Consider the following 121,896-nt stretch of genomic DNA (forward strand, 5'->3'; position numbering starts at 1 on the left):
TTGAGTTTATATTAGCAATGCTGGAAAATTATTTCCCTTACACCCTTGCCTTCTGGTTGATTCCACTTCAAAAACTAAAAGATCAAAATTAATTTTTTGTCAAAATTAATTTAGATAAAAGGAAACTAATGACTATTCAATTTTAAATTGCTTTGAGATGAATGAAATGAAAACACAACGAAACTTACAGGGTACAGCAAAAGTAGTGCTCAGGAAATTTATAGCTATAAAGGCCTACGTTTAAAAAGAAGGAAGATCTAGGGGCTTCCCTGGTGGTGCAGTGGTTAAGAATCTGCCTGCCAACGCAGGGGACATGGGTTTGAGCCCTGGTCCAGGAAGATCCCACATGCCGTGGAGCAACTAAGCCCTCGCGCTGCAACTACTGAGCCTGTGAGCCACAACTACTGAGCCCGTGCACCACAACAAAGAGTAGCCCCCGCTCGCCACAACTAGGGAAAGCCCGCACGCAGCAATGAAGACACAACGCAGCCAAAAATAAATAGATTTTAAAAAATTAAAAAATAGAAGGAAGATCTCAAATCATGAACCTAAGCTTTGAACTTAGGAAACTAGGAAAAGGGCAAACTCAAACTTGAAGCAAGGATAAAAGAACAAAGATTAGAGTGGAAATTAACATAGACAATAGAAATTAATAGACCCAAATCAATGAAACCAAAAGTTTCTTTGAAAAGAGCAACAACACCGACAAACTTTTAGCGAGACTGACCAAGACAAAAAGAGGAGCCTCAAATGACTAAAATTAGAAATTAAAATGGGCCGTTGCTAATGACTTTACAGAACCGAAAAGGATTATAAGAGCATGCTGTGAATTACTGTGTCAACAAATTAGTTAACCTAGATGAACAGATAGCTTGAAACATACAAACCCTTAATCCTGTATAAATAGGAAATCTGAACAGACCAATACGAACAAGGCGATCGAGTCAGTAATCAAAAACCTTCCAGCAAAGTAAAGCCCGGAATCAGACGGCTTCACTGGCGACTTCTACCATTTAAAGATTTTACACCAGTTCTCAAAATCTTACAAAACCTCTTCCTAATTCATTCTGTGAGGCCAGTATTACCCTGATAGCAAAGCCTGACAGAGACAACACGAGAAAACTACAGACCAATATCCTTTATGGACATAGATGGAAAAACCCCCAACAAAATGCTAGCAACCAAATCCAGCAGCATGTTACAAGGATTTTACACTATGACGGAGTGGTTTCCTGGTTCAGCAGAGGAAAATCCATCACTACAATACACCACGTTCATAGAATGATGGTTAAAACACACACACAAACACGCACCCATTCCATTTATATGAAATATCCAGAATAAGCCAATCCAAAGCGACAGAAGGCAAATTAGTGGTTGTGAGCGGCTAAGGAGAAGGGGGAAATAGGGAGTAACTTCCCTGTTAGTGATAAAGGGCTGCCATTCGGGGTAATAAAAATGTTCTGGCCCTAGACAGTGATGACGGCTGCAGAACACTGTGAATGTGTCAAAAGCCATTGAACTGTATACTTTAAAAATGGTTAAAATGATAAATTTTATATTATCTGAACCTTATCTCAGTTAAAAATTTTAAAAATCTTACCTACCCAAATCCTATAATAGGTAGAAGAATAAAAATCTAGGGACAAATCTGGTGCCACAAAAATATGTGAGGCCTAAAATTGCCGATGTAAAATAAAGCTTACGGGACTTCCCTGGTGGTCCAGTGGTTAGGACTCTGTGCTCCCCATGCAGGGGCCCGGGTTTGATCCCTGGTCAGGGAACTAGATCCCGCATGCTGCAACTAAGACCTGGTGCGGCCAAATAAATATCTTTTAAAAAATAAAATAAAGCTCACACACACTTGGTAAAATCCTAAACTGGCAGCAACAGCATTTCAATTGTTTTCTTAAGTTTTTCCAAAACAAATTGAGAGAAACGGTTCTGAAAAACCGTTACTCTGTTTATGGCGCACAGCTGATTGTTTGGGATTGTTAAACCCTCTGTTTATCAATCTATAAAGTGTGAAAGCAAACATCTCAGAAGCAGGTGGACCATCCTGCTGGCCGGCCAGAATGAGTGCTTGGCTTTGTGATGTCAATTTGCAGGGAGCCTTTCTCGGGAGAAGCAAAATTTTGTGTTCTAATCCCTGTTCTTAAGCTCCATACAGTATTATAGAGAAGAACAACGCAGTCCTTACAGAATATTGAGACAGTCCACGGCGAAAGGCTCATTTCTGTACCCCAGTCTCTCAGTGCTACTGGTGAGCGAAAGGGGATGCCTTCATAGAGGAGAGGGTTAGCTAAGAAAGTTTTCATTAAAGGTGTGGAACTTTAGGGAGAGATCAGGGAATGATGACAAGGACTTGGAAAGTCAGAGGAGAGGAAGAATAACCCAGGAAAAACTGGAAGTAGAATTTTTAGGCATGGAAATAACAGCTATAGTTTCCACAAAGAGACTGCTTTGCCTGGAAAATTCCAGAGGCTTCAGAAGCCAGTTTGAGGAGTCTAGAATTGGAATTATAAAGGAAAGGGACAAAATAAAATAAACAAAATGCTGAAGCACTTAAACTGTGGCAGAAATTCAGTGAAAGGTGGAAAAAAACACCACCAACAGCCTGACAATAAGTGGTACTCAAATCTGGACATAGAGGTAGGAGAGAAAAGGTAAGATGCCTGGCCTTTTCCAAGTCAACCATTAAATATCTTTCAGTGCTAGTATACTTTTCTACTTTTGCTATTTTAACTTATCTCAAATCCAGAGGATACCCTATGCTTCCAACTGCATCTGTAGCTTTTTCTTTTTAAACACATCTCCACTCTCCTTCATGTGTCTAACTGCAGAGATTCCCACCAGGGATCAGACTTCTGAGTAAACAATGGTGTCTTCCCATCCTGAAAAACGTGTGCTCTGCTGCCCCACTGCCCTGAGCTTTGATAGGAGAATGTGGGAACCAAGAGACGATTAGGTCCTGATTTGTAAAATTTTAGTGTTTAGTGTTGATGAGCCTTTTCAGATAGTTCCTTCACGTTAAATTAATACAACCCCAAATATGTGTTCTTTACTTGAAGGGAGACATTTGCTGACTGACCCAGAGTCTGAGGTCCTGATTGACGATGTTCTTTTATTCCTCAGGATTTGAGTCTAGATAGTATAACAATAAGTGGTGAAGCTGCCTAGGTTTGAGTCAATATAAATACCAAGGCTCCCCTGTCTTCCCCTCTGTACCCAAGAAGAGAATTTATAATCTGTATCTCTGCTTCCAGTTCTCTGAAACAGAACCTGTTTCAGCCATATTCCCTGAGAAAACGGCAACAAATTTGAAATCACTATCAGTTTAAAAATAATCTATCTAAACACAAATTTAATGGCAATTTCTTATAGCCTATTGGTTAATAAATCGCATCTGAAAATTACATTAAAGAATAAAGAATACGAATATTGGTAAGCTTATAACTGAAAATCCATACTTAGCCAAGTATTGTGGTTACCCTACTAGTCACTATTAATTAGGCCTTTTTTTTTTTTTTTTTGCGGTGCGCGGGCCTCTCACTGTTGTGGTCTCTCCCGTTGCGGAGCACAGGCTCTGAATGCGCAGGCTCAGCGGCCATGGCTCACGGGCTCATGTGGGATCTTCCCGGACCGGGGCACGAACCCGTGTCCCCTGCATCAGCAGGTGGACTGTCAACCACTGCGCCACCAGGGAAGCCCTAGTCCTTTTTTATTGCATTAATTTGAATAATATTTTTATTTCTTTCGTCTTTTTTCTTGGGTTTCTTTGGCTGAATTTTTTCCTAGGTTCTTGATTTGTACACATACCTTGTTAATTTCTAGTCTTTCTGTTTAAAGCTAAGAATTATTTTTTGAAGACCACTTTGAGGCTTAAATGCATATTGCTAAGTGAAAGAAGCCAGTATAATAGCCAAGATATGAAAGCAACCCAAGAGACCATCAACAGAAAAATAGATAAAGAAGATGTGGTATATATACACAATGAAATGTTACTGAGCAATAAAAAAGAACGAACTTCTGCCGTTCGCAGCAACATGGTTGGACCCAGAGAATATTATGCCGACTGAAATAAGTCAGACAGACAAATACTGCATATGTGGAATATAAAAAATACAAATGAATGTCCATAACAAAATAGAAACAGACTCAAAGATACAGAAAACAAACTAACGGTTACCAGACGGGAGAGGGAAGGTGAGGGGCAAGTTAGGGGTGAGGATTAAGAGATACAAACTACTATGTATAAGATAGGTAAACAACAAGGATATATTGTACACAGGGAATTATAGCCATTACCTCGTAATAACTTGTAATGGAGTATAACCTGTAAAAATACCGAATCACTATGCTATACACCTGAAACTAACATTGTAAATCAACTACACTTCAATAAAAAAAAGAAGCCAGGGCTTCCCTGGTGGCGCAGTGGTTGAGAGTCCGCCTGCCGATGCAGGGGACACGGGTTCGTGCCCGGGTCCGGGAAGATCCCACATGCCGCCGAGCGGCTGGGCCCGTGAGCCATGGCCGCTGAGTCTGCGCGTCCGGAGCCTGTGCTCCGCAACGGGAGAGGCCACAACAGTGAGAGGCCCACGTACCGCAAAAAAAAGAAGCCAGTTTCATCACATCAGAAAGACTAAAATATGTAGGAATAAACCTACCTAAGGAGGCAAAAGACTTGTACTCTGAAAACTATAAGATGCTGATGAAAGAAATTGAAGACGACAAAAACAGATGGAAAGATATACTGTGTTCCTGGATTGAAGAATCAATATCATTAAAATGACCATACTACCCAAGGCAATCTATAGATTAAATGCAATCCCTATCAAAATACCAATAGCAGGACTTCCCTAGTGACTCAGTGGTTAATACTCCGCACTCCTAATGCAGGGGGCCTGGCTTCGATCCCTGCTCAAGGAACAAGATCCCACATGCATGCTGCAACTAAGAGTTCACATGCAACAACTAAGGAGCCCGTGATCAACAACTAAGACCCGGTGCAACCAGACAAATAAATAAAATTTCTCTCTTAAAAAAATACCAATAGCATTTTTCACAGAAATAGAACAAATAGTTTTAAAATTTGTATGGAAACACAAAAGACCCCAAATAGCCAAAACCATCTTGAGAAAGAAGAACCGAGCTGGAGGAATCACACTCCCTGACTTCAGACTATACTACAAAGCTACAGTCATCGGGACTTCCCTGGTGGTCCAGTGGTTAAGATTCCACACTCCCAGTGCAGGGGGCCCAGGTTCAATCCCTGGGACTAGATCCTGCATGCTGTAACTAAGAACCTGCATGCCATAACTAAAAGAGCCCTCATGCCGCAGTGAAGATCCCGCATGCAGAAACTAAGACCTGGTGCAGAAAAATAAATAAATAAATATATTTTTAAAAAAGTAAAAAGAAACAGGAGGAATCAATTTTAAAAAAGCTAGAGTCATCAGAAGAGTATGGTACTGGCACAAAAAAGACACACAGATCAATGGAACAGGATAGAAAGCTCAGAAATAAACCCATACACTTATGGTCAATTAGTCTATGACAAATGAGGCAAAAATATACAATGGCGAAAAGACAGTCTCTTCAATAAGTGGTGCCAGGAAAACTGGACAGCTACATGTAAAAGGATGAAATTAGAACACTCCCTAACACCATACACAAAAATAAACTCAAAATGGATTAAAGGCCTAAGACCAGAAACCATAAAACTCCTAGAGGAAAACATAGGCAGAATGCTCTTTGACATAAATCGTAGCAATATTTTTCCAGATCTATCTCCTAAAGCAAAGGAAATAAAAGCAAAAACAAATGGAACCTAATTAAATTTAAAAGCTTCTGCATAGCAAAGGAAACCATTGACAAAAAGACAACCTACTGAATGAGAGAAAGTATTTGCAAATGATATGATCGATAAGGGGTTAATATCCAAAATATATAAGCAGCTCATACAACTCAATATCAAAAAATAAACCCACTTAAAAAGTGGGCAGAAGAACTGAATAGACATTTTTCCAAAGAGGAAATGCGATGGCTAACAGGCACATGGAAAGATGCTCAACATTGCTAATCATAGGGGAAATGTAAATCAAAACCGCAATGAGATGTCACCTCACACCTGTCAGAATGGCTATCATCAAAAAGAACACAAATAACAAATATTGGCAAGGATGTGGAGAAAAGGGAACCTTCATACACTGTTGCTGGGAATGTAAATTGGTACAGCCGCTGTGGAAAACAGTATGGAGGTTCCTCAAAAATCTAGAAATAGAACTACCATATGACCCAGGAATTCCACTCCTAGGTATATATCTGCAAAAAGCAAAAACATTCAAAAAGATACTTGCACCCCAATGTTCATAGCAGTATTATTTACAATTGGCAAGATATGGAAGTAATGTAAGTGTCCAACAACAGACAAATGGATAAAGAAGATATGGTGTATACACACACACACAAAATGGAATACTAAGCCATAAAAAATGAAATTTTGCCATTTGCAGCAACATGGATGGACTTGGAGGGCATTATGCTAAGTGAAATAAGTCAGAGAAAGACAAATACTTTCTCTGACTTATTTCACTTAGCATAAAAGCAGGGACTTCCCTGGTGGTGCGGTGGTTAAAATCCGCCTGCCAATGTAGGGGACATGAGTTTGATCCCTGGTCCGGGAAGATTCCACATGCCACGGAGCAACTAAGTCAGTGTGCCACAACTACTGAGCCCGCGTGCCACAACTACTGAAGCCCACGTGCCTAGAGCCCATGCTCTGCAACAAAGAGAAGCCACCACTATGAGAAGCCCATGCTCTGCAATGAAGAGTAGCCCCGCTCGCCGCAACTAGAGAAAGCCTGTGTGCAGCAACGAAGACCCAATGCAGCCAAAAATAAAATAAATAAAATTAATTAATTAAAAAAAATTTATAAAGCAGCAGCAGACTCAGATATAGAGAACAAACTAGCGGTTACCAGTGGGGAGAGGGAAGGGGGAGGGGCTAGACAGGGGTAGGGGATTAAGAAGTACAAACTATTATGTATAAAATAAGCTACAGGGATATACTATACAATGCAGGGAATATAGCAAATGTTTTATTAGCGATAAATGGAGTATATCTTTTTAAAAATTGTGAATCACTATATTGTACCTGTAGCATAATATTATACATTTACTTCAATTAAAAAATTTTTTAAAAGAAGCCAGTCTGAAAACGCTATATAATGTATGATTCCAACTGTATGACATTCTGGAAAAGGCAAGACTATGGAAACCATAAAAAGATCAGTGGTTGCCAGGCGTTCAGGAGGAAAAAGGGAAGGACTGAGGAGGTGGAGCACATGGGATTTTCAGGGCACTGAAACTACCTTGTCTGGTTCTGGGATGGATATGTGACATTATGCATTTGTCAAAACCCATAGAACGTAAAACACAAAGTGAACCCTAATGTAAACTACGGACTTCAGTTAGTAATGACTTATCAATAGTGGTTCCAATGTAACAAATGTGCCACATTAACAGACGTTAAACTAGGGGAAACTATCTACAAGAACTCAGCCACAATTTTCTGCAAACCTAAAACTGCTCTAAAAAAAGTCTTAAATTTTTAAAGAGGTTTTAAGTAAAACCATGAGAAACACATAAAAATTCTTATATATCTGCAAAATCCAGTGAGAAAATATCGTTGAAGATAACATAATTTTGACATCAAGAAACACTTTACCTACCATTAACTGATGAAGAAATATCTAAGGTTTAAAAGAAGAACACTGTAAGATTTTACTGAGGATATTTTAAAAGGCACATATAATTGAAAAGACACAAACATGAATTCTGGAAAAGACAATATTTTAGAGGTGTATATTCCTCCCTTGATCTATAAATACAATAAAGTAAAAATAATAAAATTTTTAGTAGACCATCATAGATTTCAAGTTTCATCTAAAAGAGCAAATTTTGGAGAAAAGCAAAGAATTTTGATAAATGGTGCGAGACCTCCTCTAAGATATTTCAAAAACATACTATAGAGCTGTAATAAGTAAGACAGATTCCTATACATGCTGGCGTTGGGTTTATAAGAAATACTGCATTTCAAAGCAGGAGCAAAAGGAAAGATTTTTTTTTGAAGTATAATTGACATACAACGTTATATTAGTTTTGGGTGTAAAACATGATTTGATATTTGTATATATTGTGAAATGATCACCACAATAAGTCTAGTTAACATTTGTCACCATAGTTACAAAATTTTTTATTATGATGATAACTTTTAAGATTTACCCTCTTAGCAACTTTAAATCTACAATACAGTGTTACTAACTATAGTCACCATGCTGTACATCACATCCCAGGACTTATTTTATAACTGAAATTTTGTACCTTTTGACCACCTTCACCCATTTTGCCCACCACCCGGCCTCTGGCAACCACCAATTTGTTCTCTATATCTAAAATGTTTTTGGTGTTTTTTCTTTTCGATTCCACATGTATGTGAGATGATACCTGATTTTTCTTTTTCTGATATTTCACTTAGCATAATGCCCTCGAGGTCCATCCATGTTGTAACAAATGGCAAGCTTTCCTCCTTTTTCCAACTGAAAAATATTCCATTGCCTGTGTATATATATATATAAATCTTCTTTATTCATTTGTTGATATACACTTAGTTTGATTCCATATCTTGGCTAATGTAAACAATGCTGCAATGACTATGGGGTGTTGCATATATCTTTTCAAGTTAGTACTTTCAGGTTTTTTTTTTTGGATAAATACCCAGAAGTGGAATTGCTGGATCATATATAGTTCTATTTTTAATTTTTTGAGGAACCTCCATAATATCTTTCCATAGTGGCTGCACCAATTTACATTCCCACCAACAGTGCACAAGGGTTCCCTTTTTTCCACATCCTCACCAACACTTGTTATTTCTTGTCATTTTGATAATAACCATTCTAACAGCTGTGAGGTGATATCTCATTGTGGTTTTGATTTGCATTTCCTTGATGATTAGTGATGTTGAGCCATTATCTCTTCATGTACCTGTATGTCTTCTTTGGAAAAATGTCGATTCAGATCCTTTGCCCATTTTTTAATCAGATTGTTTGGTGTTTTGCTATTGAGTTATGTGAGTTCTTTATGTATTTTGGATATTAATCCCTTAATAGATATGATTTGCAAATATTTTATCCTATTCAGTTGGTTGCCTTTTCGTTTTGTTGATAGCTTCTGTGCACAGCAAAGGAAACATTTCAGTTTGATGGAGACTCATTTATTTTTGCTTTTGTTGACTATGCTTTCAGTGTCAAATCCAAAAAAATCACTGCCAAGACCAATGTCACAGAGCTTACTGCCTATGTTTTCTTCTAGGAGTTTTATGGTTTCAGGTCTTACATTCAAGCCTTTAGTCCATTCTGAGTTACTTTTTGTGTATGGTGTAAAGACAGTGGTCCAGTTTATTTTACATGTGGTTGTTCAGTTTTCCCAGTACCATTTATTAAAGAGACTGTCTTTTCCCATTGTATATTCTTGGCTCCTTTGTTGTAAATTAATTGACCATATATGCATGGGTTTATTTCTGAACTCTCTATTCTGTTCCATTGATATGGGTCTGGCTTTAGGCCAGTACCATACTGTTTTGATTAGTGTGGCTCTGTAACATAGTCTGAAATCACAGAACGTGATACCTCTGGCTTTGTTCTTTTTCTCAATATTGCTTTGGCTATTCAGGGTCTTTTGTGGTTCCATATAGATTTTATGATTGTTTCTTCTACTTCTGTGAAAAATGCCATTGGAATTTTGATAGAAATTGCATTTAATCTGTAGATTGCTTTGGGTAGTATGGGTATTTTAAGAATATTAATTCTTCCAGTCCATGAGTATGGAATATTTTTCTATTTGTGTCTTCAACTTCTTTCATCAATGTCTGATAGTTTTCAGTATACAGTTTTTTCACTATCTTGGTTAAATTTATTCCTAGGTATTTAATACTTTTTTTACACAATTGTAAAGAGGATTTTTAATTTCTTTGATAGTTTGTTACTAGTATACAGAAATGCAACAGATTTCTATATATTGCTTGGTACTCTGCAACTTTACTGAATTCATTTATTCTAACAGTTTTTGGTGGCGTCTTTAGGGTTTTCTACATATAATATCTTGTCACCTGCAAATAGTGAGTTTTACTTCTCATTTTCAAATTTGGATGCCTCTTATGTTTTTCTTGCCTAATTGCTCTGGCTAGGACTTCCAATACTATGTTGAATAAAAGTGGCAGGAGTGGGCATTCTTGTCTTGTTTCTGATCTTCGAGGAAAATCTTTCAGCTTTTCACCATCAAGTATGATATTAGCTGTGGGCTTCTCATATATGACTTTTATTATGTTGAGGTATGTTTCCTCTCTACCCACTTAGTGGAGATTTTAATCAAAACAGATGAATTTGTCAAATGCTTTTTCTGCAACTATTGTGACGCTCATATGATTTTTATCCTTCATTTTGTGTATCACACCGACTAATTTGCACATGTTGAACCATCCTTGAGTCCCTGGGGAAAAAATCCCACTTAATCATGGTGTATGACCCTTTTAATGTACTGTTTTGTTTGGTTTGTTATATTTCAAGGATTTTTGCATCCATGTCCTTCAGGAATATTGGCCTGTGATTTTCTTTCTTTGTAATATCTTTGTCTGGTTTTGATATCAGGGTAGTATTGGTCTCAAAATGAGTTTGGAAGCATGTATTCCTCTTCAATTTTTGGAAGAGTTTGAGAGCATAGGTATTAAATCATCTTTGAATATTTGAGAGAATTCAGTGATGCCATCTGGTGCTGAACTTTTCTTGGGATGTTTTTGACTACTGATTCAATTTCTTTACTAGTAATCTGTTCAGATTTTCTATATCTTCATGATTTAGTCTTGGAAGGCTGTCTGTTACTAGGAATTTGTCTGTTTCTTCTAGGTTGTCCAATTTGTTGGTGTATAATTGTTCATAGTAGTCTCTTATTAGCCTTTGTATTTCTGTAGTTTCAGTTTAACACCTTTTATTTCTGATTTGAGCCCTCTATCTTTTTTGTTGGTGAGTCTAGTTAAAGGTTTGTCAGTCTTGTTTATCTTTTCAATGAACCAGTTCTTAGTTTCATTGAACTTTTCTATTATCTTTGTTATTCTCTTTCTTCTTGGGCTTTGTTCTTTTTCTAGTTCCTTGATGTATAAAGGTTGAGGTTTTTCTTGTTTCTTGAGGTAGGCATTTATTGCTATGAACTTCTCTCGTTAGAATTGCTTTTGCTGATCCCTTAAGTTTTTGTACCTCATATGTCCACTTTAGTTTGTCTCAAGGTATTTTATTTTGCTTTTGATTTCTTCATTGACCCATTGGTTGTTTAAGTAGCATGTTTAGTAGTATGTCTCCACATACTTGTGAGTTTAAAAGGAAGCATTTTTAAAGTATTGTTATAAGCTATACCTCTCTTTTGGAAAATGTAAGTTAGGTTGCCTATTTTATAGCCCTCCCCAACATAAATTCTGGGAAGCAAGTTCTTAGTACTAATAATGGTACTAAGTAGTACCTACTAAAGAGATATCCCAGGGGGAACAAAGCAAAGCTTCTGGCCATTTACTCTAGAAGGAGAGACAGGACATTCGACTCTGGACACTTGTTGCAAGTTGAGGGGATCAGCGTTACAGAATTACAGCTGGAAAAACTCGCACTGCCCTCCCCAGAGGCAGCCCTCACTTTGAGCTGTGTGTGCTCCTTATATTCAAGTTGTCTGAAACACAGAACGCATGGACCTCACGGAAGGACGTTTTGGACCATTAATAAGTCAGCAAGGCGGCATCTCTGGGCTTCTGTGGCAACTAACCACCACCAATGCAATTTCCAAGACAAGACCATCTCACAAAGGACCCAGGAGTAATTCAAGTTGGGTGTGCCACCATTGAGGATTTTTTTCTACCCAATATTCCCGAGTTTTAAATTTATATCATTGTTGCCATTTTCAATAGAGTTTAGAGAAAATTAAAGGGATTGACTAACTTGCCCCAAACAGCTCTTTCTGTCAGCATAATTCGCACCTAACCACAGAGCCTCAAAACACATGAGGCAAAACTGACAAGACAGAAGGGAGAAATAAACTCAACAATAGTCACTGGAGATTTCAATACTCTACTTTCAAGAGTGGCCAAAACAATTAACAGCTCAGTAAGGAAACAGGAACTGAATACCACTCTAATCCAACCAGACCTAACAGACCGTGTAGCTCTACAGAGCACACCACACAGCGGCAGCAGAATCCATGTTCACAAACCTGTGGAAATTTAAATAACACCCTCTTATATAACCAATGGTTCAAAGAAGATATCACAAAGGAAATTAGAAAGTACTTTGAGATGAGTGAAAATGGAAACAGAACATATCGAGAGATAAGGGAAACTGTGAAAGTAGCGCTCAGGGACAATTTACAGCTATAAATGCCTAAATCTAAACAGATCTCATCAGTAACAAACTTCCACCTTAAGAAACTAGAAAAGTTAAAAGTACACTCAAAGTTAGCAGAAGGAAGGAAATAAGGTTTAGAGTGGAGAAAAATGAGAGAATAGAAAACAATAGAATCAGTGAACCCCAAAGTTTGTTCTTTGAAAAACATCAACAAAAGAAAAACAAGAGAAAGATGCAAATAACTAACACCAGAAATTAAAGTGAGGACATTGTTACTGACCTTACAAAAATTATAGGGAATACAAGGAAATACTATGAACTGTATGCTCTTCAACTAATTAGATCATCTAGATGCAATGTTCAAATTCCTAGAAAACGATGAACTACAGAAATTGATTCAAGAAGAAATAGAAAATCTAAACAAGTAAAGAAATAGAATACTTTAACAAACAGTCTAGTCTGGATGTAAGGATGTCAGAGGCACAGAGCTCAAGCACAGGGCACTCTGGGCCATCTCCAACCACGTGAGTAGGACGAGAGTAAGGAAGTCAGCCTTGCCCTGGAGGAAGTGAGTTAAATTCCTTCACCTACTCAGTAGTCTGGAATGGGGAAGAACCACCTACCTGCCTGCTCCATATCTGTGCCCCTTAGAGCAAAGCCTGGGAGCTGACAAGCCCCAGACACAGGCCCAGCATCACTATGAACCTGTATGTACCAATCCTGCCAGTCACTTACTAATACTGACCACCCACAAAGGCCCACCAGCCACTGAAGAGCATTAACAATACTACATGTAAGTGAGCATGACATCACGCGTGGCAGCCAGGTGTACACACGTATTTGATTATGTCCATGTGGTTTAAGAGAATTAAAAACTTTCCAGTTGTTCCTTTGGGGAAAGAATGGGGGATTAGTGAGAATTCCAGGAATGAAACTTCTAGACAACTGTACACATTGACAGTTTTCAGTAGCTAGATTTCTATAGTGTGAAAATTTACATATGTTTTACATATGTGAAAACCTACATAGTGAGTTTATATTCACGTGAGGTGAGTGTCCCAGTTCAAATTCGTATTCCCTAAATAAACAAGGGGGTCTCTCCGAGAAACACTGACAGGAGTCTTCATTGAGGAGAAATGAACAAGTTAAAGCAATGAGTCTATTAAGGTAAATACCAAATACCGCCTCTGGGAAACAATAGGGCGAGGAAGAGATGGTGGGGTGGGTAACACTTAGAAATACAGGTGAGGAGGGGAAGGACGGGGTGGGTAGGAGGATGGGGGAGGGGAGTGAGAGGGGAGGGGAGAAGGTTAAGGGGGACGGGGAGGGAGGAGACAGGAAGGGTGAACAGAGAGATGAAGGTAAGTGGGGGGAAAGAGTTGATGTAAGAGATGAGGAAGGAATTTTAGGGGAGAAGGCAGCAAAGCAGGGTCCAAAATGTTCAGCAAATTCCATGAAGATGTTTCTTAGGTCCTATCCGAACGGAACCGTGTTAGATTGGATTTGCATTCTAATAAAAAACTTGGCCAAAACCCAGAAAAAGCCTGTTTTAAGAAATGTGTAAGTTCCTCAGTCATCAGATGACGCACGTATTTGAGAGCTTTCGCTACAGACACAGCCGGTCGCCCAACCAAAGGGCAACAAGAGCCCTGCGCCACTTGGATCCCCACCACATGCAATGCCCACTCCCGACTCACCCAGGAAAGGGCCCTCAACAGAAGGGGGCAGCAAGGGGGTGACAGGGCTGCCTTTGTGGGGAGCCCACAGCTGCTCCCCGGGCCCAGCTCTGTTCTCCTGAGCCCCCTACCCATTTCCTGGGACAAAACCACCAGCAGTTTGTGGTGTCCAGTTCTTCCCTGGAAAGGCGGGAGACGGTCCAGCTCTCTGTACAATTCGAGCCTGAAAGCATCTGTGCCCTTCTGTCCGTCACTTCAGGATCAAATGGAGGAGGGAGGAGCAGAGTACAGTCGAGCAGAGTACAGTCTTCCGGTCCGTGTCTTTTTTTTTTTTTTTTTTTTTTTTTGCAGTAGCAGGCCTCTCACCATTCTGGCCTCTCCCGTTGTGGAGCACAGGCTCCAGACGCGCAGGCCCAGCAGCCATGGCTCATGGACCCAGCCGCTCTGCGGCACGTGGGATGTTCCCGGACCGGGGCACGAACCCACGTCCCCTGAATCGGCAGGCGGACTCCCAACCACTGCGCCACCAGGGAAGCCCGGTCTGTGACTTTGATGTAAAGGAAGCCCCCTGAGGTTGCTGGGAATGCAGCTCACTGACTGCAGTGTTGGGAGAAACTAAGTCTTTTCAATTTTGTAATTGGTCAAGGACGAGCAGGAACCTGGGACTGGAGCATTTGTAAACAGACAAGGGGAAAAAAGCAACTGGAGTGAGTTCTCGGGACCCCCTGCAGAAGTAAATTAAAGAAAAATGAAAAATGGTGTTTGGGACACACTCCAACCAGAGATGTACCTCCATGGCCCAAGGCCAGGATGCCTGAAGCTGGGGTCCCAGCTCCAGGCAGGGACTTCACCGTCACTGGATCGGGCCAGAGAGTGTCTCACCATTCACAGAAGCCATGACTGGCGAGTTTGTGGTTCTGGTGTCCCTGCCATGTGGACTCAGGTGTATTGTTACATCAGACAGGAGGTTCTGGAACACCACGGGCACAGTCCCCTGGAAACCAGGCACAGTCCCCTGGAAACCAGCCACAGCAAACACCGTTTTAAGTAAAAACACTCTAAGTTACAGACGGTTTAAGGATCTCAATTGTGAAGACCTTAAACATGTTTTCTACCCAATATGCTTATGTAACTTTGGGCACCTCAGTTGAACAGTTTTCAGAGAAAAAGCTTATCAGAATGATCATCTGACTTGATCCAGGCAGCTTCCCCACCTCCCGTCATTGTAGCATAATATCAAGATTTTTCTCCATTCTTTATCACAGAACACCTCTAAATCCTCAAGAAAACTGTTTGAAAAAACTTAATATGGCACATTGCATTTGGTATGTGCTCTATAAAAATTTACTTTGAAAACTTAACGAGGGCTTCCTTGGTGGCACAGCGGGTTCGAGCCCTGGTCCGGGAAGATCCCACATGCCACGGAGCAACTAAGCCCGTGCGCCACAACTACTGAGCCTGCGCTCTAGAGCCCGCGTGCTACAACTGCTGAGGCCCGCACGCCTAGAGACCGTGCTCTGCAACCCCCTACTCACAGCAACTGGAGAGGGCCCAAGTGCAGCAACGAAGACCCAATGCAGCCAAAAATAAATAAATAAAATAAAATAAATTTTTTAAAGTTAATGAATGTGTGAGTGAATGTATAAATCGAAAGGAGAGGCACAGAAATGCAGACCAGGCTAGCATCTGTCCTGCTATAATGAAAATTGTGCCAACCACTGAGAAAAGCTGGAATTCCAATAGTCATTCCACAAAAAATAAACCCAAAAAACCCCTGAGGCTTAGCACAAATATTTTTGGAACATGTAATAATTTAATGCTTTGTCAGAGATTTCCTTTTTCCATTTCTAGTAAATCTGACGCATACAGGCCTCCTCCTCCAGCCACCCCCAACCTCACTTCAGTGACACTTGGTGGCATGTCGGTTTTGCTGCAGCTACACTATCACCAGCCTGCCTAGCCTTGGCCTCCTCCCCCGGGGCTTGGATAAGTAAGCAAACGGCTCCACAGACACAGTGGCTCCCCAGCTTCTGGAAACCAGAGAATCAGGACAAATTATAAGAGAGCTAAGGAATGAAGCCTCTGATTTCTCTCAAATCAAGAGAGATTGGATCTGCCTTCTCCCCTTCTCGCTGGCTGTGACCAGCTCCATTTGATCACAGCTGTGATCAGAGGTGGGTAAACCCACATCCTGCACACCTGCAGGTTCTGCTTGCTGTTTACACGGAGCTACAAGTCTACAGGGATTCGCTGGGAACGGATCCTGGAGCAGAGGGAAGACAGGAAGACAAAGCGAAGCTGGTGCCCTTTGAGGAACTTGCCTTCCTGACAAGTGGAGGGACTCACGGACTAAGCTGTCACTGTCACGGTCACCGAAGGGCAGGCACACGCTAAATGCTCTTTAAACACCTTTTGATGGGATAATTTCACTTCCCTTGTAAAAGCTGTTCCTGATCTTAAGGAAAAAAGAGAGTAGGAGAAGCAGGTATTCTTTCCCAACAGGTAACATATTTCTTCGTATATGGAGCAAAGAGTCAGGATATTGTTTTTTTTTAACAAGGAAATCGATTTCAATATTATTAGTGTGCAAAAATATTTATGTAAAAGAGTCTATCCACAGAGACGTTAGAAAACTCCCTAGATGTACAATTTTTCCCTCTTCATTTGAATTTTCTGCCTTGTTTTAATTTCTTACAATAAGCATGTAACGGTTTGCAAAAACGATAAATTACCTCAGTAAGAGAATTAGTAAATCATTTAGTCTGTCAAAATGTGATGAAGCCTAAATATCTACCTTGATTATAAATGTGTCTAAGAGACAAAACATATGGCAACGTTACCCGTTTTATAACAACACATAAACCCACGTAACCAGGATATTATCTGAAATTTAAAATATTCTGAAGGGTTTTTTTTTAGATTATAAAACAGTTGATACCCAAACATTTTCTAGTCTATTGACACACGTACTTTTATTTTTATCTACAACGTTATATCAGAACTATATGATAAAAAAAATAACGTGTTTTTCAAACCTCACAGCCAGGATACCCCTGCTGCAAAACCTGCAGTTTGGCTACAAAATTCTTTTGCCCAAAACCCAAAAGCCACAGTGAATTTTCTCCACAGCTCTTTGCTGAGAACCTACCTCACCACGTTCATTTTGCCAGACACGCAGGAGCCGAGACGCCAGGGTTTGCAGCAAAGAGAGGATTTATTCACAAAGCAGCCGAGCGAGGAACCGGGAGAACAAATCTCAAATCCACCTCCCGGAAGGCGAGGGGCTGGGGTCTTTATGGCGTAACCAATCAAGCAGCAAGGCGGTCTGAAGCGTGGGGAGCGTGGGGAGAGGTGATTGGGAACAGGTGTGATAATCGTCATTCTGCGCAGGTGTCCCTAGGCTTCAGGCTCCGCACCTTCCAAAGGTCACCCCACGACGCTGGCGCGTCTTCACTGGCTGACCTCACACAGACGCATCTGACTCCAAGCTCCTGGAAACAGCTCGGGCAAACATCTTACTGTTCAGGCTCCATGCGGCTTGGAGGACGTGCGAATCCGAAAATGACCTTGATTAGTGCCGGCAGGTGAAGTGGATCAGACTCATCACCCATGTGCCGGGAACTGGGAGGAGGCGCCAAGATTCTGCGCCCCCAGGTGTTTAGTCTCCAGGGAGACGGGCCTGTGACCCGGGAGGTACCAGCTGGACGCGTCATCTCTGCTGGGGGGAGAGGCACACGCGGCTGGGGCCAGTGGTGGAGGGGCAGGAGGGCAGCCAGTCCTGCCCGGCCCGGAGCTGAGGGGCCAGGTAACTTTTTGGGGCCCAGGTAGGACGTCAGGAGCAGAACCAGAGAAGAGCCCGCATGATGGCCTCAGCCTCTGGTCCAGGAGTCCCTGGTCAACTCGGGAAGGGGGTTTGGTTTTCTCACAAGGACAGATGGGGCCGCCTGGTGAAGGGCAGGACGTGGGCAGGATGGGAAGAAGGAGGCTGGGGGGCCCGGGGGAGGAGGGGAGGCCAGGCCTGAGCAAGGGCAGGGTCTGGAGGTGGGCAGACGGGGTCGGAAGCCCAGAGAGATCGTCCCAGCCCACGGGTATGGGCATCCTGGACACAGCGGCCGCAGGGGGGACCCGCGGGGGATGCACTGGGGTGGCCCTAGGTGGGCGGTGACAGAACAGAGCAAGATGACCTGAAAGCCCAGCAGCCCCAAAGCCAAAGGCCACAGAAAAGGGAAAAGACAGAAGGTGAACCGTGCAGAGGAGCGAATGCTGCCACCAACACCCCTCCCTGGGCGGGCGGAGACACTGCGGGGAGAGGTGTTGTGGGCAGGAGGGGCCGAGGGGAGACAGGCCCCCTGCAGCTCCCACCCCAGCAGGCTCGCAGCCAAGTTCAGCTCCCAGCAGGGAGGCCTTGAGCTCCAGGCGGCCACCCATGGGTCCCCACAGCCTGCAGTGTGCTTCTTCAGAACCAAAAGGACTCGGCTGTTTCGAGTCTCTGACCTTGAGCCACTCTTTTAAAGGGCTCCACTGATAAGGTCAGGCCCACCCAGGATCACCTCCTGTTTGATTAACTTTAAATCAATTGATTATGGTTTTTAATTACATTACAGACTCAAGTCACCTTTGCCACATAACATCCAATGACAGGAGGGGCACCCCACGGTGTCCACGAGAGGGACTCGCTGGGCGTCATCATAGAGCTGCCTGTCATGCCTGGTCCTCAGCACTTTGTACCCCCAGTTTGAAGGGAAAAAAGAGAGTGAATACGGGGATGAATATCAAAGAAAAAAAAGACAGTAAATTACAGAAGTGTATTGGTCAGCGTTCTCCAGAGAAACAGATTACAGAAGTGTATTGGTCAGCGTTCTCCAGAGAAACAGATTACAGAAGTGTATTGGTCAGCGTTCTCCAGGGAAACAGCCAATTGCATAAACACAGAGAGAGAGATTTATTATCGGAACCGGCTCCTGCTCTCACGAAGGCTGAGAATTCTCACAGCTTGCCCTCTGCAGCCGAGACTCAGGAAAGCTGGTGATGTAGTTGTGGTTTGAGTCCAAAGGCCGGAGAACCAGGGGCACTGGTTTGGGCCCAGTCTGAGGGCAGGAGGAGACAGCGGTCCCGGATCAAGGGCCGGGCAGAGAGAGTGAATTCTGCCTTCCCCCGCCTTGTTAACTCCCATACCCTCGTGTGAAGCCACCAAAGTGGGAGCTGGCACGGGCCAGGGCACATAGCAGGTGGTGGTGGGTCTTGGATGGAAGAGAAGCCTGGGGTCGCCTGTCTGGTGAGGAGGAAATCGTCCGAGGCCTGAGGGCACCGGGGAGCCCAGTGGGCGCTGTGATTGTTTTCCCATTACCATCCTAGGATAACGCTGATTGTAGAAAGATGGAAGCAGGAGCAGGGAGCTGGGTAAACTAAATTTAATTTCTTTTAACGTGAGGACTCAAATCCAGATATATCTGTTGTAAAGATGTCCGCTTAAACTAGCGAATAAGAGCTAACATCTTAGTCTCCATACTTTATTCATGTGTGCTTTTTATATTTATCTACGGAGTAAACTTCTGTTTCAGGTGGCCGCATATGGAAAAGTAAGGAAAGTTTTCTGAAGCTTATTGACGAGCGCAGAGCCTTGTTCTCTAGACAGCGCTCTAACCCACTCTCATTTACTCATTCTGTTTATTTACTCACCCAAGTAGCTTCCAAGATGGCCCCTCATGATCCTTGCCTCTGGTATTTGTGCCACGTGGAGCTGAGCACAGCAGGAGGCCTTGGGAATGACGGTGGGTGGTCCTGAGGCAGGTGAATAAGAACAACGGGACCCGGCCTTACTCTCTGGAACCCCCACTCGAGGGCAAGCGGCCGCCATGTTTTGAGGCCACTCAAGCAGCCCGGGAGGCTCTGTCGGGGATGCACTCCCGCTGCGCAGTCCCCTTCTCCTCCTCTCATGGGTGTCAATCACCAGTAAACCCTCATGCCCTTCCATCCCAAACCATCACGGCACCTGCTTCTGGAGAGCCCGGCTCAGAGCAGGCTCCACGGTGAGGAGGGGGAGGGAGACACGTCCAGAGCTCACGTGGCTCCACCCCTCCCCACATCACACCCGCCCTTTGTTCCCCACTGCGGCCCTGCTGAGCTGCTGCCAGTCGGCCGCAGTCTGGCCCTCTCACTACCCGGCTGCCTACCATCCGGTTCCTTTATTAAAGCCCTGACTTTTTATCACTATAGCAGTTCCTCTCCCTCGTCAAGCCCTGATACACCGTCATTAGGCAAAGAAAAAGAAAGCTCTATAAAGGATAAGAAAAAACATGATTTTTGAAACCAGAAAGGTCCTGCCTTAAAAACGTGGGTTTGATTTTAATTTTCTTCCAAACATGTAGTTCAATGTTTATATGCTATTTTATGTAACCTTGTAGGATTTCACCAAGAAAGTTTCTGGATTTGAAACTGTGTTCCTGCATCTTAACTATTAAGCTACCTGTTCCCTTTTTAAATGAGGTTTGATTCTGAAGGAGTTAAATTCAAGGGCAGTTTCAGCGTGAGATGTCAGGCAGCTGGTGCTGGGAGGGCCTCTGGGTAGGGAGGGCGGGACTCTCCACCGAGAAGCACAGAAAACCCAGGGAGCAATGTTTCCTGCGCTCAGGGTATGAAAGCTTTGCCCAAGAACCCCGAGGGGATTGTGGTGGAACCTGCAGGTCCCTGGGGCCCTCCCTGCTCCCTGAGGTCTGGGGAAATGGCCTAGAACTGCACACCCTCCTCCCCCACTGTCGATTCCAGAGCCCGTGGGGTGCGAGCCACAGTGTCGGGTGCCCTAACCCACCTTCCCGGGGTGGTGGCCGCTGCATCCCTTCCATCTTCTGAATCCTGAACCTTGTGCAGTTTCTCTTGCAGCCAACCCTGAGCCCAACCTTAAAGGAAGAGAATTCTGGTAAGGTCGTCCTGGCTACACGAAGCAGACACTGTGCAAACCACCCAGACACCAAACCAGATGACTGTCCTTGGCGGGGCTCTCCAGACACTGGTTACCCTGGCAGCCGCTCCCTCCCCTTCTGCAGGCCGCCAGGCCAGGCATCTACCTGGGAAGCCAGGGTCGGCACCACCCAACCCCAGTGGGGTTTGGGTCCCACTCTGCACCTGTCCGCCTGCAGACAGTCACCCACCCTGGGGAAATAAAGTGTAGGCAGTGATGCCAGCAGAGTCTGTTACTTATTGTCGTCAGTGAATTATTCTAAATGAACAAATGTCCTGTTTACAAATGTTAACAGAAACAATTTAGGGACTCCTACTGCGGCATTAGCACCCAAAGATTGAAATGACGATCTGAAAAACAGAAATGAGTCAAAATTACACATTCCTGCAACTGGTTTATTTGAAGCTTATGTGTCAACCAAAGAACAAGCCATAACAACAGGAATATTGCTGAGTTTAGCTTAATAAGGAAAAGTTCTACTCAGCTCAATCTTTATGCACTAACTAATTTGGAACTACTTACCAGATACATTAAGCAAACGACAGGCAGGACAGTACGTGGCTTCCCACCATTTGTCTTAGACAAGGGGACAGAATATATGTGTTACCTCTACTTATATTTTACGTGTACTCTGTATGAACACGTACACACACTACGTACATTTGCTTATATAATCCTACACTACTTCTGGAAAGACACGACGGACACGGATGTCACTGGTGGCCTCTGGGGAGGGGACGTGGGTGGTTGTGGGGCAGGGACGAGAGGGAGACCTTTTGGCTTAGAACCGTGTGCAATGTTATCTACTGAGAAATAAAATGAAAGAGCAAATTCTAAGACAAGCAGCAATACACCACGGAGAGCATACACTAAATTCACCACTCTTCAGGGCATTTGGGGAGATACTCACGGGGTGCTGGGGGCTTATACTGTCACATAACTTTTAAAAGCTTATGAGTGCCTCTCGAGCTCAGTTTTCAAACCTCAAATACACATTTCAGAAGGAAGAGAACAAAGCACAGCCAGAGCTGGATGGTTTCTTTAAAGGAAGCCTGCGGGGCCCTCAGGGCTAACGGTCATCCAGGCTGAGCTTGGCAGCAAAGAGTGAGATGACGGGGTCATCCCCAGTTTCCAGGGCCAGGTCATACGCCGTCTGGTCTCTCGCGTTCTTCTTCTGAACGCTTGCGTTGCATCTGCGAAGGAAATGGGGGTGAGCGGACGGACTCAGGTCTCCGAACCTTCCCTGCCTTGGAGGCCAGTCTGGGAGCTCCTGGCCCCCGTCCCAAACTTCCCCCAAGAGGCCACCGTGACCAGCCCTCAAGGGCAGCTCTACCCTGAGACCTGAGGGGCGCTGTGATCTCACACATCCAGTGCCAATCCCGGCCGTGGGTTCCCATTGCATCAACGACCCACAACCAAATGGGTTTAAGGGGGCAACGTTTTCATCGTGCTTTTAAAAGACCTTAGTGCCCTGGGAGCCATGGGGGGATTGTGGCTCCATTACTGGGTCAGCTGTTCAGGAACCAGGACCCTCTGAAATCCTCACAGGCCAACAGGGGGATCACTGTGGCCATCAGTGTCCCTCGGAGGCCAAGGAACATACCCCAGTAAGGCAGCGATGCACTCCCTGCCAGGCCCAGCACAGCTGCTCCATGAAGAGCTGTAGTTTAGAGTCTGTTTGGATGGGAAAAAATCCCTGGCTAAATCCTTGGTTCTCATCCTTGAGAAACTGGAGACGGAGCAGGTGATCAAAGGGGCCTTGGTTTCACCCATGACCTATTTAACTAACCCAGGAAAATCTCTTGACTCTGCCCTCTCTGCTCCTTTCCTTGGAGGATTTGGAGGGTAAGCTTTCATATCAGATAGAAAGTGAAAATATGTACACATATTCATTTTTTAAAGTGAGAAACCCCATAAGAATATGGTTTGTAGTCAATTTAGCAAATGCTAATAAATACTACGTTAGTATATTTCCTCCAAGAGTTCATGGAACGCATTGGACACAGTCTCACCCTTGACTTGTCCCTTTGGGCACTGTCTGTATGACAATAACCTTTCAGGATTGTGGCTCCTATTCTTGTGTAAGGACAATGACCTTGGCTTCAGTGAGTTTGGCTTGTGTGATATGAAAATAAACACCAATCTTAGAACCCAGAGGGCAGGCCCGAGAGGTCAGACAGCATATTTTGCGGATCTGCCAGACTGTCTCTACCTTGCCTGGTCAGCTTTGGCCCAGTGAGTGAGCAGTGGATGCTGCAGTGGAGGATGGGGTGCTACCTGCATTCTAGAGTTCATGAAAGGCTCCTGCCCAGAGGTGGCAGGAGTGATGGAGGCAGGAGTCGTGGCTGAAGACAGAGATGAGATGAGCAACTGGAGGTCTGCATTCTCCTGGCCCTGATCTTTCCCTCGACACCCCCACCCTGTCCCCTGCACCTGCAGATGTACCTGCTGCCATACATTTATCCCAATAGAGAAACAGGATGGTAGCCTCTTTCCTGAAGGAGATAAACGGAGCCTCTGGCAACGTCCATGCCCAGAGGGAAGCCTTCCACTTGTCCTAGCCTGAGAGCAGCTTCATATACCCACAACCCACCCCACCCCCACCCCAGATGATAAGCTCCTGTCATACACATAGAATTCCCACTCACCTAGCCCATTCCACATTCTCAAACATGGATGGATGACAAAGGATCACACACATCTGAGAAAAATCTGCAGCATCAAAGAAAAATCAAATACAAATGTAAGAAATTAAAAATGACTGAAGACAATATCAGACAAAAACAGAAGGCTACGAAGAAGAAACAGTCAGAACAAAAAGGAGCTCTTAGAAAGTAAAAATATGACTGTTGAAAGAAAAAGTATTCACCAGAGGGTCAAGAAAATCTCTTAAAACAGAGAGAAAAAGGGAAATGAAAAATATGGGGGAAAAAATTAAAAAGACAGACAGAGGGGGTCAATTCGAGTGGCCCATCACCTAACTAATAGGAATTCTAGAAAGAGAGAATCGAAAAAAATGGAGGAGAGGAAATACCAAAGAGATAAAATTTCCCTGAGCTGAAGAAACACATGACTTTTCAGACTGAAAGGGCCAAGTGGATGAATGAACAACAGCACATCAAAAAAATACCCCTATGAAATTTCAGAACATCAGGAATACGTGCTTCCAGAAGGAACGAACAGGTCAGAAATGAATAAGAATTTGCTGTAGCATTTTCATGGGCTATGCTGGGTGCTAGAAATCATGAGAGCAAGGCTTGATTATTTTGAACACAGAAATTAATATCAAGGTATTAGTAGTCAAGAATGAAGAGAAAAGAAAGTCATTTTTGATGTTCAAGGACTCAAAGGTTTCTTTCTACATACCCTTTCTGAAGAAGTTACCTAAGGCCACACTCTAGCCTGACAAGGGTCAAAACCAAGAAAGAGGAAAATGTGAACAATAACTATAGGTGGATTCCAGTGAAAAGAAATCCCAGGATGACCACTGTGCAGCAGGGCCAGAGGGCTGCCAGGCAAAATCCGAGTAGGAAGTATACTCCCAAAGGAAAGTCTCTAAGAAAAAAAGCACTGAAAAAGGAAGAAACCAGGTAAGATTATGGATGCGGTACAGGCATGTTCTTTTTCAAACCAGAAGAAAACAAAGGCAATCAGAAAGTCCAGGAAAATCAAAGTCACACACAAAAACACACAAGTTGTTCATGGTTTATGAAAGGAAGTGAAATGTGACCTGATTTTGAATAATTTATGGTGTGTAAGGAGAATCTACTTGACGTTTCTGGTAAGAAAATATTACTTTGAGTGGCCTAAGTGTTGTTTTCTTGAACCTACAAACAAGAAAATGTAATCAGAGTATACCAATGAACAATATTTATGTAGCTATTATAATGCAATTGCCCTTCATGCTTTTCAACTATTGCAATCAACCTATGGATGAAGAATGGATGTCTTCATTATGTTAACACAAGTAAATATAGCTGTGACTAGTGTTGTAAAAAGTAAGCATATACTAATAGAAGTTGTGAGATGGAAGGGGAAGGAAAGGTAGAGGTTAAGGTAGAGAGCACTAATATACACTTATATGCACTTACATCCAGGTGAATCAAGAGACACCACTGACATCATTGAAAGATGATGATTGGAATACAGGAGTTTAGGCATATCATTTATATTTTAACAGTAATTAATAAAGAACAAAAACCGGAACAGAATGATCAAAACATGAAGGTCCGGTCAGCAAGCAAAGTCATCACCTATGACAGCAAGAATCAGCAGATACTGTCTAAGCATGCTAAATCACGAGTGATCGGTTTAAGTGCATTGTTTAGTGACAGAGATATAGGTGACTCTCGGAAGAACTTTAAGACATTTACATGTAGTTGTCCTTGGAGACAAGGACTGGGGGTGAAGAGTTGAGGGTGGCAGAGGACCGCCAGGCCCTTCCACAGGATTTGATTTTTCAATCATGTCTACGTCTTACTTCGATACAATTAAAAAGTGATTTGGTGCATATGAATAGTTTCAATAAACATACACAATTTAAGAAATCTTTCTGCCAGACTAGCCATAAATAAGGCAACGTCAGTACGACTAGGCCAGAAATGAATAATGAAATTGGTGACTAAACCTCCCCATACTGCTCTGTACCTAAATCAAGTCCCAGACTAATTCTGGGAGTCTCTGGTCCTGGGGGATGGGGGTGGGGGCCTTTCCTGACCACACCACACTCGATTCTCTTACCTGGCTTTATTTTCTTTGTAGCACTTATCATGCTCTGAAATTACTCATTCATTTGTTTACTTGTTTATTGCCTGTCTCCTCCACTAAACTGTAAGCTCCATGAGGGAAGGGAAGTGATGTCTTCATCACTGCTGTATCTCCATCACCTAGAATGCTGACCAGCACACAGTAGGTGCTCAGAAACCACTAGTAAAATGAATACATCAATGAAAAGAATGAATGGACAAACAAATTTAGGGAAGGAGTATTGCCTCCAAGATTGAAACCCATGTGAATTGCAGGAAAACATAACTAAGAACTCTGCATCCACCTGTGGGAGGGCAATCCTCTGCCTGATTCGGGCTCCAGAATCCGAACTGGCCAGGTAATGAGAAGGCTTTCCACTTTCCAAAGTAAACGAGAAACTTAGCACTTTCACCGGTTTTGTGTTGTAGCAGAACTCTAAGTGTCCAAACACCCTAACGGTCTTAGACCTTGTCTAAGTTTAGATCTTATCATTCATGTGATTTCAGCGAACTTATCTGGCCAAGGCTCCTGGTGCCAACCAAATCTGAGTGGTATGATTGGTTAGTTTCTCCTATTTCTCCAGAGGCAGTAAGTGAAAGCGGCAAGGCCACGTGCCTTATGACAGAATTTCCATGACTTTCCAAAGATCTGCCTTTGGTTTGATACAAACAGTTCCTGCAAGCAACTAAGATTTGGGGATCACCCTTCATATTGCTGTTGGTGGTGGTGACATTATTGTGATTAGTTTGATCAGATCAACATAACGGAGCGGTCAGGCACGGGGGACAGTCCCGTGTCCAGCAGCACTGTGGGGTCACTCCTTACCACGGACCATGCTGGGCTGATTCTTAACGTCTCAGTGTCTGTAAGAATGGTCTCTGGACCCTCGCTACTCAGACTGTGGCACCTGGACCATTGGCATCTCCTGAGAGCTTGCTAGAGATGCTGGATCTCAGGCCCGGCCCCACCCAGACCTACCAAATGTGCATTTTCACAAGATCCTTGGCTGATTTACATACACATTAAAGTATGAGAAGCATTTATCAAGTTCATCTTCTTAGAGTTTGGTGCAATAAAAAAATACACATGCCCTTTCCTTAATGTGAAAACTTGGACTTGGGAAGGCTTGGTGACATCTGTTAACAGAAATAGAACTTAGAACTTAAATCCAGTTGTGACACCTTTCACCCAGGGCTTCTGTTATTTAAGCCCCACGTGGCTCTTCTCCCAGAGCCAACTCACCCATCCCCATATCCTATGTCAATCATCGTGCAGTTGACACTTTCCACGCAAATCCTGATAATCCTCTTTTTTCATAATCGCAGCTTCACGACTGCCACCATTAAAGTCCAATCATCAGGCTCCAGGCACTACAAACAATTTCATTTCATCCTCCACTAACTCTATGACCCGAGTTCGAATATCCCCATTTTACAGATGAGAAGACCTAGCGAGAGGAATATGTTCATTTTCTCCACATTTTGCTCTCTCCTGCCTCCAAACTGTCCCCTGTCACCACAGAAGACTCTACTTTCCCCTCCTTTAGCACAATTCCCAGTGGTCACATTCAAAGTGTACATTTCTCACGAGGTCTTTTTCAGATGACCTCTCCTGGGCTCTAAGTCACTTGAATTATTTGTTCAGCTACTCAGCACATGTGTGAGTGCCAGCCTGGTGCCCCCAGATGTGCCAGGGCCACCTGGTCACCTGGGACACAGTGCTTGTTCCCCTCTCGGGGAGCTCAGAGGACCTGGCTGTAAATTCAGGGTGGAGGGGTACACAGTGTGCTACGGGGGTCTGACCACGGAGGTCTCAGTCACACCAGACACCAATCTCCTCCTCAGCTTTCATCTTTCCTGCCTCCCCAGTGGCATAAATAAGGCTTCACTGTCACTTCACCCCCTCAAGTTCCTGGGGCTTCATCACGCATTTACCATTTGAACTCAGATATATTCACAGGGTTGCGGCATCTCCTAGGTGGACTCAAGACCTTCTGTCTTCACAACTCCCCCCAGGCTGAGAGCAGAGTGCAGTGTTCTATTTACTCAATAATGGGGCTGGGGGCGGGGATCTCTGATGGCTAGATTTTCTGGGTTGGTGGTTTCCTGCGTAACCACAGTTTGGTTTTGGAAGATGATGAATCATGACTCTGCCAACTCTTAGCTGTGTACCTAGCTCCACAAACAAGTTAACTGCAACACGGCGAGGGCACGAGACGGAGCGCGTCCTGCCATCAGAACTCCATGCTGCGAGTCTCCTCCTCCGAGGAGCTTGTCGTTGTCACGGCAGACCTTCCAGAACGCGGTTGGCACAGCAAGTACTGTGGTGCTCCGTGAATTTGTATCATAAAGACACTTTTCTACTAATGCACAAGCAACTCCAACTGTTTACTCCAATCTAAGTATCACGGTGAGTTAAGGTACACTCTCTCTGTAAATCCTGAATTACCTAATAGAATAAATCTCCACAGGTGAACCTCTAAGTAAACTGATGGTTGCATTTTCCTCACTTGCCTGCTAGGGTAGAGCTCAGGGGCTCGATATTTGAAACTGCCAGTGAAGAAGGGCATCTACTGTCCAAAAGCAAACAGCATCTCTCTGTGTCCCTCTCCTTGCAAGACTTTTTGAATCCATGTTTCTGAAGTCTGCTGGTAAGAGGTGTCAGCTTTGGTGGAAGATGTGTATTTCTCCTCAGCCATCCCCTTTCTGCTGAGTATGAGTTTATTCTGGTAAGAAAGACAGAAACGTGGGAACCAGAAACCCTAGGGAGGGGCTTTCTGCTACCGGCCAAGCTGCTGGACAGAAGTTACCTGTATGGAGACCACCTGGGCTGCCTCTCGCCATTAGCTAAACAGGCTCAGGGTGAGAAGAGAATGTTAATCCTTGTTTGCAAAGCACAAGTCACGGAGCCTCTTTTACAGGAAAGTCAGATCGCCAGATGGCTTGTGCCTGAAGAGCTGTAGATAGTGGAGCCTTGAGGTCATGTTCCTGGGTCTACAGAGGTCCAGCTGTGGGGCAGAGGCCGGGTGGACCCAGGCCCAAACACTGTGAACTAACAAATATAAACCACACTCAGCAGAATTGGCTCTCAGTGGAAAAACCTGCTTTCTGAACCCGCCCCTCCCTGACCCCACGTGAGCTATATTCTGCTAACAGTAACCATGACAATGCAGGGGGAGTGACAAAGGGCTATTACACACCATCCAGCTAGACCATATAACCACGGCGTTAGACTTAGTAGAAATGCAAGGAGATCACATGTGGATAGATGTCAGTTTACAGAATGGTAATGAAGCAACAATGGGAACTGAGGAACACCAAAAAGAGACAGGTTGCCTGTTCCACGTCCAGAGTTAGGTTCATCCTGTTAGCCGGACTCTTCATAAAGCCAGGACTCATCACACTCAAGCAACAATTCAAAATGTGCTCAAGCGATTTTTGTATCAACCACAAACATTATATGTAAATGCTATAAAAAATCCTTATCTGAATTATCCAAACATAAAGTATACCTTCACACAAAACAAGGTGTCATTATTTCTATTAATAATGATAAAAGCGTGGGAATGTAAATGACGAAGCTGACAAGGTATGACGCCTGTGAACCCCAAGAGAACTTGAGAAAGTAAATTCCAGCCATCGAGTGTGTACACCCACAGGCCAAACACTCTGCTATAAAATTAAACTGATAGGGCTTCCCTGGTGGCGCAGTGGTTGAGAGTCCGCCTGCCGATGCAGGGGACACGGGTTCGTGCCCCGGTCCGGGAGGATCCCACATGCCGCGGAGCGGCTGGGTCCGTGAGCCATGGCCGCTGGGCCTGCGCGTCCGGAGCCTGTGCTCCGCAACGGGAGGGGCCGCAGCAGTGAGAGGCCCGCGTACCGAAAAAAAAAAAAAAAAAAATTAAACTGATAAAAAGGGGGTCGTGTCTACTGACACAGGAGTCCTGCTGGGCAGAAACTTTAAAAACTGCACATAGAAAAATTAAGAGAGAGATATTTTGAATAAAAACGCTAGAGGAAATTTTGAAACAGAGGAGAACAGAAGCAAAGCTATTTAATTTTTGTCCGCTGTGCTCCTTGCCATCCTCGGCAGCACGATTCACAGACCGGGGCCCCCAGCTGCCTCAGTAACAGTGCGGGCGGCAGTGGTTGACCTGCGATTCCCCCAGATGACTTCCAGTTCAACAGCATGGTCAGCGGGATGTAAGCAGTTAACAGCGAGGACCTGGACTCAAAACACTGTCCACCCCAGGTCCCCAGAGTAATTTGCAAGAGAACAGTGGACTCACAAGGCCGGGTGGGGTCAAGGGTGGGAAAGGAACAAAACCATCCCACGTGGCTGGGGATTTCGTCATCCCGCTTCCCAGCTGTGGAAACAGGAGACGATGTGGTGAACCCACATGCACCGCCTCGCCCCTGGGCTGTTCGCATCCACAGACGACCGGATAAGGTTTTCTTTCTGCAGTAACTTCATGGGTACATTTCCATCGTGATGGAAATCAACACTGCTTAACACCCAACGGCTAAGGATTTGCAGGCCCACAAATATGAGTTAACAAAATGGATCATCATTTATCAAAGCTACTAAAAGTTAGACAATCCAGTAGTCCATTTAAAAACCTTTGTTTTACCCAGATTTGGAAAACAGAAGCAGTTAAGTCTCTCATTTAGGCCAGAACGGGTTGAAATGGTTCCTAAGTGGTTCAAGTTGAACACGGCCTGCAAACTGACTGCTCGGAGGAGCCCCACCAAGTACCAGCTGGCTGCGACCTCACCACAACTCGCCCTTCCGCGAGTTTCACTTACGGGCCCCACTGCTGGTCCACGTCCGCTCCCCTCTGCACGAGAACTGGGATCGCTTCATGGTGCTTGTTGGTGACCGCCGGGCTCAGAACGGGCTGGTCTTTGCTGTCACCGCAGTTGGGATCTGCTCCCTGCCGCGTGTAGAAAAGGACAAACTTGCACAAGGCCTAAGCTCAACGTCACCCGCTCGCCATCCTAGTAAGTATAACAAACCCTTGATGGAACTAAACAGCTTTAACTCAAAAGAAGCAGGAACCCCAAGACCCAACCTACAAAGACAGAGCTGCCAAGTCATGTGCGCGATAAAACTTGTGTTTCTGCTTCCCCAGCGGGAGGCCAGCCACCTGGATGGACAACCTTGCTTCTTTAGGAAACATCGTGGCCACACAGGGTCACAGACCAGGGATTCTGTCCACCTTCCTGCACTTTATTTGGGCTCCTGTGCACTTTTCTGCCTATTTTCTTTGCTATAAAAATTAGCAACAGGTAACAATCAAGGTCAAGTTTTTGAGTAGCCGTTTAGCCCACTTCCAGCCGGTTTTAAGTTAAGCGACACTGTGATTATCACAATAGCGGACGAAGCTTCCGTCTGAAAGAGGCGGGGTGGCAGGCCTGGCTGAGAGCCTCAGGGAGGCGCGCTCCTGGGCTGTACTACTTCACATAGCTGTTCCATCACAGACACTCTTCCTTCCCCTGCTGGTCCGACTGCCTTCAGCAGAAGCCTGTTTTCAGGCTGCAGGATCACAGAAGGTGGTCGTTTGCACGGCCGCAAAATCTTTTTACCGTCACGCCCCACTTGTCCAGGCTCAACCCTCAGGGCAAATGTTTCCTCTCCTGGGTAAGTTCTGAGTCCCAGGGACAGGTGAGTGTGAGCACAAGTGTGTATGTGTGTGTGGTCTTCAACGGCCAGCAGCACAGATAAACACATCTAATGTAAATCTAGCCAGTCTCTGAGGTCTTGCCTGGGGGAAGGACACCACACTGACATTTTTTCATGTTATTAAGGGCAAGGATGCAATGAGAAACCTCGTAAAACCTCAGAAACCACACACTAGTTTTATTGTGAATATTTCGAGGAAAAGCAATCCTAAAGTTTACGCTGCATGCTTTATAAGGTGTTCGAAATCAGCCCGAGTGTGACCACCTGCCTGCGGAGAACCCTCCCCCGCCCCCGACCAGGCTGGGTGCCCGTGTGCCTGCCGGGAGGCCCCGGGGCCCCGCGTGACTGAAGTGGTGGGGCTGGAGGGGGGAACTGACCCTGTGTCCACCTCCAGCTCGCTGCCACAGCCAAAGACGGCCGACCGGAGGGCAAGGTGGTGGGTGAGCAAGGGCACCCACTGTCTCTCCAAAGCTCCCGTTAAAACTATTCATGGTCCATAATTGTGAAAAACAAAACTCTTAACAGCTGAGGGAAACCGGGAAAGGGTACCATGCATGGATCAGAAATGGTGAAGAATCCCAAAGATTGAAAGCAGATGGAATCAGACTGACAGGGAAATCAAAGCCAAGAGGAAAACCAGCTGCAGACCCCAGACATGTGAGTGTGTTCTCTCCAGGGAGCCCAGCAGGAGGGCGGGCGCTGGGTGTGGCTGAATCCACAGCGTGTTATTAAAGGGCTTTACCATGAATCACGGGGATGGCTGGCATCCTCTCCGCTCTCCCTGCTTAAACCCTGATACTATTTTCCATACAGTTCACAATTGGCCTAACAGAGGCTTCTCCTGGGAGCACTGGGCCTGGGAAGGGCGAAGGGCAGAGCCCAGACGTGTCACGGGTTTGGAGAGCCAGGAAGGAGTGGAAACCACCACGGCACTCCCACTACCGCGCTCACCAGCAGAGGAAAGGCCTTCCCATGCTGGCAACTTCGAGGACCCTCCTCCACCCACAGAGACCTCAGGCCCACAGACCCAGCCGGGCACCCGTGCTAATCAAACTAGCCCTTCGTTTATCAACATGACCTAGCAACCAAGGATCATCACATGTTCGAGACAAACCAAAATCAAGAAAGAGAAAGATGAGCAGATAGAACTGACCCCAGAGGAAACGGGATCAGGAGACTGAGGAGAACTTTAAAATAATTCCAGTGAATAATCTTGAGAGATTTTAAAGGTTTTGCCTCCATAAAGTAAAAACACACTGCTACAAAAAAGGGAACAGAAAATGAAAAAGTATTCTTCCATTTAAACAATCTCAAAATAAAACATTAGATGCACAGGCTGAAGAAGACAGCTCTAAGGATCAAGGAGAACACATACCGTAAGCTGCTGCTGCTTCTCCTGAAACGTTTTGGTCTTGAAATTCTTGGTCCTTGTGACCTTCTCCGTGGTGTCTGGGGTGCTCTGGCTGTAGTCACTCACTGGAATGACAGGAGTCGAGGACCAAAGTGAAGCCCCCCGCCACTCCCATCATGTAAAGAGCCACTCTCCTGCCATGCCCCCCTCAAGAGGTCGGAAGGAGGAAAAGGCTTTTATAGAAATTTCTATTTGATGAAACCTGGCCCGAAGGACTCCTGGGGCTGTCCTTCTTGGTCCAGAACCAGAGGATGGGAGGAGGGAGGGGAATAAAAGTGGCTATAGTTCTCAGGCCCAAAGAGCACCCCCTGCCCCAATTTATCTCCCCAGTTCCTGTGAAAGACTGCAAAGGTCTCAGGCCTGACTTTGGGGTGGCCAGAGGAATAACATGGGTGGAACGTGAAAGTAAGAGGCCTGGCTGGGCCGGCAAATCTTAAGCAGTTCTCTCCATCCTCACCAAGTCACTGTGTTGTTTTTGGTTTCTCTTTTTTAATTATTATTTTTTCTTCCAGGTTTACTGAGATGTAACTGACATACAGCAGCGGGGCACAGCAGAATGATCTGACTTACATACACCATGAAATGATGACCGCCAGAAGTTTAGTGAACATCGTCATCTCATATAGAAACAAAATGAAAGAAATAGAAAAAAAAATTTTTTCCTCGTGATGAGAACGTGTAGGATTTACTTTCCTGTAACAACATCCATATAGAACTGGTCAACTGCTTTAAAGTCCCTGGAAGGGGACAACTCACCCAGGTTGGACCCGCTGCCGAAAAGCCCGTTCCCTCCCTCGGTGACACTGCTCAGAAAGTGGTCGCTGAACTTCACCGTCTTGTTCAGGTAAAGGTTCTGGCCAATGAAAAAATTCCAGCACCATGAAAGATGAGGCTGCCGCGTCCCAGCAGAATGGTCTCCCTGCTCACCTGCTCCTCTTTCTGTTAACGACAGCCCTGTCTACCCAGACAGTCAAGCCTGCAGCGTGACCACGCTTCCAGACACCTCCCTCACCTCACCGTGATGTTTTGTCCATTCTGTCTCTTACGCAACTCCTCATTCTGGCCCCTCTTCTCACAGCGAGATCATCGCAACAGCCTCCAAACAGGTTCCTGCCAGCCCACCTTCCCTGTGGCTGCCCCAGCCCTTTTATACAATGAATGTATACGTAACTGTGTCCCTCTGTGTTTACAACCCTTCCACGTCTTGGGATTAGGGTGGCCTGACGGGGAGGCTCAGGCTGCAGAGTCTGTATCCTGGTTTGGTCACTTAGTAGCTTAGGGGCCTTAGAAGAATCAAGTTGCTTAACTTCTCTGAGCCTCAGTTTCCTCACCCGTAAAGCGGAAGTATTATGACCAGCCTCAAAGAGAGGTTGTCAAAGCAAAATGAGGTTACATGGATGTCTATAAAATGAGGATGGGTGATACACAGGCCAGACCCAGGATTCTGTATCCACCTGGACCGGTTCCACAGCGTGGCACCCTGCTCCTGCCATCGGGAGCCCCCTGCTACTTCCTGAGGACAGAACACGCAGGCTAAGAAAAAACACACACAGAACCGGGGACACATCCCCGACTTCTACGCGATGGACAGCATGTTGCAGGTGCTCTTGTGTCTGTCCGGTTCCCCTTAACCAGTCAGGTGCCATCCCAGCTGCCACGGTGGCTGCTAACAGCTCACAGCTGACCCCCGTCTCCAGCTGCCCTCAGTCGGTGAGTGCTGACCTGCCCTAGCGGTTATGCCCCTCCCCTCCCAGCCTCAAGTGGGGACAACTGTGTGGTGTGACTCGCCGTGTTCTGCGTCCCTCAGTCCCATTCTCCTGAAGCACCTCCTCGCCCAAGCTCTGCTGCAGCCACACAACCGAAAACACAGCATTTAGTGCTTTCCTTGGTTACAAAGCACATTCACATGTATCTTCCCACTGGACACTCCCAGCCTCCCTGTGGGTCAGGCAGGGCCCAGCTATCTGTCCCAGTTTTAGAGACATCGTGAGCACCCTGCCAGGTCACGGCCAGGCCCCAGTTCCCCTCCTTTTCCTTGCCTTCTTCACTCTCTTCTCAATCCATTAATTATCCTTTTGTATGTTGTGACTTCTTGTCCAATGAAACTAAAGCTGCCTGTATCAGTTAATGTTTGTCACACACTTATGGGCTCCGTGGCAATGTTCCAGTTACCAAATGAGAGGGAAGATCAAGGGAGACATGGCCACAAAGTATGGCTTATTTTTATAGGCAAATAGGTCAAGGTACATATCAGCAAACATTTCTGTCAGTCTTTCGCCTATACTCAGACTTCAGGGGGTATACATAAACCTGAGAACTACAGGACCAATAGGGTGGGTGATAATTCCTTTCTGTTCTTATGACATCTTTATGTGCCTGAAAGCTGGCTTCTCTGAGGTTTAGCTCAGTTATTTATCTAATTCTATGAAATTGCTGGCCTCCAGTTAAGTTTCATAATATTCTAAACTCTTCCTTTCTATGAATTATGCAGAAGCATTTCAATAAATCATAAGCTACCATTTACTAGGTCAGTCAATTTTGAAATGAATAACTTCCGGCGGTTTTACTCACCTTGTTTGAGACTTGAATATAATTCAGCCTGATGCTAACTTCATAGCCATCCTCATGGACGGTAGCAGAGATGAGCTTGTAAAAAAGTATTAGAGAGAATTCACAACCATGAGTGTGGGACTCAAAGCCCGGAGCCACGGCCAAGAAATTCTGAGATGCCAAGCTGTACATTTAATCAAACATTTAATTAACACAAAGGCAGGCAGGAAAAGAGAAACAAAAACTAGATGAAATAGGACACAAATGGCAAAATGGCAGACACAAATCCAGCCTTCTCTATAATTCCATTAATTATAAATGAACTAAATACTCCAATCAAAGAGCAACTGCCAGATTGGTTAAGAAAGCAAGACCCATATTGATACTCTCTATAAGAGACACACCTTAATGAAGCCACATGGCTGCAAGTCATCACCTGGCAAAAAGTAACCTGGGAGGGCCAGGCCTTGGCAATCAAGGGCCAAGTATTCAGATGAGCAGCTGTCTCTGTAAATAGCGGGAGGAATTTCGATCAATGGGGCTCAGCAAATGCTTTAAGGATCAGATAGTAAATATTTAGGTTTTGTGGGCCATACGCTCCTTGCCCTTGCAGTGCAAAAGCAGCTACAGACAATAAGTAAATGAATGAGCGTAGCTGTGACCCAATAAAACTTGATTTACAAAACTGGTGGCAGGCCAGATTTGCCCCACAGGCCACAGTTTTGAGACCCCTAGATTAGGCCAAGGAATTAATAAACCACCAAAATAGATTATCAAAGGAAACTGACAATGACACAGTTCCAGTGTTGGCCTAACTTGGTGGCAGAGGAGGGGATGGGCTAACTTTGAAAGGTTCTTTTAGTCTCATGACAGAGGAAAAGGTCTTCTCACAGATGTGTGTCTTTATAACAGCAGTATCCCTGAGGTCTGACAGACCTGCTTCAGATCCTGAATCCCCTGAGACCCAGAGTGTAGTCTTGGGCAGGTCACCAAATCTCTCTGAGCCAGTTTTCCTGGATGTCAAATAAGGCAAGGAGGCATGGAAGGTGGGGCAGGAAAAAGAGAAAGGGCAAGTAAAGTGCAACTTCAGGACAGTCCGTGTGAGCGACCTCAGCCTGATCCCATGTTATGCTCCAGAGAGGAAGTCCTGCTCAGAGGCCACCCACCTTTCCCATCCTGGGCTCTGCAATCAAGGCCCGGAATTCAGGGTTGTTCTGAGCGTAAGACCTGAGGTGAGCGGAGATATGGTCCACCTGTTTTCTCCAGTATCCTAAAGAAGGAGAGAAACCCAAACACACGGATGATTCTTCTGGGGTAAAGGAGGAAAAGTGTCAGCATGCAACATGCATTTTCAGAGAGCTCATTTCTCTTTGCCAAACTCTGTGATGGTTTTTGCTTTCTGAACCTCAACTGTGCACTAGAATAAGTTCCATGAATATTATAGAATTCCAAAGGAACGTATTTTGTTTGCCATATCTGGGGTCTTTTTCTTTTATTCTTTTAAAATTAACCATATTGAGAAACAACTTACTAATAAAGTGCCCCTATTTTAAAGGTAAGTGCCCCTATTTTGAGTTTTGGAAAGTGTATACATCCCATCGATATGGAGAACATTCCCATCACTCAAGAAAGCTTCCTGTGCTCCTTTCAGTCTGCACAGGGTTTAAACTAATTCGAATTTATTGCCACCATTTAAGGCCTGAGAGAGTTCACATGAGTCTGGTTTCTCGTGCACAGGTGGGCGATACAGCAGCACTGGGCCTGCCCTTCTGCCAGGCCTGGCTGCCTGGGGCCGAGGGGTGGCTGCCCGCTTTGGACGGGGCAGGGCGCTCCAGCCGGCCACAGCCCTTGCAGGCCTGGCTGCCTGCCTTTACTTCCTGGCTCTGCTCTGTGCCTTTACTTCCTGGCTCTGCTCTGTATGAAAGCCTGCATCGGATCCCACCTCATCATTTTACCAGTGAGGACACTAAAGCTGAGAGCAATTGGGTGGCTTTTGCAAGGTCATCCAGACATCTAAATCTTACTCAGCCTTACTTTCCTTACCTATAAAATGGGACCAATACCTCTTACCTCATACGTTTTTGTGACACCAAATAAGAGAACCTCAGTGTCTTAGATTGGGTTCCCCTGACAGCAGAGCCTGAGACGAATATTTAGGACATGTAGTTTCTTTTGAAGGTGACCCTGGGAAGCACGAATGATGGAGCAGAAACAGCAGGACAGGGCAGGAAGGGAAGTCAATTAAGAATCTGTTAAAAGCTGGTCAACGCCGTGGGCAGTGGGGCTCCGTCCTGCTGGGACCTAAGAGGAACCAGGCAGAACACACCCCAGGTCTGTGCGCTGGACAGAAGGACCGAGGCGTTCACTCTCCGCCCCCGGCCCCGTGTGTGAGCTCCAGCACTTCTGAGCCGCACCCGCCTGTGGACCGGCGGTCTTCTACTGCTCTGAGGCAGCAAAGCAAAGAGATGCCGTGGCATGTTTGACAAGGGACGCGAGCAAAGATGCGCAGAACCAACCACCACGCTGTGCTGGAATCAGGAGGGCAGAGGGGTCTGGGCATCACGAGAGTCGGCTGCCAGTAGCTGACATAATACCAGAGCGAGCACTGAGCCCAGCACAGGGTTTGGCACAAAGTAGGCACATTCACCCCACAAACAGTCACTGAGCACCTCCTGTGTGCCACACATGAGGGCTGGGGATACAGCAGTGAACAAAGTTCTTGCCCTTGAGGAGTTCACAGGTGGACCCAGAGAAAATACAGGTAAATAAATAAATACGCAGGCAGGAGTATGCTAAACACGAAGATCTGACTGAGAACCTACAACAGATGTACAATTCCAAGATCAAATGTCAACTCTCAAAAAAGCCTACAGGGAGGGCTTTATGGAAAGGCTGGGAGGGGTGAGGGGGTCTTTTGGAAAAGGTCCTGGCAAGACCGTAAGTCCTCTTTTGGGGGGTGAGGTCTGCTCCCTCCCAGCTTGGGGTGAAAGCGGGTGTTCCAGGGGCTGCCTTCTGCTATAGGGAACTGAGGTCCCATGTCTATTTTCTGTTGGTACCAAGCAAAGCGCCCCAGAACTTGGTGATTTAAAACGTCAACCACCTGAGGCCTCACACTTCTGTGGGTCCGGAGTGTGGTCAGCGCCCAGCAGGGACGGCTCATCTCTGCCCCACATGGTATCAGCCGAGCCATCAGCTGAGGCTGGGGCTCCGAGATGGTCTCATCCCTGTAGCTGAGGCCTCGGCTAAGATGACACAGAGCTGGGGGTCGCCTGGCCTCTCTTTTCCCGTGACTGCCGCCTGCACCCTTTCAAACGTCAGCAGTCTTTGTGGTGGCTGTTGGCTGGGCCTTGAGGCATCTGTCCTCATTCAGTGATCTGTCCTGACCTCTTTACACGGCACTCACTTCCTGGGAAGTAAGTGCAAGCTCCCAGCCCTCCTAGGTCCAGAACCGGAACTGTCGTGGTGTCTCTTCTGCCACTTCTGCTGATCAAAGCAACTCGCAAGGCCAGTCTAGATTCCAAAGGAAGGGAAACAGCATACAGGGGTGGGAGAGGTCATTCTGGTCATCTCTGCAGACGATCGACCAGGACACTCATGCCTGGAAGACAGTGGACTGGGTCCTGACTCCCAGTTGGGAAATCCATGAGGCAAGAGAAGAGCTGGGAATGACTGACTCCCAGCTCTGCAGCCCAAGGAACTCACGGGACCTCATCCCCGTGGAACTATAAAATAAACAAACATTTAAAGTGTCTGGGGCTTCCCTGGTGGCCCAGTGGTTGAGGGTCCGCCTGCCGATGCAGGGGACGCGGGTTCGTGCCCCGGTCCGGGAAGATCCCACATGCCGCGGAGCAGCTGGGCCCGTGAGCCATGGCCACTGGGCCTGCGCGTCCGGAGCCTGTGCTCCGCAACGGGAGAGGCCACAGCAGTGAGAGGCCCGCGTACAGCAAAAAAATAAAAAATAATAAAAAATAAAGTGTCTGGAAATGGTTCTAGGAACATAGAGCAAATACAGAAACACTTGAAGAAGAAACTGTGCTAAAACTCAGAACAGCGAGTCTGTGGTGTTTGAACCATGACCCACCCTCTCCGCCCCTCTCTCAGCTGAGCACGATGAAAACTTCACTCCACATGGTTCAACCATAAACACACAGCTCCCTCTCCTCCCAGCTCCCAGATCCCAGCTGGAGAGCCACGGAATCTTCCCAGAAGAAGCAGGATTTCAGTGTTTCTCATCCCGCCCCCAATTACCTGCTGCAGAGACCAAATTCTGGGCAAGTGCAGTCAGGAGTGGGGGCCCCCCCTCCTCTGTCCAGCCACCATTTATGGGATGGACGCTCTCCTTTGGGTCTGGTACACTGAGAATACTGCGGTCCAGGTCATCCTCGTACTGGCTTATTTGTAAAGCAGAGGTCTCATAGCAGAAGAGGCAAGTCAAGAAGACCAGAGGTGACAGCTGCACCCCCTTCACTGAGTGCCCAGCCGCTGAAGAGAAACACACCATTGTCCCCACCCCCTGATCCAGAGCATTGGCTCAGATATTTTGCACAAGGGAAGATAAGACAGAGAGCTCCGAAACTCCACAGGAACCCACTCCTTTGGCAAGAGTGTGAGGAAGTTCAGGCCTAAGGATAACAGTGAATGATATGGTAAAAAGCAAGTAAAAGAAGCCTAGAGATAGGAGTTAAACCATAGGCTGGCCAGTTTACCAAAGAGAACCACAGAAGTAAACAGCTAAGAAGAGCTCTCCTGAAGTCTGAAAAGTATCTCAAACACTGATCTCAAAAACTATCCCTATAAAGAATCTCAAATTTAATTGGATTAGGGAGCCGACAGCAGCCGCGCGGCGGGCCCAGACCCACGCGGCCAAAGCTCCTGCAAACTCGGACGCACGCTTGCACCACTGCGCCGGCGGCCCGAGCGATGAAGACGGTGGCCCCCTAGACGCGGTTCTACTCCAACAGCTGCTGCCTGTGCTGCCATGTCCACACCGGCACCATCCTGCTCGGCGTCTGGTACCTGATCATCAATGCCGTGGCACTGCTGATTCTACTGAGCGCCCGCCCTGGCTGATCCAGATCAGTATCGCTTTTCAAGTTCTGAACTCGGAGGTGACTTGGAGCTCATGGATGATGCCAACATGTGCATTGCTATCGCAATTTCTCTTCTCATGATCCTGATCTGTGCAATGGCTACTTATGGTGCATACAAGCAACACGCAGCTTGGATCATCCCATTTTTCTGTTACCAGATCTTTGATTTTGCCCTGAACACCTTGGTTGCAGTCACTGTGCTTGTTTATCCAAACTCCATCCAGGAATACATACGACAGCTGCCTCCTGATTTTCCTTACAAAGATGATATCACGTCAGTGAATCCTACCTGTTTGGTTCTTATTATTCTTCTGTTTATCAGCATCATCTTGACTTTTAAGGGTTACTTGATTAGCTGTGTTTGGAACTGCTACCGATACATCAACGGCAGGAACTCCTCTGCTGTCCTGGTTTATGTTACCAGCAATGACACTATGGTGCTGTTACCCCCGTACAATGATGCCACTGTGAATGGCGCTGCCAAGGAGCCGCCACCACCTTATGTGTCTGCCTAAGCCTGGAAGTGTGGCATAGCTGGGAGCGATGGCTTGACTTTCATACATCAGAGAAATAGTTCTTTAATTTTACTTCTGAGATGAGCTCTCTGTGCCTATTTGTTGCTGAAAGGCTACAATTTAAAATTTTAGATGTTAAGTTGAAACTCTCTGTAGTTTGAAACCTATGCTTTAGCTAGAGCACCGTGATAGAGTAACTGTAGAATTCTTTCTGTGGGGTTGGGGTGGGCTCCCCTAGTCTTTCCTCAGCATTGAAACTATCCAACAATCCGGATGAACCTTTTGTCCCCGAGGAGTCTGTTGTACGTGCTGAGCCCCAGAGTTGAAGAATTTGTGACACTTTTCTCTCCATTCCCTCCTTTCTCTTTTGAAAGCGTAAAATAAAATCAAAATTATACAATGCTTTTCTTAGGCCACTCCAGTTTATAGAACAAACCCTTAGGAGAAAAGGAATGTTAATCGTGTAAGGAGTCCATATATACACATAAATAAAACAAGAATTTCCTTAGATCCTTTATGATTTAAATTCAGTGACAATTTGAGTTTGCTGGTCAAGGATTTTTGTCCACGGGTTAAATTGAGACCCTTTGTCAATTGCCGGCAGTGAGGAGAGTCAGTCACCACCCTGGTGGCTGCTCTTGTACACCCATGTCTGGGGTCACGGCACGGTGTGTTAGAGGGGAACCTATTGGTACTGTGCTGTATCAGGTTCTCCCTTTCTCACAGTTTCCCATCCCCACTCAGAGCCTAGCCTGACTCAGGGAGGACATCCATCAGCTTTTGTCAAGTGGAATTGCTGATATGTATTTACCCAACAATCTGTAAAAAGGTTTTCTTCTCTCCCTGCAAGGCACATCCTACTACTTTGAATTTCTGAGTATGCCTCGTCATCTTTTAAAATGAGTATAATACAGACTTCAGAAAAATGGGAGGTGGCGGGGGTGCTTTCCTTGCGAAATGCCCTTATCTTGACTACCTGAATTTCAAGGGACTTTTATATATTTGTATGTTCAAAAGTCACAGCTCTCCTGTTTGTTCATTATTGAATGTGCTGTAAATGAAGCCATTTGCAATTAAAGTGAGATTTACCCACATCCAAAAAAAAAAAAAAAAGTAATTGGATCAGCCTGTAGAGCAATTTACACCCCCAGAGTGGGGTGGAAAGTAATAAAGCAATCAGCCAGCAATAAGTGGAACTTAAAGGCTGGTTATGGTCAGGGAAAGAGATGGTCAAAGAGAGCCTTGCTAAAATCGTGGTCATCCTAGGGTGACAGGGTGCATGGCCAAGGCCTCACTCTCCAAGGAGCAACTTCAGAGGTGTCCCACTGTGGGGGTGAGACAGAGCTCAGGAACCTGGTCCAGCTGGTCACTAAACAAACAGACAAGCAAATAACAGTAACAAGCCTGGAGGTGAGGTCAGTACCCAGAGTTGCTACAATATTATATATTATTTTAAATGTCCAGGTTCCAAAAAAAAAAAAAAGAAAATTTAAGAGACAAAAAAAGAATGCAAAGAAACAAGAAACTGTGATTCACACACAGGAAAAAAAACAGGCAACACAAACTGTGAGAGAGGTCACATGTTGGAGATTTAACAGATTTCAAAGCAGCCATTGTAAATATATCCAAAGAACTAAAAGAGACGATGCATGAAGAAGTAAAAGAAGGTGCCTCATGAAATACAGAATATCAATAAATACATAGAAATTATATATAAAGAGAACCAAATAGATATTGTGTAGCAGAAAAGCATAATGATTGAAATTAAAAATTCACTAGAGAGACTCAGAAGTTAATTTGAACTGACAAAAGAAAGAATTAGCAAATTCAGAAACAGATCAATAGATATTATGCAATGCAAAAAACAGAGAGAAAAAAAGAATGAAGAAAAATGAACAGAGCCTAAGAAACCTGCAGGAAACTATCAAACATACCAACATATGCATAATGAGAATCCCAGAAGAGGGGACAGAGCAAAATGCAGAAAAAATATTTGAAGAAACAATGGCCCCAAACTTCCCAAATTTGATGAAAGGCGTGAATTTACACATCCAAGCAGCTCAACTAATTCCGAGTAGGGTCCACACCAAAAGACACACTTTTAAGAGACAAAAACAGAGAATCTTGAGAGCAGCAGGAGAGAAGTGACTCATCACATACAAGGGATCTGCAGGAGATTAACAGCAGATTTCTCACCAGAAATCATGGAGGCCAGAAGACAGTGGGATATCATATTCAGAGCACTCAAAAGAAAAAAAAAAAACCTGTCAACCAAGAATCCTATTCCCAGAAGTTATCTTTCAAAAATGAAGGCAAAGTGAAGACATTACCAGACACTACAAAACTGAGGGAAGTCATTGCTATCAGACCACCCTATAAGAAACACTAAAGAAAGCCCTTCAGGCTCAAAGCAAATGACTCCAGACAGTAATGTGAATCCATACACACAAAAAAACAAAGAGCACTGATAAAGTAACCATGTAACTATAAAAGACATTATAAATGCCTATTTCTTTTCTTCTCCTAAAAAATATAATAATATATTGCATAAAATAATATGTATATAGGTGTAGTATTTGTCCTATAACATATAGAAATGTAATATCTTGGCCAATAAGAGCACAAAAGAGGTGGACAGGAGCAAAGCTTGATTGGGCTAAGGAAATGCCTCCAGATGGTAACTCAAATCCACAGGAGTAAACAAAGACAACTAGAAATGGGAAGAAAGGAGGCTAATATAATAAAAGCCATAAATATATAATAAAGTTGACCCTTGAACAACACAGGGGTTATGGGCACCAACCCCCCATACAGTTGAAAATCTGTATATAACTTTAGAGTTGGCCCTCCGTATCCATGGTCCCACATCTGTGCACTCAACCAACTGTGGATCATGTAGTACTGAAGTAAGCATACAGTGAAAACAAAAAATCCACATATAAACAGACCCACACAGTTCAAAGCCATGTTGTTCAAGGGTCAACTGTAGTTCTTTCTTCTTTCAGCATTTTTAAAAGACATAACGTTATATAAAGTAATAAATATAACAGTGTTTTGTTGGGTTTGCAACATATATAGATGTAACATATATATGTAGGCATTGTTGTTATATATACCTATAAAACCAGGAAGAAAGAACAGAGCTATATAGGAGTAGCATTTCTGTGTCACACTGGAATTAAATTACTACAAATCTGAAACATATTCTGATAAGATGTGTAAGGTGAGGGGCTTCCCTGGTGGTGCAGTGGTTAAGAATCTGCCTGCTAATGCAGGGGACACAGGTTCAAGCCCTGGTCCGGAAAGATCCCACACGCTGAGGAGCAGCTAAGCCTGTGTGCCACAACTACTGAGCCTGGGCTCTAGAGCTCGTGAGCCACAACTACTGAGGCTGCATGCCACAACTACTGAAGCCCACGCACCTAGAGCCTGTGCTCTGCAACAAGAGAAGCCACCGTGATGAGAAGCCCACACACCGCAACGAAGAGTAGCCCCTGCTTGCCACAACTAGAGAAAGCCCATGCAGCAACAAAGACCCAACACAGCCAAAAATGAAATAAATAAAAAAATTTAAAAAAAAAGTGTATAATGTAAGCCCTAGAGTAACAACTAAGGGAATAAGCTGGTATGGAAAAACCTGAACGAACTTTTTGGCCAACCCAATATATAGGGGAAAAAACCCATTAAACATTCAAATCTTACATTAGAAAATATGCAACACAAAAGCAAGCCGTAAAGGAGGAATACAGGAAAAAAAAATACAAACATTTAGAAAAGAATGAATAAAATGGAAGACACAAATCCAACTTTATCAATAACATTAAATGTGAATGAATTTAACAGTCCAATCAAAAAGCAGAGATTTTAGACACTTTAGATTCAAAGATACAAACAGATTAAAAGTAAAAAGTATGGAAATATATATATCATGCAAACAGCAACCACAAGAAAGCTGGACTGGCTACACTAATACCAGACAAAATAGATTTTAAGACCAAATAAAATGTTACTAGATAAAAATAGGGACATTTTATAATGAAAAAGGGTATCATGAAGGTATAACAATTATAAACAATTGTAAGTATGTACCTAATAACAGATAACCAAAATACATGAAGCAAAAACTGAGGGAAATGATGGGAGAAACAGACAACTCAGCAACAATGGTTGGACAATTTAATACCCTATTTTCAAAATGGATAGAACAACTAGGCAGAAGGTCAGCAAGAAATAGAACACTTGAACAGCACTCTAAACTAGCAGGACCTAATGGACATCTACAGAATATTCCACCCCCAAGAGAATATATATTCTTCTCAAGGGCACATTCTCTCAATGGATTCTCCAAGATAGATCATATGTTAGGCCATGTCAAGTCTCAATAAATTTAAAAGGGTTAAAATCATACAAAGTATGTTTCTGATCACAATAGAATGAAACTAGAAATCAATAACAGACAGAAATTTGGGGAACTCACAAATATTTGGAAATTAAATAATTCTTAAACAACCAGTGGGTCAAAGAAGAAATCACAGGGGAAACTAGAAAATTCATTGTTGAAAGAAAATGAAGGTACAACACCAAAACGTATGGGATGCAGTGAAAGCAGCACTCCCAGGGAAATTTATAGCTGTAAGTGCCTACATTAAAAAAGAAGAAAGGCCTCAAATCAAGACCTGCACCCCACAAAATAAATAAATAAATAATTTCACCTAAAAAAAAAAAAAAGACCTGAACCTTTGACCTTGAGAAACTAGAAAAAGAGCAAACTCCACCTAAAGCAAGAAGAAATAAGGAAATAATGAAGATTAGAGTGGAAATTAACGAAAGACAGAACAGAAAAGCAATACAAAAAATCAACAAAACCCAAAGTTGGTTCTTGAAAAGAGATCAGCAAAATTGGCAAATCTTTATCTAGACTCACCAAGAAAAAGAGAAGTGACTCAAATTGCTAGAATCAGAAATTAAATAGGGAATATTACCACCAACCTTATTGAAATAAAAAGGATTATAAAGGGATACTATGGACAACTGGATGCTAATAAATCAGGTAACTCAGACGAAATGACGCTCAGCATCATTAGTCATCAGGGAAACGCTGATCAAAACCATAATGAGGGCTTCCCTGGTGGCGCAGTGGTTGAGAGTCCGCCTGCCGATGCAGGGGACACGGGTTCATGCCCCGGTCTGGGAAGATCCCACATGCCGCGGAGCGCCTGGGCCCGTGAGCCATGGCCGCTGAGCCTGCACGTCCAGAGCCTGTGCTCCGCAACGGGAGAGGCCACAACAGTAAGAGGCCTGCGTACCGCTAAAAAAAAAACAAAAAAAACAAACAAAAAAACCCCATAATGAGACACTGCTCCACACCCACTAGGATGCTTGTAATGAAAATGTCAAATAATAACAAGTGCTTATAAAGATGTGGAAAAATCGGTACCCTCATACACTGCCAGTCAGAATGTAAAATAGTGCAGCCACGTTGGAAAACAGTCCAGAAGTTCCTCAGAAAGTTAAACATGTTACCATTTGACCCAGTAACTGCACTCCTATGTACATACCCAAGAGAAATGAAAACATATGCCACAGAAAACTTTCTACGTGAATGTTCAGAGCACCATTATTCTTAACAGTCAAACCCGTTCACACACACACACACACACACACACACACACACACACACAAAGCTGGACACAACTCAAATGTCTATTACTGGTGAACATACAAACAAATGTCATATATCCACACAATAGAATATCACTGAGCTATTATTAAAAAAATAGAATGAAGTACTGAAAACATGTTACATGGACAAAACTTGAAAACATCATACTAAGTGAAAGAAGCCGGTCACAAAAGACCATATTATATGCTTCCACTTATATGTCCAGAATAAGCAAATCCATAAAGACAGAAAGTAGATGAGTGATCGTTACACCCTTGGGAGGGGGATGTACAGGGTTTACTTCTGGGGGGAAGAAAAGGTTCTAGAAATGCAGTGGTGATGGCTGTACTGCTCATGTACTAAATGCCACTGAATTGTACCCTTTAAAATGGTTAAGATGGTGAATTTTGTGTCATGTGAATTTGCCACAATAGAAAAAGAGATTATGGCAGTCAGCAGTAATGACGCAGACTAAGCACATTTCTGTGTTAGTAGTACACATTCTTTTTTTTTTTTGCAATATGCGGGCCTCTCACTGCTGTGGCCTCTCCCGTTGTGGAGCACAGGCTCCGGACGCGCAGGCCCAGTGGCCATGGCTCACGGGCCCAGCCGCTCCGCGGCATGTGGGATCTTCCCAGACCGTGGCACGAACCCGCGTCCCCTGCATCGACAGGCGGACGCTCAACCACTGCGCCACCAGGGAAGCCCAGTAGTACACATTCTTATGTGCGACTTCATTTACCAACGCGACAATGGGGCTAAGAGTCAAAACATGCTAAAAGTTTAAGGAAGTGCTATTATTCATACAAAGCAAAATTACTTGAAGAAAGAAAAATAAAGGCACTTCTTGTACATAAAAATGAACCGAAAGGAAGATAAAAAATGTAATTTTCTTTCAGGGAAAGAGTGGGTTCCCTTCCGAGAGGAGAGTGTGTCTCACCTCTCCCTGGGCTGACGGCTGTGAGGAGAGGTTTATGGTCACTCATTTTCTCCTGCCTCTGCTTCTGAGAAGCCATTTCCAGTTCTTTTTTTGCCAGGAGGGTCCCAGACGGGTAGAACAGGCCCGTGGTCTGTGTGCCCACATCCTTCTTAGGCCCAGCATCAGGCTTGGGAAAAGGAACATTTAGGGGCTGCCAAGCAGATCGAGGCTGTATGAGCAAGGCAGAAAACATAAAAAAAAAAAATATATATATATATATATATATATATATATATATATAATATAAATTAATTAATTCTCCATTTTATCACAGAAAACAATTCTAATCAGGAGTAAAAGTATCTCCAAAACACTGTACTTTGAACTAAAAGGGGTTTTCAGGCCTTGCCTCACCTTCTTTGCTTGTTTTTCCCAGCAACTCCCAGCCTGAGGCCTGAAGCCAGCCCCACCCCTTGTCCACTGACTGTCTCAAATTCAGCAAATCAGCGGATGCTCCCTGTCCTGCCGCCTGAGGTCTGGAAATCTATCCTCTCAGCCCTACAATCCAGAGGAGCGTAGACTTTACTACCCATCCACACTCAACTACTGGGCACCAACATTTTCTCTGAGACACTCTCCTGCATCTGGGCCTGGGGACCTAAGAGGACCACCATGCAAGGATATGTACGTTGCACACTGCACAAAAGCATTGCATCTAAAGGGGTAATATTCACATAGTGGACATTGTATGTTTGCATATTTATTAGGACAATTTTTATGGCAAAATAAAATGTCTAACAAAATTAGTAAATTACAATCAATTTCCAACAGATGGCAGTCAATTGTCTTGAGAAAAAAAACACCATGTCTCATTTGCACAAAGGTGCCACCTCGGTTATTGGCAGTCCCGGGATCTGCAAGTGTTTTCATTTGGGTTAAGAAACCATGAACTCCCTAAAAATGAATGCAAAGTTGCTGAGTGCATGTGCATTCTCTCTAACAATCATCAAGCTTCAAATTCTTCTAATGAAGAGACTTGAAGAATCTAAAGAAGAGAAGAAACCAGAAAAGTCTTTCTGTAGCTTAGACAAATTCATAAAAGTCTAACACAAAGCTGGTTACAGATTAAGTCCTTCTGAAAATAACCTTGTGAGATTTTCCTCAAATATGCCCAGTTGTTATAAATGGCGAAAGCAATTTTATGAACCCAATATAAGTTTTCTAAAATATAAAAGAGCAGGGGGAAAGTTCTTGGCGTGCTACATAAGAAATTCACGAGACGAGAGTACATTCTATCCCATGTATTTTAAAGCTCCCTAATGACATTACATCTATTACCTTGCACACGCAGTTAGACCTCGATTTACTATAGATAAATGCATATTTACATCTTTGAATTCTGAAGAAATCACTCAAGTGTTTAAAACATAACGTGGTTGAAGGTATTTACACACCCAGTTGAAAGTCCACGAGAAAGGTCTAAGTGTTTCGGCTCTCTTCCCCTGGGTTGGCTCACAGGGTCAAGAACACAAATTCAGAGTCACAACCCCTTCCTGGGTCCAGTTCTTACTACCATGGAGGCCTCACCTCAGCACAAGGGCCAGGTTCTCCAGCAGCTGGAGCCAAGCTGTTCTCCACACTAGGTCTTGCCAAGGACTTCACGTAAATACCACAGGAGCCACAGAATCGTGCAGATGGGTGATTGCTGGCTCCACATTTATAACAAACGGAGTAGCAAGTTGCAACGCCAGCCTAGAGGATAGAAAATACTTTTATATTTTCATGGATATCAGAGACACAATTTTCTCATACAAATTATGCCCATACCGTACAATCTGCAGCCGTCCAAAGAACACATGCCCATACCCTCTGACCCTGTAATTCTACCTTCTAGAATTTATCCAACAGATGGACAAATTCACAAAGAAGTATATTTAAGACCATTCCCTGCAGGATTGTGGTTTTAGAGGAAATAACTGGAAACAGCCAGCCCTAAACGTCCAGCACCAGGGGATGGTCTAAACGCAACACGGGACATACAGAAGCAGAAAAAATGAGGAGGTTACTAATGAGATCCACTGCTAGGAGCAAAGAACTGGGTCTGTGTTCATATTAAACTACCAATTACTTATCAATGCATCGAATGGCTGAAAGAAGACCTCTAGAAAGTGGGTAACAGTGATTACTTCTGGGGGTAGGAGCCGTGGGACTAGGATGGGAAGGGAGACTAACCCTTCACACAAAACCTCTTGCATTATTTACATGTGACCCTTACTCCAATAAATAATTCTGAGTGTTTCATTAAAAAGGTAAGTAGACAATTCATAAAAGAAGAAAACACCAGGAGTCAACAGATGAATGAAAAGGTTTAACCTCAAAAAATGCAGATGAAAACAGCAATGAGAGACCTTCTCAATTTGAGAGAACTAATGATCTCTGTCTGCAGATTCTTAGGCAAATAGGTGCTAGGACCCAAATCCCAAGAAGCGATTTCAGCAAGGCTGTGGAAGGGAGGAGCCTGGCTCTGGGGGACCCTGAGGCACAGAGAAGCTGTGTTAAAACCCCCATGGAGGCTCCATATCAAGCTTCCCCTGCTCTCACGTGGACGGGTGGACACAGGGCCGTACAGGCGGGTCAATACTCCAATCCCCCTCCCAATCCAGAAGAGAAGGAAGCCCCAGACCAGTGCAAATTCTGGAAATACGGTGGTACTTCTGCCCCAAAGAGTAAAACTATGATGAGCTTCACCAGTGAATAAATTAGAACAAAGAACATGCGCTCCTTCATGGAAAGTCGAGGGAACTGGTGCCTCACATATCTTGAAGCCCCCGTTACCTGGGACGCCGAAGGCAGCGTGCCCACCGCCCTCGCTGTGAGGATGTTACTAGAGAAAAAGCCTGAGAAGAGGGGGCGGCCTGAGAGGTCACGGCCGAGGCTCATCCTCTCTCCTTCGGACTCTGGTTTCCATCTGGCAATGTCAACTTACTTGCCACTCCTGACACAGGAGAAGAATTATTTTCTTTGCGGGAGGGAGTTGGGATTGTCTCGTGAGACTTTCTGAGACTCTGGCAGGCGGACCTGGACTAGAATCTTTGCTCCCACTGCTAAACCCCACGGCAGAGGTGGCACGCGGGTTCCCTGGTCGGCTCTGTTTACTGATGAGGGAAAGCGAGGCACCGCGGGGGTGAGCCCCGCGATCTGAACCCAGGCCAGCTGACTCTACGCTATAGCCTGGCTTTCATCCACGACTCCATGCAGCCTCTTCGACACAGTGGCTCCCTCACGGGGCGCTCCTGCGGCGGGATTTCACCTGGTTAAGCGCAGCGCAGTCCGCAGGAGTGCTCGGCACAGGGTCGGGTTCCCTGTGTCAGCTTCCTTCCCACTAGACCTGATTTCCTGAAGGGAAAGGACTCTCATTTCACACTTTTCCCCACAAGCACAGGACCTGGGACCTGGCGCCTGGGAGCCATTCAAGTAGTTACTGAATGAATCAATCGATCAATGAATAACTGACTCCATTGATAATGGAATGTGTGCACACATTATAGAAAGTGTTTACTAAGGATAATTTTTCCTCAAAGAAAACTATGCGCCCAGTGTATCCTGTTTTACTTCAGGGACTGCTCCGTTGCCCTAAAACGGACATCTATCCAGAAAGAGGCTACACCAGCTCCCAACAACCACAGATTCTGAGAAAGAAGACCCCTTTAATATATACTTATCCTCGCCCCATTTATGTGCAATTAAAGGAAGACTATTTGGGATAAAATCAAAGGAGAAACCCTTTGGAAACTTTTCCTTCAGACTTAAATTTCAATTTATCCTGCTGTTAAAGCAGGGTTTTGATAGAAAACTTGCTAATCTGGGTTTCTAAATACAAAGCCTTCAGACCTTTCAATGAAATGCACAGTGATTCAGTTTTACATATATACATTCATACGTATATGCGTATATATATATATATATATATTCTTTTTTCTCTTAATTTCTTTATAAGCCATACAACTGTTTAAAACATAAACCACAACATTCTTGAAGGGTTTATGATGTATAAAGGTGTAATATGTATAACTGTAACATAAAGGATGGGGGAAAGGATATGAACCTATATAGTTGCAAGATTTCTGTATTTAACCTGATGCGGTACAATAATAACTAATTAGACTAAAAAGTTAAAAATGTATATTTTAATCACTAGGGCAACTACTAAAAAATAATGCCAAGAAATACAGCTAAAAAGCCAACGAGAAAATTAAAATATAATTCGAAAAAGTATTCAAAAACCCCCAAAAGTCAAGAAAGTAGGAACAAAGGAAACAAAACAGATGGGAAAACTAGAAATCAATAATAAAATGGTAGCTCAAAACCCAAACATATCAATAATTATATTAACCTTTGATGGACAAAACATTCCACTTTTAAGGCAGAAATTATCACAATGGATTTTTTTTAAAAAAGGAAAAACAAAATTAAAAAAATTAAAAAATAAAAAGGAAAAACAACTATATGGAAGCCACAGACAAGGTCCAACTATACAGGCTGAAAGTAAATACATAGATTAAAATATTCCATGTAAACAATAAAAAAGAAGGCTGGAGTGGTTCTGTATCAATATAGGCTGAAACAAGTTTAGGGGGAAAAATGTATTACAAGAGATAGAGAGGGAAATTTCATAATGATAAAGGTTAGATTCACCAGGAAGACATAACAATAAAAAATGTTTATGTGCTCAACAAAATACATGATGCAAAAAGTGACAGAATTAAAGACAGAAGTGAACAATTCCAGAATCACTGTTGGAGGTTTTAATACCCCTTTCTCAGCATTTATCAGAACAATTAGAATATGATCAGTAAAGACATATAAGATCTGTGCAACATTATACTTTGACTTCAGTGATATTTATAGAATACCCACAATGACAGAACACACTTTTAAGTGCAGCTGGTATGTTTTCCAGGTTAGATTATATACTGGGCCATAAGACAATTTTCATTGACTGAAAATAACTCAGATCATACAGGGTATGTTCTCTGACTATAATGGAATAAAATTATAAATGAGTAACAATAGGATGAGGGAAACCCCATATATTTGGAAATTAAACAACCAACCTATAAATAAATCATAGGCCAAAGGAGAAATCACAAGGGATGTTAGAAAATATACTTTAATAAAATTTTAATAAAACTAAACTGAATTATAATAAAAATACAACTTACATAAATTTGTGGAATATTGCTAAAGAAGTTCTTAGAGATAAATTTGTAGTCTCTTTTTAAAAAGAAGAAAAATTTTAAATCAAAGATTTGAATTCTCACCTTAAGAAATCAGAAAGAGAATATTAAATAAAATCTAAAAAAAGAGAAGAAAGGAAACAATAAAGAGCAAAATTCCAAAAAACGAAACCAAAAAATAAAGAAAATCAGTGAACCAGAAGCTAGTTCTCCGAAAAGATCAATAAAAGTTTTAAGTCTCTATGGGACTTCCCTGGTGGTGCAGTGGTTAAGAATCCACCTGCCAATGCAGTGGACACGGGTTCAAGCCCTTGTCTGGGAAGATCCCACGTGCCAAGGAGCCACATGCCCATGCGCCACAACTACTGAGCCCATGTGCCACAACTACTGAAGCCTGTGCACCTAGAGCCTGTGCTCCACAGCAAGAGAAGCCACCACAACGAGAAGCCCACTCACCGCAACGAAGAGTAGCCCCCCTCACTGCAACTAGAGAAAGCCCACACGCAATGAAGACCCAACACAGCCAAAAATAAATTAATTAATTAATTTTAAAAAATTATAAGTCTCTAGCTGGAGAGAGAGACTGAGAAAAAGAGAGAAAAGGCAGAGAAAGGATGAGAGAGAGAGAGAGAGGAAACTGAGAACACAAATTACAAACATCTGGAACGAAAGAGGCGGTCGCACTACAGATCCTACAGACATTAAAATGGTAAAGAGGGGAAGTCATGAAAAAAACGCCTGATAATACCAAGTGTTGGTGACAATGCAGAGAAACTGGAACCTCCATATCTCACTGGTAGGAATGTAAAACGGTATAGACACTTTGGGGAAAAAGTACGGCAACATCTTATAAAATTAAAGGGGAACTTAGATGGAACCAGCAATCCCAGTCCTATGTATTGACCCAAGAGAAACGAAAACTACGTCCACACACAAACTTGCATGTGGAATGTTCACAGCAGCATTATTCATAATAGCCTGAAACTGGAAACAACCCAAGTGCCTGTTAACTGGTGAATGGATGAATTCGTTATATTATATCCATACAGTGGAATAGTACTCAATTATCAAAAAAATTTTTTTTTTTTTTTTTTTTGCGGTACGCGGGCCTCTCACTGTTGTGGCCTCTCCCATTGCGGAGCACAGGCTCCGGACGCACAGGCTCAGCGGCCATGACTCACGGGCCCAGCCGCTCCATGGCATGTGGGATCTTCCTGGACTGGGGCACGAACCCATGTCCCCTGCATCGGCAGGTGGACTCCCAACCACTGTGCCACCAGGGAAGCCCAATTATCAAAATTTTAAAAAAATTAATACATACAACATGAATGAACCTCGAAACATTATGGTAAGTGAAGGAAATCAAACACACACACACAAGAGCTACACACTTCCTTAAAAGGCAATGCCACAGTGTCCAAAGGGATGAGTATTTTCTGGGGTTGGTGGTTATGGGAGGGGCTCAGCTGCCAAGGAACATGAGGAAACTTTTTACGGTAACGGGACTGTTCTGTATCTTTACGGTGGTGGTGGTTTAAATGACTGTATATAACTACCAACAGTCATTAACCTGTAAAATTAAAGTAGGTGAGTTTTATTGCTTATAAATAATACCTCTATAAAACTTGGAACAAAAAGAGTTCCTTTAAATCAGCTAGTCTTAGACTATCAGTAATTAGACAAAGCATTAACAGATACCTTGAGGAATTCCCTGGCCATCTAGTGGTTAATACTGTGTGCTTCCACAGCAGGGGTGCACGGGTCCGATCCCTTGTCGGGAACTAAGATCCCACAAGCCACGTGGTGTGGCCAATTAAAAAAAAGAAAAAAAAAGATATCTTGGCCAACCTTCCTGTTAAGGGGTGAATTGTTATAAATCAACAATTAAAAAGAAAAATTCAAATAAAAGCAGAGAAAAGAAGTTACAAGTATATGAAAAACAAAGATTTTTTTAAAGGTAAATTGTGTCTCCTCCAAAGAGGAGTCCTAACCCCAGCACCTAGGGTTAAATTTTTTCTTAAAAAAATGTGACCTTATTTGGAAATAGGATCTTTACAGAGGTAATCAAGTTATTATAAAATGAGGTCATTAGGGGGGGCCCTCATCCAGTATAACTGGTGTCCTTATAAAAAAGGGAGACAGAGAGATACACACCCAGAGGGAAGAGGGTGTGAAGTCATACAGGGAGAAGGTGGCCAGGTGACTGGGGTGATGCACTCCACAGGGAGCTGGAGAGAGTTCCTTCCCTAGAGCGTCACGGACAACAGGGCTCTGGCAGCATCTTGATTCTGGACTTCACGTGCCCAAAACTGTGACACAATGAAATTCTGCTGTTTCCAGCCACTCGGTTTGCGGTACTTTGTGTTGGCGGCCCCGGGATCGCAACCCCCTGCCTGCTGATACTAACGTGCTGACTACACTGACCATCACATGCTTGTCCAGCTTTCCAAGTAATTGCTCCGAGATGAGAACCCCCCAAACAGAGAGAAATATTATACAACGCCCCCAAGGAAGCAAGTATTTTTCTTCTAAATTGGCTAGTAAATGCCGACTTCTTCATGGAATTGTTAGGCCAGGGCAAGAGCCACCAGGAAGTAATTTTAAACTTCATCAGAACATTTTATAAACATAAAACAGATCAGCTACACGGAACCTATTCACTATATTTAAATTCCTTCATTTTAAACACTCAAGTTAGGCTGGCAGGAAACCCAACGATGGGTGCCCACCATGCTCTCAATTTCAAAACACAGCAGGCACACTGTGGAATTGAGTCTCTTTTTGATTAAAGCCTCATTTCACTTAAGAGCTGAAAACTCACTTATTTTTGTTTAAAATACTACCTATAGTTGTCACCAGCACTTGTACTTTGCAACTTGCTTTCCTAGGATCGGGAATTTGGGACTTGACATGCAGTATAAAATCAGTATGTGTACATTTTGCTTATTGATATGCTGTGATCTGAGGGATTCTGGAATGTTTTACCAAGATAAAGCTTAAATTTTTTCTTAAAAAAACAAAACAAAACAAAAAAACACAGCAGGCACAGTCCACACAGATGTGCCTGCCCGTGAGTGAAATGTGAACGGCCCCCACCCCACTGGCTGCCATGCAGTCACTAAATGAAATTGTAAGAAACTGCCGACTTGATTGAATCACCCTGAAGACTTTGAAAACAGTTTTGTACTGGTGAACACAGAAATGTTGCTTTCACTTTACCATGAGCAGCTTCTTTTGGTCTCTCCCCTCTCCTCCCCTACAAACTTCCTCTCCCCTCTGCAGACTAACACTGAACATTTATCAGCCATTAAAATACAGGACTGGCACATGCAATCAACCTACCTCTTGCGATGACGGCAGGGGTCCCTCACAGGTGACACAGTATCTCAGGTGAGCAGGGTTCCCTGTGCCGCAGGTGCGGCAGATCGCTTTCTCCTTGAAAACAGAGAATGAGAAATACGTGTTTCCATGGAGGCTCTCTCATTTCTTCACAGATAAATGTATTCATTTTTCCTGCCAATTCATCTGCATAGTATAGCATACTAGGACTAAAGGGCGTTAATAAGGTGGAATAATGTAAGAGGTGCATTATCTACCACCATGATGATCACCAGTCAGATATTCTGATGATTTCATGATCTAAAACTTATCTTTCAAAATAACTTACATGGAACACAAGTTTGAACACACACACACACACCATGCAAAAAGGGAAACCATATGTAGCTGTGCTGATATGAAGTGGCATCTGTACGTTGATTCAAGTTTAAGGTTTTATTTCAAGGCATGATACTCTGAAAGCCATGAAAGCCAGAATTGAGAAGTTTCATATTTATTTAATCATGCTTTTTATTTCTTTCTTATTCAGTATTTAGTATGTAAACTCTTTAAGTCCAATGAATCAAAGTACCGTTCAAAAAAAAAAAGAAAGAGGGCTTCCCTGGTGGCGCAGTGGTTGAGAGTCCGCCTGCCGATGCAGGGGACACGGGTTCGTGCCCCGGTCCGGGAAGATTCCACATGCCGCAGAGCGGCTGGGCCCGTGAGCCATGGCCGCTGAGCTTGCGCGTCAGGAGCCTGTGCTCCGCAACGGGAGAGGCCATGACAGTGAGAGGCCCGCATACCGCAAAAAAAAAAAAAAAAAAAAAAAAAGAAAGAAATAGGTGTTCCTCTGAGCAAACAGCTGTGCAAGGAAATCATTAAGCAGTCTTTCCAGCCGATCAGCCAGCTAGAGACCCTATACTAACACCCAGACCCTGAAATTGGATTTAGGATTTAGGAATTATTACAACATAAATAGTGTCAGACAAATGAACATAGTTTTGAAAGAAACAAACCCCAAAATGAAAAAACTGAAAAAGAGTACTCATTTGGCCTTAGGAAGGCAAATTGACTATGTTACACTGCTTCTGAGTTATTATTTTTTTCATTGTGGAAACTGTGCTACTTGGTAGGCTCCATCTCCTGGCTTCAACAATAAACAGGAAGGCCCAAGACCAGCAAAAGAGTATACGTTTACAAGTAACCTAGTTCTTGGCCTGGGGTCTGCTCCACGGGGCTTTATATTAAATGTGAATTTAGATTTGCTCTGTAGTTTCTCACTTAGAAATGGAAAAGTAAAAAGGCCATCTTAGAAAATGGGTCGTAAGTTCAACCTTCTGAGTCAGGAACCTGGGGATAAGCTGCAATACAGAAAACAACAAGAGAAAAAGAAAAGATGGCTAACACAGCCTAGCCAGAGTTCGGCCATGGGAGGTTGGTAACTAACATCTGTTTAGTCATTGGACTATTCTGCATAATTCCCCTGTCCTTTCCAAGTCTTTCTCAAGTCCCACTTACGTAAAAGACCCCAAGGTCCTCCTAGGAGCCAGAGCCAGCTCGGGAAACCACAGTTCCCAGCCCAGAGAATGCCTCAAGGGCAGAGGCCAACTCACTGCTCCTCAAAATGGCAGAGAACCGTAGACTTGTTCTCCGTGGGTCCTGACACCTCCTGGTTCCAGCTTTCTTCCCAGTTGCTTAAGGTCCCCAAAGCATAATCTGCGATCATCAGAGCTTTTCTGTGAGATTTAAGGCAGTGATCTTCCTGATCTGGTAGAATCCACTGAGAAGTGAAACAAATTTCCTGTCCCTCAGTTAAAATACAGTGAGATCAAATGAAAATAATCCATCTGTTTGCTGCAAGAAATACTCTGGAAAGAGAAAACTATAAACTAAGTAAAACTGCTTACTTATTAAGTCCAATGGCCCTCAACTTGCAGGATCCACAATCTAAAACTTGTATGTCCTGGGACTTCCCTGGTGGCTCAGCAGATAAGACTCCACACACCCAATGCAGGAGGCCCAGGTTCGATCCCTGGTCAGGGAACTAGATCCCACACACATGCCGCAACTAAGACCTTGCATACCACAACTAAGGAGCCCACGTGCTGCAACTAAGATCTGGTGCAACCCAATAAATAAATATAAAAATTAATAAATAAATGGGTAAACTTTAAAAAAATAAAACTAGTATGTCCTCCATAGCTGCCATTTGTGTACGTGTGTGTGTGTGTGTGTGTGTGTGTGTGTGTGTGTGTGTGGTGAGAGCACCTGGAATCTACTCTCTTAGCAAATTTCCAGTATACAAAGATGGATATGTTAATTAGCTTGACTGAAGTAATCATTTCACTCTGTATATGTATATCAAAACATCACCACCAGGGCTTCCCTGGTGGCGCAGTGGTTGAGAGTCCGCCTGCCGATGCAGGGGACACAGGTTTGTGCCCTGGTCCGGAAAGATCCCACATGCCGCGGAGTGGCTGGGCCCGTGAGCCATGGCCGCTGGGCCTGCGCGTCCGGAGCCTGTGCTCCGCAACGGGAGAGGCCACAACAGTGAGAGGTCCGTGTACCGCAAAAACAAACAAACAAACATCACCACCTTAAAGATATGAAATTTTTATGAAAATAAATAAATAATGAAAACTTGCATGACAGGGGCTTCCTTGGTGGCGCAGTGGTTAAGAATCCGCCTGCCAATGCAGGGGATATGGGCTCGAGACCTGGTCCGGAAAGATCCCACATGCTGCAGAGCATCTAAGCCTGTGTGCCACAACTGCTGAGCCTGCGCTCTAGAGACCACGAGCCACAACTACTGAGCCCTCATGCCTAAAGCCTATGCTCCACAACAAGAGAAGCCACCACAGTGAGAAGCCCGTGCACCGCAACAAAGTGTAGCCCCTGCTCACCACAACTAGAGAAAGCCTGCACATAGCAACGAAGACCCGATGCAGCCTAAAATAAATAAATTTATTAAAAGAAAAAACAACTAGCATGACATAACTCTGCCCAGTCCAAACTAACTCTGCCCAATCCCAATACTGCCTTGCAAAACTCTCTTTAAACAAGAGTGAAGTCAGAAAGAGAAAAATAAGTATCGTATATTAACGCATATATGTGGAACCTAGAAAAATGGTACAGATGAACCAGTTTACAGGGCAGAAATAGAGACACAGACATAGAGAACAAACGTATGGACACCAAGGGGGGAAAGCAGCGGGGGTGGTGGTGGTGGTGGGATGAATTGGGAGATTGGGATTGACATATATACACTAACATGTATAAAATAGATAACTAATAAGAACCTGCTGTATAAAATATAAATAAAATAACATTCAAAAAGTTTTTTTTGAATTTAATAATCTTTGTTTTTTAGAGTAGTTTAAGGTCCACGTCAAAACTGAGCAGACATTACAGGGAGTTCCCATATACACCCCTGTCCACACACACAACCTCCCAGTATGAACATCTCACACCAGATGGTGCATTTGTCACAACCAATGAACCTGCACTGGCACATCCTCATCTCCCAAAGCTCACAGTTTACCTTAGGCTGCATTCCTGTCAAATTCTCTTTAAAATTGCCCAACCGCGGTACTGAAACCCTATAAATACCCTTCCCCATCTTCTCTCTTCTGAGATGCTGCTAAGATGGTCAAAGTGCTGGTTTTCTCACTGTATTTGGTCCAGTAAGCACAGCCTTCTGTGCTTTTCGACAGGCTTTCCTCGTGGTTTCTGGGGTGGCTTTTTGACACCACGTGGCTCACTTCTTGAAGAGCAGTGACCATGACCCACAGATAAAAACCTTGTATCACAATCACTACATCATAGATTCATGTATGTCCGTAGGGACGATGTGGGACTCAGGCCACCACCAGACAGACTTAATGAGGATCCTAAACATTTACAACAAGCACTTTATAAAAAGCCAATACCCTCATTTGCTGCCTCATCCACAGCACTGGCAACACATTGACCAGTTGAACCGTTCCAAGCAATTTCGTGGACCTGGCTTAGTCACTGGGGTAAAACTTTTCCTTACAAAGCAGCTGGAAGATGAGAACAATTTTCTAATCTCTGGGGTAAAACTTTTCCTTACAAAGCAGCTGGAAGATGAGAACAATTTTCTAATCTCCCGAATGATAAGCTTTAATTGACACAAACCAGTAGGTAGTAGGCAAACTTAATCTCAAAGAGGATTTTGTAAGATGCCAAGGTCAACTTGACACAGAGCTGTGGTTACACTGGCATTAGCCCTGAATCATTGGGCGAGGGGTTGGGGTCTCATAGGAGGTACCTGTGCCCTCGCTGTGTGAGTCCTCAGATCTCTTTCAAAGAGTAATGACTTCACGAGGATCCCAGCCCTAAGCCTCACAGATTCCAGGAACCCCAGACACAATGGGAGTCCTGGAGGTAAAACATGTGTTGCTAGTTAGAGCCAGAAGGAAGCTGAAGGTCTCTTTCCAAAAGGGTTCACGTGTTCTGGTCAAAGGGGAGATGCTGACATTAGTTTTCTGTTTTTTTTTTTTTTTACGGTACGCAGGCCTCTCACTGTTGTGGCCTCTCCCCTTGCGGAGCACAGGCTCCAGACGCGCAGGCTCAGCGGCCATGCATGTGGGATCTTCCTGGACCGGGGCATGAACCCGTGTCCCCTGCATCGGCAGGCGGACTCTCAACCACTGCGCCACCAGGGAAGCCCTGACATTAGTTTTCAACTGTAGAAAACGGCCAAGGGGATGCCTTCGTTTTTTGTAAAAAGAGAAAGAAAGAACGAAAGAGGGACTTCCCTGGTAGCACAGTGGTTAAGAATCCACCTGCCAGGGCTTCCCTGGTGGCGCAGTGGTTGAGAGTCCGCCTGCCGATGCAGGGGACACGGGTTCGTGCCCCGGTCCGGGAAGATCCCACATGCCGCAGAGCGGCTGGGCCCGTGAGCCATGGCCGCTGAGCCTGCGCATCCGGAGCCTGTGCTCCTCAACGGGAAAGGCCGCAACAGGGAGAGGCCCACATACTGCAAAAAAAAAAAAAAAAAAAAAAAAAAGAATCCACCTGCCAATGCAGGGGACACAGGTTCGAGCCCTGGTCTGGGAAGATCCCACATGCCGTGGAGCAACTAAGCCCGCGCGCCTAGAGCCTGTACCCCGCAACAAGGAGAAGCCACCACAATGGAAGCCCACGTACCGCAACGAAGAGTAGCACCCTCTCTCCGCAACTAGAGAAAGCCCGTGGGCAGCAATGAAGACCCAATGCAGCCATAAGTCAATCAATTAATTAATTTAAAAAAAAAAAGAAGAAAGAAAAGGGAGGGAGGGAGGCAGGAAGAGTCAAACAAACAAAACCAAATTTAAATGTGTGAATATATAGAAATATGTTTCTGTGCATCTAGATAAATACATAGAAGGACACTCACTAAGCTGCTGTCATTGGTTATTTCAGGGGATAGAAACAGAGGTGGGGTGGGGAAATTACACACTTCGTTGTGTATCTTTGGACTATTTCACGTGTTACTGAAAATTAGAAAATTTTTAAAAACATAAAATCCTCTCCTATTCTGAAATACAGGCCAGAGGACAAAAGAAGAAACTCCTGCTACTATATCTTCTAATCCTGGCAGTAGAAAAAAGTATCTGATGCAGCAAAATTCCTCAGCGTTGACAAGGGCTTTACATCAACACGAGAGAAGCCTGCCACAGCGGTTGGGTCTGTCTGCCTCACAGCAGGAAGAGGACCGATGGTACTTTGTGCACTTTGTGGAGGGAGATGGAGACCAACCTAGAAATGGGAGGGAGGCATCAACTGGACTTGCTGGCGCTTTGGGGAGGGACGGCACGCTGGCTTCTGTGAGCAGCTTACACAGGTGTTCCCACTGACCTCAGAGGAGGCTCTCTGGGTGAGAATGTGATCTAAAAATCTGTCGCCCTTGTAACTTCTGGGAAAGCCACTGGGATGAAGATTTCCAACCAGGGTCCTTCCGTGGGTAGCAGCAATAAAAATCAGGCATTTCCCACCGTCGTAAAAATCAGACATTTCCCACCAGATCAGATGTTACGGTGACAAAGGTCTCTCTAAAAATCAAGTCTGATTAAAAGCCGTCCTTGCTTTTAACCCTCCAGGGTCCACTGGGAAAGAAGGGTAGAGAAGGCGCCATTTCCCACAGCCCACGGCCCCCGCCAGCATTTCTGCAGCTCACGAAACCGAACTGCTTGCAAAGTTTTGGAGCACATCCTGCAGTTTCAGGTCTCTGTGCATCTTTCTGGCACGCCCCCCTCCTCCACCTCATACCTGAACACACACCCACACATCACTTCTCTTTGTCCCACCCCTTCCCATATGGCAAATGCCTGTGCCTCCTACAACTTCTGCTCAGATGACACCCCCTCTTCAAATCTATCCCTGGCCCTGGCCCCCGATAAGAGCTGACGAATCCTCCACTGTGCCCCCTGCCACCACGGCAAGCGGGGGCCCAGATCACTGGGGCAGTGGGTGCAGGGGTCACAGCCCGGGGAATGCAGCGAGCAGAGCCCTAGAGGGTGGTCCGGGAAGCAGCAGCTGGTAAAGCCACATCAAAAGGTGCCTTTGAAAAAGCTGCTCAGTACCTGAGGGCTGGCATGGGAGGGGCAAGGTGGAACCCAGAGACACTGGGTGAACCTGAAGGAAGCTTCATGGCTGCGCCTTGGTGAGGGATGCCAGCTGCCTGGGGACCTCGCTCCTTCCTCAGGCTCCTTCCCCTAATCATCCCTGTTCAGTGACCCTAGAGCAGGTGTCCAGCGACAGCTTCTCAGGCTCACACCACTCCCTGTGCCACCTGGCACTGCTGGGAGCTCAGACTTATTCCAGTAAATTCTTAGGGTGCAGAACGTATTGTGTACGTGGTAAAGTACACAAAAAAGAAGAGGATGGAGTGCCCAGAGTGACCCAAATGCTTTGGTAAAAGCAGCTCAACTAAAGCAGTGTAACTAGTAGTATAAGACATACAGCTGTTGAAGTCATGTCTTTAGTAAAAACAACAGTAAATCGTATGAGTCCAATGTTGAAACAGACAAAAAACCAGGGAAAAAAACACCGTGCCAACAGAAATGGTCCTGAGATTCTCACTTCTGGAGATAATGATAAATGTACCCTAAATCATTATTTCCTAAGGTCTTGAGAAAGTTAATGTTTCAGAGAGCCCTTTATTGAAGCTGTGCCTATTTGAGGCATTTTTAGCTAATGTGAAGCTTGGGTACTCAGTAATTTCATGACTCCCTTTGAAAACTCAACATCAGATGTCAAACAGGCTTGATTTTCTAAATTTCATCTTTGAATTATCAACTGATTTCCTCATTATAAGGTATATGTTCTGCCTTTGGCCCATTAATAGAGTAGAAATCAGTTTCAAGTGATTGTCTCTCTCTCATCAAAACTGTACTTTAAAAAGGGGTCACTCTCAGAAATAAAGACGCAGACGTAGAGAATGGACTTGAGGACGCGGGGAGGGGGAAGGGTAAGCTGGGACGAAGTGAGAGAGTGGCATGGACATATATACATTACCAAATGTAAAATAGATAGCTAGTGGGAAGCAGCTGCATAGCACAGGGAGATCAGCTCCGTGCTTTGTGACCACCTAGAGGGATGGGATAGGGAGGGAGGGAGGGAGACGCAAGAGGGAGGAGATATGGGGATATATGTATGCATATAGCTGATTCACTTTGTTATACAGCAGAAACTAACACAACATTGTAAAGCAATTATACCCCAATAGAGGTGTTAAAAAAAAAGAGAGAAGGCAAAAAAAAAAAAAGGGGGGGTCACTCCTGGATTTGACACTCCTAATCACTATAGAAGTGCTATGTTTATCCTCAACAGAGGACTTACTTATACCTTTGTACCCCCTGTCTTTCCACAACATGGGAAGAAGTCTGCGTTTCAAATGCTGAAGGTGACATGATATATATTGAACCTGGCTCTCAGCCAACACTTACCCCTATTCCTCCTGTTTTGAATAGTTCAAAGGGTTCGAAATGTTATTATCTTCAAATATCCCGGATAATGTAAATATTAGTGAGAACAGGTGCTGCTGTGATTGACAGAACAGCCAGAATCATGGTGACTTAAACAAGAGAGAAGCTGGTGTCTCACTCTCATGTATAGGAAGTTTGGACATAGGCCTCCAGGGCTGTATGGTGGCTTCCTGCAGTGACTTCTAAAGTTTCTTAAGATTGAAAATAGTCATCAAACAAAAAGATTAGTAAATTTTCATCTACCTCACTTTCGTCCAGCCAGTTCTTCAAAATCTCACTTCTGAAGGTTTACTTAGCCTGGGATACTTTTTTTTTTTTTTTTTTTTTTGCGGTACGCGGGCCTCTCACTGCTGTGGCCTCTCCCGTCGCGGAGCACAGGCTCCGGACGCGCAGGCTCAGCGGCCATGGCTCACGGGCCCAGCCGCTCCGCGGCATGTGGGATCTTCCCGGACAAGGGCACGAACCCGTGTCCCCTGCATCGGCAGGTGGACTCTCAACCACTGCGCCACCCGGGAAGCCCTGGGATACTTTTGAACATTTTTTTCACAGTGAAGGGGAGCTGGGACATGTAAGGAAAAGTGAACTTACCTTTTCTCTCATAAACTTTGCCCACATAGACTCCACAGGGTCATTTTTGGAGTGTTACAGTTCTAACTGTAAGTTAAGTCCACGCACTTCCCTTATTGCTAAAAATTCTTGCTTTTTTAATCCCCAAAGTTATCTTTATTAAATCTATTTCATCCTCTAGTGACCTTTACTTGAGGTCAAGTAAAAAGGAGGTGAATGGGACTATAAATTGAAAAATGGAGAAAAGATACAGTTGTATGTTCAATAATTCTACCAAAAAAATTTTCATGGCATGACATCATTTGTCTAACAAGATTTTTTTAATGTTCCTGATGATACTTAACTTTTTCATCCACGTGACTAGCTGTAATCCTTCTTTCCTACGTAATAGAGACCCATAATCGAACAAAGCAAATGAAAACATGAAGTGACTTTAAGGACAAGATGAAAAGTCAATATTAATTACAATGCTCGAGTTTAAATATATGAAGTAAACAACTGTCTGTGTTAGCTGCAGTGCAATTTGTCCTCCAAATCCATGCTCAGGGAACACATTTCTGTGTATCTCTCTTGATATTTAGATCCTACTGGCAAGTTAAACTCTTGGGCAGATGCCTTTCCAAAAATGAGAGTGGATTTTGTTCACAGGTATTAGCTTATCAATTGTTAGCCAATTCCATCAGCTGAAGAACGATGCTAATGGTTCGAACATTAATTTCTATGTGTTTTATTCACACTTTTACAGATTCACATTTCATTACCTTCAAGCGGAGGTTGGCCTGTGGCTGCAGCTGTGGAGTGAGAGGAGCCTCACAGACCACACAGATGGGCGTATTCACGGGCACCAGGTTTTCACATTCTGCACATAAGCCCATCTGCACAAAGAACGAGGTCAGGTTGGCAAAAACTGAAGGTATAAGTAGATCTTAAAATATAAGGTTTAATTTGCTTCTGTAAAAATTTCTTTTAAATAATTACCACTTTTATTCTTATTTCCTTCCTATTAAAGTAAAAACATGTTTATTGTAGAAAAGAGAGGTATAAAGAAAAGAAAAAATAGCTTACAGCATGATGGAGTGAGGAAATCGACACATCTTCTCTCCAAAAAGCAATTATAAAGTTGGATAAAACTTTAAAAATTCTGAAAGTCAACCAAAGACAGACAACAAACTGAAAAGTAATGAACTTTGGGCAAGGACACCACATGTCTGCTGGGTCTTGCTTGGGCTGTCCCCGTCCTCCTCCAGCTCCGTCAGCGTGGAAGCTCCACAGAGCAGGGAGGGCTGTGAAAAGCAGCATGTTCACGGCTGCTGACGGGCAGGGCTCGTGTGACTTGGAGCACGGTTCAGGTGATGATCTCAGTGGCAAGCAAACGGGGAGGACAGTGGATCCACTAGCCTGAGCTCACGGTCCTGTCTGGGGCAACTGATGAACCAGCAACTAGCCAGGGACCTGAAGGGGAGTTCCAGAAGGTAGGTCATCTCTAGGGGGCTTGATAAGTTCCTCCCACACCCTCAGTTGACTGGAAGATGTTCGCATGTGCAGCGTTAGACCTAAGAGGGTCCAAGCCACCCACACATCCTTGGCTGCGCGTGAAGGTACAAGAGAGCTCAGCATAAAGTAGGAGCTGGGGCAGACCTGAAAACAGCCTGAAGTTTGAATGTTCCGCCCAGCCCACAACAGATCCCTCAGCAGAGACTGGAAGCCTTGGAGGGCCAAGGTGTTTGAGCACAACTTCTGGCCAATCTTCAGTCGAAGTCTAAGCTATGCACACCCAGGGCTGATCCCAGGCTTAAAAATAAAACAAGGGGGGCTTCCCTGGTGGTGCAGTGGTTGAGAGTCCACCTGCCGATGCAGAGGACACGGGTTCGTGCCCTGGTCCGGGAAGATCCCACATGCCGCAGAGCGGCTGGACCCGTGAGCCATGGCCGCTGAGCCTGCGCGTCCGGAGCCTGTGCTCCGCAACGGGAGAGGCCACAACAGTGAGAGGCCCGCGTACCGCAATAAATAAATAAATAAATAAAACAAGGGGAAAACCCTGATATTAGTGGTTGAAAACTGCAGGGAAGACAGGCTTGAAAGAGTTAATCCAAGTAAACAAACAAAAAAACCAAAACAACAACACAAGGAGAAAAAGTCAGACTCCAGACTTATTATACTCTCTAAAATGTCCAAAATTCAAGAAAAAATTGTGAGATGTGCAAAAAACAAGAAAGTGTGACCAGTACTCATGGGAAACAAACAGTCAATAGAAATTGTCTCTGAGGGGAGGAAAAGAAGATATATTGGAGCAAAGCTTCTGTGTATTACTGGATTTAAATTAAATTATTCTGAAATAGACTTGAGAAATTAAGGAGTATGTTGTAATCTCTAGCGTTCTCTTAGAAAATAACTTTTAAAAAGAAAAGAACTTTTCAAAATAGTAAAAAAAATAGGAAACATAGGAATGAAAATGGCATACTAAAAATTATTTATTTAACACAAAAGAAGGAAGTAAAGGAGGAACAGAGGAACAAAAAAGACGTGAGACAAATAGAAAACAAACAGCAAAATAGCATATGTAAATCCAACCATATCATTAAAGACATTAAATGTGAATAGACAATAACACCACATTCAAAAGGCAGAGACTGTCAGATGGGATAAAAAAACGAGAGGTATGCCTGACTAGAGACATGACCTAGATTCAAAGATACAAATAGGTTGAAAATACAAGTATAGAAAAAGGTATATAATGGAAATAGTATGGGTAAGGGAGCTAGAGTGACTGCGTAAATATCAGGAAAAAAGGACTTTAAACACAAGAAATGATCCTAGAGACAAAGAGAGGCATTTTGTGATGATGAAAGGGTCAATAAATCAGGAAGACACAGCAATTATAAGTGTACATGAACATAACAACAAGTCCCCAGAATACATGAAGCGAAAACTATGAGTCAGTCTTAAGGTAAGGCTCCATCTAGCATCACCTGATGACTCTAAGCCCCAACTTTTCCTGGGGGACCACAGTGGCGTTTTGGAACTCTAAGGATCAGCATCAACTCAGAGCTAGTATCTAGTAAGCCCCCAAAGGTTTAGGCATTTCCTTTTCCTCAAGGCACAGGTCCCTCTGGAAAAGGCTTCAAGGATGACCTATGACATGTACTTGCAATGATGCAGGGTCCATCCTCAAGGACACCCAGCCGCCCTTCAGTTAGGGAGCTGTGGGTTTGCGAATCGACTTAAGTCTTGAAACTGGGTGACGCCCTTGGATGTTCCACTGTGGTGGCTCAAGTCACGTATTTGGCTACAAAACATGTGATTTTTTTTTTCTATTATATAAACCAAGCAAGACACTAGTAGGCTGCCCATCTGTTTCCTTCTTAGGAAGACCACAATCAGATTCTGATTACTGATATGTTGCTGCGGCCTTTTACGGTAGATGTGCCCACCTTGTCTTTGGCAGTTAAGTGCTGCCACTTGACCTCTGGAATCCCGTTAGCCCCCTGAAATCAGGGAGCCCAGCTCAAGAGTGGGATCGCCCCATGATCATGTCTGGCCTCCAAGGAAAGCAGCCATGGAACTTTTCAAGGATGCAGGCGCTCCTTTCACTAATATGTATTCCTAAGTCTATGCCTTAGTGAAGGACGTGTCTTCTGGGCCTTCTTGTGAAATGCAGTTGAGAGTTGGGGGCACACAGGATATACCTGACAAACCTACTCCAACATGATACCAGGAAAGACTTAGCATCGAGTCTCACTAACCATAGGCTACTACTGAGTCCAAGTTTTAGTCAGCCAACCCAAAAGGCAGCTGGAGTCCCCGCCAGCTTCATTAGCTAACATATTAAAATCAATCCAGAATCTATAAAAAAGGCATGTATATCAGCGAATTTGGCCCAACTTAGTGTTATATTCTGCCCTCATTTAAAATCCACTCCCAGACTTGTCCCCCAAGATTCTGCCAATATATGTTAGCAAAATTGTGCTCTTCTTTTCATGTGTAAGCTTTTTGTCCTGGATCACAGAGTACACCTGTCCCTCTAGAGCAGCTGGGATTGGACCGTAGTCATGCTACAGGATGGCTACGGTGAGTCTTGATGAGAATACACATCCCCTTTCAAAGCCACTGCCCCAGGCGAGGTTACCACAGAGATTTCAAGGAAAGGAAGGCTAGCATCCTCAGACAGGAGGGCCAGCTCATCCGCTGGCAGAGTAATTTAGGGAATCAAGAACGTGCGTTTCGGGCTTCCCTGGTGGCGCAGTGGTTGAGAGTCCACCTGCCAATGCAGGGGTGGGTTCGTGCCCCGGTCCGGGAAGATCCCACATGCCGCGGAGCGGCTGGGCCTGTGAGCTATGGCCGCTGAGCCCGCGCATCCGGAGCCTGTGCGCCACAACGGGAGAGGCCACAGCAGTGAGAGGCCCATGAACCACAAAAAAAAAAAAAAAAAAAAAAAGAAAGAATGTGCATTTCATCTGGGTCCAAGCCAACATCTCCATTCCCAGTTTCAGGGTCCTGCTCTGTCCCAATACATACTCAAACTTTCACAAAAGAAATGTGGTGATAAAGTTATTCAACTAAAGTTTGTGTTTGCTTTCAGCAGCAAATCCCTGGAGCTACAAGAAATAGGTTCTTTTGGGGCTGTCATGGGGGCACTCTGGTTCTTGGATTATGAGTGAAAGGTCCTGAGCTTGTCGGTTTCTGTGATGCTCCCAGGTGCTCAGGACAACTGTCCACACCACAGCCCTGGTATCATCATTGCTGCCACAACCGTCAAGTGCAGCGGCCGCCTGGCCACCCAAGAGGCTTGCTTTAGGTGATGCTTCCTCACTACCAGGCCCATGTGATAGCTTGATTTCTCGTGATGCCACTTCATGCTATGATTTACTAGCATCCTGTTTCCCATGGGCAAGGAGCTCAGCGCTGCTCCCGAGCAAAGGGAAGGACCAAACCCCTTCTTTGCAGGTCTAGTTCCTGGGGCCGCTCCTGGTACCAACTCTGTATCAGTCAAAGTCCAGTCAGGAGACAGAAACCTCAGGGTAATTTAAACAGGGACAGTTTAATATAAATAGTTATTAACTAATAACAGAGGACTAACTGCTAGTGGGTAAAGCTAACTCTAAAGGATACAGGACTACCCAGGATGGGGAGAGCCACTGCTGCTCCGGCTGAGGCAGAGGACCTGAAGAGGATCCAGTCTGGAAGAGGCACTTACTGAACTGGGTGTGGCTGTCACCCACAGGATGGCAGAGAAGTTCACTGGGGTGACACAGACCAGAGCTGGCCCCAGAGCAGGCGGGATCCTATGAAACTCATGAGGACTCTCCCCCTGGGGAGCTGGCAGGACATGCTGGGAAGCCACGCGCAGGCTGCTGATGAAACGTGCTGGGAAACTGCCCCCTGGGACGCCTGAGAGACTTTCTGGAAGCTGGCTGGGTACCCGTGGAGCCCACTGAGAAGCTGCTCACAAGATGCCATGCAGTTCACCGGGGTTCAGCACAACCAGGTGTCCTGCAGGTAGCTGAGCACCGTCAGAGCACAGGGAGAGGGAAGCACAGCAGAAACAGGAAGAGGAGTCGAGACCTTCCTCCTGCAGTGTCCCTCCCAGCAATGGGCCTCTACTGACAAAAATTAACATCAACCAGCTGGCTACAGAGAAATCCACAAGGCAGGATGAAGAGGCACCCCTCTGCATCTCTCTAATGAGACCCTGAGTGGCTTGGGTCTGGGATCCTAGGAGTAGGATCGCCCCTTTGAGTACCAGAAACCCAGCTGAGAGCAGGACACAATAAGAACTCAATAGGTCAAATTACAAAGCTGTTTATACATTAGAGCACGTTAATAAATATCATTTACAGGCAGTATAGATGTTGCAAATGTCATCATTTTGAATATTTATAATCCCTGATAACCTTTTCTCCCTGTAATGACAAAGAAAGTCTTGAAAATCTGTTTGCAGGCCAGTAAATTATAACTTTGACATTGCACCCATAAATATAAGCAGGGAAAATTCAAACCAATGAGACCTGTTCATGTTTTATTTGCTGTCCCATCTTTTACGAGGAGTTCAAAATATATCATGGAAGTAAAGTGACTTCTACAGCATATCCATTTAGTATCTGGCCACTTGCTTAAATGCATAACTCAATCCTAAAACTCTGGACTCTGAATTTATTGAATAGTGACTTTTTCTCAGTGACTATCTTTTTTAAATGGTCATTTTCAGTCAACTTCACAGATCCTTTTATATCATTTTGTAAACCTTAGTCCAAAAAACCCCCAAAGTATCACGTGCATAAAAGATGAACACATTTTGGTGAAGGTTTTGATTTGTAGTAAGCCAAGTACGTTTTCTAACTAGCTACAAACTTAATGGTAGGAGAATATCAATTATTATCTACACTTAGCCAAAACTTTTAAATTTAGATATACTGATCAATCTATAGCCTATATAAACAGCTTCTTTGGACAGAATGAAGTATCCTATGGATATACAGACTTGTAATCAGTACTCCTGGTCATTTATTTCTAGAATATATTTCCTTATTGTCCCCAGGTTATGAACAGAAATATCACATAAGTAGGAAACGTGTATTTATCCATATGTGAATCACTGAAATAAAAAGACTTCAGTCTTTTTCTGAGCCTATGCTTCTTCAAGGCCACACAAAAGAAATGGCATCGCAAACAAGCTTTTCATTCCTAAGTAGCAGTCTGGATAGTACAAGATTCACTTGCCAGTAATTTTTTCAACAAGTATTTACGTTTGTGGCTCACGTTTGCCAGGTACTCTGCTCCTGCTGCACACAAAGATCAGATAAACCAATGGAAGAAGGTTTTAAGGATTCTGCTGCTTACCTGAGCTCCTTCTGGGGGTGGGAGACGGCAGCCAAATATGGGCGGGACAGAAGAGCCACATTCTAGACAGTAGCGGGCAAAGGGGTCAGATGGGCGGGTCACAAGGCAGTGGGCACACCTGCAACAGAAGAGGGTCCTGACTGGCCATGTTCTGAGGAGTGCACGTTGAGAAGTCAAGTGTCAATCTTGACAAGCATTCAAACGTTTTTCTGAATAAAATAGAAAGCAGAACACACTCAAAGCCTATGGAACAAGTTCAAGATGGGAGATGCTTGTCTAGTCATTTTATTACACAGTGGCCGTACAGCTGGGACTCATGGCGCCCCTCACCTGAAGGCCAGGCCCATCTCACTTCCCAAGTGGGGCCCCAGTCGTCCCATCACCTTGGATCCGGCGTGCGTGAGGGTGAGACATGGGAGTTCCGGGAATGTCCACGCCGCACTTTGCTGACTCCCCATCTGAGCACTGAGCCCAGCCTCAGTGAGAGGCCCTCTCACCTGGCACTCGGAGTCACTGTCAGTCAGGCCCTGCCTCTGTCTTCACTCACCTGGGTGGAGTCCGAGGCTCTGCCCCAGCAACGTCTGGCCCCATTTCCTAGGCAGCTGGGTCCCATCCTTCAGCCCTCACCCACCTACCTCGTTCTGGATATCAGCCAAAGTGAAAAGACTCCAGGAACTGGGCTCCCCTGTGAATAACACTGCTCGATCCTGTGACCTATCTGAACTGCTCACCATCTATGACGCTTGCATACGGTGCACTGGATGGCTTGGTAGCCTGCACCAGTCTCTACCATGGCCTCTCGACAATCACTAGCCTTTGTAGTTGAGTCCACTTGGGGAAAGGATAGTCTTTTCAACAATGGTGCTGGGCAAACCGGATAGTGACATGAAAAAGAATGAGGTTGGACTGATTGATACCTTATGCCATATACAAAAACTAATACAAAATGGACCAAGGACCTAAATGTAGGAGGTAAATTTATAAATCTCCCAGAAGGACACATAAGAAAAAAGCTTCATGACACTGGATTTGGCCATGATTTCTTGGATGTGATCCCAAAAGCACAGGCAACAAAAAAAATAGATAAATTGAACTTCATAAAAATTTGAATATCAAAAAATACTATCAAGACTGAAAAGACAACCTACAGATGGGAGAAAATATTTATCAGTCATATATCTGATACGGGATTAATATCCAAGATATATAAAATATTCTTGCAACTAACAACAAAAAACAAACAACCCAATTCAAAAATGGGCAAAGGACTTGAATAGACATTACTCCAAAGAAGATGCCCAACATCACTTGCCATTAGGGAAATGCAAATCGAAACCACAATGAAATACTACTTTACACCCGTTAGGATGACTATTAGAAAAACAGAAAATAAGTATTGGTGAGGATGTGGAGAAACTGAAACCCTTGAACGTTTCTGGTGAGAAAGTAAAGTATGCAGCTGCTGTGGAAAACAGTTTAGCAGTTCCTCAAAAAGTTAGACATAAAATTACCACATAGGGCTTCCGTGGTGGCGCAGTGGTTGAGACTCCATCTGCCAATGCAGGGGACAAGGGTTCGTGCCCCGGTCCGGGAAGATCCCACATGCCGCGGAGCGGCTGGGCCCGTGAGCCATGGCCACTGAGCCTGCGCCTCCGGAGCCTGTGCTCCGTAACGGGAGAGGCCACAACAGTGAGAGGCCCATGTACCACCAAAAAAAAAAAAAAAAAAAATTACCACATAATCTAAAAATTTCAGTTCTAGGTAAATACCCCAAAGAATTGAAAGTAGGGACTCAAAGAGATACTTGTACACCAATGTTTATAGCAGCATTATTCACAATAGTCAAAAGGTGGAAACGATTCAAATGTCTATCAACAGATGAATGGATAAATGAAATGAGGTATATATATACAATGGAATGTTTTTTACCTTTAATATGGAATGAAATTCTGATACATGCTACAACATGGATGAACCTTGAAAATATTATGCTAGTGAAATAAGACACAAAAGGTTAAATATTGTCTGATTCCACTTACATGAGGTTACTAGAACAGGCAAATTCATAGAAACAGAAAATATAACAGAGATTACCAGGTGCTGGAGGGATAGGGGGATGGGGAGTTATTGTTTAATGGGAGCTGAGTTCTGTCTGGGATGATGAAAAAGTTCTGGAAATGGACGGTGGTGATGGTGGCCCAACACTGTGAATGTACTTAACGCACTGAATTGTACACTTAAACATTGTTTAAATGGTAAACTTTATTTATGTATATTTTACCACAATAGAAGTATAAAGGACTGTAAAAAATAACTGATTATGTCAAATAAAAGTAATAATGTATTGTGGGGTTCATAATATTTGTAGAAGTAAAATAAATGACCACAAGAGCACAAAGGCTGTAGTTATCCAGTTATTGGAAGTATACTGTCATAAGGTTCTTAGGCTATAAATGAAATGGCATGATTCTACTTGAAGACAGACTGTAATAAGTTAAAAATGTGTGCTATAGGGCTTCCCTGGTGGCGCAGTGGTTGAGAGTCCACTTGCCGATGCAGGGGACACGGGTTTGTGCCCCGGTCTGGGAAGATCCCACATGCTGCGGAGCGGCTAGGCCCGTGAGCCATGGCCGCTGAGCCTGTGCATCCGGAGCCTGTGCTCCGCAACAGGAGAGGCCACAACAGTGAGAGGCCTGCGTACCACACACACACACAAAAATGTGTGCTATAAACCCTAAAGCAACCACTAAGAAGAAAACTTATAGCTAATAAGCCAACAAAGGATACAAAATAAAATAAAACATACCCAATCAATCCAAAAGTAAGCCAAAAAAAGGGGGGGGGCAACAAAGAATAGATAAGACAAACAGAAAACAAATAGCATGACAGCTCACAAATTCAAACATATCAATAATCAGAATAAATATAAATACTCTCAACAGCCCAATTAAAGTGCAGAGATTGTTAGATTTTTAAAAAGCAAGACCTGATTATATATGCTGCTTAAAAGAAACCAACTTTAAATAGAGAAACACAAATAGATTAAAACTAAAAGGATGAAAAAAGATGCAAATACTAATCAAAAGAAAGCAGTAATGGCTATTTTAATATCAGACAAATTTGATTTCTGAGCAAAAAATATTATCAGGGTTAAAAAAGGTTATTGGGGGGGGGAGGAGGGATAAATTGGGAGATTGGGATTGACACATACAGACTACTACTATTTAAAATATATACCTAATAAGAACCTACTGTATAGCACAGGGAACTCTACTCAATACTCTGTAATGACCTGTATGGGAATAGAACCCAAAAAAGAGTGGATATATGTATATGTATCACTGATTCACTTTGCTGTACAGCAGAAACTAACACAACATTGTAAATCAACTCTACTCCAATAAAAATTAATTTTTTTTAAAAAAGCTATTCTGTAATGATAAAGGGGTCAATTCAGCAACAGTACATAAGATTCCAAGAGGTTTATATATTTAATAATAGAGCTTCAAAGTACATAAAGCAAGAGCCGATAGAAATACAAGGACAAGTAGACAAATTCATAATTATAGTCACAGATTTCAGCATAATTTTCTCAATAATTGATAAAACAATACACAAAATCAGTAAAGATAGAGAAGACTTAAATAATACAACATTGTATTAGTTTCAGGGGTACAACAGAATGCTTCAGTAATTGTATATACTGCAAAATGATCACCACAATGTCTAGTTAACATCTGTCACCAAACATAGTTACGGAATGTTTTTTCTTGTGCTGAGAACTTCTTAGATCTACTCTCTTAGCAGCTTTCAAATATGCAACACAGTATCATTAACTATCGTCACCATGCTGTACGTTACATCCCCAGGACTTATTTATTTTACAACTGAAAGTGTGTGCCTTTGGCCACCTTCACCTATTTCACCCACCCTCCCAACCCCCAGGGAGATGCAAATTAAAACCACAACTACCACCTCATTAGAATGGCCAAAAATAGAAATAAAAGTGTTAGTGAAAATGTAGGGAGACTGGAACTCTCATACATCATACACTACTGGTGGGAATGTACAATGGTACAACCTCTTAGGAAAACAGTTTGACAGTTTTCTTAAAAAGTTAAACATATGCCTACCATATGACCCAGCCATTCCACTCCTAGCTATTTACCTAAGGGAAATGAAAGTATATATGCACAGGACAACTTGTATACACACGTTCATAGCAGCTTTATCTGTAATGGCCCAAAACTGAAAACAACCTAGATGTATATCAATAGGAAATAGGATAAACACACTGTGATGTATCCGTACAATGGAATACTACTCAGCATTAAAAAGAAATAAACATCTGATGCATGCAACAACATGGGTGAACCTCAAAGTAATTAGGTGGAGTGAAAGAAGCCTAGCAAAGGAGTGAATACCGAATCATTCCATTTATATACAGAATCAAATGCAAATTAAGCTGCAGTGACAAGAAGCATACCGACAGCTGCCTGGAGATGGGGAGGGACACGTGGGAGGATTTCGAAAGGGTACGATGTAGGACATTTTTGGAGGTGATGGATTTGTTCATTTTCTTGATTGTGGTGATAGTTTCAAGATTATATGTATATGTCAATTGTACTCTTTAAGTGCAGTTTATTGTATGTCATTTGAACCTTTAAATATTGTAAAAATTTAATAAAAAACAGTTGGGGCAAATACCACTGTTATGTCCCATCCTCAAATTCTTTTTGACCATACTGTGTCTTAGGACTTAAGAAACAGTAAAGAGAATGCAATACTTACTTGAGAAAGTCTGTCTCCCTTTGAATCCTCATGATCTCTGTGCTTGTCAAACTCTTCTGGCCAGTTATATGTGCAAAACCAGGGAACTAAAATTAAGAATATGTATAAAATCATGCTACAGTACAGTAAAATTACATTAAGAGTTCATTTCAGTGCTTTGTCCTACCACATCCAGCAGCCATCTTTTAAAAACCATGATGGGGGGCTTCCCTGGTGGCACAGTGGTTGAGAGTCCGCCTGCCGATGCAGGGGACATGGGTTCGTGCCCCGGTCCAGGAGGATCCCACATGCCGTGGAGCAGCTGGGCCCGTGAGCCATGGCCACTGAGCCTGCGCGTCCAGAGCCTGTGCTCCGCAATGGGAGAGGCCACAACAGTGAGAGGCCCGCGTACAGCAAAAAAAAAAAAAAAAAACCATTATGGGGAAAGTCTTAAGTAATGATTAATTGTTAATAATTTTAATTAAAAAATTAAAGTGATGTTCATCATCAGACACATGTATTTCATTAAAAACAAGAGTTTACAAGAAAAGAGATCTGAATTACCATCAGACAGACCAGATTTCAGAATTTAGAAACCCAAGTGAGCATCCATATTTCTGAAAGATTAAATCCCTAGGAAAAGGACTCACCTGAGAGAACTCATCTTCTGTTATCCAGAAACATTTAACTCACTTAGATATATTTTAATTTGAGCAACCTCCTTGTACCAGGCACTGTATTTGATGCAGGGTTGGGGGACAAAGATAAACATTACACAGTCCCTGCCCTCAAGGAGCTGAACTGGTGTACATACAAAGTACTGAAACACATGGGCTCAGTGTCATAACATATCTGTGTTGAGTCCCATGAGAACCTGGGGAGGTTACAATCCCATTCACCTGCTCGGGGAGAAGGGCTCCCCAGGGCCGTAATGTCTGAGCTGGGCCTGGGAAAGTAAAGAACAGTTTGTTAAGTAGACAGAAGGACAAAGGGAATTCCAAGTAGAGGAAACCCACGTGTGAAGACACAGGCAGGGCAGTGATGGCCCATCCTGGTTGTCGGATACGGTCCAGGGGTCGGAGTGGCAGGGGAAGGGAACAGAAAGGACGGCTGAGGGAGAGAAGCTAACACTTATGGAGGGTCTGAGAGTAGGAAAACGTGCCTGGCACATTTCACAGTGACCGCCTAAGGTCAATAGGCAACATTATCCCCATTTTATTTTATTTTTGTAACATTTTCTTCTGATATAATTTCCAACATAGAGAAAAGGTGCAGGGATAGTACAACTAACTCCTTTGTTCGTGTTGACATTTTGCCCCAGGTGCTCCATTCTCTCTCGGAAGCATGAGAATAACCTGCAGCATGACTCCCCGCCTCGCCCCCACAAACACTACAGCATTTCCCAAGAACAGGGGCGTCCTCCTACACAACAGTGCAAACATCAAAACCAGAAAAGTCAGCAGTGATACAATACTAGCATCTAATCCACATATCTTTGTTCACATTCCGTTAGTCATGCCGGCAATGGCCTTCCCAGCTATAATTTCCTCCTGGACTAGGGTCTAGTCCAGTATCACACTTTGCTCTTAGTGGTCATGTCTTTTCTGTCTCCCTTAATCTGGACTCTCTCCTGAAGCCAGCACGCCTAGAGCCCGTGCTCTGCAACAAGAGAAGCCACCGCAATGAGAAGCCCACGCACCGCAACCAAGAGTAGCCCCCACTAGCCGCAACTAGAGAAAGCCTGCGCACAGCAAAGAAGACCCAACGCAGCCATAAATAAATAAATTAAATAAATAAATTTATTTTAAAAAAAGAAATAGAAGTGTCTTTAAAAAATTTAATTTGATTGTTAAAATTTTAAATTCTGTTATAACACAGAAAGGTGCAGGAGTGGGTTTCTCTTGCAAATTCCTCAGATGTGGCAGCGCTGAGCCTGCTGGCCTTCTCGTCAGTGGCCAGCTGGACTTTCACTCCACATATGGGTTCCAGAGAACCCACAGCTCTGGGCCCTGACACTAAAGCCAGTCGTCAGCTGTCATCTACCTTCTGCCCAGGCTGTAACGCACGGCTACTTGGCTGCCTCGCCCCGATGTTGACCTCATCCCTGATGGCGCCCCCTGGCACACACCCCCCACCCCCGCCCCGGCCAGAGGCTCGGCTCAGAGACAACTGTCTCCCTGGTGATTGACCTGTTGTAACAACCACGAGCATCCTTAACGCTGATGTTTGCTGAAGTAAGCTTCAGTTAGGACTGAGCTAGAATATTGAGAAGAATCTCTTACCATATGAAGAAAAAGAGCGGAAGATAAAAGTTTTGTGGTCCTTTTCTGGCCTCCTTTGTCCTTTGAACCCTAGTCAAATTCCCCAAATGTGTCTCCATGTTCCTATTTTTTGGGAAATCTGAATCTTGGGATCTTTATTCTATCTATTCTATCTTTTCAATTACTAGGTGAGCAAGGAAATCCAAATACTCATGCACAAAGGAAGTAATTCTTTCTAGACACATTACCAATAATTACGGACACATAAGACCGTTTTTCGGAAAATAGTCATGAAGATGTTTTGTCATATACCATTCATTCTTCAAAATGATGTTGTTTAATCTCAAAAGCGGTATTCTTCTTTGGGCTACAGTGGCAAGCACTGCTCATAGGAGTCGTGTGTGCTCAGTAGTCATTTGGAAACCAGGTCAGCATTCTTCCCAGAAGACTGGGAAGGGCAATCTTCTATTGCAGGCATGGCTATCCTTTTGTTTAGTGGGGTTTACAGGCAGGCCTTACTAGGTCTGTAGTCCTCTGGCCTGGGCTTTGGGGCCCTCCAGAAAATACAGTGGGTGGGCAGATGAAAGAACCCAGGAGGTCAGGCTGAGTTATACCGCAGCACTGGAGACTGGAAAGGAAGGAAGAAGGTGGACCTCGGGATCAGGATAATTGGTCTTCCAGGCCAGTGGTTCTCAGATTGGGTTGACCATCAGTCATCCACAGCCTCCGTCTCAGGCTTATGGACTTAGACTACCTAGAAGCACTGCAAGAGCAGGTAGCTGGCAATCTGTATACATACTTAGAATTCCCCCCAGGTGGCTGTGATGGGCAGCCAGGTTTGGGACTCATGCTTCTGACCTCCCTTATACTTGATGATTAATGTGAGCAGCCTTGAATCATCGGCACACAAGAAGCAGTTGTGGTTGGATAGAAAATGTGACTCCAGGAAGGCTCTACCTGGCGCTCAGAATTGGAGGAAGAGAGAGAAGTGTCCTGGGGTGCCCTCAGATGCCAAAAGTCGAAATGGAATCTTATAAACACTGAAAAATCAAAGTGCTATAGTCGTTGTAGAAGACAACTAGTATAAGGGCATCCTTCTTGTGTTACACAGTAAGAACGTATTAATGTGGCTTTTACTGAGGTTGTAAACCACCTCTATCTTGTCAGAGCCAATGGGCAAGTCCCCATCTTTGCCTAATTCGAATGCGCAGTCACATTCGCAGAGATGACCACCGCCTCCTCCTTGAAACCCTTTCTTTTCTTGGCTTTTACGGCACCACATTTTTTTTTTTTTTTTTGCTTTCTTCTTAGGCTCTTCCTCCTCTGTTCAACCTCTAAGTCAAGAATTTTGTCTGTGCCATCTTCTCTTCACTTTCTGTGCACCCCGGCAGGTGATCTCACTTAGCCCCAAGCTTTAAATACCATCTACAATAGATATTGAACATTTCTAAATACATATCTCCAGCCCTGACCCTCCCCCTGAGTTTGAACCTGCATATCCAACAGTCTACTTAACACCTCCACTTGGACGTCTGATGCATCCCAAGCACCTGCTCCTCCCTGGTCTTCCTCATCCCAACAAATGGTACCATCATCTCCAGACGCTAATACCATCATCTGCAGACGCTCAGGCCAGAACCCTGAGAGCCGTCCTTGGCTCCTCCCCTTCCCTGATCCCATCTGCCTGATCTCGCAGCCAAACCCTCCGGGCCGACCTTCAGAACGCTGCCTCCTGTCTCAGCACTTCCACAACCTGGGCACAAGCTGCCATCACCTCTCACGTGGAGCAAAAAGCCTCATAAGCGATATTCCTCTCATGCCTGTACAGCCTACTCTCCACACCGTGGCCCGAGAGAAAACTCGTAAATGTCAATGAGATTGTGCCTTACCCTCCAAATGGTTTCCCTTTACAATCAGAAGAAAATCCAAACTTCTCACAATGGGACTCATCCCAGTATCTGGGATTCCCACCCAAGCCTGCCAATTAGAATCACTTATGGGTGAATTTTAAAAAGATAAAACCATGCCCAAACCTGACACCAGACCACCGAAGGCAGAATTTCTGAGGCTGGGGTTAGAAGGGCCTCAGGCGACTCTGAGGGGCAGCCACGTGGGAGCAGCACAGTGCTCTGAGCTGCAGCCCCGCTGGCCCCCCACCCCGCTCCCCACGCTACATCCTCACCGCCTCCCTGTGACCCCTCACTTTGATGAACTTGACGTTACTCTGCCAAGACCTTTGCAGGGCTGGCTTCTGCTCATCTTGAAGATTCAATTAAAATGTCACCTTTCCGGGGGGGGGGCCCTCTCTTATCCCCTTGAATTAGAACACTGTTCTTCCTCCATGTTCACTCTCTGTCCCAGGGGTTCTCAAATTTGAGTGTTTCTCAGAAGGGCCAATTAAAACAGATGATCGGGCCCATCCCCAGAGGCCCTGACTCCGTAGGTCTGGGGTGGGGCCTGAGGGCCTGCATTTCTGATGAGCTCCCACGTGATGCTGACGGTATCAGTCTGGGGACCACACTTGGAGAACCACTGCTCCATCCCATTACCCAGCTCTATCTTTTTCATGACACATCACTATTCTTAATTTTTTGTTCGATTATTCACATGTTTATTATCTGCCTGCCCCCACCCCCGATAAAATGTGAGCTCCATGAGTACAGGGGCCTTTCTTGTTCAACCAGGTATTCCCAGCTTCGGAACAGTGCCTGGCATGTGGTGACAAGGCAGGGATACTTCCTTAAAGTATTTCATGGGAAGCATTAAAAACACAGTAGGGGGGGCTTTCCTGGTGGCACAGTGGTTAAGAATCCGCCTGCCAATGCAGAGGACACGGGTTCGAGCCCTGATCCGGGCAGAGCAACTAAGCCTGTGTGCCACAACTACTGAGCCTGTGCTCTAGAGCCCACGAGCCACAACTACTGAGCCCACGTGCCACAACTACTGAAGCCCACGTGCCTAGAGCCTGTGCTCTGCAACAAGAGAAGCCACTGAAATGAGAAAATCAGGCACCGCAATGAAGAGTAGCCCCTGCTCGCCACAACTAGAGAAAGCCTGCGCGCAGCAACAAAGACCCAACGCAGCCAAAAATAAACTAATTCATTCATTTAAAAAAAAACAAAAAAAAACCACAGTAGGAATTTAGTACCCTAAAGATTGTCTTTAGAAGTTACCTGGGGCTGCTGGGTGGCTGGTCGAGAGCCTGATTCTTCACGGAAAGCTGGGGTTTCCCGTGGGCTTTCTGAGAACCGAAGATCTTTCAAAGTTTTAGGGTCAGTTCTTTCACCCACGTCTACGATTATAACAAAAACATCATTCTGTGAATATCTATAATTATATATGCATTCATGCAACTGTGTCTTCATAGTTAGGAGCCTTTTAATAAGGGACCACTGTTGTCACATTTTTTCTCTAAAGTAGAATTATACAAAGAAGCTCCCACTCAGTTAAATTAATAGCAATAAAGAAAAGAATTAGCCCAGACTGAGAAAATTAAAATCTGCCCTGCGACATTCCACAACATTCCACACCAGGCTGGGAAAATGGATAAATCCAGTTGCAAGGTTAGCAGGAAACATCATGTGTCCCGAGGACACACTGCAGCTGTAACATGTCGTAACAGCCCCCACTTTGAGCGACTACTGTTTCTTACTTGCCAAGAAACCTTGTTCCCTAAAATCAGATGATCAGAATTTTGCTATTTGAAATCTTATCAGTAAGAATGAAACATCCAACTCTTGCCTGGAGGACCCAATCACTTTGACATAGAGAGGCAGCTTCAATTTCCAACCCTGGTGCAGAGCTTCAGAGAAAGGTTTCTGAACACAACATTCCACATTTATCTTTGTTGGTTCCAAGGTAACAGAACCCCGGTCCCCTTCTCGGGTCCATACCTCATACCTCATGTGGTATACATCGGGACCATTTCACACCAAGCCCTGCTTCGCTTGAGCCCATCAAAACTCTTCTTTCATTTAAATTTTGTCCTAACGCCACCCTTCCCCCTATAACTGTTATCTGTGCTTTGGTTGATGAGATTCCATGGTTCCTCGGGTGTGTGGTCTCCCACGTTGCAATGAATCGATAAATCTGACTCTGCTGGACAGCTGCACTGCCCTTCATGGTCTTAAGCTGTTGGCTAGGACAGCATTAAAAGTCAAATTACAGCTTACTTTACTGTTCCAGTGCTTCTTATCCAACCCTTCTGCAGACAAGAACACAAGCACTGAACCTGTTTGGTGGTTTAGAATATTAAATCTTATCTTCGTCCTGTCACGTCATACCTGGAAATTTTCCAAGGTTAACATTCCAACCCAGTTTATTTTCAACATTCTTATATTTCTTCCTCCCTTTTGATTCAATAAATCCATTTTTCAGTTCCTAGGAGGGAAGAGATTGCATATCAATCCCTTGATTCTGCCCATTTAGATATGAAAATTAAAAGTTCCATGGTAGAGACAGTGACATAGCCTGCACTTCTCACTGGAAAGGGTTTACAGTCGTTTTCATAAAGTGACCTCTGTCTCACCTTTCCCTGGAAACACACAGCTTTGAACCTGGGCTGCTTGGTGGGCAGCTTGTCTGCTTGGGAAGCCCCACCAGTGGGAGTGGCCAAGACCAGAAGCAGGTGGCAGCATATACGGGCAGGATGTCACCATCATGGGAGTCAGAGCAGTAACAGAGGGACCACCAGACCCAGGGGCAAAGACAGGTGGGGGTCAGGCCAAGACAGTACTTCTGTCCACTACCTGCCCACACGTGGCCCTGAAACATAAACACGCTTCTCTCTGGACTTCCTTCTGCTTGGGCTCAGTCCCTCGTGCTTGGTTGAAGCCTGAGCACCTGCTGCTACACGTGGGTTCAGCCCCTGCCCAGTGTAGACCCCTGACCACACGTGGGCCCCACACGACACCTGTACCACTGCTCTGCTCCCACAGCCTCCTCTCTGGCCTCTGGTCAATCATTAGACTGAAGGGACTCCCAAAAAGCTTCCCGTCACCCCCAGCGAGATCTCCATGACTGAGACTTTTTGGTTGGTTGCCTTGTCGTGGGCTGGCACATCCTCTGACCCTGGGATCTATCTCACTGATGCCGAGAACCCAAACATCCTTTCAAGACAGATCTAGTTCATTCTCCAAAGAGATGAGGCTTTGCAGCTATTTGGCAATGAAGGTTTCAACATAATTGAAGGCCATGCCCACTGAGGGCTTCTACTAGTCTGATGCATCTAGTCAACAAATATACACCCTCTGCCCTCTCCTACCTGCCCCCGTGCAAGATGCTGAGTATGGCAGACATGCTCTCTGACACCTGGGAGCCTACAGTGCACGGGGGAGACAGACAGGGAGCAAAGTATTCACAGCATCAAAGCATTTTATAAAAGGAGAAGACCTGGTGCTAGGGGAGCAGAGACGGAGCACTGACGCCCAGTTTAGTTTGGCTGGAATATAAACAGGGGAGTCACAAGGCAAAGAATGACTGAGGACAGAAACTGCTTCTTAGGATGCCAGGCTAAAGGGTCCTGCTTTCTTCGACAGGTAAGGACACAGGAGACAAGGATGCTTGCTAGGAATCTCCAGTGGGCAGGGTGGAGGAGGGACTGGCCAAAGGGTGGGAAATCAGCAAAGATACTTTGCAATGGTTGATACTGACCCCAACTATAAGGACCTGAAAATGGGCAGAATGACTGTGGTGGTAAAGGAAGGGGAAGATGCGACCACTGAGAATGGGAGCTGAGAATGCGGTGAGGATCCGAATGCCTTAGAGTGTCATTACGTACCTGCTCTGGAGGGTCTTTGAGAACATTTTCCACGTCGTCTTCTGAAGGGACTGCATCTGGCAGTACATAGTCCACCTGAAACACCTTTGTTACCATGGCACTCTGTCTGCAGTCTCTGAACATTATTCGGAACAGAAAAGGTCTGCGTGTTACACAAAGATTCAAAGACAAGGTGCCTAGCAATTAAGATGACTCTATAAAGCCCCTTAGTCTAGAGACTAAATTTATTCTATTTTAAATTTGGAGAAACCAAAATACAGCTTCTATAATCTTTCCCTACCTTATTCTTATTCGGGTTATCTCTTGCTATGCAACAAACTGCCCCAAAACATAATGTCTTAGAACACAAAGCTGTGGGTTCACCATCTGTGCTCCCGGTTGCCATCTCTCGTGTGGCTGCAGTCAGGTGTCAGCCGGAGTCGATTCAAAGACCAACTCAGCCGGAGGTCCAAAATGATCTCTCCCCTCACGTTCCAAGTCTGGCCTGGGCTGGCCATTCAACTCTCTGCTTCCCTCTCTGTCCATCTCTCTCTGCAGGTGGTGAACTTGGGCTTCCTCACAGTACAGAAATGTCAGGGAGGTCAGACTCCCTACACGGTGGCTGGCTTCCCCCAGCATTTATGTTCCGAGAGACCAGAGCAGACACTGCAACACTTCTTGTGGTCTGGCCTTAGCATCATGTCTGGTGCATTATCTTGGTCAAAGGTAAGTCACAGGGCCAGCCCAGGTCCAAGCAGAGGGAGGCGTGGTTCATGGGGGGCCATTCTGGGGGACCATCTATCGCACTCACCATAAAGATGTCATACGTTAAGTCTCAACCTATTCTAAAACAAAGAATGGGGTTACCTATGTATCATTCATTCCATATGAGTCACGGGGATTTTCCGTACCCCAGTTGTGGGTAGCACTATATATGCTGCCCTGGGAGATTTTAACTGTTATTCCTTAAATACCAGCAAGTTCTCAATTTATTCATAATATTTCACAATGAATCTTGTTCCTCTCAGACGCAATAGGAGTCCACTGAGAAAGCAATGCAGAGGGCCCAGAACTGAACTCTGGCAGTGATTTCAACTCAGAACCAGAAGCTCATCTACACTTTTTAGTTTTTAAAACAGTTTTATTGAGGTATAATGTACATCACATAAAATTCACCTGCTCTAAGTATATAATTTGATGATATTTCCTAAATTTACACAATTGTGCAACCCCCACGGCAGTCCAGTTTTAGAATGCTCCATCACCGAAAAATTCCCTTGTGCCTGTTTGTAGTCCTTCCTTGCTTCCACCTCCTACTCCAGGCAAACATTGATCTGCTTCCTGTCTCCATAGTTTTGCCTTTTCTAGAAATTCAAAATAAATGTCATCATACAAATATAGTCTTACATATCTGGCTGCTTTCATTCATCTTTTTTTTTTTTTTGAGGTTCACCCATGTAGTTGCATGTATCAATAGTTCATTCATCTTATTCTTGAGTAGTATTCCATTTTATGGATGTACCATAGTTTGTTTATCCATTGCCAAGTGGACGGTCACTTGGATTTTTTCCAACGTTTGGATTATTATAAATAATGCTGCTATGAGCATTCACATATAAATAAGTCTTTGTAGTATAAGCCCTGGAGGTTGGATTTTCTCTTGTTTGTAACAAACAAGTGCCTGACTTAAGCTTCGCTTGCTGAGGCATCCACTTCAAAGGCGGCGATCTTGAGTAGACATGCTGCCGACCACAGGACTAGATAAAGATCCAGGCCACCTCCCCCCACGGAGGCTCCTTTATCTTAGAGATCTTGGTTGGTTTCAATGACTGACCAATTGGGTTGCTTGTTTTTTCTCTTCCTGCTTTAAATTCTCACTCTTATGTTTAAAATTCACCAATAAAGAGTGAGCCCGTGGAACCCTAGCCCCCTCCTTCCACCCCAATAAAAGCAGAACCTCTGGCCTGTGATTTCTCCCTTCCTCACTCCCTCCCTCCATCCCTGTCTCTCCCTCTGTCTCTCTCTCTCTCTCTCTACCTGTGACCTCGCTGTATGCCATGTAATTTCCAGGACTTGTAAGTAATAAACCTCATCTCTTTCAAACCTTCCTGATGATTATTGCTAAGGGCCTCTTGCAATCATAATAAGAACAAGGCCCGGTCTAGCCACATGTGTGGATAGATACACAGGAGCAGAATTGCTGGGTCATATGGTCAGTGGGTTTAACTTTTTGGTTGTTCCATCTTACATTCCCACCGGCATCATCTGAGAGTTCCGGTTTCTCCACACACTCACCAACACTTGATATTGTCGGCCTTTTTTGATCACCTGTACTCTTGAATATGTTCTCTGTAGGTATTTGCTTGAGATGTGTCCCTAGTGTATTAGGATGCAGGCTTGGCTGTTGTAACACAGAACTGAAACAACAGTGGCTTAAACAAGAGGGCAGCAACGGGCTGTAATCCACCCAGAGCTGTGCAGAGCCACGGTGTCAGGGTCTGGGGTCAAGTTTCCACCGTGTTGTTCCACCACATCTAGAACATTGCATGTGTCCTCTGACCCAACGTGGCTGCCCACCACAGCCACATTCCAGCCAGCAGGAACCACAGCCCACCTCTTCCTTTAGGGTACAATCCAGAAGTTGCCATATCACTTCCACATGCATCCACTGGCCACACCTGATGACATGGCGCCAGCTAGCTTCAAGGAGGACTGGGAAATATCTTTCTTCTAGGAAACACAGGTCTGGCTAAAAATCATGGGCTCTATGATTCTTGAAGAAGAGAAACACAGACATTGGGAAGAGCCAGCAGCCCCTGCCGCATCATGGTGACCACACTCTGGTGTATTTGTTTGATATGTTTAACTCTCTCTCCCACTAATTTGCACTGAAAGCTCACAGCTGGAACACAGGTGGTTCTGTTTGATTGGCCCAGGAACTTAATACTGTTTACATCGCCAGCTGCCTTCTCTCTTTGGTGTTTCTTTGTCTGCTTTGCTCATTGATTTTCATATTGGCCTTTGATTTATTTTATCCGTTTCATTAACATTTCTTTTGCAATTTCTCAGATTTCTTACATGTCGTTTTTTTATATTTCTTAAAATTCTTGAAGCTTCAAGTAAATATGTGTCCCAAAATGCTTTAAATTCTTTAAGTAAACATTCAGAAATGAATATACATCAGTTCCAAAATAGTTGAGAAATGCTTAACCCTCAGCAACGCAGAGGTTGTAAGCCACATTTTTAGAAGGAGAAAAAAATTCTCAGAAATACACAATTGATCTAAACGGCCACTACCTATCAGTGAGTGACAATATTTATGAAATAACATGATCAGTGGGGACTTGCATGTTCACTGGTTGGAGTGACTTATGGGTGGCTAAACTTTGGGGAAGCATGTTTTGTTTTGTATTTAATAACAAAACCAAATTTACAGATGCGGATATGTGGATGCAGATAGAGACAGTCTTTTAGATGAACTGCCTGCCTAACTCATTCACCTCAACATCCATCTCATCTGAATGCTCATCTTTGGCCCATGGTCTGTCATCCAAGATACAGCTGTCCTCCTAGTTAGACACTTCCTGGACCTCACAGACATCTCCATCCAGGGACCATTCAAATCCTGGCGAATGCCCAGGCTTCCTGAATGTGCACATACCAGCCCCATTACTCTGAGCAGAAGCCTGGTTCCCACCCGCTTGCTCTACCCCTTTTAAGGTCTAGGTTGCCTCCCCACCCTAGCTAGCCCTTTCCTTGGGGACCCAGCCAGGGCTCCTACCCATAGACCTTGTCACCCAGAAACCAGCTCAGACTGCCTGCTAGGTGGAAGGAATTTCTGATAGTAATCCAAAAAAGGCTTAGGTTTGGGGTTGGAGCTAGGAATTCTACTCAGAGCCCAAATCTCATTTGAACACACATAAATTTTTGCTAGGATTGGAATCAGATGCCATAAACATGTATCTTTAGGAATACCAATATAAGGTACACTAGACATAAAAAAAAAGTACTCATAGCTCTATCCCTGTAAAGATTATTATCTTCTCCATAAAGCACCATAATTACTTGAATGATTGCAAGGGAGTGAAAAAAACTGGATCTGGAAGAATTCTGCAACTTGTCCAGGCCAGGTTTTCTCAACCTATTGGAAGTTATTGATATTTGGGGCTGGGTAATCGCTGCTGTGGGGCTGTCCTGTGCACTGTACAATGCTCAGCGGCATCTTTGGCCTCCACCCACCAGATGCCACTAACACACTCCCGCTTCCAGTGTGATGACCAAAATGTTTCCCCACGTTGCTAAATGACCCCTTGGAGCAAAATTATGCCCAACTGAGAACCTCTGGTTTAGGAACATGAAGGGGTTGAATAGAAACCGCTTATTCAACCAGGCATGAACTTTTCAAATAGGAGGCTGACCTTCTGAGGTGGGTCACATGACAGCAATCTGTTAGCCCTTCCTTAAGAATTTGAAAGACAATCACTACAGCTGCCACCTGCCTGATCCCAAGTGTATCACCTCTGCCCTTCACAGTGGCTCCCAAGGGCGTCCTGTTAACCTCATGTGACAAAGGAAGAAACTGAGATGCCAAGGCCACATAACTTAAGCCAAGGTCACACGAAGAGGAGGCAATAGAACTGGGATTAAAATCCAGATCTGCAGGTCAACAAACTCCATCCTCTTTCCCACACTCCAAGCAGCGTCTTCTTGCCTTTGTCGCTGCCTCTGGAGATGGCAGTTGGATCTGTCATCCACGCAAACGCAAGGTTTTAGGTCCAGGGGCGGTAGATGGATGCCTGTGGGATGCCCTGGTAGCCTGCGGATACGTTTACTTTATTAATCATTGCTGCCAAACGGGGAAGTCCCTCTTGGTTCTGCTGAAGAAAAATGGTTGTTCTCAGGGGACTCTGACTCCCCCAGTTACCTACCTTCAGTTGAAGCAGCTTTTACCTCAGCCAGGCTTGATTTTTCTTGGCCACCATATAAGGTCATTGACAGAAAAAGGAGAACCGTGCAAGTTCATTGCCAGAACACTACAAAATGATGATATCAGAGACAGGAAGCTCTTGACCACAAAGGAGGATTTTAAAGAATCAAGGCAGATGTCAGAAAGTTTGCAGACCCTGGGTTAGACCATCAATACACAGACCATCAAACCTGAAACCCTCCCCCTTTGCTGAGATGTTCCCGAGTCCCTGGCCCCTCCTGCCCACCTGTGTTCCTTACCAGACCATTCTCTGATGTGAAAGTCATAGACATACATATGGGGACATGAAAGCACATGTATGGCAAAGCTCTTATTCATTTCCTTTAAAGAACTATTTTATCGCAAATGAATAGAAGCACTAATTTTCTGCCTTGAAAACTCAAAAATTTTTTGCATAGATACTTTCCCTAAGCTGAGTGCATCTGAAATACTAAGTTTTTCAGAGCAGACACTTAGTGGGCACAGAGCAAGATGGTGAGAGGCATTAACAATGCCCTTATTTTTCAGACTCTTTTGGAAGCTTTATTAACTCCTTTGAACTACATAGTCATTAACTACTACTTCACTTTATGACCACCTGCAGCTTATAAAGGGATCTGCCTTGGGGCTTCCCAGGTGGCGCAGTGGTTGAGAGTCTACCTGCCGACGCGGGGGACACGTGTTCGTGCCCCGGTCCCGGAAGATCCCACATGCCGTGGAACAGCTGGGCCCATGAGCCATGGCCACTGAGCCTGCGCGTCCGGAGCCTGTGCTCTGCAATGGGTGAGGCCACAACAGTGAGAGGCCCGCGTACCACAAAAAAAAAAAAAAAAGGGGGGCTGCCTTGCAGCATTGGGCACCAGAGTAATTAGCTTATTCATTTTTAACAATTGAGATGATTTGTTTCAGTAGAAATGGTTTGGCAAGTGGGAAAAGACACAGATTCCAATCTTTAGTAAAGAATAATAATGTGTAAGGAGGTTGTTTTGTTTGGTTTTATTTTTATTTTATTATTAAAAACATTTTTTTTAATGCCTAAGCAATCATCTTTGGTGTAGAACTTGTAGCTCTTGTCAGAAAGCCACACAGTAGTTCAGCCAGCAGGGGGAGCCTGGAGTCTCGTTTAAATTAACTGGGCCAGCCAGGTACTGGTTTGGGGCTTAAAAGTCTTCCAAAAATGTGGCCAAACCTGTCTTGCTGCACAAAATAATTCTTCTATCACAGACACACAAATCTGCAAAGCATTTGAGGGTTTTCTTCTCTACAACCCACAGTGAAGTTTACCAAATTAAGTGGTGTTTCTGTATTTGAAAATGAAAAAAAAAAAATCATTGACTAGGAAAGAAAGGACAAAGAAAAGAGTGAAGTAGCTAATGTTTAACAAACTGAAATGACAGTAGCTTTGAAGGCCAATAAAGTCAATACAAAATCAGAGAGAGAACCACAATGGTCATAGGCCACGTCCTGGGAAATAAAAGAACCATTCACTAAAAACAGAATTCTCCTCAGAGCCAGGCGAATCTCTTCGGAGGTCCCAAACCCTGAAAAGGCTCTTCCTTCCCAAAACCCCAAGGTGGATTTCAAACTAAAAACAGTATTAATATACATAGCACTTCACTGAGCTGTACCCTTACGATTTGTGTACTTTACAGTATAACTCAACAGAGGACAAACAAAACAAAAAAGTTACAGATATGTGCTGAAATTAAGACAACTTTTTCTTTAGTGTACTTCTAATCCAGAACTGATTCTCATTGAAATTAATAAAATTAAAACATAATAAATACAAATTATCTTAATCATTATGCTCTTAACTTACTTAGACACTGCGATAGCTTTAACTTGTATTTTTCCATCAGGCAGAGTAATAGGCTTCATATACTTCAACGTAGTGTTTTCACCATAACCAATTTTCTTTAGGAATTCAGGTTTGCTGCCATCCAGAGTATAATATATGTTGACATCTGGGGTGTCTGAAAAACCCAAAAGAGGATATCTGGAATTAACATTAAAGTAGCAAGTCCCTGAATAACACCTATGGGTCAGTTATTTAATGAGTTTTTTTTTAATGTACTGTAGAAATGAATAACAATAACTAACAATAATTGAGTTCTTTGTGCCACGCACTGTGCTTTACATGAATTAGCTAATTTTATCAGTACAACCTTATGAGATAGGTCCTACTTTATACCCACATTATAGATGAGGAAACTGAGTCCCAGAGACATTAAGAAACTTGTTAAATAACAGCAGAGTTGTGGTTTGACTTATGGGATGTTGGATCCATAGGCCATGCTCTTGAACCACTATGGTATTTTGCCTCCCCAATAGAGCAATGATACAAATCAAGCAGGGGTGAATTTTAAAACTGCAATGCCTACTTAGAAAGCAGAGGCTAATTTTTCATTCTTGGAGCATTGCTTAAGAAATGCTTTTGTTATATTTTATTTGGACTAGGTAAATGATTCCTACATTTCTTCGAACATTTGTAAAGGTAAAAAATACATATGATCCAAGATTCAAAAGGTCAAAAAAGGATATACAATGAAAACTCTCCCTCCACCCCTGACATAAGTTGCCCAAAGGCAACCAATAATATCAGCTATCCTTCCAAAAATAGTTTACATCCATACAAGCATATACGTACATATTTTCCCCCCTCCCCTTTTTTTTTTTGCTGTACGCGGGCCTCTCACTACTGTGGCCTCTCCCACTGCAGAGCACAGGCTCCAGACGCGCAGGCCCCGTGGCCATGGCTCACGGGCCCAGCCGCTCCACGGCATGTGGGATCCTCCCGGACTGGGGCACGAACCCATGTCCCCTGCATCGGCAGGCGGACTCTCAACCACTGCGCCACCAGGGAAGTGCTCCCCACTCTCTTTATATACAAATGGTGGCTTATCATACCCTGTTCTACACATTTCTCTTTTCATTTAACAATCTGTCTTGGATATTGCCCTATATTGGTACATAAAAGCATCCCCATTCTTCATTATGGCTGCACAGTATTGTCTTTCTATGGATGAATCATTGGCAAACAGCCAATCCCTACAGATGAACATCTAAACTGTCTTCTTTCCTTTTCCTTCTTTCTTTTTCTTTTGCTATTACAAGCATTGTAATGAATAACCCTATAAAGAGTTCTTTTCATAAGTACATCTGTAAAATGTGTAGAACTCGTACTGTTGAGTCAAAAGCTATGGGCACTTGTAATTTTGGTTAACGGTGCCAAACTTCCCTCCACGGACAGTGAAACAATTCACATTGCTATCAGCAAGGCACAGAAGTGCGTGTTTACCCACAATCTCAGCCATATTGTGTGTGACCATTTTTTCTTTTATTTTTGCCAATATTTCTTTTATATTTTCCTAGGTTAAAAGAAAAGTATCTCATAGTTTTTTTTTTTTTTTTTATCTTTTTTTTTTTTATCTCATAGTTTTAACTCACATTCCTTACATTTTGAGTAAGATACACTCATTCATTCAACAAATAATTACCAAGTACCTATTACGTGCCAGACACTGTTCCAGACACGGGGGATACACCAATGACCAAAGTCCCCGCTGTCATAGAGCTTCCATTTTAGGAAAAACACACAAGCAGTAAACAAACAAAAAATTACATATAATCTGTTAAGTGGTGATTAAATGCAAGGGAGTAAAAAAAAGCAGGGGAAAAGGTCTGCTCAGCAAGCTGGTGAAGGGGTGAGTAGAAGCATATTCTCATATGTTTAAAAGATATTTGTATTTCCTTTCCTATAAAGTGTTCTTTCACATCCTTTGTCCATTTTACTATTGGGTTATTATTATTTTTGTCATTGAATTATAGAATCTTTTATGTATTAGACATTTTCAATATTAGAGAATTTGGATATCCTGTCATCATTTGTCAATAATCACCCAATTTCTCCTGAGGGTTATGGGCACATATACTAAGACTTGTATTTTGGTTTGAGAATTTTTGAAAATAATATTGGCTTTTAAGATAAAGGGAGATACAGTATAACGTAATATATTCTTAGTTGGAACTCTTAGTCTAGGAAGCCCAGGTGTCACACCACCGGTACAGATAAATAGTTTGTATGCACATTAGTTATTAAAATACATAACTGGAGTCTCAGAGTCTGTTTTTTTAAATCGAAGTATAATTTATTTACAATGTTGTATTAGTTTCACATATACAGCAAAGTGATTCAGTTATACATATGTATACTATTTTTTTTTTTCAGATTCATTTCCATTATAGACTATTACAAGATACTGAGTATAGTTCCCTGTGCTATACAGAAGGTCCATCTTGTTTATGTATTTTATATATAGTAGTATGTATACGTTAATCCCAAATGCCTAATTTATCTCCCCCCCTCCTGCTATCCCCTTTGGTAACCATAAGTTTGTTTTCTATGTCTGTGTGTCTATTTCTGTTTTGTAAATAAGTTCATCTGTATCACTTTTTTTAGATTCCACATATAAGTGATATCATATGATATTTGTCTTTCTCTGTCTGACTTACTTCATGTAATATGATAATCTCTAGGTCCATCCATGTGGCTGCAAGTCAGAGTTTGTTTTAAACAAGTATTTGTTCATATGTTCTACCTATAAAACTTTTCCTTCTCCTTATGTTAATTATATGTGTACGTGTGTGTGTGTGTGTGTGTGTGTGTATTCCTGGCATTAATAGGAAATGCATTCACTGCTTTATTTCTGCAGAAATAGCTAAGATTTCTTTTGGCATTACCATGTGACAGACCCTGTGCCCCTCACATCACATATCGATTCATTAAACCTCACAATGGCTGTAAACAGTAGATAATACTATCACTCTCTTACAGTGAGGAAGCTGAGACTTATAAAGGCACAGCAATGTATTAAAGGTCACCAGAAGTTCTCAAAGCCAGGATTCACTCTCTAACCTGTCTGACTGGGAAGCCTGTGTTAGCAGGTCAAACTGAAATCCCAGAAAAATAATGAGAATCCTGGGAAAGTCTGGGGAAGCATCAGGAAATCCTCCCTTGGCTAAGGTGAGTCAAGGCATTGCTACAACTATTACCCACACAAATGGAAGGTTGGCAAGAGTTTTAATCTATATAAATACCACTCTATAAACCACCATTGTTTCAAGTTTTGGAAGTTTTACAAACTTCCCAAGATCCTGATTATAGAAAACATGTAAAGAGATAAATCAACAACCAGATGAATATAAAGAATATGGCAGTGTTATTTTAAATGATTTCAAGTTTATTTGATTCTTACCTGATTTCATTTCCAAAAGCGTATTGTTATCAATTTCATGGTTGGCTTTTCCGGGCTGAGGCACCCGCAGGGGAATGATTTGAGGGACACACACTGAACCAGCCGTCATTTCCCCTCCTTACATTAAAAAACAGTGGATGAAAATAAATTCCAATGGGCACCTACATTTGAACACAAACACTGAAGAGAAGCACCTCGTTCAAATACAGTGAGACCAGTAAAAACTAAAGAGAATACTGTTAATCCATTATCTACAAATATCATTTATATTTTTTATTTTTTGGGAGAGAGACTCATCTCAGTTCTTTGTGGTTTTTTTGTCTTTTTTAAATTGAAGTATAGTTGATTTACAATGTTGTGTTAATACAAATATCTTCTTTTTTTTTTTGCGGTACGCGGGCCTCTCTCACTGTTGTGGCTTCTCCCGTGGCGGAGCACAGGCTCCGGACGCGCAGGCTCAGCGGCCATGGCTCACAGGCCCAGCTGCTCCGCGGCATGTGGGATCTTCCCGGACCGGGGCACGAACCCGTGTCCCCTGCATCGGCAGGCGGACTCTCAACCACTGCGCCACCAGGGAAGCCCACAAATATCATTTTTAATTGAAATAATTATTGTTTCAGCTGTAGTTTTGCTGTTGAGATCTTGTGTGGGGTTTTGATTATCTAAATATTTACCTCACTTTGGGGGAAAAAGCATGAATGTATGGGATGGGAGCACAAAATTCTTTTAAAAGGGACAAATTAAGTGAACTCATCAGAGCAGAGACCATCACTGATGATCTGACCTGAGCAACCCCTGGATCATTACCACATTTTTCTGCCACCTCTCTTGGTTTCAGGCAAGTCAGCACACAAGAGGAACGGAAGTAACTCTGTATGTAGCATGAAATGTTAATTTAGAGCCAACTCCTTTGGGAGAGCTCCAGGTTCAAAGCCCTGCAGTTGTCACCAATTGGTTCTTGCACGTGAAAGCTGCAAAAGAAACTTTAGAAGGATGGCAGAGGATCACGCCTCCACCGGAAGAAAGCTAGCATGGATATAAACAGTGAGCAAAAAAACACAAAAGTCTCCCACTCCATCTACTGTATTTATAAATAATTAAGTACAAGTATGGAGGCCTTAGGGATCTTTTTCTTGGGGGGGGCTCATAATTATTAATACATAAAGGATTCAGGGGGAAAAAACCCCACACCTTAATACAGCAACCATTTACATCTCCGATGGTCTGTTCAAATTTCAATGATAATGGATGCATAGGTTTTACTCAACTAAAATCTATATTAAAACTCGAATTTTATAGTGTACTTCTTGCACCCTCCACTATTATTTACAATTTTCCAAGTACTTATATAATCTTAGTTATAAATTTGTGATTGGACATTTAGGCATTTACTAGTTTCTTTTTAGTTTTGGGTTTTGCTATTCTAAATAACGTTACCCTGGGAATTCCCTGGCGGTCTAGTGGTTAGGACTCCACGCTTTCACTGCAGGGGGCCCAGGTTGCATCCCCAGTCGGGGAACTAAGATCCCACAAGTCTGAGGCACAACCAAAAAAAAAAAAAAAATTTAAAATAAATAATGTTGCCCTGAACATCTCTGTGGTTTGAGGTTTGTCACAGAATATAACCCAAAGGTGGGATAACTAAACTTAAGCAGTGAACTTAATGCCTGGTTGGACAGTTCCAGGTCAGAGGCTAAGAATTTAAATTGCAGTTACAGATATAGATAGTGGAGCAACGGCCCCTACAGAAGGGATGGACTCTGGAGCTTGCCCGTCCTCACACTTTCATTTAAGTGAGAGACAGTTAAAATAAAAACAGTTAAAAGCTAGTTCAAAATAAAAACATTTGGGGAGGGAATAATTCATGCGGCGACTAGGAGCTGCCCTTGGAAGACTGCCAGTGGGTAGGCCAGTGGGCCCCGAGCGAAGAGGATCAATCAGTAGACCGATCCGTTAGGCCCAAATGTCAGTGTGGCGTCAACAGCATCCCCTACCCCGCAACCCCTCCATCCAGACTGCCCCCTCACCGCCCGCATCCGGAACCGCGCCTGGTCCTTGTCCCCGTCCTTCAGGTGCACCCAAGGACGTCCGCTACCTCTCAGCAGGAGTGAGGGCTGCCGTCCTCCTCCTTCTCCTCCGGCCACCGGGACCCGATTGGGAACCCCGGAGTACCTCCGCAGTCCCCCACGCAGGCAGCCCACCGCTCACTGCCCTTCGTCCTCTCCTTCACAGAGGTCCGGGTTACCAAAGACGCTGCGAGCCGCGCCCCGCCACCTGAGAGTCGGGCAGGTGATTGGCAGGAGCCCGGCTTCCTAGCAACTAGCCCCGCCCCTGCGCTTGGCCCGGAGACTGGTACCCGACTCGAGCTCCTTTCGTCAGGCTTCACCGTAGGCGACCGAGAACTTGCCCTTACAGAGATTGGAAAGTGCTACGAGGTGGCGTCCCAACTCAGAATAGGGGAACAAGGCTCGTTCGTCCGACAGGCACTGACATTCTGGAAAAACCAGAATAAGAATTTGTAGCGGCGCAGGCGCGGCTTGGCCACCTCAAGGCGACTGGCAAAGAAGGACCGCTTGCGACACGAGGAAGAAGGCCCATGTGCCAGCCGCTGTCTTCGTAGGTTCCAGGGTTCCCCCGCTTGCTGTCCGGCTTTCCGGACCGTCTCTTCCCCCAGGAACCGGGACCTGCGCCCTCATGGCCGAGGTGAAGGTGAAAGTGCAGCCGCCCGACGCGGATCCGGTCGAAATCGAAAACAGGTAAATCAGTGAGTGAGAATTTTTTCCCGGCTCGGGAGGCCCTGCGAGGCGCTGGACCCCGTCTCCGGGACCCTCGCAAGTTCAGTGGACGCGCAGGGAGGGGATCGCGGGTGTTGGGACCCTCCTCTCATCCCCGGAAAACAGAACTCTTAATTTCGAAACGAGTCGGACTGTTTGCAAGATTGTGTAGCTGACCTTTCCCTGGTGCTGTTCGGGAAGCTCTACTGATGCGCTTCTTTCCCACATTAAGGTGATCCACGCTCAGAGTGAAGACTCGGCGTTTTCCCCGTAGTACTTGTGGATACACGTTCTGATCCTGGATCGCCCTTGTCAATAAGGGAACTCCCGTGGCAGAACGTTTAGCCGAAGTTAGGGTGCAGTTTTCTGTTATGAAGCAACACAACTCAGATGGTTTTAGTGCAGTATACAAGTGAAGATTTTGGGGCGCCCAAAGCCTCTGCCGATTTTATGTTCTCTACCGTGCACTGCAATTTTTAGGGTACCACATAGTTTTAAAGGACCCCCACTTCTTAAAACTATTATGAATAACACATATGATGATCCTAGGGCAAGATGAAAATTCGGGTTTGTTTTTGTTTCTTAGGGATAATTCTGAAAGCAGGTCCCAGTTGTGGTGAATTGTCATAACAGATTTTGACTTCCCACCAGAAGTGTTTGATTTACCTCCTGCTCACAGACTTACGGCTATCCAAGGCACTGTATCTTCCCTTTGTCATACTTGTACCGTCTGAGAAAACTGAAGCCTCAGCTTTAATATGTCTTTCTGTGTTTTCATTTGACTTTTGTTCTAATTTAAAGTTCATGTGAATAAGGAAAAGAAATGCTTCTCTTAAATACAATAAAAATGTAAACGTGTATTTCAAAAGCATCGTCCTCATTTTTAATATGCTTTGAATCAGAACCATTGTAGAAACCTAGATTATCTATCAGATGTGAAAAAAGGCACAATTCCAAACTGTTCTTCTTGTATTTTTTTCCCCTACCACCTCTTGAGATAGGTAGAAACATGAATATCATTAATGCCTTTGTTCCTAGGATTATAGAATTATGTCACCAGTTCCCTCATGGAATCACAGACCAAGTAATTCAGAATGAAATGCCGCATATAGAAGCCCAGCAGCGGGCAGTGGCCATCAATAGACTGTTGTCCATGGTAAGGTGAACCAACTAGTTCATGTAATTACTTAAATGTTGTGATTGTCATTACTTCCTGTTATGTAGTCACGAAACCATTCTCAAAAGTGTGTTAGGTTGTGACTGATAAGACTCCAAACCAGGAAACAGCTCAGACTGCCTGAATTAAGGAAAGAAGAAGTAATATGCATTTTACAAGACAAATGAAATACTTGTATTTTAACTGTTATATTTAGTAACCTAATTGTCACTAAGCTACATAATGGCACACAACTACCTATGGGCATAGTCTATTCACACCTTCTGTTTGCTTCTTACTGCTAGTAAAGGCAAATACATAGTAAAGGCTTTGGATCAAACACTTAAATAAGCTAGTATGAAGATTAAAAGACAAAAAAATGGAAAAATCAACTATAACTACAATAAACAGTTAAGGGATAAACATGTGATGATCAGGAAGAAATAGACAATCTGAACAGTCCAGTCACTAGTAGTAATATGGAACTAGTAATCAAAAAACTCCCAGCAAACAAATGTCCTGGACTGGATGGCTTCACAGAGGAGTTCTGGCAAACATATAAAGAAGAGCAGATACTAGTCCTTCTCAAACACTTCCAAAAAATTGAAGAGGAGGAAACACTCCCAAATTCGTTCTATGAGGCTCCCATTACTCTGATACCAAAACTAGACAAAGATGCTACCAAAAAAAGAAAATTAGAGGCCAGTGTCTCCGATGAATATACATGTAGAAATCCTCAACAAAATATTAGCAAACCAAATTCAACAGTATGCAAAAAGGATCGTATACCATGACCAAATGGGATTTATTACAGGAAGGCAAAAATGGTTCAATATGCAGAAATCAATCAGTGTAATACACCACAGTAACAAAAGGAAGGATAAAATTCACATGATCTTCTCAATTGACACAGAAAAAGCATTTGGCAAAATTCAACATCCATTCATGATAAAAACTCTTAGCACAGTTGGTATAGAGGGAACATATTTCAACACAATAAAAGCCATTTATGACAGACCCATAGCTAACATCATATTCAGTGGTGAAAAGCTGAAAGCCTTTCCTCTAAAATCAGGAAGAAGGGAATTCCCTGGCAGTCCAGTGGTTAGGACTTGGTGCTTTCAGTGCCAGAGCCCAGACATACAAATGGGAAGGGAAGAAATAAAACTGTCCTTATTTGCAGGTGACATAATACTATATATAGAAAACCCTAAAATCTCAATCAAAAAACTATTAGAACTAATAAATGAATTCAGTAAAGTTGCAGGGTCAAGATTAATACACAGAAATCTGTTGCTTTTCTACACACTAATCATGAACTATCAGAGGAAGCAAGAAAACAATCTTGTTTAAAAATCACATAAAAGGAATAAAATACCTAGGAATAAACTTAACCAAGGAGGTGAAAGATCTAACTTTGAAAATTATAAAACACTGATGAAGGAAATTGAAGGTGCTACAAAGAAATAGAAAGATATCCAATGTTCTTGGACTGGAGGAATTAATATTGTTAAAATGGGGACTTCCCTGGTGGTCCAGTGGTTAAGAATATGCACTTCCACTTCAGGGGGCGTGGGTTCAATTCCTGGTTGGGGATCTAAGATCTTGCATGTTGCGTGGTGCAGCCATAAAATAAATAAATAAAAAGTAAAGACTATATTAGTATTGTTTAAATGTCCATATTATCCAAAGCAATCTACAGATCTAATGTGATCCTTATCAAAATACCCAGGACATTTTTCACAGAACTAAAATAAATAATACGAAAATGTATGGGTAGCCACAAAAGAGCCCGAATAGCCAAAGCAATCTTGAGAAAAAAAGAACAAAGCTGGAGGTGTCATGCTTCCTGACTTCAGACTATACTACAAAGACACAGTAATCAAAACGGTATAGTTCTGGCACAAAAAGAGATACATAGATCAATGGAACAGAATAGAGAGCCCAGAAATAAACCCATCCACTTACGGTCAATTAATTTAAGACAAAGGAATCAACAGTATACAGTGGGGAAAGGAGTCTCTTCAACAAGTTGTGCTAGGAAAAATGGACAGCTACATGTAAAAAATGAAATTAGGACTTTTTCTGACACATATATAAAAATAAACTCAAAAAGGATTAAAGACTTAACTGTAAGACTGGAAACTGTAAAACTCCTGGAAGAAAACACAGGCAGAACACTGACATAAATTGTAGCAACATTTTTAGAGAAATGCAAATCAAAACAACAATGAGATATCACCTCACACCTGTCAGAGTGACTATCATAAAAAAGACCGCAAACAACAAATGTTGGTGAGGATGTGGAGAAAAGGGAATCCTTGTACACTGTTGGTGGAAATGTAAATTGGTGCCACCACTGTGGAAAACAGTATGGAGGTTCCTCAAAATACTAAAAATAGAACTATCATATGATCCAGCAGTTCCACTCCTGGGTATATACCCAAAGAAAATGAAAACACTAATTCAAAAAGATATATGCACCCAAATGTTCATAGCAGCATTATTTACAATAACCAAGATATGGAAGCAACCTAAGTGTCCATCAACAGATGAATGGATAAAGAAGATGTGGTACATATATACAATGGAATATTACTCAGCCATAAATAAGAACAAAATGATGCCCTTTGCAGCAACATGGTTGGACCTAAAGATTGTCATACTTACTGAAGTAAGTCAGACAGAGAAAGACAAATACACATATGATATCACTTTTATGTGGGATCTAAAAAGTAAACAAAGGAATGAATATAACAAAATAGACTCACAGATATAGAGAACAAACTAGTGGTTACCAGTGGGGAGAGGGAGGGGCAAGATAAGGGTATGGGATTAAGAGGTACAACCTACTATGTATAAAATAAATTGGCTACAAGGATATATTGTACAGCACAGGGAATATAATCAATATTTTATAATAACTTTAAATGGAGTATAATCTATAAATATGAGCTCACTATGTTGTACACCTGAAACTAATATAGTATTGTAACTCAACTATACTTCAGTTCAAAAAAACAGCAGTGCACCAGATTGCTGAGCGCTGTTCTAGCCAAAGGAAAAAAGGAGTGTTGGTTTTTTACTAGTCAATTCACCACTATGAAGGTCTTCAACTCCAGGATGGATAGAGCAAGGCATGCTGGGAAGTATGGCAATTAAAAATGTTTTTGTTCTCGGACCCTCCCTTTTAGCCTTTTCTTTCTGTCTGAAAATTATGCTCAGCACCTCACTCTCTTTCACCACCTCTGCAGCCCCACCTATTGCCAGTTCTGTCGGCTACAGGCTGTAGGCAGTGGTAGAGCTACTGAAGAATTTTAAGCAAGGGAGTAATTATTAATAAATCACGAGTGTTGCTGATTTTACCTCTCAAACAATTCTCAAATGTGTTCCGCTGTTTCCATTCTTACTACCCCTGCATGTCTTCAGGCTCTTGGCTTTTACTTGGACTGCTACAGTGCATCTTAACGGGCTTTCCTGGCTCCATGTGCCTCAGAGCAACCAGCCTGCTCTGTCTTAAATACAGATTTGACCAAGTCACTTTCCCACCAGAAACTCTTCTCTCAACTCTAGAGATTCAAGTCCACACTCCTGGGTTTACCACACTGAGCCCCTCCCTTCTGCACCCACCTCATCTCCCTCCACCCCTCCAACTCAAAAGTTAGTTTTCAGAAGGAACAGATGGTTTTTGGTTCCCTAGCAAATCACGCTGTTTCATGCCTCAGTTCCTTTGCTCATGCTGTCTTCCCTGCTTAGCAGGCCCTTTTTCCCTTTCCTCAGAGACTGACTCCTCATTATTCTCAAGACTCATCTCTGCTATCGACTCCAGGGATCCTCACTGACCCCCCAGGCTGGGCCAAAGCTGCTTCTCTGAGAGGCCGTCCCACCCTTTACTTAGCTCTGTCTTAATGCCAACCCGATGGTATTGAAGTCAGCTGTGTAATTCTCTTTCAGAATCCATGTTTGTCCCCCCCAAACATATATCACAGTACAGGTGTTCAGTAAATGTTCATAGGTTGAGATGAACAACTGAATGGAGCCTCCAAATTGGGCTTTGTGGTTTGAGGGAGGGAGGGAAAGTATTGCTGTTCATCCATATATCAACCTAATTCCAAGTCATGGGTCTGCCCAGCCTTAACTCGTGGGAATGGGGCCTCTCTTAGCCGTGCTTCCGTGAACTGCTGGAAGCCCAGTGGTACAGCCATCTGGGTTCTCCTAAGTTCAGACCCAAGGAAATGCAGGAGCGTGACACACATGCTTTGTTTTACTTGTGACTTGTATAAAAACAGAACTACTACAGGCTTTTTATTCATTGGTTGACCTTTCTGCCTAATTTTCATGTAACACTACAGAAATCACACATGTCAGTAAATGTTACTATTAACATTGTAAATTTCATTTAATCATTGTACCATAGAATATTTTTGCATGAATAGCCTTTATTTGAACTTTTTTAGACAAATTACATTTTACTATATATATATTTATTGAATTTATTTGAATTAAATATAGATTTTTATTTATTATTCTAAAGCTGCTTGTTTAAAATTCTTTACACATTGATCATATAACCAAGCCAGGATCTAACATGTAGAAAATTGTTAGATATTAATATTTGGGGAAATGGCGAGATAAAGAGTTAAGTTTTAAAAAGTACATCACATGTGACATGTAGGAAAAAACTTAAGTACTCAAGTGAAGAACTGGCAACTATGGGAGGTAGGCTATTTTAGTCCGTGTAAAATATTGAAGAATGCATTAGTGTTTGTCATTGGACTTGATATATCTCCAAAATAATTCACTGTTATTTTCTTTTTAAAAAAAAAAAAACTTTAGGGTCAGCTGGATCTCTTAAGGAGCAATACAGGCCTTCTGTATAGAATAAAGGAGTCTCAGAATGCTGGGTAAGCACCTAATTTTTTATTTTAAGAAAATTTTAATATGATAAAAGTAATATATGTTTGGGGAAAAAAAGCCAGTACAGAATTGCATCATGTAAACCTGGCCCGTGTATCATCTCACCTCCCATATGCGTTCCATTTCCCAGAGATAGCTGCTGTTAATATTTTGGCATATATCCTTTCTTATAGGTATATATAAATACATATAGATGATTATATATTTATATACCATATATTTATATATAATCTCTCTCTCTTTTTTTTTTCTTATTTTAACAAAAATGGGATCATGATATCCATACTGTTTTGCAACTTGTTTTTTTTCACTTACTATATCTTGGACATCTTTTCATTTGGTACATACAGCCCTGTCTCATTCTTTTTAAGGTAAGCCCTTCTTTTGGTAAATAAGTCAATGTGATGACCTTGTCTGCTCATTCGTTTAAGTAGTCTTGTAGATTATTAGATTATCCTGTACCTCTTTGCCTTTTTAATTCTCCTTTATTTCCCTGCAGTAAAATGAAAGGATCAGATAACCAGGAAAAACTAGTATATCAAATCATAGAGGATGCAGGAAATAAAGGTAAGCATGTAGAGGAACAGCAGAAACAACATTGTCTCTAGGACCAGATAGTGGGGACTGAGATCCTGGCTTCCCAGGATATAGATCAGTCAGTTCAGTATGCTGCCGTTTGTTAAAAGGAAAAGAAAATATAACACACACACACACACATATATATATATAATAATATGTAATGTACATACATTTGAAGGACACCCAGGAGTGACACTGTTGTTGCTTCAGGGAGATAGGAACTAGATGGCTGTGGGCAGGGATGGAAAGAGACTTCTGAATGTGGACCATATGAATATATTATCTATTCAAAATAAATAAATTAAAACTTAAGAGTTTTTTTTTTTAATCCTTATTTGCTAAATTTTGGAAAGCTTCGTTTCTTCCTCTTATCTGTAAATGGTGGATAATAACATCTCTCTGGTTTTTGCAAAAATCCGAGGGACGCCTAGTGCAGTGTGGCAGTGTCTGGTGTAGCTCCCTCAAGAGCTATTTAGTTCCTCTCCTGTTGCCCTTAAAGAACTTTATCGAAATTGCTGTTATTACAATTTAAGATCTGTTTGAGTCATTGATATTAGCTTTAACAATTACGATGTAATCTGAAGTCATATAATTTTTATATGTGTTGGGAAGTTAAATTAAAATTTTAAAAATAAATATGAAGAAGTCATTCTCTATTTAAAAAAAAATCTTCCTATCTTATTATGCCTTCACGTTGGGAAGAAAATACAGCAAAATGTTTTAACATAAATTCCTTGTATACGTATAACACATATTTCCTTCTTTGAAAGAAAAATCATAGCTTTCTGCACAGGCTTTTAGTGACTATGGGAACTGTAATCTTTCTATTTTCCAAATATAGTGCTGTATAAATAATGGACATACATGCACACAGATGCTCTCATAAAGTGTTTTTTGCTCTCATCAAGGGTGGCAGCCAACCCAGACCCAAACTTAAGTTTGTTTTTCACATATACAATCTAAAGTGATATTTAAAGAAAAAAAGAGGTTGGGATGTAGGGGGGCATGGAAAAGGCAATATATGTTAATTCAGTGACATTCAAGATTTTTCTTCCATTACAAAAACGTCCTTTTCATATGTTTTTTAAAAGGTGCCACACTGGCATTCCAAGAAATTTCCAGTTAGAAAATAGAACATATAACTTATGTATTGTTTTGCATATTTTTGTTACTTTATCTGAGACTCTTACCTCTAATTCATTTTTCCTATAGCTATGCTCTAGGAATGTATACATATTTTGCTAGATTTATAATGAGATATAAGCAATGGGAAAAGAAACACACATCCTATAGTGTTCAACTTATTTTACTTTACTTTCTTATAGGAATATGGAGCAGAGATATCCGATACAAAAGCAACTTGCCATTAACAGAAATTAACAAAATTCTAAAGAATCTGGAAAGTAAAAAGCTAATTAAAGCTGTTAAGTCTGTGGCAGTGAGTAACCATCTCTTTTCTTCCCCTGGATGTTCTCTGTACATATATTACTCCAAGTATATTTCAGGTTTTTATTCTTTAAGCTATGTCATGATTTAAAACAACTGGTCAAAAAAGATTTTTAAAATTTTAGCTCATATCGGATGGTTTGGAGATGCTGCTTTAGATATGTCACTGCCAGTTAACTCTTAGAGTCTTACCCACTCAAAAATCTAAAACTACTTTACTCTCTTCAGTAAAGAATTTGGGGGATCACGAACATTTTTCCTGGATTTTGTGATATGTAAGATAATTTATTTCAACCTGGTGTATGAGATTACCCATTCCACAAATACCCGTCGTGCATTTGCTGTGTGCTGGGCACTGTTCTGGGGGCTTGGAATACATTAGTGAGCAGGTCACAGAAAGTTCTCTGCCCTGGCCCTGGTGGAGCATCTGTTCCAGCACATGGGATTTCTCCTCCTCCTCTTGCCAGCCACCCTGTCACATCCTCCGGGGGCTCCAGGATCCAGAGCTGGCTCCAGCAGACACATTGCTGATTTCACTGATTGAGGCATCAGAGGAGCTGGGGTGCTCCTAGATTAAAGTGTGCTTGAACACAAAATTCAGCAAATAAAAATTTGATAGTCATCAGTGGTTTTATTTATCAATGGTATTTATGTCCTACCACTCCCTCATTTAGAATATTATTTCTCTTCCACATTTTTATTGGATAATTTCAAATGTGTACAAAAGTATAGAAAATAACAAAATGAATTCCCATGTACCCATGCGTAGCTTCATTTTGCCAATCATGCTGTACATCTTTATTTTTAGTAGCAGCTTTATTGAGATTTAATTCAGTGGGTTTTAGTATATTCACAGAGTTCTGCAGTCACCACACTGTTCTAATTTTTTAAATTATATCTTTTTAATGTTGCGGTGTTTTGTTTTGTTTTGGGTTTTTTTTGGCCATGCCGTGTGGCTTGTGGGATCTTAGTTCCCTGACCAGGGATTGAACCTGGGCCAAGACAGTGACAGCACCGAGTCCTAACCACTGGACTGCCAGGGAACTACCAATATATGGTCTTTAGTGTCTGGCTTCTTTCACTTAGCATGATGTTTTCAAAGTTTCAGACTTAAGTAGTATTAGATTGTAACCCAAAGTATAAAATAAATATTCATGAGAACATACTAAGATAAATATTTGAATAAATAAATCAATGGGCGAGAATAGACAAGTCTTCATGCAGAAGAATTCCAAATAATTTGTGTAGACTCTTCATCCTCAAGGAAGTAGAGCGAACTCCCAGTCTTTAAGTGTGGACTGTGCGTGGTGGCTTCCTTCCACATATGGAAAGGTCGGGACAAAAAGGTAACTTTACAGTGGAGAAAACTGAGAAACACTACCTCAAACCAGGTGATGGATTTATAATGTCAAGGCTGATGTTATATTGATGACAATCAATCATCATTTAGTGATGATCAAGTACTCTTAATATGACATGATGAGAAGTGCACTTTACCTCTGTGGTCTTTTTTCCAGTCTACTCGGACAAATCCCAATTAAGGGACATCCTACAGAATTTTTTGCCAGTAATTCTAAAAAATGGCAAATTCACCAATAACAAGGAAAGTCTGAGAAACTGTCACAACCAAAATTTGCCTCATGTATAATAAATTTGTAATAATATGGTATTCTGGATAGGATCCTGGACCATTAAAAGGACATTAGGGAAAAACGAAGGGAATCTGAATAAAGTGTAGACTTTATAATTAATTTTGACCTATCAACATTGTTTCATTAGCTATAACAGATGTACTGTGGTAATGTCAGGTGTTAGTACTAGAGGAAGCTGAGCACAAGGTCCCATCTTCACAATAATTCTGTAAATCCCAAACTGCTCTGAAATATGGAGCTTTGGGGGTTTTTAAGTCTTAGTTTTGGAAGACTATTTTGTTACCTCTAACCATCTACTGTGCGTGTTTTCTCCTAGGCCTCAAAAAAGAAGGTGTACATGCTCTATAACCTGCAGCCAGACCGCTCTGTGACCGGTGGAGCCTGGTACAGTGACCAGGATTTTGAATCTGAATTTGTAGAGGTGCTTAACCAACAGTGTTTTAAATTCCTACAAACTAAGGTGAGGCATAATTGAGGAAACATCACTCCAAGTATAGTTTTTTAAAGTTTCTTCATAAGGAATGTTTAATCTTGTGTATCATATCTTACAGGAATTGAAAACATTGAAATTGGTCATTTTTACTAAACAAAATATGTCCTGTTGTTGTTCTCACTCTATATGAATTGTATTCAGAAGGCACCAGTATTCTTCCTGAAATTTATGTTTCTACCCTTATAGGCAGAAACAGCACGAGAAAGCAAACAGAATCCAATGATACAAAGAAATAGTTCATTTGCTTCATCACATGAAGTGTGGAAGTATATCTGTGAATTGGGGATCAGTAAGGTTGGAACTCGGTTTCTAATTTTCATCTTATTTTTAAAAACTTATTCTTCATCATAGGGATATAGTTTACAATGTATTGCAAACACAGCTGACCCAGACCCTTTTTTCTGGTGATACCCATGTACATTCTGCAGAACCCACTTTGAGGAAGTACTGTCCTAAGGCAGTCAGGCAATGGCGGTCATTGCCGTCGGGCACTTTCTGAACTGTATGTACCTGAGCTTGGGCTACAGAGCGGCAGAGTGGAGGCCTGGCAGTGCATTTCACTACCAGATTCAAAAGTCTGTTCTGACAAGTTCTTGATTCTCTTGGGGACGTTTCCATATATGTGCCAGACATCCATCATCATAGCAGTTGTCGTTTATTGGTATTTTCCTACTTATGAGATGTTAGTGGCATTGTCAGCACATTCTCTGAAGATCTGTACAGACACACTGTGCTTGATACTTTTCATCATCAGAGAAGAAGCTGAAGTGGCTGCTTGGACAAGTCATTTTCATTTCCTGGGCTCCAGATCTCTCTTTCATAAAAAAACAGGAATTTGGACTATTTGATGTCTAAAATACCTTTCTGCTCAAGCATTTTATAAACCTCCATCAAATTCTTGCCAAAGAATTGTTACAAGATGTCTAGATTTTCCTTGGGAGGGTGAAGACACCAGCAAGTGTCAAGCTCAGTGCGAGCTCAGAGCCCTGCCCCTGGTATTTGAGGGTCTGTGCTCACTTCGGCCATTGTTCAGCCTCTTTATGCCTCCATTTACTCTCCAGCATAATCCTTCCCCATTTCACCAAGGAATTGTGGCCTTTTACGTTTTTTAACACCCTCCAAAATGATGTCTCCTTGTCCTTTTTGGGTCCTTTCTAACGTATCCCTTTTGTAGGTAGAGTTGTCCATGGAGGACATTGAGACCATCTTAAATACACTCATTTATGATGGGAAAGTGGAGATGACTATCATCGCTGCAAAAGAAGGCACCGTAGGCAGTGTGGACGGACACATGAAACTGTACAGGGCAGTCAATCCGATCATCCCGCCCACGGGATTGGTGCGGGCCCCCTGCGGACTCTGCCCGGTGAGTTACAATGGCTTCGCTTCACACTTCACTGCCGCCGAGTGCAGATGCCACATGACGTATTGATACCAGCAAGCACACCCTAGTTTCCTCAAACTCAGGGTTGACCAAGAACTGTGGAAACCTCCATGTAACCTTGATGACAGAGCTTTAACCAACAAATCATCACCTTGTATTCTTTCTTAGAATAACCATGTTAAGGAAATTTGTTTTCTGCTCTTGGCCCCAAAATGGAGATTTTTTTTCTTTTTGGCTGCACTGCACGGCATGTGGGATCGTAGTTCCCTGACCAGGGGTCGAACCTGCACCCCCTGCAGTGGAAGCGTGGAGTCTTGACCACTGGACTGCCAGGGAAGTCCCCAGATGGACGATTTTTGATGAGGGCTAATCATTTCACCTCAGTAGGGAGGGAAATGAGATTTGTTGAGAACCTACTATGGGCCAGACACGTTCTTGAAGATTTCTGTGGTCTCATTTAATCCTCCTTACGTCCCTTGGAGCTAGTGATGTTACTTCCCTTTAAGTGTGAGGGAACTCGGGCTGAGGGCGACCTAAGCATTCAGCTGAGACACGACAACCAGGACTCACACCCAGAGGTGATGTGCTTTCCCTCGAGGCCCACCCCACACTCTTCATTCTTTTGTTCCCAGATAGTCTCTGAAAGCCACCTGTGTGCTGCAGGCACCGTGCCAGCCCTTGTGGCATTTATATTCTTGGGCTGTTAGTCCGTGTTTTATTGTCTACATGCCTAAGCTCTCTATGCCCTGGTTTCAACTCCTAGAAAAAAGGCTAACCTGTTGGGAATTCTATTTAGCACCCTTCACAAAAAGGAAGGTGGCTCAACATGAAACATTTGGTTAGTTAAGATTAAGTCATTAGTGTGTATATATCTCCCTTCCTGGACTGTTGTTACCTGCCTTCTGCCCAGTGGGTAGGTGGATATGGTCGGCTTAGTGCTACAGTGAAAGGTCTCTCACTCACTCTATGATCACAGAGCAGGTCCTATTCCAGTATGTTCTTATTTACAGTCCTAACCGCTTTCACTTTGAAAGTTTTGTTTTTAATATTGCTTTAAATAAATGGTTGGGTCTTGGATATTTTGTTAGAATTTTGTTGTAGTTGATATTTAAGACATTACCTATAATGTAATAATTTTAAAACTTCAGTTTGAATATAACCTTTTTTCTTTTTTAAAGGTTTTTGACGACTGCCACGAAGGTGGTGAGATTTCACCATCTAACTGTATTTACATGACAGAGTGGCTCGAATTTTAATAGAGAGCTATGAACTTTACTGACATTTTGCAAATGAAGTTACTTTGGGAACAAATAATTTGATTCATGATGGAACATCAAATTCCCTTGAAAGCAAACTTCAAGATAAAAACTTGCTATGAAAAAAATTTTTTTAATCTATGAAGACTAAATTTACATTGGTGGAGTAGGCAACAGTGAAATCCATTCTTTCCTAAGTAAAATACTTTGAACTCCTGGAAGACCACCTTCTGAAGCTTTCAAGACTTTTGATGATTCATGGGAAAAGAAGCAATTATGTTCATATTCACCAAGTACTGTGATAACGGCTAGAGCTTTAAAATGCCTGTTTTAAAGTTACTTATTAAGGTCTTCATTGGGAAACTTTTGTATATGACCCAGTGTCACCATTTCTGTTTTCTCAGCGGTTTCATTGAGAAGAAATGAAAAAGAAGGCAGGAATAGCAGGGGAGAACGCAGACTTGGGGCATGAGGGGGGGACACAGTGGAACATCCCTTTTCTACACACTGTTGATGCCTTTTTGTGTCCGCAGTATTCTTTCAGAGGATTATGCCTCTGTACTTACCTCAAACCCAAATGACGCTGTTGTCAAGGATATCTTTTTAGTGTATAAATATTAATTACTCTCATCCTAAATGGAATATTTTCACTGGTTCTTCTTTGTTAAAGTCTTACAAGTTTCACTCTGTGGCTCAATTGTATTATTCACTAGAATTTTCCCCTAGATTCTTATTTAACTAAAATTAAAACTAAAGAGAATCCATTGCCCTCCATTCACTTTATTGGGCGGGGTGGGGGCGATTATCATTCTTTCCTTATCCTGTTTTAGATTTTTTTCCATATTCTGTTCTAAAATTCATGGTGTAATAGGTCTAAACTAAGCAGGAAGCCATTATAATTGTCCTCAGTTCTAATAGCACTTTCAGTCCCAATCTTCAGCTCAACAGAAAACAATAGGTTACTTGATGTATTGTTACACAGAAGTTAGCTATAGGTCTTTTTAGGATCTCAGCTGTCATATTTTCACTTTGTAGCGCCACTTAAAAGTTTCTGGGTCCAAGCCAAAAGCGGGGGACCGAGGGAAAGGAAAGCTCTGCTGGGGCCTGAGTTCAAACACCAGGTTTGGAGAACCAACACAAGGGTTATTTTGAGATAAATAGTAAAATAAAATTCAGCTCAGTATCCAATTTTTAAGAACCAGATAAATTCTGTGGCCAGCTGTACAGAATTAGCATTTGGTGACACTGGTGCTTTGAAACAAAGATCATTTCAAGTACTAGATGTGTAAGATCCAGAAGAATCTGGGAGCCTGAAACTACAGAGGGTTTCTGATCCACTCTCGGAGAGAGCTGGAATGCTAAGAACAATATCTGCCCTTCCTGGGACCTAGCCTGTCACAGGGGCGCTCGTCTTATTTAATGACAAAACTGAGCTTGGAGGAGACTCAGAAGTGGAACGAAGGAAGCAGTTTGTGTTTTAAATACACTTAGTACTGTATCTTGACAGCCAGAGATTTTTTTAAGTTTACAATCAGTAGCTAAAACAAAAGTATTCCTTGCCTACCAGAATAAAGAGCTCCTATAAACTTTTTTCCCTTAGCATGGTTTTCATTCTGAATATTAACTAAAGAAGGATAGAGACAATATATTTTTTTAATTCATTTATTTATTTTTTAAATTAAAAAAAAATTTTTTTTTTTTAGCGTTATGTCTTCGTTGCTGTGCGCCGGCTTTCTCTAGTTGCAGCGAGTGGGGGCTACTCTTCGTTGTGGTGCGCGGGCTTCTCATTGTGGTGGCTTCTCTTTGTTGCAGAGCACAGGCTCTAGGCGCGTGGGCTTCGGTAGTTGTGGCATGCGGGCTCTAGAGCGCAGGCTCAGTAGTTGTGGCACACATGCTCAGTAGTTGTGGCTCGCGGGCTCTGGAGCGCAGGCTCAGTAGCTGTGGCACACGGGCTTAGTTGCTCTGCCGCATGTGGGATCTTCCCAGACCAGGGCTCAAACCCGTGTACCCTGCATTGGCAGGCAGATTCTTAACCACTGAGCCACTAGGGAAGCCCCGAGACAATAATTTTAAAACACAGCACCTCTGTTGATCATTAAATGGATATCTACCCTACAGGAGTAAATTTTGACCAAAACAAATTGTGGTGCTCTAGACTCATGACAACACCAAAAAATCAAATTGTAAGTGAAGTTCTAACCTTACACTTGATTTCCATTTAGTGTAAGGTATTTTGCTCACCTGAAAAGATATTCCCTAGAGTCTATCAAGGCCCCTCTCTGCTTTATAAAGATCTGTAGAGAGTCAAACAGAATAATGAAAGGCCATGATTTGACGGTTTAAATGAATAGTCCAGGTGGAGTTCTTCCCTGAAACTCCTCTGATCTTAGTTTGGTGATGAGTAAGTTTTATAGGATCGTAATTTTTATGGTGATCAACTAATAGGCAAACTAGTCAAACAAAAGTAACTTCAAGTTGAGTCACTTCTACGTTGGTGGTGGGTGAGGGAAGCATGTAACACGTGCTCTAGCGCAGTGCTGTCCAATAGAACCTTCTATCAGGATGGAAATGCTCTATATCTGTGTCCAGTAAGGAAGCCACTAATCAGCCGTAGCTCGTGAGCTTCTGTGAATGAAGAACTGAACATTTTCTTTGCTGGCGCCCTGTGGTTACTGGTTACCCTACTATCAGCCGAACTCAACCATTGTATGCCTCTATATTCAAGTTATTTTTATTTTTATTTTTTTTTGCGGTACGCAGGGCTCTCACTGTCGCGGCCTCTCCCGTTGCGGAGCACAGGCTCCGGCCACGCAGGCTCAGCGGCCATGGCTCACAGGCCCAGCGGCTCCACGGCATGTGGGATCTTCCCGGACCAGGGCACAAACCCATGTCCCCTGCATCGGCAGGCGGACTCTCAACCACTGCGCCACCAGGGAGGCCCCCCTCAAGTTATTTTTATAGGAATAAAGAATATCAAATTATTTCTCAATTGTATATATTTGGTTTTTTCTACAGAGGAAGAGGACAATAAAGTATTATGAACAGTTATTTGTATAAGTTTGTAAATTTTTTTAAGAAAGGACTTCAGAAAACAAGGCAGAGAATACGTAGAACAATGACTACTTCCAAATAATTCAAATAGAATCAAGCTTTGATTATAGGCTTGGTCAAATCAATGCTAAACAGCTTCTCTAAGAAAAGTATTCAATGGATTTATCTACTTTGTTTTTCACTAACTTGTCAAATAAACTTTTTAATCTTTATTTTTAATTATAAAAGACAGTGCACAAACTCAAATAATCCCCAGGTGTATAATGTAAAAAGGAGACGTCCACCACACCATAACTACCAAAATTCCCATCCCCTAAGATAACTGCTGCTAAAAATTTAGAGAATCTCTCCTGACATTTTTTGAGCACATCTAGAAATCAAAAGCCTTTTCAGGTTCAAATGATGGCTTTGAATTTTTGTTAGGTATGAACAGTGTGGGAATTCACATTATTGCAGCAAATATCAGGTGTGAATTTACTGGAAATTGTTTTGAGATGTTACGTAGGGATAATAATAGCCAAAAAACGTTGGAAAATGAAAAAGGGTTATTTTTGAGGGAGTATGATTAGAAGAAAAATCATGGAATGATGCTGAAAGAGATATAAAGGACCATGGAAATTAAAAGGTAGAACACTTTACAGAACAAAATCTGAGATATGGAAAGATCATTTTTAAAAATATTTAAGACTTTGTAACAAAATCCAAACTGTTCCCATGACTTCATCCTTTGACATCATGTCTATTTCTCAGGCTTTTCTCAAGCTCTAAAGCACTGGCTAAGTGAATACTTACAGCAGAGGTCACACATGGATGGCTTGGCCTTTGTGTCTTGCTGTGTTTGCAAATTTTTTATTTATGCTGTAGTTGCCAACTAACAACCCATATGTCTGTGGACTGAACGTAATTCATGTACATGTGGATTATACATACATACACTTATGGTCCCTAAATACAAAAGTGTATTAATTTCTTTCCTTGAAAATAAGAAAACTGGCAATGCCTTGCCAAATTCCCACATGGCAACAATCCAGACAGGGCCCAGCAGTAGTTCTCCCTGTCGCCCTAATCCTTGCCAGTCTGGTCTTAGACCGATCCCTGCCTGACCCTGCAGACCCCTGCCTCAACCTCCTTGTGTGTCACTCTCTCAACATGTTAAGGACATGTTATGATGCAACTCCTACAGCATAACATGAAACCTGTTTATTTTTAATCTGGACTAGGGATCAGGAAACCTGGGTTTCGTTTGTGTCTATTCACTTTGGATAGGTAAGGGTGGTTAAGCTGTCCCATGTCCCTTATCAAATGGGAAAAATACTGTTTTCGGTCAGAGCAATTTGAGATGTAGGTTCTATGGAAAATGAAAATACTGTTTGTAATTTAGTTTGAACATTGAAACGTGTTTTGGACCTTAATTTGATCTGGTTTGCATGCCTGCTATTCATCTGATAATGGATGATTGTCATCTGTTCATAACCTGATCGTTGCCCTACTCCCATGTCCTTACGCACAACGGCAGGAACGACCCTGGCTATCCTGGCACTTCCAGCATGGACTTGACCACACTAACCAATTCGTGAAACTCCGTGTTCTGGAAGTGGCCACGGTCAGTGAATCTGTACAATTTGGCTTCCAACCTGTTGGCCACTTCTTCTTGTTCCTTCCAAGGAAGGAAAGGATCGTCGGTAGAGCCAAACTGCACAATGTGAGGGCAGTTGGCTTTGATCTTCTCCCACTGCCAGGGGCGGCTGAAGTATCCTATGAGAAGAACACACAACCTCTCAGTGTCATGGATACTTTCCATTCTCACCACTCTAGTGAGGACCATGGCAGAGACTCAAGAGAATCAGAGCCCAAGTGTTGAGTTAGAAGCCCTTCTTCAGTTTTCAGATCCGTAGGGCTTGATACCATAGCTACTGGTGAAGGGGGAGGATAGGGCTCGGGGGTTCAGTTCTAGACTACGGGTTAGATAGTGGCTCACTGCCCTCTCTAAGTGCCTAACTTATACCTAACGATGGGTGGTAAATATTCCTCATGTGCTGTTAGATTTTGTGTTAATCTGTTGGAAGACAGTGCTGTTTTACTACCTGAGCGTGCAGCCCCGTGGCTACAGGAAGGGCTCTTCCGGTTTCTGCCTTCAGACTTACCGCTTGCCCGTTCGTTGTCATCCCCCAGGTCAGACGTGTACGCAGACACTAACACGATAGCACACACCCGGTGGGTCTCTGCGTACCTGGAGCGAGAGGAATGGTGTAGCTGATGTTTAATGTTAAATCTGGTCCCAGAAAGTCAGTAAGCCATCCAAAACTCATTTGATTTAGCTTACAGAAAGCACATGCTATAGGCTGCTGAGGTTAGTAGGAAACAGAGCAAGGAAAATGCAGAAATATGAGGCCGGTGGTTAATTACCTCACCTGGGCTACCTGAGTTTCTACTCTGTTTTCAAGGCAGTGCAAACCTCTTCCCTAATTCTTTCTGAATAAACATAAAAAGTGTAATCATTCCCTTTGATGTGTGCATTCGTCGGCATTACTTGGTTGGTTAACATGTGGATTCCCAGGCTCAGCCCAGAGCATCTGAGTCAGAGGATTGTGAGTGAGGCAAAGGAATCTGCATTCTAAGGCGTGCCACCTCCCCAACCCAGGTGACAGACGCAAGTGGTCTGGGACTGTACCATCCCAGAACTGTGCCTCTCTCACACACGCTTGTTTGCGTTGTCTTACCTCTGTCCCCCACAGGCATCCCTCAAGGGCAGGTCTGAGCCTTCTCGATTTTTGTGACCCTGTTCCCTAGAACAGTGCCCGGCAAACAGACACTCAGCTAACTGTAGACAGTTCCCTCACTGAGCAAAGGCCAGGGCTAAGGAAGGACCTAGAAAGGTAAGAGCTCTAGGAGGCCTTGGTGCCAGGCAAGATTTAGGGTTGGTATTTTGTTCTCGTGCCTAAACTTTTTCCCCAATCTTTTGCTTTGAAAAATGTCAAACTTACCGAAAAGTGAGAACAAGCACCCAGATTCGTTAATTTTGCTACAGTTCACCCCTAAATACTTTAGCACATATCCCCTAAGAACACAGCTGTGCTCTTATGTAACGACAGTATCATTCTTACACCTAATAAATTTAGCACCAAGACCTGTATTCATTTTCCCCTAGTTGTACCAAACTGTTCTTTAAAACATCTTTTCAATCCTAGATCTGGTCAAAGATCACGCGTTTGCTTTCATGACTCTTCAATCACTTTTAAATTTGTTTTAAATGAGATTGACAACTTTTAAGAATTTTAGGCCCATTTTCTTGTACGTTATCCCCTAAACTGAACTTGTTTCCTCATGATTAGGCTGAGGTGAAACACTTTTGGCAAGACCATTACGTAGGCAATGTTGTGTCCTTCCCACTCCTCCACAACGATGGGCACACGATGCCAGTTTGTCCCATTACTGCTGAGACTGTCAGATTCCCTAGGGTGATACCCCTCAGATCCCTCCACTGTAAAGACACAATTCCCCCTTGTGATTAATAAGTAACTGTGGGGTAGTCCTCTGTATCCTGTTCCCCTATGATCTTAGGCCCCGTGGCTTTAGCATCTGGTTTTCTCCTTGCCTACCTTAACTTTAGAAGTTAATTTTTAGAAGGTTCCTGACAATCCTACAATAAATTTCAGCAGTCTTTAAAAGCAGCCACATCGTTATTAGCCAGCGGCCTGAGAAAAATTCAGTTGGCCTTGGGTTAGCACAGATTTCAGCATAAAGGGCTTTCTTCATTTTCCAGACACCCCCTGGCAGCTTATAAACACTATGTATCACAATTCTGTAGGTCCACATAGGAAAGCATTATTCTCGTAGCCTCCACAGGTGTGGCTGAAAGGTTATGGAACTTGGCAAGATTTCTCTGACAATCGATTCACGTGACATCCTGAGGGGCTGCCGGGGATAAGAAGCCACACAAAAACCGTAATCCTGGGACTTCCCTGGTGGCACAGTGGTTAAGAATCCGCTTGCCAATGCAGGGGACACAGGTTCGAGCCCTGGTCTGGGAAGATCCCACATGCCCCAGAGCAACTAAGCCTGTGTGCCACAACTACTGAGCCTAAGTGCCACAACTACTGAAGACCACGCACCACAACTACTGAAGCCCGTGCGCCCAGAGCCCGTGCTCTGCAACAAGAGAAGCCACTGCAATGAGAAGCCCATGCACCGCTACGAAGACCCAATGCAGCCAAAAATTAATTAATTAATTAAAACAAAAAAACCCCCATAATCCTTTGTCATCTAGCCTCACAAATACAGAGGAAACCCAACCCTAACAGGCTATTCAGCCAGCTCCATCCTTACATTCCAGGCCTTATAAGCCTGCAGGGTGACGTTCTAATGGTGAGCAGCAGGAAGGCACCCATGACCCCTGGGGGCGGGGGCTGGGGCTGGCCGGGGCGGTAGGGGGGAGTGGAGGGCGGTGCGGGTAACAGCCTCCACCCTCCAACGGGGAGTTATCAGCGCCTACCATATGCCAGACACTCTGCCAGGCAACGGGGTTTCGTGTCAGAGTGAACAAAGCCCCACCCTCATGGAGCTTACATTCGACTGGCAGGAGACAAGAAATGAATAGGATGTCAGGTGGTGAAAAGTGCTACAGATAATAAGGGGGGTCATAAGATATAAAGGGGGTAGGATTCGGTGGTGTGAGGCTGCTGTTTCACATGGAGTGATTACAGAAGGCCTCACTGAAAGGGGACATGGAGCAGAGACCTAGAGAGGAGAAGGCCATGCAGGTGTCTGGGGACAGAGAGTCCAGGTAGAACAGCGGCAAGCACAGGCCTAAGAAAGGCACAAGCTTGGCGTGTTCAAGGAACTGCACTGAGGTCTGTAAACCAGGCTGGGGGCAGCAAAGGGGAGACGGCAGAGATGACATCAGGGGCGGGGGGCTTGAAGGCCAAGAAGTTCTTCTGAGGGTGACGGGAGCTGCTGGGGTTCGGAGGCACTTGTGTTTTAGAAGGGTCACTGTATCCCAGTAAGAGCAAAGTATCTTTTTAATCCACTAATCAAACCAGGAAGGAATTAGGACAGATCATGTTACTACTCACTGTCTCCTCTGCAGTGTAAACTTAAGATGTGCACGAAGTATTGCCCAAGCAAGCTTGACTGGAGCCCACAGGGGTAGGGGGGATAGTGACAATTCAATAAGGACCACACCTCATGGCTGCAATGGCCCCAGAACTGTGGCCTATGATGATGGTCTCCTCGTCACAGTGCAGCTCCGTCTCCATGAAGGGCAGCCAGATGCTCTCTCGAGCTGTGACTAAGGTTCAGGGGAAAGAAAGAGTCCGTCACTCAACAGGGACAGTCTCAGTCCAGCGCTGCCCACCTTTTTTTTTTTTTTTTTTTTTTTTTTTTTTTTTTTTTTTACGGTATGCGGGCCTCTCACTGTTGCGGCCTCTCCCGTTGCAGAGCACAGGCTCGGGACGCGCAGGCTCAGCGGCCATGGCTCACGGGCCCAGCCGCTCAGCGGCATGTGGGATCCTCCCAGACCGGGGCACGAACCCGCATCCCCTGCATCGGCGGGCGGACTCTCAACCACTGCGCCACCAGGGAAGCCCGCTGCCCACCTTTCTAACAGAGGACCATTCAGCAAACCGCAGGACCGCAATGGGGGATGGGGCTGTTTTAATAGGGCCAAAGTTTTTTTTGTTTGTTTTTTTTTTTGTTCTTTTTTGCGGTAAGCGGGCCTCTCACTGTTGTGGCCTCTCCCGTTGCGGAGCATAGGCTCTGGATGCGCAGGCCCAGCGGCCATGGCTCACGGGCCCAGCCGCTCCACGGCATGTGGGATCTTCTCGGACCGGGGCACGAACCCATGTCCCCTGCATCGGCAGGTGGACTCTCAACCACTGCACCACCAGGGAAGCCCAGGGCCAAAGTTTTATGTGTTGCTGTCTGAAAGCCTCAAATCTATAGTTTTGGTAAATAGTTTTGTTTTTATTTTTTAGCATTTTCTTGAAAGGAAATACTAAGAAAATAAAATGTAACTCTGAAGTTTAATGTAAACTTTCCAACTTAAAAACAAAAATCCTCTTGACAATATTGTCTCTCAAGTTGCTGTCCACATATTCTTTCTTCCCAAAAAGGAAATTCCTGAGACAAGTCATAGGCACTCAGAACAGAAGTGGCCACGTTACATTTTCTAATATTAGGATCTCATAGAGATGCTGTAAGTTTTGTCATACCTCTGCCTCAAATGAAACACCCATAAATTTTGCCTGAAAAGATTTAACTTATAGAAGGGAAAATCCGTTGCTTACAAAGTTGAAAATTAAATTCTTCCGAGCCCAGGTGCTCTTCTTGATCCTTACTAGAATTTTCTATCATGTTTTTTGGTTTGCACCCTCCTCCCCCAAATATTTGCCATCATTCACTCTGAGGTATGTATTCCCTTAGGCTTCTCTGCTAGGATATTCCTCTTCTCTACCGGAAAATGACAAGATCAAAACCCAACAAGAGGAGGCTTTTTAAAGACACATTTAAAAAACTTACTTGGGTCAGGCATGTTTTTAGCCAAACACTGGAAACCAGGTATCTACGATATGAAAGGGAGAAAAAAGGTATAATAAAGAGCTTAATTACAACTAATACTTTGCTAATAAGAAATGAGACACCTGATATGAGCTTTATCAATTCAATAAGTAGTTGTTTATATCATGAAATGAAGTGGGGTAAGTGCTACAGGATTACATATGAATATACAATCCCTCCTCATAAACTCCATCTGTCTGTAGTTCTCTATCTAGCCAGCTCTGCAGATCTCTTCATATGTGCAACTGCACATGTACATTTATCACCGCTGGCATACACATATAGAGAGGGCGTAACAGATTCTAGACAAACTGACCTGGAGCCAATCAGACTATGCTCCAGGGAGTAGGTAAAATGTGGTACATAAACGTGGTACAGAAAGTTGGGGATCCAATCCTCTTGGACAGCTGCAGCCCTGACCTTTTGGTTTGTAGCTCTAGCCATGGCTCTCAGCCACAAGCTTGGAATTTTATTCTAGAGACCCACTCTAGAGCTCTAGAGGTTGGCAACTCAGGAAACAGTCTTATTGCCTAGTTATGGAAGAACGTTTAAAAAAAAAAATCAAGATGCACAAGACAGCCCGCAGTTAGATGCCATTTTTATAAAGCTCACAAAGAGGCCAAATTTAAAAAGTACATTAATTTTTTAAATTAAGTTTTAAAAGCGAAAAAACTTTTAAAATTTCATACGGCAGGGAAACGGGATGGAGGGACATACAGGTGTCTCTGAAGATATTGATAATGTTCCTAGATTTCAGTTTGGTGAGGGACCCTCAAGTGTTGGTTACATTATACTTCATAATGTATGTACGTGTTACATACATCCTTTGTAAATATCAATATTACATACTAAAATGTTTAAAAATGCGAGACAGGTGCTTCCCTGGTGGCGCAGTGGTTGAGAGTCCGCCTGCCGATGCAGGGGACATGGGTTCGTGCCCCGGTCCGGGAAGATCCCACATGCCGTGGAGCGGCTGGGCCCGTTGAGCCATGGCCGCTGAGCCTGCGCGTCCGGAGCCTGTGCTCCGCAACGGGAGAGGCCACAACAGTGAGAGGCCCACGTACCGAAAAAAAAAAAAAAAAAAAATCCGAGACAGAGAGCAGAGAAAACTGGTGTAGAATTATCTGTAAGTCCCATATCTGAACCCGCAGGAGATACGGGGAGCGGGCTCGGTCTCCAGTTTCTAGAGGTGGAGCTTGTACTCTGAGTCCTGAGAGGAGCACTCCTGGCTGTTTCACCAGCCGAACTTCCTCCACTACTTGTAGAGTCTAAGACGGGGTTCCCAGCAGGGCTCTGCACAAGGGGGTGGGAGCGGGGAGCCCTCCGGCCTCTCCCGCGCCAGCCCGACCTCCCAGTGCAGCGAGGTGCGTCTCCTACCTGTTCCAGCTTCCTCTTCACCCAGCTGTACCAGCCGTGAGTGGCCATATCCTCGCCCCCGTTCCCGGGGACGATCACCGCCTTGCAGGGCGCCGCCATGAATGCAGCCGACCTGAGGCGCTCAGACCGCGTGCGCGACCGGGGAGCCTGCCCGTGGCATTCCGGGAATTGTAGTTCCGGGGAGCCAAGAGCGCACCCACTGAACTTCTGGTTCCCTACTGCACAGGGCAGCCGCAGACAAACCTTGCGGGTTTCCAGTAGCTGTGTAAGTCACCTTTTACTTGCCTCTTGCTGGCGCTTCCATCCTCCCCCCCTCCTTATTTGGGACAGACTGTGACATGCCCAGAATGTGTTATCTCTTACTTAGACTAACTGATATTTGTATAGAAAAGTATGTTTTAGTTTCAAAGAAGCAGAACACAACCCGTTTTCTTTGTTGATGACTCCTGATTTCAAAATAGTTCTTAATAAAATAGTCAATATCAGCCAATAACAGTCAATACCAGCGCGGCATGGCAAAAAACAAAACAAAAAACCAAAAGAAAATTAGGACTCAAACACTAGTTCTTAAAAAAAGAAAAAAAAAAAAGCTTTGCTGAAACCCTTCGGGGCACTTCCGGGTTTTGGGGGGCATGAGCCACCCATTA

General features: G+C 43.5%; 3 protein-coding genes and 1 pseudogene across 5 annotated transcripts; 2 read left to right on the plus strand and 2 right to left on the minus strand.

The window, feature by feature from the left end:
• Positions 1–22,143: 22,143 nt before the first annotated feature.
• DZANK1 (double zinc ribbon and ankyrin repeat domains 1) lies at positions 22,144–94,718 on the minus strand. The gene is given in 19 exon segments (XM_065892188.1): positions 22,144–22,267; positions 22,678–22,708; positions 22,711–22,748; positions 30,626–30,753; positions 31,275–31,355; positions 32,878–32,978; positions 33,670–33,766; positions 35,485–35,559; positions 36,630–36,733; positions 47,671–47,878; positions 56,229–56,321; positions 65,524–65,637; positions 71,600–71,717; positions 76,391–76,476; positions 81,804–81,922; positions 82,914–83,010; positions 84,410–84,524; positions 91,174–91,327; positions 94,610–94,718. Coding segments are annotated over 19 exon segments (1,992 nt in total).
• LOC136135107 (lysosomal-associated transmembrane protein 4B-like) lies at positions 40,294–41,068 on the plus strand (annotated as a pseudogene).
• A 2,479-nt stretch (positions 94,719–97,197) lies between the features above and the next one.
• Positions 97,198–111,021, plus strand: POLR3F (RNA polymerase III subunit F). 3 transcript variants are annotated; one of them, XM_065892708.1, is made up of 10 exons: positions 97,198–97,365; positions 98,422–98,539; positions 103,376–103,443; positions 103,807–103,827; positions 103,956–104,023; positions 105,361–105,473; positions 107,450–107,593; positions 107,813–107,920; positions 108,801–108,992; positions 110,189–111,021. In XM_065892708.1, the coding sequence occupies exons 1-10, from the start codon at positions 97,304–97,306 to the stop codon at positions 110,264–110,266; spliced, it is 972 nt and encodes a 323-aa protein (XP_065748780.1). In that variant the 5' UTR covers positions 97,198–97,303; the 3' UTR covers positions 110,267–111,021. The 3 variants fall into 3 exon arrangements, with proteins under 3 accessions (XP_065748780.1, XP_065748781.1, XP_065748782.1); XM_065892709.1 differs by lacking the exon at positions 103,807–103,827 and having other exon boundaries at positions 97,304–97,365; positions 110,189–110,266; XM_065892710.1 differs by lacking the exons at positions 103,807–103,827; positions 107,450–107,593 and having other exon boundaries at positions 97,304–97,365; positions 110,189–110,266.
• Positions 111,022–114,845: 3,824 nt separating this feature from the next.
• On the minus strand, positions 114,846–121,348 carry RBBP9 (RB binding protein 9, serine hydrolase). The gene is made up of 5 exons (XM_065893251.1): positions 121,250–121,348; positions 119,834–119,876; positions 118,499–118,604; positions 115,462–115,547; positions 114,846–115,072 (listed from the first exon to the last, which is right to left on the minus strand). Exons 1-5 carry the CDS (start codon positions 121,346–121,348, stop codon positions 114,846–114,848), a joined length of 561 nt encoding a protein of 186 aa, XP_065749323.1.
• Positions 121,349–121,896: the final 548 nt, after the last annotated feature.

This window comes from Phocoena phocoena, chromosome 15, assembly GCF_963924675.1.
Source record: "Phocoena phocoena chromosome 15, mPhoPho1.1, whole genome shotgun sequence".
NCBI lineage: Eukaryota > Metazoa > Chordata > Mammalia > Artiodactyla > Phocoenidae > Phocoena > Phocoena phocoena.

Bases quoted from the DNA above. Each gene is read 5' to 3' on its own strand.
- POLR3F (XM_065892708.1), top strand. From the start codon at position 97,304: ATGGCCGAGGTGAAGGTGAAAGTGCAGCCGCCCGACGCGGATCCGGTC. The intron at 103,828-103,955 runs GTAAGCCCTTCT...ATTTCCCTGCAG, and splicing joins CCTGTCTCATTCTTTTTAAG to TAAAATGAAAGGATCAGATA. The intron at 107,594-107,812 runs GTGAGGCATAAT...CTACCCTTATAG, and splicing joins TTAAATTCCTACAAACTAAG to GCAGAAACAGCACGAGAAAG.
- RBBP9 (XM_065893251.1), bottom strand. From the start codon at position 121,348: ATGGCGGCGCCCTGCAAGGCGGTGATCGTCCCCGGGAACGGGGGCGAG. The intron at 119,877-121,249 runs GTAGGAGACGCA...TTCATATCGTAG, and splicing joins TGAAGAGGAAGCTGGAACAG to ATACCTGGTTTCCAGTGTTT. The intron at 115,073-115,461 runs GTAAGTCTGAAG...TTCTTCTCATAG, and splicing joins TGACAACGAACGGGCAAGCG to GATACTTCAGCCGCCCCTGG.